Source organism: Mustelus asterias, unplaced genomic scaffold (genome assembly GCF_964213995.1).
Source record: "Mustelus asterias unplaced genomic scaffold, sMusAst1.hap1.1 HAP1_SCAFFOLD_415, whole genome shotgun sequence".
In the NCBI taxonomy this organism is placed as follows: domain Eukaryota; kingdom Metazoa; phylum Chordata; class Chondrichthyes; order Carcharhiniformes; family Triakidae; genus Mustelus; species Mustelus asterias.
The window spans coordinates 1-144,179 of NW_027590370.1; the positions used below are offsets into that span (position 1 = coordinate 1).

The window sequence follows — 144,179 nt, forward strand, 5'->3', positions numbered from 1 at the left end:
TTGTGTCATCTGCAAACTTGCTAATTCCCACCCCCCACATAGTAATCAATGTCATTTATATAAATAACAAATAATAGTGGACCGAACACAGATCCTTGCGGTACGCCACTGGACACTGCTTTCCAATCACTAAAGCAGCCTTCTGTCATCACCCTCTGTCTTCTACATCTGAGCCAAGTTTGAATCCATGTTATTAAATTACCCTGTATTCCATGTGAATTTACCTTCTTTACAAGTTTCAGACGTGGGACTTTGTTAAAGGCTTTGTTGAAATCCGTATAAACTACATTGACTGCACTACCCTTGTCAACACACTTGGTCACCTCCTCAAAAAATTCAATCAAATTTGTTAGGCGTGACCTCACTCTGACAAAGCCATGTTGTCTATCCCAGATCAAGCTTTGCCTCTCCAAGTGGAGATAGATGCTATCCTTCAGAAGTTTCTCTAATAGTTTCCCTACCACTGACGTGAGACTCACTGGTCTGTATTTCCCTGGTTTATCTCTACAACCCTTCTGAAATAGCGGAACCACATTAACTGTTCTCCAGTGGTCTGACACCTTCCCCGTGGCCAGAGAGGAATTGAAAATCTAGGTCAGAGCCCCTGCAATTTCCTCTGTTGCCTCCCACAGCAGCCTAGGCACAATTCATCTGGACCTGGAGATTTATCCACTTTTAAGGCTGCCAACACCTTCAATACCTTGTCCTTCCCTATGTCAATTTGCTCAAGAGCCTCACAGTCTCTCTCCCTGAATTCCATATCATCATCCTCATTTTCTTGGGTGAAGACAGATGTGAAGTATTCATTCAACAGTCTACCAATGTCCTCTGGATGCATCTACAATTTGCTCCCTACATCCCTAATAGGCTTTCCCTGGTTATCCTCTTCCCATTGATGTACTTATAGGATATCTTGGGATTTTCCTTACTTTTACCAGCCAAAGCTTTCTCATATTCCCTCTTTGCATTCCTAATTGTGTTATTAAACTCCATCCTGCACTTTCTATACCTCCACTGATTTGCTCCCCTTGTATTTTATGAAGGCCTTTTTTTGCCTTCTCATTGTATCCTGAATATCTCTGGTCATCCATGGTTCTCTGGACATGTTATTCCTACCTATCACCCTAGCAGGAACATGCTGGGTTTGCACCCTCCCCATTTCCTTTTTGAATGCCCCCACTGCTCTTTTGCAGATTTTCCCATTAGCAACTGCTCCCAGTCTACCTTGGCCAGATCATGTCTTATTTTACTAAAATGAGCTCTTCCCCCCAATCCAAAATTACTTTTGCAGCTTGTCTATTTCCTTGTCCATGACAAGCTTACATTGTACCGTGTTGTGATCGCTATCACTAAAATGCTCCCCCAACACCACCTTAACCACCCTGCCCAGCTTCATTCTCCAGAATCAGGTCCAGCACAGCTCCTTCCCTTGTTGGACCCTCCACATATTGGTTTCAAGAAATCCACTCCATCGAAACCTTCAACACTATATATATCCCAGTTAATGTCGGGAAAGTTGAAATCACCGAATATAATAACCCTTTTTTATTGTTTTTACACACCTCCACAAACTGAGCACATATTTGCTCATCAATATCCCCCTGACTATCTGGGGGGTCTATAATCAATACTTAACAATGTGGCTGCCCCTTTTTTATTCTTAAGCTCTACCTGCAAAGCTTCATTTGATGCCCCCTCCAAAATATCATCCCTCCTTACTACAATAACAGTAAGGTACTGTTGAAAACATGTCTTCAAATCCCTCGACACAGCTGCTGATTGGATTAAACACAACAATGCAACAGTAAGAGGTAACAGGGATTATTGAAACTACTGACCTTTTCTGGGGCAACTACATCCCAATGGAATGCTTTCATCTTCTTCAGACTACTTCTCGATTTCTTCGGTAGGAGTGGAGGAGGTGCAGGAATAGCTGGTGCCGGTAGTGGAGGAGGTGCAGGACGAACTGGTGCCGGTAGTAGAGGTGGCACAGGACTAGCTGGTGATGAAAATGGAGGAGGTACAGGACTAGCTGATGCCAGTAGGTGGGAGGGAGGTAGAGTTGGATCTGGAAGATGAGGGATGACAAGGGGAAGAGCGAACCTCTCTGAAGGTGATTCTACAGTCGCTTTCTTAACTGCTGAAGTGACATCCATTCCTTTTCCCTCCTCTGCCTCTTCTTCTGCATCTTTCTGTGCAACCCTTTCTAAAGGTGATTCTACAGTGATTTTCTTAACTGCTGAAGTAAGTCCGGTTCTTGCTTCCCCCTCTGCCTCTTTTCCTGCATCTTTCTGTGCAACCCTTTCTAAAGGTGATTCTACAGTGGTTTTCTTAACTGCTGAAGTAAGTCCTGTTCTTGCTTCCCCCTCTGCCTCTTTTTCTGCATCCTCTTTTTGTTCTTCTTCGTCTTCCTGTTTTGAGTCTGTAGGTGAATCAGGTCGTTTTAACATGGTTTGATCAGTAGGCTCCTTTGTGGATGGTACATTTGATAAAACATCAAGCAAGTTATTTTCCAAAAGAAGTTGTGATTGTGATAAACGCTTCCAGTGCAGACAGCACTTATCAATAGCATCAATCCACTCATCCCGGCATTTGGCTAAATCTTCTGTATGTTGCAACTGGTCAGCGACTGGTATTCGGAATCTAAGATTAGGAAAAAATGAATGAACTATTATGTGCATCAAAGTCGCATAAACATTTCTTGAAAGAAATAGCTTCAGAATGACGTGCCCTAGTTATATGGTGACTTACGCATATTTGAGATATCTGGAGGCCTAGTATAGAAAGTGTGAGAAGTTATGTTTCAGATATACAAAGCTATAGTTAGATCACACTTAGGATATAAGAGCAGTTCAAGGCGTCACATTTTAATAAAAATATGGTGGCCTTGGAGGCAGTACAAGCTACCAGAATGATACGAGGACTTCAAGGGCCAAAAACTAGGAGAAGAATTGCACAAAGAGGGTTGTATTCCCTGACATTTAGAAGATTGAGGGGTGATATGATCAATGTTTTTCAATATATTAATGGGAACTGATGGGGATGGTAGGGGCCGTTACAATGGTTTTCTTGCTGTGTTTAAAACCATTCTTCCCCTCAAGTAGCCAGACAAAGTAATAGTGGTTCAAGATGATTTATTTAAAAAAAACTATAGCTACAGGACTCTGAATGAAATCATTCAGACCGTTCAGAATGAAAAATTCAGAAATACATAGGCAATTAAGGTCTCAGCTTCGATTACAAGTAATGAATATATACCAATAAAAAGAACAGGAGTTGTCTCCATCCAATCATAAAAGATTACATCATATGAAAGTACAGTTTTTAAAATCAATCAATCACCTTTTCCCTGCTTAATTATAATATCCAACTGACGTGAGGTTTTTACTTGCCTCAACTGAGTATTGTTTTCCCCTATCTTTAGGCATTCCAACTGCGTCTGGTCATTAGAACATGGATCACTCCCTTTTCCAATGCATGATTTAAAGGCCTTCTCCCAGCATAGTATCTTTCTCTCTTCGTTATCTGAAGGTCAGGTATCTGGAACTAGCTGCTCACCATTTTGCTGTTAAACATTGGGGGGAATTTTACCATTTTGAGTCCAAGTGCCGGATCTGGCGTCAAATAGATCCGCGCCTGGAATCCTCTTTGCAGCCCCTGGAGGGGGGTTCCACTGCCTGTCTGCGGCCGATGCCTCCTGGCACCATCACTGGTACACTACCAGCCACAGGTTACTCTTCCCTGCAGGTGCAAGAGAATGGGAGAGATGGATGTGGCTGGTAGTGAACCAGCGATGGTGCCAGGAGGGATCGGCCGCAGACTGGCAGCGGAACACCCACGACCAGAGGATGAGACATCAGACCTCCTCCCCTCCAGGGGATGATCGGTCACACCCTCTCCCCTCCCACACCCCTACCCCCCACAGGGAAGAGACGTCACACCCCCTCTCCACCCCCCCCCCCCAGGGGATGATCAGTCACACCTGCTCCCCTCCCACAGCTCCTCCCCCCCCCCATCACGGGATGAGACGTCACACCCCCTCCCCTCTTCCCACCACCCCCCCACCCCCGACCAGAGGATGACCTGGGTCAGGGAGCTGTTGCAGTCTCTGACACCACTCTTCGGAGGCTGCAGCGGCGACTTCAGACTTTTATTTTGCAGGTCGGTAACAGCGCGGACGCGGATCGGACCAGAAGACGGTAAAGTGGGATTTGGCAGTAGAGTTGGGTGCATGGTTCATTAAGTCGATTTAACTGCATGCAAATGCATTTAAATCGTCGGGCTGCCCGATTCGGGTGCAGGCCGGACCCGCGCCCGAATCAGGTGTCGGTAAAGGTGCGATCTGCTCAGATTCGGGTGCAGATTGCGTTAAAGGCCCAACGCCCAACTTTACCGCGATTTCGCGCCCGTTTTGGTAAAATCAGGCCCATTGTGTAGGCTTTTCTGATTTGTCTCTGTTAACCCTTTCACTGGGCACAGTTATTAATGTGACTTATTTTCCTCCATAAATATTAGAATGGGTGCTAATTCCCCTCGGGGTTGATAGAGAGAAGCTACTTCTGCTGGTTGAGAAGTCGAGGACTAAGGGACATAGACTAAAACTGGGCCTGTCAGAACTAAAGTTAGGGAACACTTCTACTCACAAAGGGTGCTATAAATTTGGGATTCTCTTCCGCAAATGGCAAATCATGCTGGATCCATTGTTAATTTTAAATCAGCATATAAATAGTAGGTTAATTTTGGATTGTGTCTGAAGGCAGACACAATTCTTATGACATACTGGGTTGATGTACCGGGTTTGAGTATTTTGGGCCACAACAAAAAAAAGTAAGAAAATGAAAACACATGGTGGCACAATGGTTAGCACTGCTGCCTCACTGTGCCAGGGACCCGGGTTCAATTCCGGCCTCGGGTCACTGTCTGTGTGGAGTTTGCACCTTCTCTCCGTGGGTTTCCTCCGGTTTCCTCCCACAGTCCAAAGATGTGTGGGTTAGGTTGATTGGCCGTGCTAAATTGCCCATTCATGTCAGGGGATTAGCAGGGTAAACACACAGGGTTACGGGGATAGGGCCTTGGTGGGATTGTTGTCAGTGCAGGCTCAATGGGCTGAATGGCCTCCTTCTGCACTGTATGAAAACCAGGAGTACAGCAAAACAGGATGTAGACTCACTTCCTGTGTTCCTAAATGAATTAATGCTCGATCTTCACTCGCAGCAAAGCTAGCTTTGGTTTCAAATATTGCTATTTCCACTCTGATGAGTATAATACACACCAAGGGAAAATTTTAATGTCGGCTATGGGGTCTTACCCATCAGCTAAACAACTGGCAGGAGCCTGCATCACTTCTGTTGGACAAGGCCTGCTGGAATTAAATTCTCATCAGATCCTTCCTCCTGAGAGCTATTATCCTCTCTCCCATGCCTGTCAGATCAAACAGAAGTGGTGGCAGCACCACCAGAGGCTGAGAAACCCAAGCCATCAGTGAGGGTGGGATGGGGGCCGCAAGGAGTGCTGACTAGGGGAGGGGGAGGAGGTCAGGAGAAAGGGTAGGGGGATGGTTCTCAGTGGGCCCTCCTACTTCTCAATGTTAGGTCCCCCGATCAGCGAACGACTGTGTTTGAACAGGTCGCCCCCTTCCCCCACTATAAGTATTGAATATTTCCCTCAAATGTGAATTTAATGTCATTTTCAGAACATCTTCCTGCAGACTGAGGCAGTCACTGAAACTGTCTACACAATGTTACAAATAACTAATGGGATATTTTTCTGTCAAGTTAACAATATTGCACAATGCTGATAAAGTAAAATTTGTACTCTCAGGTTTGTTTAACAGTCACAGTGGGATCATCTATAGAGTGCATACAAATTAACACTGCATTATATTGCTGCTGCTCTTAATATTCATACTGCATATATATCGGACAATATTTGTAACCAGATGCCACCAGTAAGCATCATCATTTTACTGGGACCTTACTGTGATTGTTTGGAGAATTGACTAGTGAATCTTGAAAGGGGGAAAATATCATGCATGATTGAGAGAGGAGGTTTGAAACGGGAGGGGAGAATAAGGGACCAGAAACAGGAAAAGCACCAGGGTTCTTGATGCACTCAGCAGTTTTGTTCAATGTTCTAATACACACTCAGTAGAATCTTGCTGAAAAAAAGACACAATTTGTTGAAGCTTTTCGTCTTGCACTCATCAGGACATTTTGCAAGAATACAAATCCAACGGAAGTAACACATTTCTACTGTAAAAGAGAGTGCTAATTGGCTCGCAAGTGGACTCTGATTGGTTCAGGTGTTGCCATAGAGAACGCACCATTTGATGATGACTGACAGCTCACTGCCCAGCATTGATTTAAATTTAAACCAAGCAGCTTGACTCTGATTGGTCAAAGCACTGCCCTAAGAATTTGTTTAGCTGAAACAGGTGCAATGTGTGTACGTGTTCTTTCTGTCTGCAAAGAACAGGATCTTGTGTATTAATATATGTAGCTTCTGGTACACGCAAATGCACCACACTGCGAGGCAATTTTAAATTGATTGTCAGTACACATTCTTAGCACACTGAGGATTATTTAGCAATATTGCCTTACTCAGTGTTTTGAGATTTGGAAGCACGGGCTGGTCTGTACCTTGCCTGTCATGAGCAGCAGAAAGAACATGCTATTTAGTATGATCTGCCAGTATTTGAGATGTTCAGTCTACATACCTAGCATCAGGCTGGCATTGAAATTCATATGCGCCATTTACTACTTTAATATTTTTAGTTAATCACAGATGGCCACAGTTGGAATTTTTCTTTCTCATTGGAAAGTGTTTATTCTGTATATTCTGAAATATCCCTTTAAATGTCTGTCACTAATGATCAATCCCTTAAGCATGTTTTCCAGTTCACTTTAGTTGGCTCATCTTTCATTCCCTCATAATTGCCTTTATTTAAAGTTAAAATACTAGTCTTGGATGCACTCTTCTCTCCCTCAAACTGAATGTAAATTCAAGCACATTATAGTCGCTGCTACGTAAATGTGCATTCACAATGAGGTTATCAATTAATCCTATCTCATTGCACAATACCAGGTCCAGTATAGTCTGTCCTCTGGTTGCCTCCAGAATGTCCTCTAAGAAACTATCCCAAAAATATTCTATGAACTCCTTTGCCCATCTGATTCTTCCAATCTTTATGCAGATTAAAATCCCCCACGATTATTACAGTACCTTCTGACAAGCTCCCATTACCTCTTCTTTTATACTCTGTTCTACTACGTAGTCACGATTGAGGGGCCTGTACACCACTCCCACAAGTGTCCTCTTGCCTTTATAGTTTTTCATCTCAAACCTCACTGTCTCTACATCCTGATTGCCCGAACTTAGGTCATCCCTCTCTAATATGCTAATATTAACAGATCTACCCATCCAACTTCCTGTCCTTCCTATATGTCACTCTTCAAGGTACAAGAGCCTGATTGCCTACATCCCAGGGTACTAAACGAAGTGGCCATAGAAACAGAGGATGTATTGGTTGTCATCTTCCAAAATTCTGTCGATTCTGGATTGGAGTGTGACAAATGTAATCCTGCTATTTAAAAAAGGAGGGAGAAAACAGAGAATTACAGACCAGTTAGCTTAACATCAGTAATAGGGAAAATGTTAGAGTTTATTATAAAAGATGAGATAACAGGACAGTTAAGAGAATGTCAACAGGATTAGACAAAATGAACATCGATTTGTGAAAGGAAAATTATGTTTAGCAAATCTACTGGAGTTTTTTAAGGACGTAACTAGTAGAAAAGATAAAGGTGAGCCAGTGGATGTGGTGCATTTGGATTTTCAGAAAGCTTTTGAAAAAATTTAGTGAGGAGGGAAATACATGGCAGATGCAGTTTAACATGGAAAAATGAAGTTACCAACTTCAGGCGGAGAAACAGAATGGCAGACTATTACTTAAATGGTGAGAGACTGGGAAATGTACAAAGGGATCCGAGTGTGCTAGTACACCAGTCAGCAAGCATGCAGGTACAGCAAGCAATTAGGAAGGCAAATGGTATGTTGGCCTTCATTGCAAGAGGACTTGAGTACAGGAGCAAGGATGTCTTACTGCAGCTGTATAGGGCGTTTGTGAGCACACACCTGGAGCATTGTGTGCAGTTTTCGTCTCCTTATCTAAGAAAAGATAAACTTGCCATAGAGGGAATGCAGCAAAGGCTCACCAGGCTGATTCCTGGAATGGCAAGATTGTCATACGAGGAGAGATTGGATCGACTGGGCCTTTATTAGCTAGAATTTAGAAGAATGAGAGGTGACCCATTGAAGTGTATAAAATTCTGACAGGGCTAGACAGACTGGATGCAGGGATGTTGTTTCCTTTGGCTGTGGGGGGGTCACAGTCTCAGGATACAAGGTAGACCATTTAGGACTGAGGAGAAATCTCTTCACTCGGAGGGTGGTGACCCTGTGGAATTCTCTACCACAGAAGGCAGTGGAGGCCAAATCACTAAATATATTTAAGATGGAAATAGATTTCTAGACACTAAAGGTGTCAAGGAGTATAGGGAGAGAGGTGAAGTTTTGTGCTGAGAAATAGGATCAGCTATGATTATGTTGAATAACAGAGCAGGCTCGAAGGACCAAATGGTCCTGTTCCTAATTTCTATGTTTATAATATTCAGGCCCCAATCTATATCATCTCGTAGCCATGTCTCTGTAATAACTTTCAGATCATACGTACTAATTTCTATTTATCTTATCAGTTCTTCTGTTTTGATTCAAATGCTATGCGCATTTGGATACAAAGCCTGAAGTTTTGTCCTTTTAATAACTTTGTAATATCTGGCCTTGTCTGCTGATTTACTGTTAGATTTGTCCTATCTGTCCCTTCCTGTCATGGTCTGTTTATCATTTCCCATATTCGTTCCTTTCTCGCTTACCTTGTCTCTCTGGATATCACTCATGTTTCTACTGTATAGGAGCAGCGTGAAACAGCTAGATTCACCTGGTGCTCATTATTTTTGTGATACCTTGCCCTTCCAGAGTAATCTGGAACTTTTCAGGGCCTTAGGCCCGTTCATGAGTTTGCGCTTTATACAGCACAAAATGATCTGATCAGGGTAGCCATTATCTCGCAGGATGTCCTCAATGTGCCCAAGCTTGCCTGGCGAGCTATTGGTTCATGTCCTAATTACAAGATTGCCAAGAAGGCCAATCTTTTAGTGTGTGGAATTGTAAAAATCCAAACGTGTATATTGACCAGTGAAGGTAGGCATGCGGTAGACTGTGGCAGCGAACTCCCTAGTCGATTTCTCAACTAGAATGTCAAGGAAAGGGAGTTAATTTGACTGCTGCATTTCAAAGGTGAATTTGAGCTTGGGAAGATATGTAAGGAAATTATTACATGCAGCCATGGATTTGAACCTAGCAAACGTATCAACCACATCAGAAATATGCAAGAGGTAGGAGGTTAGGTGTCATTCCATCAAAGACAAGTTTCTCATGAAAACCAACAAAGATGTTTGAGAGAGCTGGCCGAGAGGGGATCCCATGGCAACACCATCTATTTGGGCATTCATGGTGTCACCATGATATAGAATATTCACCATGTTCCACTGAAAGAACCCAGAGAAATTTGCACTGTAGAATTACATCATGGCGATCTAGATCCCTAGCACTGCATGAATCATTACTTATTGAGCTTATGGACTCAACAACTTGTACAGCCGAGTTCAGTTTTAACAACACCATGTAAGCTTAAATGGATGATATTGCTGTGGGATCCCCCTTGTGCTGAAGTTTTATACCACAGAATTATATTTTAAAAATTGAATTCTCCAAAGAACTGTTCATATATATTCCCTTTGGAGATAGTGTCATTTTCAAGTTTTTGTCAAAAGGTGGTGCTGTTAAACAGTCATCCAAGTTTTATTCAATTGTCTGTCCAAAGTGGCCTAACACTGTCTCCTAAAATGTTTGAAGCCACATTGGGTAAAGTATGTGAACTGCAGTAAGGCATCTTTGATCAGGAATAATCTTTAGTGCTGGAATATCAGAGAGTCAGAATCATACAGCACAGAAACAGGCCCTTCGGTCCACCATGTCCATGCCAACCATCAAATTCCATCTCTACTGGTCCCATTTACCAGCATTTGGTTCACAGCCTACTATACATTGGTGATCTAAGGGCTTGTTCAGGTGCTTCTTAAATGTTGTGAGAATATCTGCCTCCGTCCCCCCTCTCAAGCAGCATGCTCCAAATTTCCACCACCCTCTAGATGAAGAGATTTTTTCCTCACATCCTCTCTAAACCACTGACTCCTCACCTTAGGTCTATGCTCTCTAGTCTTAGACACCTCTGATGTGGAGATGCCAGCGTTGGACTGGGGTAAACACAGTAAGAAGTCTAACAACACCAGGTTAAAGTCCAACAGGTTTATTTGGTAGCAAATGCCACGAGCTTTCGGAGCGTGCTGCTCTTTCGTCAGGTGGAGTGGGAGATGTGCTCACAAACAGGGCATACAGAGACACAAACTCAAGTTACAGAATGATGATTGGAATGCTAAATCAATGCTAATATAGCTAATCAAGTCTTAAAGGTACAGACAATGTGAGTGGAGAGAGCATTAAGCACAGGTTAAAGAAATGTGTATTGTCTCCAGACAGGACAGCTAGTGAGATTTTGCAAGTCCAGGGGTTACAGATAGTGTGACATGAACCCAAGATCCCGGTTTAGGCCGTCCTCATGTGTGCGGAACTTGGCTATCAGTTTCTGTTCAGCGACCCTGCGGTGTCGTGAAGGCCGCCTTGGAGAACGCTTACCCGAAGATCAGAGGCTGAATGCCCGTGACCGCTGAAGTGCTCCCCAACAGGAAGAGAACAGTCTTGCCTGGTGATTGTCGAGCGGTGTTCATTCATCCGTTGTCGAGGCGTCTGCATGGTTTCCCCAATGTACCATGCCTCGGGACATCCTTTCTTGCAGCGTATCAGGTAGACAACCAGGTTGGCCGAGTTGCAAGTGTATGTACCGTGTACCTGGTGGATGGTGTTCTCACGTGAGATGATGGCATCCGTGTCGATGATCCGGCATGTCTTGCAGAGGTTGCTGTGGCAGGGTTGTGTGGTGTCGTGGTCACTGTTCTCCTGAAGGCTGGGTAGTTTGCTGCGGACAATGGTCTGTTTGAGGTTGTGTGGCTGTTTGAAGGCAAGAAGTGGGGGTGTGGGGATGGCCTTGGCGAGATGTTCGTCTTCATCGATGACATGTTGAATGTTCCAGAGGAGATGTCGTAGCTTCTACGCTCCGGGGAAGTACTGGACGACGAAGGGTACTCTGTCAACCGTGTCCCGTGTTTGTTTTCTGAGGTCGTCGGTGCGGTTTTTCGCTGTGGTGCGTCGGAACTGCCATGGGGAAAAGATTCTTACAATCCACCCTATCTATGCCTCTCATAATTTTGTATACCTCTATTAGATCCCCCCTCATCCTCCTCCGCTCCAGGGAAAACAAACTCAGCCTATCCAGTCTCTTCTCAGAGCTGAAACTTGCCATCCCAGACAACCTGGTGAATTTCCTCTACACCCTCTCCAGTGCAATGATGTCCTTCTGACAGTGTGGCGACCAGAACTGCACAGAATACTCCATCTGTAGCCTAACCAATGTTTTGTAAAGCTGTACTGAGACCTCCCTGCTGGGAGTGAATCAAAGAGTATAAACAGCAATGAAGAGTATGGAATAAAATCAGAAAATACTAGGAATACTCAGCGGTCCTGGCAGCATCCGTAGAGAGAGAAACAGAGTTAACTTTTCGAGTGCGTATGACTTCTCTTCAGAACTTAAAGAGTATGAAGACAACTTTAACTGAAACACTGTCATTGAAACAAGGTGATGAGAGTTTGAGTGCTTTGCAAGTTTCATCAATTCAAACTGAAACTTTATAGTGCAGTTTAAGTGGGGGAGGAGCTCCAGTTACTCTGCACCTTCAAGAATAGACGCTACATGTGGCTGAAGCTTAGAGAAAACGGGACGAGATTCCTCAAACTTCAATAAATGGATTAGATTTCTCGTGAATGAAAGTATTAGTCTTGACAGGAACCTCATTGAAATGATGGGTACTCTAATACCCGTTCTAGTTATTGAACATTTCTGTATGGGAGCACACTGAAACTATCGACAGTATCTTAAAACCATCACTCCTAATTTCCAGAAAGGGATTACCATCTCCTCAGTGGATATGGCCATATCCATGCAGTAACCTTTTATTGTACTCAGTACACAGCAACAGAACCAACAGGTCAAGGACTTAACTAATACAAAAATAAAATGCTAGACAGCGCACAAGTCTGTTGACCTCATGCAGCACTTGGTTCCCTCATTTGTCCCATTAGGGCCAATGTATCCAGTTTCTATTCAGTAGAATGCATTTTAAAATTCTCTAATGCCTCCTTTAGTAGGATCGAACATAGCTGGGAGTAAAATGTTACTCTGGAGAGCTCTGAGCAGAAAATGATTGCCGCTGACTTTATCAATATGGTTTATCAATGTGGCACACACAAAATAAAAGTCACTTACAAGTAGCAGTTTTTCTTTGTGATCACAGTGAAGGATCTGTTTCCCACCTCCTTGTGTACGCTTGCGTTACCATCTGACAAGTAAATCACATTCGGAGTTAAGCCCAACTGCTCGCTCACGTCACCAAGACTGAGGCGCTGAAAAGATAGTTCTCCTTTACGCAACTGCACATAGTATCTGAAACAAGGTAAAAAAGGATATACAAGATGAAGAGCATTTTCTCTTTTAAAAAAGGACAATAGAATTCCATTTGGTGTATTGGCATCAACGTCTTAACCACCACATTACGCAGTATATAACTGACAATTCAAAGTGTTTTGCTGCACTACAAATTACAATTGCCACACAGTTTTAATTAAGCAGTATAAATAACATTGGAAAATGGGAATTTAGTGCTTAATTTGAATTATTAGATAATTGTAATTGGACCCGTTTGAATTAATTAGACAGTAAATGCTTTAGTGAACTCTTGTGATACAATCTAAGCACTGCAATACAGCACTGACAAAGTAGAACCGCTTTTGGCTTATTCGATGGCAACAAACTAAATACTGCAATTCAGCACTGACAAAGTAGGACCTTTTTAGGCTTATTGGATGGTAACAATAGAACATAGGTTAAGGAAGCTGCATTGGATGTACAGAAACTTATGGGACTCATCAAATGTTTGAACACATCTAAACAGCATTGAAGGAATGAATTGGAGAGCCATTGGCCACCATTTTGTTTCATCCAGCCAACGCATTTTGTTTTCCTATGCTTATCCCAAGGACAGGCGAGGTAGGCACAGCAATATCTACCAGGTTGACACCTGTGTTTGAATCCCAGGGGCATCCCAGGGGCAGTGGGCCACAGATGCTTGGTTTCCTAGGCAGCGCTGAACGAGATCAGCTGATGTTTACAAACTTCAAATCGCTAACTATGCCCCTGCACAGCTGTTCGGATGGAGCTCAAAAAGGTTGCTGAAAGCACAGGTTTGGAAAGATTTGAGTGCTGTAACAGGCTTCCAAGAACACCTCAAACCCAACACAGTTTTGTTCACCAATCTTTATGCACCAAGGAATTTTTTGACCAAGTATTATGCTCAGAAAAGTGAGACACTGGCATGGAGTAACTTTAGCATGTTTCACAATGAGGTGGAGATGGACTGAGATGGGCACAGTAAGAAGTCTCACAACACCAAGTTAAAGTCCAACTGGTTTATTTGGAATCATAAGCTTTTGGAAATCTGAAAGCTCATGATTCCAAATAAACCTATTCGACTTTCACCTGGTGATGCTTCACAATAGCATGTGTAGAACACTTTGGTTCAGAAGATGATCAACCAGTCCATCCAAGTGTTATCAAATTTGTCCCATTCCTCTACTTCTACCCATAGCCCTGCAATCTTTTTATTTTCAAGAATATCACACATCAATCTTGGAAAATGCCAGCGAGGACTCAAAAATGAACTACTCATACGTTAGTTCTTTTTTAGTATTTCCATAATACAATGATTTACTGAACTGGGTTACTTCTCGCTCCCCACTGAACGGTATATTGTAGTTGAATAGAATTTGGATACTGCAAACTTTCCAGATGGAGAACCTTCAGTCCACATCTGTAATTGTTCTTTAGGTTGTATAATGAAGGCAATAAACTCACAAACTGAGTTTACACTGAGAGTTTCAAAAGGTCTTTAGGCTGGCGAGAATTGTAAATTTCCTTCTTTGAGGCATCTTTTCAGAACTAGACTGACTTGCCTGCAACAATATAGCCGGAATTTTCTGGCTGGTCACACCGGCGGGATTCTCTGGTCCTGCTGCAGTGAACACGGATTTGGCTAAGCGCTAAATTCTCCGGGCTAGTTTGCAGCAGCGACGAGACGTGAACAGCCGGATAATTCCACCCGATGTCTTCCCAGGTAACATAGGGATAGAGGGAAGACACTCTATCCCAGTCCTGAATCCTAGTCCTGTTCCACTACTCAATGTGATCACGCCTGAACTGTACCACAACTCCCTTTAACTGCCTAAGTTTCAAAATCCCGATTTCCGCATTTAACAAAAATATGTCGACTGTAATCTTGAAAGCTCCACCTATCCAAGCATCCACAGACTTTTGAAGGGGAGAATTCCAGATTCCTACCATCCATTCAGTGAAAAAAAATTCTGATTTTTCCCTTGAATGGCCTAGTTCTAATTTTAAGATTATGCTCCCTCAATCTTTATCTGTATCTGGCCTATCAAATCCTTTTCTCCTTTTAGCTACCTCAATCAGATCAACCCATAATCTTCTATACTCACCAAATTTGGGCAAGTGAACAAAAGCAAGCATTTTGATCTCGACTGATGCTCTAATGGTTACACAATCTCAGAAGCTATGGGTTGACCTTTGAGCCCTTACTTGGGTCAGAAACATAGGTGGTCAGGAGCTAAAAATAGCCCCGCCACTGGCATGCCACCTCCAAATTTCTTCCTGCCTATGGGTTAGGTCATTACAGAGGCAGGACGAGGGCGAAAGGGCTATCATGCAGTGGGTAGCCAAAACAGCTCAATAAGAACCAATTGAGGTCAATTAAAAGGTGGCTGTCTGGGACTTTCCAGTCAGCTTGCAAATTTTCACAGGTCTCTAAGGCCTGTTTAGATACCTGGAGGCAGCTTTCCATCAGTACCCACCTTGCCTGCCTGCATTCAGGCCACCATGTACAGTACACCCTCCCCTTCCACACCCAACATATACAAGTGATGGCCTGGCTGCAAGATCCATTATTTTAAAATTGAAAAAATTGGAGAGAGAGACCACCTCCACTTAGCGTCTATTTCAACTGGCTTTTCCTTTGGAGTCGTATGACCACTGCTTGGGCCTCCAGCTTCAAGATTTCACCTCCTCAATCGGATAGCCACCCTGTCTCTGGGCCAAATAAGGCGGTGCCCCAAGAACATCACAAAGAGTAACTACTTGTGCCCAACCAGGGCTGTGTTCAAAACTCTGCAACAGTCCCGAACTCGTCTCCTACCCTTGGGAGAAAAAAATCTGCCCCATTGTTTTCCATTTGCCACAGGTTTTAAATCTGTTACATCCAAGGATAATTTATATAAAATATATGTGGTTTGTGTTGGGCCCGAGTGAAAGAGGCAATGACATTTTATTAGCCATTAGAATCATAGAATCAGACAATGCAGAAGAGGCCTTTCGGCCCACTGAGTCTGCACTGATGCGAGAGAAACACCTGACCTCCCACCTAATCCCATTTCCCAGCATTTGGTCCATAGCCTTGAATGTTATGACATGCCAAATGCGCATCCAGGTACTTTTCAAACACCTTCCCAGCCAGAACATTCCAGACCATCCCCACCTCTGGATAAAAAAGTATTTCCTCACATCCCTCGTAAACCTCCTGCCCCTCACCTTGTGTCCTCTTGTGACTGACCTTTCAACTAAGGGGAATAGCTACTCCCTATCCACTCTGTCCTTGCTCCTCATAATCTTGAACACTTCAATCAGGTCGCCCCTCAGTCTTATCTGCTCCAATGTAAACAACTATCCAACCTCTCTTCATAACTTAAAAGTTCCATCCCTGGCAGCATCCTGGTGAATCTCCCCTGCACCCTCTCCAGTGCAATCACATCCTTCCTAAAATGTGACAATCAGAATTGCACACAGTACTCTAGCTGTGGACTCACCAAAATTCTATACAACTCCAACATGACTTCCCTGCTTTTGTAATCTATGCCTCGATTGATAGAGGTAAGTGTCCCATACGTATTTTTCACCACCCTACTAACATGCCCTTCCATCTTCAGAGATCTATGGACAAACACGCCAAGGTCCCTTTATTCCACAGAACTACCAAGTGTCATGTCATTTATTGAATACTTCCTTGTCAAACTACTCCTTCCAAAGTTTGTCACCTCACAATTTTCAGGGTTAAATTCAAGGTTAAAAGTCAAAGAAATGCGATGTTATTTGGCTGGAGATGCTTTCTTGTGGAAATCCCGTTAGACAGGAGATCTTATGCCCAGCTCAACTGAATCCCAACAATCTAGGCCAACCTGATTCAAATCTTATAGATACGTAGTTCCCAACATATGCAACTAAGGCATCAATGTGCCCTCCCACAAGGATTGTGAAATAATGTAAATTAGGTATCTGTATGTAAACTCTTGATACAGTAATTTTTACAAATGTTTAAAATGTTTTTCTTTATAATCACCAAAATGTGTACATAACCATTCGCAGGTGATGGCCTAGTGGTATTATCACTACTTAATCCAGAAACTCAGTTAATGTTCTGGGGACCCGGGTTCGAATCCCTCCATGGCAGTTGGTGGCATTTGAATTCAATAAAATATCTGGAATTAAGAATCTACTAATGACCATGAAACCATTGTCGATTGTCGGAAAAACCCATTTGGTTCACTAATGTTCTTTAGGGAAGGAAATCTGCCATCCTTACCTGGTCTGGTCTACATGGGACTCCAGGGCCACAGCAATGTGGTTGACTCTCAATTGCCCTTCAAGGACAACTAGGGGTGGGCAATAAATATTGGCCAACCAGTGACGCCCATGTCCTACGAATGAATTTAAAAATCTATAGGTGGCATTTCCCACCTTCTTAAAAGCTGTGCAAACGCACAGTCTATTTAAAGTTAAAATGCTCACACTCTTCCTGCACCATCTGGACTGTATTGTAGTGCCTTCATTCCTCTTAACCCAAAATCTAATCTCAATGAGAGAGATTATGGATAAGGGATAACCCAAAACAGAGGATCTATTCCATTCATGTCTTTCAGGTAGGTTGCATGACTCCTCATCATGTTGACTGCCTCAGGCTAATTTGGGATCTGCCCTAATTCTACGAGATTAATTCAGGACAGCTCAATATTAAATACAATAAGCAAGTGTTCACTTTACAACTGGCAATGGTCCATTAAGCCTCATGTGAAACTGTTAAACTGATCATGGGCAACCACACATAATGTTATGAATCATGCTTTAGAATAGTTCACACACAGTAAAATACAATTTATTACTGAGGGCAGTGTGTTAACGTTAAATGATTTTCTGGAATAAAAAGAACAGATGACTTCTATTCTTTTGCACATTAGAACTAACACTGAATGGCAGTTTAGACATTCAAAATATATTTCATCCTTTTCTGGGCACTTAAAAGAAAAAGTTTGAGCAACTGACATCAAAACAGCATTTGACCAAGTGTGGCATCAAGGTGCCCAAAGAAAACTGGAATCAATGTGAATCAAGGGGGAAAACTCTCCACTGGTTAGAGTCATACCTGGCACAAAGAAAGGTGATTGTGGTTGCTGGAGGCCTATCATCTCAGTCCCAGGACGCTGCTATGGGAGTTCCTCAGGGTACCTGGACAACATTCAGGCTTGGGCTGTTAAGTGGCAAGTAACATTCTCACCATACCAGGCAATGACTCTCTCCAACAAGAAAGAAGCTAGACATCTCCCCTTGACATTCAATGGCATTACCATCTCTGAATCCTCCATTATCAACATCCTAGGGATTACCATTAACCACAAACTGAACTGGACTGTCATCTAATACTACATTATAAATTCTACAAGAACAAGTCAGAGGCTGGGAGTTCCTTGGCCAGTAGCTCACCTCTCAACATCCGGAAGCCTGTCCACTATCTACAAGACACAAATCGGGAGTATAATGGAATAGTCTCTACTTGCCTGGATGAGTGCAGCACCAGCAGTGCACAAGAATCTTGACATGATCCAAAACAAAGCAGCCTGTTTGAGGAACACCCCAGCCATCACCTTAACCATTCACTCCAATGCTGGCTTTCACTGCAGCTTTGTAGCAGTAGTGTGCACCATTGACAAGATGCACTGCACCAACCTGCCAAGGCTCCTTCGTCAGCAACACGTAACCTCAACACCAGAGCAGTAGCTGCATGGGAACACCACTACCTGCAAGTTTCCCTTCATGTCATGCTCCATCCTGACTTGGATCTATACCTCCATTCCTTCACTGTCACGTCAGAACCCTGGAACAACCCCCCAAACAGCATTGTGAGTGGACTCAGAATCATAGAAACCCTACAGTGCAGAAGAGGCTATTTGGCCCATCGAGTCTGCACCGACCACAATCCCACCCAGGCCCTACCCCCATATCCCTACATATTTACCTGCTAATCCCTCTAACCTACGCATCTCAGGACTCTAAGGGGCAATTTTTTTTTAAGCACGGCCAATGCACCTAACCAGCACATCTTTTGGACTGTGGGAGGAAACCGGTGCACCCGGGGGAAACCCACGCAGACACGAGGAGAATGTGCAAACTCCACACAGACAGTGACCCAAGCCGGGAATCGAACCCAGGTCCCTGGAGCTGTGAAGCAGCAGTGCTAACCACTGTGCTACCGTGCCGCCCAAAAACGATTTCCACCGAGGACGCCAGAAGCCGCAGTCACGGGTAAACACGTGGCCAGTACAGGGATTGAACCCGCGACCGTGGCGTTATCAGCACCATGTTCTAACCACCTGAGCTAACCGGCCCACTGGACTACTCCTCAAGGACTATAGCAGTTCAAGATAGTGGCTCACTGCACTTGCTAGGGATGGGCAGTAAATGCTGGCTTTCCCAATGACATCCATACACCATGAACTCATTTTTAAATTAGCATTCCAGACACTGGGTAGCATTCTCCAATCTCATCCATAGCGGGACCTGTTGCGAGCAAGAATGGAAAATTTGGCATTCCAGCCAAAACTCCATTCACTCTTAGCAGTACTGGAAAATCCCAGCTGCACACGAGGAAAGAAGATTTTGGCCATTATTAACAAATTCCAGTCTGCATTAGAACCTTAAGTTTAAGAGTAGGGGGATAATATTTACAAATTTCTTCAAAATTTAACAAATAAAATTTGGGGAAGATTGTAAGAAAGCAAAACGCATATGATTAAGTGGTCTAGAGGTAGCTTACGGGGAACATTTAAATATCATCAGATAAGCCTAACTCGAACTGGCTACGACAAGAGCCAATATAAATAGAAACAGCACTTCTAAAAGAGAAAGGCTACAGATAACAGTGTTCAATTGGGAATTATTTGTTAGTGGCTACAATTGCTACATAACTGATTGCTTAACAGACCCAGAAGGGTGGAACTGGAATGAAAATCATTTGATAGTGAGCTTCAGAAAATCTGAATTTTGCAGAGTACCACATTACATACAAGAAAAAAGCAAAAATCATAATATGAAAACCAAAGCTTTGTATCCACTTCCTGCGCACCACCACGCATCCTTGATTTGCAGATTTTTGCCATAATTTGCTGTACAGATTTACAAAAGACAGGAGAAGGCAGAAGGCAAGCTGCAATGGAAAACTAATGGTGTTACCTAGAGGAAGAGACCATTTGAAAGGTTTGGATATATTTACACTTGTTATACTCAGTTAGGAAGATGGACAATGAGTGATTAGCATGTATATCGTTAAAAATTGGAAATTAACTGTCATAGATAGATAGATAGTAGATACTGAGAGTCTGTTTCTGTCGCCTGGAGATTCTAAGGGTGGAATCCTGAGCCCCGACACTCTGTGCGAGGGACTGCCGACAAGATTGCAATTTCTGATTTTCCCCGCCCGTCGTCAGTGATGTAGTCAGCCTGATTTTAATAAATAAATTAACTAGATCCCTCGCCACACGATCGCTCCTCACAGTATAATCATACCTTGCTGAAGGGACGTCACAAGATTCTCGACGGGTTTTTAAAAGCATAAACCTGCTGAGGGATACCTCTGGGTGTGCAAAGGTACGTACAGCTGCCAATGTAAAGGTTGGCATTGACAGGTTCCCAGTCAGGGTGCAGTGCCAAGGCCGGACCCTCGTAGGAGCCTCATGGACTGGGTTGGGTGGGGATTCATTTATGGGGAGAGGGAAAGCAGTCACAGAGCAGGGAGGAGGATGAAATGCCATTGATCATTGTGGCAGGAGGGGAGGAGGGGGGTTGGTGTTCACTGAAATCCCGCCGATAATTGTGGGGGATGAGGGTGGTTCAGAGCCCTTGATACCTCCATGGTTGGGAGGGGGGGGGGGGGGGGGGGAAGGATAGTTTATTTTTATTTCTGATTGGGTGCCCTTTAAAGCTGGTGTTTTGGTCTATGAGGAGTCTGTTGTCTGCTCCAGGAATCTCAGCCCCCTCTGAGTGACGGCGTACGCCCACACTCTTGTTTCTTTAAATAGGCTCAAAATCTAGAAAGAAAACTGGTCTGTGCAACTGGAGAGCTTCACACCAGTTTTCTGACTGAGCCTGACACTTTGCCAAATTCTGGCAAGATCGCCCCCTAGGGATTCATTTTTTCAGAATAAGTTATTTAAAGTTTAGTTATTAGTCACAAGTACATTCACACTGCAATGAAGTTACTGTGAAAATCCCCTAGCTCAGCCATTTCAGACCATGATCAAAAAAAGGGAATACTGGCATTTATACAGCACTTTTCATAGGCAACAGACACCCAAAAGTGCTTTACAGACAATGAATTACTTTTGAAGTGTAGTCTCTGTTGTAAAGTAGGCAATCCAACTGCACACTGCAAACGCCCACAAACAGCCATGTGATATAGACAGGGTGTTAGCTGTGACTTTGGCTGAGGATTAAAATATTATAGTAAGAGTTTTAACAACACCAGGTTAAAGTCCAACAGGATGATTTTGTAGCAAATGCCATTAGCTTTCGGAGCCCTGCTCCTTCGTCAGATGAAGTGGATATCTGCTCCCAAACAAGGCACACAGAGACACAAAATCAATTTACAGAATACTGATTAGAATGCGAATCTTTACAGCTAATCAAGTCTTTAAGATACAGACAATGTGAGTGGAGGGAGCATTAATCACAGGTTAAAAAAATGTGTATTGTCTCCAGACAGGACAGCCAGTGAGATTCTGCAAGTCCAGGAGGCAAGCTGTGGGGGTTACCGATAGTGTGACATGAACCCAAGATCCCGGTTTAGGCCGTCCTCATGTATGCGGAACTTGGCTATCAGTTTCTGCTCAGCAACTCTGCGCTGTCGTGTGTCGTGAAGGCCGCCTTGGAGAAAGCTTACCCAAAGATCAGAGACTGAATGCCCGTGACCGCTGAAGTGCTCCCCAACAGGAAGAGAACAGTCTTGCCTGGTGATTGTCGAGCAGTGTTCATTCATCCGTTGTCGTAGCGTCTGCATGGTTTCCCCAATGTACCATGCCTCGGGACATCCTTTCCTGCAGTGTATCAGGTAGACAACGTTGGCCGAGTTGCAAGAGTAGGTATTGTGTACCTGGTAGATGGTGTTCTCAAGTCAGATGATGGCATCCATGTCGATGATCCGGCACATCTTGCAGAGGTTGCTGTGGCAGGGTTGTGTGGTGTTGTGTTCACTGTTCTCCTGAAGGCTGGGTAGTTTGCTGCGGACAATGGTCTGTTTGAGGTTGTGCGGTTGTTTGAAGGCAAGAAGTGGGGGTGTGGGGATGGCCTTGGTGAGGTGTTCATCTTCATCAATGACATGTTGAAGGCTCCGGAGGAGATGCCGTAGCTTCTCCGCTCCGGGGAAGTACTGGACGACGAAGGGTACTCTGTCCACCGTGTCCCGTGTTTGTCTTCTGAGGAGGTCGGTGCGGTTTTTCGTTGTAGCGCATCGGAACTGTTGATCAATACACATTTCACAGACAATACACATTTCTTTAACCTGTGCCTAATGCTCCCTCCACTCACATGGTCTGTATCTTTAAGACTTGATTAGCTGTAAAGATTCGCATTCTAATCAGTATTCTGTAAATTGATTTTGTGTCTCTGTGTGCCTTGTTTGGGAGCAGATATCCACTCCATCTGACAAAGGAGCAGGGCTCCGAAAGCTAATGGCATTTGCTACCAAAGAAACCTGTTGGACTTTAACCTGGTGTTGTTAAAACTCTTACTGTGTTTACCCCAGTCCAACGCCGGCATCTCCACATCATGATTAAAATATTAGCCAAGATATGGGGGATAACCGCCCTGCTCTTCTTCCAAATAGTGTCCTGGGATCTCTTCCTTCCACCCAAGCAGACAGATGGGTCTCAGTTTAAGATCCAACACGGCTTTGTCCAAGGCAGATCATGTCTTACGAGCCTAATTGAATTTTTTGAAGATGTAACTAGACACATAGACGAGGGAAGAGCGGTAGATGTAGTTTATATGGATTTCAGCAAGGCGGTTGATAAGGTGCCCCATGCAAGGCTCATTGAGTAAGTGAAGGGGCATGGGATACAAGGGAACATTGCTTGGTGGATTCAGAACTGGCTTGCCCGCAGAAGGCAAAGAGTGGTTGTAGATGGGTCTTTTTCAGCATGGAGGTCGGTCACCAGTGGAGTGCCCCAGGGATCTGTTCTGGGACCCTTGCTCTTTGTGATTTTTATAAATGACCTGGATGAGGAAGTGGAAGGATGGGTTGTCAAGTTTGCTGACGACACAAAGGTTGGTGGGGTTGTGGATAGTGTAGAGGGATGTCAGCAGTTGCAACGAGACATAGATAAGATGCAAGACTGGGCGGAGGAGCGGCAGATGGCCTTCAACCCAGATAAGTGTGTGGTGGTTCATTTTGGCAGGTCGAATAGGATGAAAGAATATAATATTAAGGGTAAGACGCTTGGCAGTGTGGAAGATCAGAAGGATCTTGGGGTCCCGGTTCATAGGACGCTCAAAGCGACATCGCAGGTAGAGGCTGTGGTTAAGAAGGCGTATGGAATACTGGCCTTCATCAATAAAGGAATTGAGTTTAGAAATCGGGAGATAATGCTGCAGCTGTATAGGACCCTGGTCAGACCCCACCTGGAGTACTGTGCCCAGTTCTGGTCGCCTCATTACAGAAAGGATGTGGAAGCCATAGAAAGGGTGCAGAGGAGATTTACAAGGATGTTGCCTGGATTAGGTGGCATGCCTTATGAGGATAGGTTGAGAAAGCTAGTTTTTTTCTCCTTGGAGAGGCGAAGGATGAGGGGTGATCTGATAGAGGTGTATAAGATGTTGAGGGGTATTGATAGAGTGGATTCTCAGAGGCTTTTACCCAGGGCTGAAATGGTTGCCACAAGAGGTCACAGGTTTAGGGTGCTGGGGAGTAGGTACAGAGGAGATGTTAGGGATAGGTTTTTCACTCAGAGGGTGGTGGGTGCGTGGAATCGGCTGCCAGTAGTGGTGGTGCAGGCGGATTCGATAGGGTCTTTTAAGAGACTTTTGGATAAGTTCATGGAAGTTAGTAAGATAGAGGGTTATAGGTAAGCCTAGTAGGTAGGGACATGTTCGGCGCAACTTGTGGGCCGAAGGGCCTGTTTGTGCTGTAGCTTTTCTATGTTCTATGTTCTATCTCATCTAATGAAAGCATCTTCCACAGTGAAGCACATCTTGAGTACTACTGCACCGTGCCAGCCTTGATGTCCTACATAAGCCATAGAGTGGGCCTTGAACCACTGACACACTGAGGAGAAATTTCTTCACTTGGATAGTTATAAATCTTTGCAATTCTCCAGAGAGTCCTTGATTCTCAAACATTTCAATATATTCAAGACTTAAATTGATAGACTGTTTAACGTTAATAGAATGTGGAAGAGGATGGCGGAGTTAGGGGAGTAGAGTTGCAGTCGAAATATAGGAACATAGAAAATAGGAGTGGAAGCAGGCCATTCAGCCCTTTGAGCCTGTTGCACCATTTATTATGATCATGGCTTATCTTTCAACTCAGTAACCTGCTTCCGCTTTCCCCCATGTCCTTTGATCCCTTTAGCTTCAAAAGCTATATCTAAGTCTTTCTTGAAAACATTCAATGTTTTGGCTTCAACTGCTTTCTGTGGTAGAGAATTCCACCGGCTTACCACACTCTGGGTGAAAATAATTCTCCTCATCAATCCTAAATGGTCTCCCCCATATCCTCAGACCCCTGGTTCTGGACTCCCCCTCCATCGGGAACATCCTTTCTGCATCCACCCTATCCAGTCCTGTTAGAATTTGTATAGGTTTCTATGAGATTCCCCTTTATTCTTCTAAACTTTGGTGATTATAATCCTAACTGTAAAACCATGAGACCATAAGATGTAGGAGCAGAATTAAGCCATTCAGTCTATCGAGTCTGCTCTGCCATTCAATCATGGTTGATATGATTCTCATCCCCATTCTCCTGCCTTCTCCCTGTAACCCTTGATGCCCTATTGATCAAGAACCTATCTATCTCTGTTTTGAAGACACTCAATGACCTGGCCTCCTCAGCCCTCTGTGGCAATGAGTTCCACAGATTCACCACCCTCTGGCTGAAGAAATTCCTCCTCATCTCAGTTTTAAAGGAGTGTCCCATCACTCTGAGATTGTGGCCTTGAGTTCTAGTCTCTCCCACTAGTGGAAACATCCTCTCCACATCCACTCTATCTAGGCCTCTCAGTATTCTGTAATTTTCAATTAGATCTCCTCCCCATCCTTCTAAACTCCATCGAGTATAGGCCCAGACTCCTCAAACCTTCTTATATGACAAAACCTTCATTCCGGGATCATTCTTGTGAACCTTCTCTGGACCCCATCCAAGGCCAGCAGTTCAGTGCTCTTCCCTCTGCTCCTGAGTGACTAGGCCGGAATCTCCCAATGCTGCTGAAAACCGACTCAATCTCTCCTCATAGCTCAGTTCCGCTATTATGTCTGATATTGAAGACTAATAAGGACCACAAGGTCAGTAGTAATAAATTAACAAAATAGTTTATTACACGTCTTTCTCCTAGCACAGTCAGCACAAGATTGCCCATGCAAGCTTCATCCTGGGTAGAGCTCGAGCCCCGGGTCACCTGACTCGTTCTCTTAAAGAGTCATGCCCCAACATACATAACATGCATAACACCTGCAATCCCAGGAATCAGTCTGGTAAACCTTTGCTGCATTTACTCCATAGCAAGAACTTCTTTCTTCAGATAAGCCAAAACATTGTTCCAAGTGTGATCTCAGCAAGACCCTGTACAACTGCTGCAAGACATTCCTGTTCCTGTTCTGAAATCCTTTCACAATGAAGGCCAACATATCATTTGCCTTCTTTATCACCTGCTGCACCTGCATGTTTACCTTCAGCGACTGGTGTACAAGGATATCCAGGTCTTATTACACATTCCCTCTCTCAAGTTACAGCGATTCCGATAATAATCTGCCTTTCTGTTTTTGCTACCAAAGTGGATAACCTCATATTTATCCACATGATACGGCATCTGCCATGCATTTGCCCACTCACTCAATTTGTCCACATCACACTAAAGCATCTCTGCACCCTCCTCACAGCTCAACCTCCCACATAGTTTTGTGTCATCTGCAAATTTGGAGACATTACATTTAGTTCCCTTATTAAATCATTAATACACATTGTTAAAAGCTGGGGTCCTAGCACTGATCCCTGTGGTACCCCACTAATACTGCCTGCCATTTATCCTTACTCTTTGTTTCCTGTCTGCCAACCAGTTTTCTATCCATCTCAATACTCTACCCCAATCCCATGCTTTAATTTTACACGCTAATCTCTTCTGTGGGATCTTGTCGAAAGCCTTCTGGAAGTCCAAATAAACCTCTTCCACTGGCTCCCCCTAGAGTTACATTCTCAAAGAATTCCAGTAGATTTGTCAAGCATGGTTTCTCTTTCGTAAATCCATGCTGACTCTGTCTGATCCTGTCACTGTTTTCCAAGTGCTCTGCTATTAAATCTTTTAGTATAGACCCAAGCATTTTCCCCACTACTAACATCAAGCTGATTGGTCTATAATTCCCTGTTCCTCTCTACCTCCCTTTTTTAAATTGTGAGGTTATATTAGCTACCCTTCAATCTGTTCCAGAGTCTATACAATCTTGGCAGGTGACCACCAATGCATCCATTATTTCTAGGGCCAACTTCCTTAAGGTGGTCAGGTATCATCTTTTGGAATAGGAGAGCAGGCCCAAAATGGCATATGGCTTACTCCTCTTATCCTTATCTTCTTATATGGCACTGCATGAAACAGAAAATTGCTTTCACTATTAAACATATAGAACAAGACAAATCTCCCTGGAAATAATAAGGAAAACATTTTATTTTAAAGAATAGAATTGATCAAGAAAGTGTGGTTTGTACCTGTTCCATTTTACTGAAGCAAGGCCGCCTTTCTGCAATTCTAATTGCCCCTCTTTTATGACCCCTGTCTCCTGCTGTGGGGTATAACTGTCCCTCTCACGTGTCGGATGGGTCTCATAAATGTTATTTTTAATGATCTGGTTCAGAAGTTTAATGATCTGTAACCAAAGTCGCAAATTAAGTCACCAGCTCAAACACATTCAGGGCACTGGGAAATAAGTCTAGGCGAGCTGAAAAGTCTCTCAAATGTCAGATAATGTTCAAGGTGAGGCAGAGTGATTCAAACAGCAGGAAATAAAGAAATTTAACCAGTCTGTTGCTTTTGTCTTTTTTCTTTAAAAAAGCAGGGATTTACTAAACTTACAAATAGCATGTAACATGCGGCTTGCCAGAGTTCAGCTTCAAAAAGTTAATGGAAGTTAGATCTCCAGTTTACACTGAAGTGTCAGATCACAACAATGGTGAAAATAGAAGATTATTGGGTTCATTACTCCAGTGGGAGTGTGAGAAAAAAAACAGCCAACGTTTCTATTCCTAAGGAAAGTGGGAAATGAGTGTGTGGATAATTAGACTTAGCTTTGATACCACCCCCTTAACCTACAGGAACAGTGGTCAAATTGGCTGTTCGCACTCACTGTATGTAGGTTCAAAGTGAAGTATCAAAAGACAGCAGATACCAGTCAAGCTAGACCCTAAAATGGAGCCTGACGCTCCAGGAAAGGAAGGAGTAATGAAATTGCATAGAGAGGTAATTACAGAATATATATGCAGCTGACATTTCCATTTGCACTTCCCCTGTTGTGCCAAACTAGGAGAAAATTGCCTAACATATCACTCCCTACATCAGTCAAGCAAAGAGAAGTTTTAAAAGTATGAATTGATTCAGTGTTCAGATAATGCAGAAGTATTTGACTCTTACCTGCATTCTATCTTCAGCAGAAGTAGCTTCAAGTTCATAATCGTGATGTCCTAAAAAGGAAATGCTGATCTTCTGTCCTTCAACATGTTCGCATGATTTGATAGATTTAAATGGAAACTGTTTCTTAATAATGCCCTTTTCAATGTTATACAAAAGCCTTAAACTATAATCAATCTGGAAAGAAAATACACATTAACAAAACGTTAGTAAATGAGATAAACAATCCAGTCAATAGCAACCGTAGGAATGGTCAATATTTGAGGGACACTTAAGAAGGAAAACATTTCAAGAGAGAATTGGTTCTGGACACAGAATCATAGAATCTCTACAGTGCAGAAGAGGCCATTCGGCCCATCAAGTATGTACCAGCTCACTCAAAGAGTATCTTACCTAACTCCTCGTCCCCCGTCCTATACCTGTAAGACCACACATTTACCATGGCTAATCCTCCAACCTACATATCCTAGGACACTAAGGGGCAATTTATCACGGCCAATTCACCTCATCTTTGGACTGTGGGAGGAAACCCACGTGGACATAGGGAGAAAGTACAAACTCCACAAGGCCGGAATTGAAGAAATGAAATTTTTGGGCAATCATGCAGAACCAAATGCACGGTCTACAAGTAAGTAGTGCTTAAACTTTTATTTCTTATTGGAATTTTAATCACTCTTTTAAGCAAAGTCGCTGTAGTCCTAGATGACCAAAGACTGCTACCCCCTTTGAGGGGGAGAGCTGACTAGTGGTGACTTAACCTCACCACACCTCAAGCAAGGGGCAAGTTTGAGAAGGTGGGGCCTTCATGAATAACCTCAGCCGGTATGGGAATTGAACCCGCACTGTTGGCGTTACTCTGCATCACTAACCAGCTGTCCAACCAACTGAGCTAACCAGCCCCTTTCCCTTTAAGTAGCGAGAGGCTGTTAATATTGAGTGCACATTTACTTTGATCACTGTGTGATTTGGTTTGCATTGAGCTGGGCAGTGTGCAATTCTGAATGCTTTAGGATGGGTTTGATTATAAAAGTGAAGCAAAGTTCTTCCAGTATCCAAACCAACATCACCCTGAAACCAACACCACCAAAACCATTTTATGCGGACATTTATTGCTATGTTTGTGAGGCCTTGCTGTACCCAAATTGGTATTTCCGACATTAATGAATACATTTTGGCATGGATGAGTCGGGTCGAAGGGCCTGCATCCAGGCTGTGTATCTCTATTTCAAATATACTTAATTGACTCTGAAGTGCTTTGGGACAGCATAACATTATGAAAAGGCACTATAAAAGCACAAATCACTTCTCTATTTATATTGCAGAATCCTTGACAGTTTATATTGCTGGATGCAACAGCATCTGTGTGTCTCAAAAGAAGCAATTGAAACACTGGGGATGATTTTGCACTCACTGCAAATGTAAATGGCTGCGCAGGCACAAAATTCCACGAGGGGCAAGATCCTGCTTCCAGATTTTTCCCACCGCTTGCTAGAGATGTAATGAAGTTCCTGCCCTTAAATACATTTGACTACATTTTAATATTATTAACGGGCACCCTTGCCACATGAGTATTCAAGCCTCATCAATGTTACAACAGGTATTTAAAAACGGATTTCAGTCAATGGGATTCGCTGGGGGCGCCAAGGTAAGTATAGCCCCCAGAGAGAGAAGGACATGCTGGGGCAATGCCCTGTCACTGCCCCCTGCTGGCACAGGTTGACACTGGCAGTGCTAATCTGACAGTGCGAGCCTGTGCCAGGGCAGTCCCCTGGGGAGCCCTGGTTGGGGGGGGGGGGGGGGGTGTTCCCCTTATGTGTGGTTGGGGGTGGGGGGGGTGGGGATGGTGGGTGGGGAGAAAGTTGCCTGTAAAGGGGGTGGACTTGGCTGTGAGGAGGAGAGTGCCCATGTTGTCCATAGGGGTTGGGGATCTTCCGAATCCATCAAAATTGAATTTTCATGGCAGGTTCTCCAACGGTAGGGCGGGCAAGACACACAAAAGCTCATAGACTCCGGTAGGACTGGGAGATCCACTGGGCAGTTTGCCACGTCGGGTATAGAAAGCCCTGGCCCATGTTTTCTACCTTGGAACAGTGACTACACTTTGAAAGTACTTCACTGGTTGTAAAGCACTTGGGACATCAGTCTAACAGTCATTAATTGTATAAAAACTATTCCAACATTCATTTGCATTTTTCTAAAAGCTGAATTACTTGATGAAAAGGAATTTTAGAAAAACTGAACTTACTTATCTTAATATTAAATAGTCCAATTTGTTTCAGTTGCAAGGTTTCTCATCTCGCAAGTTAATGAGTACCAATGGCACAACTGTTTCATTTGTTTTGCTTCTGAACATTTAAAAATCACACCAAAAGTAGGATTTAAAGGTTATCCAGCCAGAAACTCAATGCCAAACATGCCAAGCAGCCTTCCTGGGATAATTACTTTGATTTAGTTGCCAGGACGAACTATTTACAACTGTTGATAAGTTTCCCCCTGCTCTTTCAACCCTGAAGATAAATACACAGATCTTAAAAGGTGTAGTGAATCTGTTTGATAAATGTATTAGATATCAGAGTTTGCTGCTTGCGGGAATGGACTACCTTATTATCGGAGAAGATTTCTATTATACAATCACACCACGTCAAAATCTACCCAGTGGTCGTTTCTTGTCCATAGAGGGAGAAAGGACTGATAAACAGAGTATCACCGTGATCAATGATTTAATGAGAATGTGATCCAATAATGCAGTTCAATGTGATTTACATCTTCACCTTAAAGTATTGACCAATTGAATAAAAAAGGTTTTAAAATTGCTTTCATTGAAGATCATACCCCCTTAAGCAAAGCATATTAAACGGCAACCTCAGATATTTAATTGTAGAAAAAATTGTTCAGCTTACCATTAGGACTCTCTTCTGCCTTCTGTATCGATTATGTTTGTAGACAGAAAAGTTGTATTGTGCATTTTCAGGCAGCTAAACACAAAAAAATTGCAAATCACAAATAAATATGGCTATGGGTTTTTGCAAAAGATCATCCTGATGCACAAGTGTAACAATACCGTGCTATTGATATATTTTATTTTTCCGTAGAGTGCTTAATGTTCAGTGTTTTTTTTCTCAAAGCAGTTAGTGTGTCTGGTGGGAATTCAGCAGATGCTGGAAAGCAGGATAATTACTCATTTTAGCCCTGTTAACTTGGAATGAAACTAATTATTTTTTCTTTATAACTAAAGAGGGCACCTAGGATTGTTTTTGATTAAAATAATGGAAGATGAGTTGGGTACACAGGGATATAAAGTCAAGTGATACTAGAAGTGGGAGGAGCTAGGTTTGGAGCAGAAGAACTGCTTTTTTTTCTGTGTTCAGTTGTTGGAAAGGGCTGTTTAAAGATAGAAGCCTGCTAGCTACTCCCTCTCTCTCTACAAATACAAATACTACAAAGTCTTCCTGGAACCTTCACAGCTATTACTCAAGTCACAGCAAGTATGTCAATGATTGCTAGTTATATTTAAAGTGTGTTTCAAATCTATAAGATAAATATTGCTTAATTGGTACTGAAATTGTGATAAGTTAGAAATTCAAAGTAGTTTCTTTCCATGTTTAAAGATTGTTCAATGGTTAAGAGTTAAACTGCTTCCTTTTGTTAGACTTATACTTGAAGTAGGCAATTTTCCAAAAGCCATATTGGCACCATTCATAACGTGCCTACAATGCAGAGGGGAACACCGGATGGATATTCGTTCAAACCCCCTCTGCACAGCTGAGAGACCTTTAAATTTCAAAGCCAACGAAAGATCCTTATTCTGCCCAGCAACAGCGCAAAGCTGCATTTTAAACCGGCCTTTGGCCAAGGAAGATCGGGATATCTGCGAGTCAAGACCGAGAGTGGGCTATATGGCATAACCAGACTATCAATAAAATATTACAGGAATAAAATGGCCAAGGCAGGCAAAGAAACTTAACAAACTAGGGTAAAAGGAATAAAAAATTAGATTAAATCTCCCTACACACAGCAGGACAAAATGACATTAACACCTAATCTCGCAAGCAGGGAACACAGACACAAAACAATGAGGTCAATAGATATAAGGGGACACAGAGGGGATAATGGGAAACACATTAAAACACCGGGGCAAGAACAGGTAGTCCCATTAACACACACACACACCATACAAATGCAAATTGACAAGCCTCCCAGAGAACTTCCTGACCTGACAGACCACTTTATACATATTGTAAAAATGCATAATCAAATGTTCCCGCTCAAATTTGGATCCCTATAAAGATCCAGAGCTGATGTGAAAGGATTGAGAGCAACGTGGCCAAGCCACTGTTTTTGAGCTGGTTACGCTGTTCTCCCTGGGATCCCAGTAATTGTACAATAAAGAAAAACACTTTGAACGTTGCCTTGCGACTCGACTTCTTTGAATGCACTGGTACAAGGGATTTTTCCCTACAACAAATGGCGTAGTCGGCTCAGGATTTGATATCTGACTTCTGACTGGTGGCCACGGTCTGGAAGCCGGGATCAAATTTAAACAAATCTGATAAAAATCCAGAGCAGTCAAGGGCGAGTACAAGTCTCCGTTCAAAGTGAGGTACCTTTAAGGGTTAGGGTTTGTCTGTGTTAAATATTGTTGTCTTGTAGAACTGTATAATCTTGCCTAAGTTTTTAAATTGAAGGTACAGGTCAGAACGACCGCGTGGAAGAAGGTAAGTAACTTTAATAGGAATAGAGGACCAGAGGTAAAGATAACAGGTTTTGGGCTATTTGATAACGGGAAGAAGGAATTAAGACTAATATAAAGATAAGAACCGCATGCAGAACTAATTGGTGTAACTAACCCAGGATTGTAGACGAAACCGCTGTCTGTGCCAAGGCAATAGGACAAGGGAGTGCTTGACTCAAGGTGCCCTACCCTAAACTGGACGTTAAGAGGAGAAATCTTCCACGCTAAGGTTGGGTTTTGAAGCGGGCGCTAAGAGGCACAGGCACTCAGGGTGCAAGGCACGGACAGTGTAAATCGGGTAACAACACAGACTCTGAAGGGACGAACAACCTCAGAGTCGATACAGTTACTAATTATAACAGGGGCTTTGATAACAGATACATATGTGTAAGTGTTGAGGAAAAGGGGGACCCGATCCATCCTGACCAAGAGACACGACGACGGAGGATCCATTAGGGACCCGAGCGGAGTTTGATAACCTTGTTCGTCTGTAGGGAACACCACAGTCCATAGCAGGGTACCAGGTTTTGGGGTAACGGATCAACCTTGCTAGTGGAGGTGGTGGCCAAGTGGGAGGCGTTGTATTTAAAGGGGCTGGGGACAGGGGCCGACAAACCCACTAAAAAAAAAACCAGCACACATCCCAATAAGACAACACAAAATAGACCAAGCGTGAGGTGTCAGGAATAGTTGGGGGAGCACAGGGGAAGAGACCCACTGGGACCCCACTACGAGACCCTACAGCAATAAAGACGGTGCTGGAGCAGTATCAGTGACAGGAGATAAGAGAGAGAGTTGGGGCACTTTTACTGTTGGAACCAGCATACGGGGGTTGCAGGACTGCTAGACAGAAAAATGGCAGACCACGTTGTTAAGGGAGAAACTGCAGTAGCTCTCATTTTGAAGTATCTGTTAGCCAGAGAAGCGATTGTTGCAAAGATGAAACGGAACGGGTGGAACGCATCACAAACTTTAGACGATCAAAGAAAGTGGGTAGACGGAGATAAATGGGACAAAACAAAAGTAATGGGAGTAATGTTGGTGACCCAGTTAGCTGGACTAATTGAGAAGGTAAATGCCTCAATGGAGGAGAGACACAAAGAGACAGAACAAATTAAGGTATTGCAGGAGAGAGTGAGGAAATTAGAACACAGAAGCCACACTGCAGAGATAACGCAGAGATCAGAGGAAACGGACCCTCGGCGCTCATACGAGTCAGTGCAGAAACATACAACCGCTCCAGCATCAGAAGGAGACATAAAAAATTATAATCTAGCGCCAGTCACCAGAGGAGGGACGTTAGCACAACCAAAAGCAACCTATAAGCCTTTTACCCCAGGGGAAAGGCAGCAGATTATGGCATCCCTGGGGAAGTTAAAACCCAGAAGCGCAAACCTGGGATTTTGGGGCGAATTGGATTCACTCTGGGTAGGACACCAGTTACATTTAAGGGACATACACCAGCTGGTCAGGGCAGCCTGTCCAGCGGATAAATGGAGGTTGGTGGCAGGAGGGCCAGCGACCCAAGCAGCACAGGACTATAATGGAGGAAGGTGGACACAGGCCGTTCCTACAACGGCTGAGATAGACGACCAGCAGGCACCCTTTACATTATTTAAGACCGAAATCCAACGGGTCTTAGGGAACTCCCCCACTAATTGGAGCAGGATCACAAATACTAAACAAGGACAGGGGGAAAGTGCATCGGAATTTGGAGAGAGATTATTCCAGGTATATAGGGAATGTTCAGGACAGGACAATGTGGATAGGAGAGACAGGGCTTTTATCCAGGCATTCAAGGACGGGCTATCAGATGTACACCAAGAAATCCTTAAGATGGGGGTGATAGCATCCCAAGACTATGACGAGCTAGTCGAGTGGGCTAGCGGGGTAAAAGAAGGGAAGGTTGCCCAGGCAAAGCCCAGACGAGAGAGAACTGGAACCCCCCATAACGGAGATAAGGGGAGAACCGGGTTCAGCGGCTACACATGTGGCCAGCCAGGGCATACGGCTAGATTCTGCAGGGAAGCACCATTCAAAGGGAAACCCGAGAATGGCGGGCCCCGCTGTGACCACTGCCACAGGGCAGGGCACACCGAGGCAACATGTTGGGGGAAACATGGGAGACCCCGAGACAACTATAGACCAACCCCGGGGGCACCACATTCCCGGAATCCACTAGGGTGACTAGAAGAGACCCCAAACCAGGGAGATGGGAGACAAGAGAGGATTAGTGTAGCCACGCCCAAAGAAGACAGTGAATCCCGACAAAAGCCGGTGTCCGTCCACTCCACTTTTCGGCCAACACTGGTCGAAATCTCACAACCCGTAGCTCCCATCCAAAACAGGAAAGAGGGGGAGAGAATATATGTAGAAGCCCTGGTGGGGGGTAGGGAATGCCACATGTTAGTAGATACGGGGGCAGCCATATCAATTACAAACCTACCCCTGCCATTGACCAACAGAAGAATACACAACTGGGGTAGGGGGAGAGAGAATACCCGCCTATCTTAGTGAAACCACACTAGTAGAAATCAACCACAAGTATATTCCAATGCAATTTTACGTTTGTCAGAATAATGAGGGCACAATCATGGGGAACGAGTTAATGAGGGAATACCAGGGGCTGATAGATTGTGGGAAAGGGAAACTAATTTGGCCACAACCTGACGGTCGGAAGACCAGAATAGGGACATTAGCTGGCCACCTGGGGACGGTTGGGATAGCCACCATAGTGGCCCGAGATTGGGACCAGGAAAAAGAAGGGTTCGGAGCCATCTGCGCTTCCATTCCCGAAGCCTGGGCTAGGACGAAATTAGATACCGGACTAACCGACACAGAACCGATAAAAGTCCCAGGACCGGAACACAAGCCCCACCAACAATACCCTATCAAGAGAGAAGCGCAAGGGGCAGTGGTAGAAATAGTCAAGGGTTTAATAGAAAAGGGAATCCTCAGGGAAACCACCAGTACCACCATTTCCCCCACATGGCCAGTTATAAAACCTGACGGGAGCTACCGGCTCACCATCGATTACACAGGTTTGAACAAGGTAACACCTAAATTACACCCCATTGTGGCAAACCCCTCGACTATTTTAAACGGATTGGCACAAGACCACAAAATTTTCACGGTGCTAGATATAGCAAATGGGTTCTGGTCCCTTCCACTGGACTCAGAATCCCAAAACAAATTCGCCTTCACTGTGGGAGAGAAACAGTATACATGGACTCGCCTCCCACAGGGATTTCATAACAGTCCTGCCATATTTCACAGAACAATGAGCGATATCCTGAGTAGGGTGAAATTGCATGAGGACAATACAGTCCTCCAGTATGTGGACGATGTGTTAATAGCGTCCAAAACAGAAAAAGGGCACAAGGCAGCCCTGTATGCAGTACTAGAAGGATTGGCAAAAGCCGGGCTGAAAGCCAGCCCACATAAGGCACAAATTGCAAAACCCCAGGTCCTGTACTTAGGACACCTAATTTCCCAGGGAATTAAAGAAATGCCCGCAGACCGCAAAACCGCGATTAAAGAAATGCCTCGACCAGTTACAGTAAGAGGGGTCCGAAAAGTTTTAGGACTATTCAATTACAGTAGGAGTTTTATCCCTGACTTTGCAAGAATTGCGGAGCCAATTCAGAGACTAGTGAAGGGAGGAAAGCTAGCCTTGGAAAGTATAGAGTGGAGACAAGAGCAAGAGACAGCATATGCAGAGTTGAAAGCTAGGTTAATTTCAGCCCCAGGGCTGGGACTGCCAGATGGAAGCAAGAAGTTCCACATCTTCTGTGACAACCAGGACGGCTTCTATTCTGCCGTAGTGGCACAGACTCATGGAGATAGAAAGAGACCCGTAGGGTATTATTCAACGGCTGAGGGACCAGTAGTCACCGGGATGCCCAGGTGCATAGCCGCCCTAGATTGTGCAGCATGGGCTGTGAGGATAAGTGAGCCCATTGTCATGACAGGAGATATTGTGCTACACACAAAACATACATTGGTAGAGATGCTAAACACGGGCAAACTCAAAACAGTCTCAAATATAAGGAGGGCAAGGTGGGAGGCCACACTCCTACCACCTAACAAGTCAGTCACCATCATTAGGGACACGGGAGAAAATCCCGCGGAAGGGATTTTAGATATTGGGGAAGCGCACAGCTGTGGAGAAATTGACAAAGATAACACGGAAGGAAAGATTAGAGACGAACCCCTTCCAACAGCAGATAAGACCTTCTATGTGGATGGGTCCCGCAAATATGTATCAGGATCACCAAGGACAGGGTGGGCAGTAGTAGACCAGAACCTGGAAACCCTAGAATCAGGAAGGATCGACGGGGATCAGTCCGCTCAGGTAGCAGAATTAGTTGCCCTCACCCAAGCCTTAAGATTAGCAGCAGGGAAAACAGTAAATGTGTATACAGACAGCCAATACGCGTTTGGTGTGATCCATGATTACATGTCCGCATGGGGGAGAAGGGGGTTCATTACTACAGGAGGTACCCCCATTAAACACCAACAGCAGATAAGGGCGCTGCTAGCAGCTAGTGAACAGGCTACAGAGGCCGCAGTAATTAAAATAAAAGCCCACCAGCGGGAACCCGGAAGGGACACCCCGGGGTGGATTCATTTCAAAGGGAATCAAGCTGCAGACACAGCGGCACAGCAAGCACTAGAAAACAGCGACATTAAAAGCCTGCCCCTTGCAGCGATAGTGGTAGAACCAGAAGAAATTGACATACAGAAATTACATGGGGACATTACACAGCAAGAACGAGATAGATGGGAGGAGCTGGGCGCAGTTAAAGGGACTGACGGGGTGTGGAGAAAATATAACCGGGTATTGGCGCCAGGATGTATCCAGAACACATTACTGGAACTACACCACGGGCTTCCCCATACAGCAAGGGATGCAATGATACAGAGCCTGGGGAGAGTGTGGTGGTGGAAAGGATTGGGACGAGATGTGGCCACATACTGCCGCAGATGCACTATATGTGCACAGCACAACCCCGGGAAGCCCATAAAGGTAAAGATGGGACACCAACCCAGACCGAAGGGACCCTGGGAACAGATACAAATGGACTTCATAGGACCATTGCCCCCCTCTCACGGGAAAACATACTGCCTGGTAATAGTAGATCAATTCACCAGGTGGGTAGAAGCATTCCCCACAACCAATTGTACAGCCCTAACGGTAGCCAGGATATTGGCAGCAGAAGTCATTCCCCGGTGGGGGATGCCAATTCAAGTTGATTCGGACCAGGGAACACATTTCACAGGAAAGGTTCTGAAAAACATTTGCCAACTATTAGGAATAAAACAGAAATTTCACATCCCCTATCACCCACAAAGTTCCGGGATGGTGGAGAGGATGAATCGGACTCTAAAAATAACAATGGCAAAAGCAATGCAATCCTCAGGTAGAAATTGGACAGAAGTCCTACCTGCAGTTCTGATGAGTCTTAGGGCGACCACAAATCGAACTACCGGCTTGACTCCATACGAGCTGATGACCGGGCGAGCAATGCACTTACCCGAAAACATTATTATAGGCTGGACAGATGTGGGTCCGATAAAGGATAAGATCCGTCAATACATCCGAGACCTTAGCACCCAATTGAAGGGGATGCGCCGGTCCGTAATTTTTAATCAGGCACAGGTCGATACAGAGGAGAACTCAGAAATATTACCAGAGGTCCCAAAGGCCGGGAGCCGGGTATTAACAAAAGTACTTCCTGCAAAACCAGGATTTGCCCCAAGATGGCACGGACCTTACGAGGTACCTGTGCCAGTATAGATATAAGGGGACAGGGGGTCTGGAAACACTGGACCCAATTAAAGCTGTATGAAGACAAATGAACTAAAGAATACCATTTTCGTTCATTCAAATTCCACAGGAACCAGGACCAGATCTACTATCAAGACGTCGGAACAAACTACTTTTAATTTGATTGCCTGTTTATTTTCTGTATATACTATAACTGTAAAAATACTGTTGAGAAAAAAACGATATGGGAACAGGGACATATTTGGTAATAACCATGACCATTGTAAATACGCTCCAACACATGGGGGTTAGGGGAGCAGAACCCCCAATCATGGAAGGAAACCTATTCCTGAAAACACACATCCAGATCTATGGGAATAGGACCGCTTGTTACCCTTCAGCGCGATCAGTAAACTCCCTATTCATCGCAACACCAGGGTGGCTCCCACAAGAGTTATTCACTATTGACACATCGGGGGCACCCTGCAAGGAACATATTGGGTACTTTAAACAAGGGATACAAGGAAGGTGTGTAGAGCTCACTGAGCCGGGAATTCTAAGGGGGATGGGACCCCAACAGGAGGAGACACATGGGAACTACCCACAATGTTTTAAGGGAGAGGGATGGGGGTGCGTGCATGCCTTTGTCCCTAAAAATGATTCGTGCGCTGAGGCACATTGTGCTCTCCAGGAGTGCCGGGTCCGGGAAGGACACTTCACTTGTGACTGCAAGCAACAAAAATGCATTGCAGTCACCGCGGGTAGGCAGCTTATGTGTGGCAAGTGCAACGGCACCCACGTAAGCTCAGCCTCGGGGACATACCCATTTGATTCTCACCAAGGGGTACAATCAAGTGGACAGTCCCGGGGGAGGGAAGGTTCCACAAGATGGGACCATGTGGTCAAACGACCCCAGGGTAATGCATGTTATCGGGTTAAAGAAGGTTACGTGTTTTTATTCAAAAATGTATACATGATGGCCACAGACTGTCCTCCAAGGTTCTTTTCCGTAGGGACAATCAGACCTCTCACGGTTCCGTGCCCAAGCGAGGGACATGTCCAGAAACGCATAGTGACCAGGGCCATCAGCGCAGAATTCTGCGCCGACTGGCAGGCCCCTGTCACATTAGGGTCTTCTCTGGGGTATGGATTTCTGGGGACACTATCCCTAGGAGGCGCCGCAGGGGTGATCAGCGCCAGTAATAGGAATTTCTTCATATGTGGACTGACCATTTTAGGAAACAACACCCTACAAGCACTGGGTGCAATTGACCAAGAACTCGCAGAACTCAGACTATACACACAGCAAACGAGATATGCAGTAGACTATCAGCTAGCCAGACAAGGAGGGGTATGCACCATCATCAAAGGAAGATGCATCACATATGTACACGACGAGACACTAAACATAACAGCAGCCATGTCCGGGATACAAAAGCAATTGGATAGCTTTAAACAGGGATTAACAGGGACTGATGGGTGGTTAGGGTGGCTGTTTAACACAGTTTGGGGAGCATACATTATGAAGGGATTAATTTTAGTAGTAGCCATCCTGTTCACACTCTGCCTGGGCCTAACCTGTATTAAAGTGATATGTGCAAATATTACATCAAGAATGCTACCCACTGCCAGTATCCAGATGCAAGAATTTAACCACGCCACAGGGGAAGAGGAACAACGGCAAGGACAACATCTTTACAAGTCACTGTACCTCTGAAGATCGTCCATGGGGGGTCAGCCATGAATGGGACCCCCTGGACGAGAGGAGGGACTGAAGTAGGCAATTTTCCAAAAGCCATATTGGCACCATTCATAACGTGCCTACAATGCAGAGGGGAACACCCGGATGGATATTCATTCAAACCCCCTCTGCACAGCTGAGAGACCTTTAAATTTCAAAGCCAACGAAAGACCCTTATTCTGCCCAGCAACAGCGCGAAGCTGCATTTTAAACCGGCCTTTGGCCAAGGAAGATCGGGATATCTGCGAGTCAAGACCAAGAGTGGGCTATATGGCATAACCAGACTATCAATAAAATATTACAGGAATAAAATGGCCAAGGCAGGCAAAGAAACTTAACAAACTAGGGTAAAAGGAATAAAAGATTAGATTAAATCTCCTACACACAGCAGGACAAAATGACATTAACACCTAATCTCGCAAGCAGGGAACACAGACACAAAACAATGAGGTCAATAGATATAAGGGGACACATAGAGGGGATAATGGGAAACACATTAAAACACCGGGGCAAGAACAGGTAGTCCCATTAACACAAACACACACCATACAAATGCAAATTGACAAGCCTCCCAGAGAACTTCCTGACCTGACAGACCACTTTATACATATTGTAAAAATGCATAATCAAATGTTCCCGCTCGAATTTGAATCCCTATAAAGATCCAGAGCTGATGTGAAAGGATTGAGAGCAACGTGGCCAAGCCACTGTTTCAGAGCTGGTTACGCTGTTCTCCCTGGGATCCCAGTAATTGTACAATAAAGAAAAACACTTTGAACGTTGCCTTGCGACTCGACTTCTTTGAATGCACTGGTACAAGGGATTTTTCCCTACAACATACTTAAACTGTGTTAGGAATAAAGCTTGTTTTGGTGAAACAATATCTAATTTGTCAGTTAATTACTCCTGAGGCAAAGTATCCTTTCCTCAAATTCATGCCAAGAAAAAAAATTGTTGGGGTCTAGTGTGACTTCATAATATACCTTGGGATTCAGGTCTAGCACCCGAACACAAGTAACAATCATCTTGTCTGACAGCATCTGTGGAGAGACTAGAGCTAACGCTTCAAGTCTGGATGACCCTTCTTCGAGCTCTGACGACAGGTCATCCAGACTCAAAACATTAGCTCTGTTCTCTCTCCACAGGTGCTGTCAGGCCTGCTGAGATTTTCCAGCATTTTCTGTTTTTGTTTCAGATTCCAGCATGCGCAGTAATTTGCTTTTAACAATCATTCACTCATGGGGCTAAAATGCACGTTTCCAGGTCTCCACTGGTGTCAACAGAGTGAAATGAGACTGGTGCCCACAAATAGTTGCTTATTAGTGTGGAACCTGAGTATTGCTGAAGGACAGAGACAGGCTGATAAGAAATCAGAGCTGGAGTATGTCATTCGGTTCAATGAGCCTGTTTCTCCATTTGATAAGGTCATGGTTGATTTGATTGTGACCTTAACTCCAATTTCCTGCCTTTCCCCTTTAACCCTTAACTCCATTGCTGATCAAAAATCTGTCTAATAAAGCCAAGGATCCAGCATCCACTGCTCTATTTAGAAGGGAGTGCCAAAGATTCACAGTCCACTGAGAGAAGAAATTCCACCACATCTCCATATGAAAAAGGATGACAACTTATTTGTAAACTGTGGCTCCAACTTCTAGATCCCTCCATGAGTGGAAACATCCTCAAAGCATGTGCCCTGTCATATCCCTAAGAATCTTTTCTGTTTCAATAAGATTATCTTTCATTCTTCTGAACCCCAGTGAGTATGGACTCAGCCTGCTCAACTTTTCCTCATAAGACAACTCCTTCATCTTAGGAGTCAAGCTGGTGAACCTTCTCTGAACTGCTTTCAATGCAAGCATATCCTTCCTTAAGTAAGGAAACCAAAACTGTACACAGTACTCCAGGTATGGTCTCACTAATATCTTCTCCACTTGTATATCCCACCCTCCTTGCAATAAATATTTGCCTTCCTAATTACTCGTCCATCGACATGTTAACTTTTTGTGATCAATGTGCAAGGAAATCCATATCTTCCAGTCCAGCAGCATTCTGCAGTCTCCCTTGATTTAAATAACATTTCTATTCTTCTTGCCAAATTGGGCAACTTCACATTTTCCCGCATTATATTCTATCTGCCAACATTTGCCTACTGACTTCACCTATCTATGTCCCTTTGAAGACTCTTTGTGTCCCCCCCACAGCTTACGTTTCAACCTGTGGAACATCAAAAAATATGGTTACAAAGCAATTTTATCCAAGTCATTAATATAGATCTTAAATATTTGAGACCCAGCACTGATCCCTGTGGCACTCCACCAATTACAGTTTGCCAAGCTGGAAATTATCCATTTTTCCTGACTCTCTGTTTCCTGTTTCTTAGCCAGTCCTCTATTCATACGAATATATCACCCCCAACATCATGGACATTGTCTTGATAACCTTTTATGTGGCTTCACTGAATGGCTTTTGGAAATCCAAATACACTACAAGAGCGACTTTCTGGGCCCATTCACTATGGGCGCAGATCCTGTTATTGCCACTCCCTCTAGCAAGAGGGCTATAACGGGATTTGCAGCAATCGGATCTCAGAATGAGATCTTCCCCGCCCCTGCTGGTGACATAATCAGATTTGCATTCAGCGAGGGTGTGAATCTGATTACCATGAATTTAAATATTCTTAAATGGCTTTACACCGTTGTTCCCGTGGTTGTCAGATGTTCTTCGTTGCCGGCGTGACATCACACTGGCGGAAATCACTACTGGTTTCCAAAAATGGAAACTAGTCATGATGACCACACTGGGGGCTCAGAGGCGAGAATAGCCCCCAAGTGCTGAGAGACATGGGCAGGGAGTGCCAGGTTGGTACTGCCAGGGATGGGGCCAGGGCCTCTAGAGACACCATTGGGGAGTTTATTTGGTTTGATGGCAGCATCATGTTAATGAAAAATGGCACTCATGTTGCTACTGCATAATCACGCATAAACGAGAGTGTGAAATTGTTTAGAGCATGTCTGTTTGGCTTTTCTCAACAGGCAAAGTACTGACTGTACTCAAAGAACAAGTGCTTACAATTCTCAGATCATAATGACTAAAGTTAAATGTGATTCTGCAATTGGGCAGCACTTGTTGAACAATCCTGAGTGTGCTACACTACACTAACAACAAATTTAAGGTTATCAGTTGGGCTCTCAATTTGGCTCACTTATGTTGGGAAGAAGCTACATATATTTAGGGATTTGTTCTCTGCAGGAAAAAGGAATATGTCTGGTCAATGTGCCCCTTTTGAATTAAACAGAAATGTTGGGGGACAATAGTTCTCTGATTCATTCTCCATGACAATGCCTTGACCAGAGTTGACTTGTCAACCAATCAGAACTCTTTTCTCGAGCAGTATAAATTGTTGCTCCTTTTGAAATTTGCCATTCTAGTGTCTGTCCTGATGAATGCAAGGTGCAAAGCTTCGGCAGCATGTCTCTTTATTCAGCAATCGGTCAGGTGCTCATAGTTATGTTTGATTGCCACATTAGCATTGCTGCACCATCTTGGGAGTAAAACTGTTCACTCGCCCCATCAGACTTTCCTAGGAAAACCCTGTGCTGGGTCTCATTTTTCTGTACTTTTATAAAACTTGTTTTGCCATTGGGCATTTCCCGGTCACAAGGATAATAAATTTCAACTTGAGAGAATAATAAGTTTTAAAGTTTATTTATTAGTCACAAGTAAAGCTTACATTAACACTGCAATGAAGTTACTGTGAAATTCAACTAGTCGCCACATTCGGTGACTGTTCGGGTCAATGAACCTAACCAGCAAGTCTTTTAGACTGTGGGAAGAAACCGGAGCACCCGGAGGAAACACACGCCGACACGGGGAGAACGTGCAAATTCCACAGTGACCCAAGCTGGGAATTGAACCCAGGTCCCGGGTGTTGTGAGACAGCAGTACTAACCACTGTGCCACCATGCCACCCCAAAAGATCCTACCTACAAAGCTCTATTGTTATTTTGTTCACTATTTGTAATGGCTCCATGGTTTACAGAGAATAGTTCTTTCTCCTTACATTTTCATCTGTTTTTATGATACCACTCTCCTTTATGTGCCATCAAGGAATAAAGCACAGAGCATCAGTTGTGTAATGATGCTTGATGTAGTATGTGAGTCATGGAGAAGTGCAACAAGGTAAGGAGCAACTATAGAGCACTGTTGGATAAAGCATAACAGCAATAAATGCTATCCTACTGCAAATTAAAGGCACATGTCACTTCATGTTTAAAGATAAACAGATCTTGTGTTAAGTGTTGCACTTTCAGAGTCGAGCATGGCGTAATTTTATGTCACATCTTGATTCACAGCAAAGTGTTTTTGCATTGCATCTACCCTTGACACGTTACATACCAAGCCAACATTTGAGATTCCCCCTTGTTATATTAAGGCGTAGTTACAGACAAATCAATTTTTGCTTTCAAATTTCAAGATGAACATCAAAGATCAAAAAAAGATTTTGAGGGTTCATTGATATGTTTGAGATTGGAACAGACCAAATGAGCTCTTTCTGAATTTTTAATTGTCACTGACTAGAAAGGCTGGTTTTAAAAAATGCTTTCAAGCACAACCATGGTGGATTGTGCTTTCCTGCCACGTCCAGGGTTGGCAGTACAATAATCATTTGGTAGGATAGAACTTCCATACTGCTGACAAAAGAGACATGCAGGACAGACACACAAGAATACCAAACGTAAAGGAAGCAACAATTTATACTACATGAGAAGCGATGGCTGATTTGTTGGCAAGTGGACTCTGACTGCGAGGGGCATGCCACAGATATTGCACCAGGGAACAGTCAACCGCCAGGCTGTTATTTAAATTCAAAGTAGGCAGGTCAACTCGGATTGGCTGAGGCATTACCATGGGGAACGAACAATGGAATGCCTGCCCCGCACCCCCCACCCAAGTTTCTGTTCAGTTGGAAAGGGTGCAATTCATGGACCTACTTCTTCTATCTACCAAAGGCAGGGCCCTGTTTGTACGTATTGATAACTTCTAGCATACATAGTTTAGCCACACTGCAAGCCCAACTGATAATAGTAAATTGATTGTCATGTAATTCTTCACATAATCAGGATTGTTTAGCAGGTGCTGTCCAGTTGGGAAATCACATCTAATGCTGGAAACTATGGGCCCGATTTTACCATTGCCTGGCGCCCGTTTTCAGGCACAAAAACGTGGTAAAGTCGGGTGAGAGGCCATTATCGCGATCCGCGCCCGCATCCGCGCAGATTGCCACTTTACCGAAACCCAGGAATGGCGGCGATCCGCTTTGCGCCCAAAATGGGCGCAACAACGATTTAAATGCATTTGCATGCATTTAAATTGAATTAATGAACTGCCCGTCCAACTCTATCAGCATTTCCCCCTTTACCACCGCGTTTGCCAATCCGGAACCGCGCCATAATGGACCTGCTAATTAAAAGTCTGAATCGGGCGCTCCAGCTGCTGAAGAGCGGGTTCAGTGCTTCCAACGGCTCTCTGACTCAGATCAGTGGGGGGGGGGGGGGGGGGGGGGAGGAGGAGGAGGAGGCGGGTCAGATGTTCCTCCGGAAGAGGGGGGTAGTGAGGCCATTTCATTCTCTGTGGGTGGGGTGGGGGGGGGGGGGGGGGTGAGGCTAGATCATTGTCTGGTGGGGGGGGGGGGGTGTGAGTGAGGCCAGACCATTCTCTGGGGGTGGAGTGAGGCTAGATCATTGTCTGGGGTGGGGGGAGGGGGGCGGGGGAAGTGAGGCTAGATTGTTGTCTGGGGGGGTGGGTCCGGGGAGTGAGGCCAGACCATTCCCTGGGGGTGGGGGGGGGGGGGGGGAGTGAAGCTAGATTGTTGTCGGGCGGGGGGAGGCCCAATCGCTCACTGGTAGGGGGGGGCAGATGGATCTCTGGTGGGGGGGCAGGGGGGTCCGCTGCCACTCTGCGGGCGATCGGTGGGGAGGGGGGGGCAGAGGTGGCGATCAGTCTGGGTAGTGGGGGTGGTGGATAAGGGGGACAGTGATGTATGTGGGTAGTGGGGGGGTGGATAAGTGGGACAGTGATGTGTGTGGGTAGTGGGGGTGGTGGATAAGGGGGACAGTGTTGTGTGTGGGTAGTGGGGGGGGGTGGATAAGGGGGACAGTGATGTGTGTGGGTAGTGGGGGGGGTGGATAAGGGGGACAGTGATGTGTGTGGGGGCCATCACTCCCGCTTTTCACTCTCGAGCCGCTTTCTGCGGCCCGGGAGCAATCTGACACGGGCGCGCTTTATCAAATTTTTTTCCAACTACACATGCGCAGTTCAGAGCTGCGATCGTTTCAGCCGCGCTAAGCCCCGCCCATAGCGCGAATGGGACTGGAGATGGCTGAGAGCGTATGGGGGCACCTGAAAGCAGATTTCCAAGTCAGATCTGCATTACGCCCAGATTCAGCACTTAGAATGAAAATGGTAAAATCAGGCCCTATGTTTTGAGTTTTGTAAGCATGGGCTGGTTGGGTGCAGACATTACTTTGCCTGTTGTGAACAGCTGAAGGGATGTGCTATTTGATGCAGTCCACCAGTCGTTGGGATGTATGGCCTATGTACCTGGCATTAAACAGACACTGAAATTCATATACCACCTTAGTCATTTGTGTGATAGGCAGAACATCTTTCTTACTTGATGGCAGCATGCTTTTCATGGAGAATGTCACACATGTTGCTATAGCATATTGCAGCATGAAATAGTTAGCTTCATCTTCAACTCAATGTTTTCAGACACCTTACCCTTCCAGGATATTCTAAGGCACACTGGGCATTTTTCAGGAAAGTGGCATCCTGAGGCCCATTCACAAGATTGGGCCGGATTCTCCAACTTTGCCTGCAGTCGGGATTCTCCCATCCTGCTGCAGTGAATGGAGTTTTGGCTGAGCACCAAATTCTCCATCCTCACTGAAAGCAGCAGCAGTGCATAAATGGCAGGAGAATTCCAGCCATTGTGTGATATAAAAATGATCAATTATCTGATCAGACTGGCTAGTATCCTGCACAATGGCTTTAATGCACCATATTTCAGCATCAAGCTTGCACAGTGAGCAAATGATGGGCCCTATAATGAAGGTTGCCAGTAAGGCCAATCTTATAGCAAGGGGAACTGTAGGAATCCCAGCATGTATATTGACCAGTGAAGGGAGGCTTGCAATAGGCAGTAGTAGAGAACCCACTTGCAGACTTCTCACTAGCATGTTGAGGGAACGGAGCTCATTTGATTGCTCCATTTCAAAGGTGAATGTGTGTGGAAGATGGAGCACATTAATTTGTCGGAATCAAGTACAGTAAACATATCACCTATATATCGGAAATATGCAAAGTGTATGAGGTTAAGTGCCATTCCATTAAAAACATGTTTCTCGTGGAAATTGTACAACTGTTTCTGAGAACTGGGCCTTGCATATCTGCTCTGATGAGTGCAAGATGAAAAACTTTGACAGCATGTCTCTTGCTTCAGCAAAACATTGACCAATAGTGTGTTTTTATAACTGGTCCTGAGATAATTATCTTTCTTACTGTGTGTTAGAGATCTTCATTGTTTACCCTACTTCCACCCCCAAGTATTCAAATATAAAACCTAAACAGCCAACAGACTTATTTAATCTGACACAAACCAACATTGAATCGGATGCAATGTCTCATTCACTTGCTGCCCAGTTGAAGGTTAAATTAAGTGCCATTAAAAATAAACTATTTCTGCTGCTGTACTATAATGTTTATCTTTCCCAAAGCATTCCCACAATGGCGCTTATAATAAAAGGTGGGACTGCCATTAAAAAAAATTGAAATTTGGAGAGATACAGTAGTCTTAATGTTTATGTCCCAAAAAGCTGTTCTTATAATGATAGGATATGTTTTTCTTGGTACACTCATTACAAATTCTTTGTTAGCAACATCTCACTGGCACATATATGATGCTGTGTTCTATTATGTCATTTTAATGAACCCATTATCAAATTTAAGCTCATTTATGGTAGTGCAATGCAATCGTCTGACTAAATAGATAATTGTGCTTTAAGTAAACAAAGATTAGTCAGCCAGCTTCAAATCCAATATCCTCTAATGACTAATAAAGGAAAATTGCTTTTATCCTACTGCATCGGGTTTGCTTGGCTCCTGGAGTGTTGGTTTGCCACTTTGTGCAACTTCCCAAGCCTCATCAATGGTGAGCTGTCGGTTCTTCACTGCAGTGAGTAACCGGATCTGTTCGTCGTTGCTGAGCTATGGTGAATAAGATGAACATTGAAAATGTTAGCGGAGTGAATGAGGATAAAAGGGTGAAAAGGAGAGTTAAACTAATACAATTTCAGCACGAGTCATTGCTCCCTCCTGTTACGATCCATATAGAGACTGATAACGTTTAGAAAGAGAAAGGAATTTCCCAGTGACTGATATAAAGAAATCACAGAATAAGATTCATCGCTTTAAGACTTTCAATGTAACAAACTAACATCGACATCAATTAAACATCACTTATTCGATAACTATTATAGTAACCATAGAAAAGTTTGCTATGTTTACTTCTTAACACAAACAAAAACCCCAGGCCACACTCTCAACACAAATTGAGTCTTGTGTTTATAGTCCCAAGTTCCTTCCAGCATTGACAGCATCTCCTCCCTGCCTCAGAAAGATGAAGGTCCCAGTGCCCCTTTCAACAAAGTCCCTTCAACTCAATCTTCAAAGCATAATCAAACAGACTTCCAGTCACAAGGCACCCGCTGGCATCTCCTTGCTCTTTCACTGTCTACAAACTTTGTTTCTTCAAGATGTGAATCTGCCCTCAGCAGCACTCTACCTTGTGATTAACCCCAAGACAGACCATTTCTCTCTGCCTGGCTCAGCAACATCTGTTCTGGGTCTTCTTCCCCTGAAACTCTCTGTCTGACTCTGGGGCCGGACTTTTACCACCCCACCCGCCACGGGAATCGGGGTGGGTGAGAGGCGGAGTATGGGAAGGTCCGTTGACGTCGGGTGGGATTTTACGGTTTTGGGGCAAGCGAGGCTGTGAAATCCTGCCCTGGAAGTCAGTGAGAAGCAAGGGAAGCTGCCTCTTCCTTTGTGCCAAAGTGTTAAAACTGACACCTGAATTTCAATAAGTTTTGATTTGAGTCGTCAGTCTGATGCTCCAATGTCCCTCGAATCATCAGCAATTTGAGTTTCTCACCCTTTGGACACATAGGGCGGCACGATGGCATACTAGTTAGCACTGCTGCCTCACAGCGTCTGGGACCCAGGTTCAATTCCAGCCTCGGGTGACTGAATGGAGATTGCACATTCTTCCTGTGTCTGCATGGACTTTTTTCAGGTGCTCCAGTTTCCTCCCACAGTCCAAAGGATGTACGGGTTAGGTGGATTAGAACATAGGAATTAGGAGTAGAAGTAGGCTAATTCAGCCTTTCAAGCCTGCTCCACCATTCAATTAGACCATGGCTGATCTCTCCCTGGTCTTAAATCCACCTCCCAACTTTTCTCCATATTCTTCTTTTCCTTGTTTTATTAGAAATATGTCCATCTCCCTCTTGAAACCATTCAATAATTCAGAGTCCATGCTGAATGCACGAATACTAAATAAATGCATTTGCCATGCTAAATTGCCCCTTACTGTTATGGGGATTAGCAGAGAAAATTCATTGGGTTACGAGGATAGGGACTGGATGGGATTGTTGTCGGTGCAGGCTCAATGGGCCAAATGGCCTCCCTCTGCACTGCAGGGATTCTATGGTTCAATGATCTGTAGTTGAAACATTAACTTCCACAGCAGAGTAACAGGGAGTAAAGATTTTTGCGTTTAACTCGATTTATCTTGCACATGATCAGTTTTAACAACTTCACCAGGCTTTGCTGAAACCACTGAAGGTATAAATACCTTATCTACGGTTAGGTTATTTCCAAATGGAAAACCAACACTGTTAACAGGTAATTTTGAAACAATGCCAAAAACTATAGAACCAATGACACTTTTAAGTTAACTTTACGTAATGGAACAGATAAACAACTTCCATCACTTCCCCATATAAACACGGTTTTATTTAATGGACATTCCAGGGAGAAGCTCATTTCACTGAATGACCCTGTACCTCTAAGAATAATGATCTGCTTGTCAATTATACCTGAGAAAAATGGGGTTATTTCACCGTTAGACAGAAAACTTCCATAATTACATCCAGTCACTCCTTGGCTCCTCCCTCTGCGACTTGATCCTGAACTTCCTAATCCACAGACCACAATCAGTAAGGATAGGCACCAACACCTCCTCCACGATCATCCTCAACACTGGTGCCCCACAAGGCTGTGTTCTCAGCCCACTACTATACTCCTTATACATCTATGACTGTTTGGCCAAATTCCCCTCCAACTCGATTTTCAAGTTTGCTGACGACGCCACCATAGTGGGTTGGATCTCAAACAATGATGAGGCAGAGTACAGGAATGAGACAGAGAATCTGATGAACTGGTAGGACGACATTAATCTCTCCCTCAATGTCAACAAAATGAAGGAGATTGTCATCGACTTCAGGAAGCGTAATGGAGAACATGCCCCTGTCTACATCAACGGGGACAAAGTAGAAATGGTCAAAAGCTTCAAGTTTTAGGTGTCCAGATCTGGTCCTGGTCTGAACCTGTCCTGGTCCCCCCATGCCGACACTATCGTTAAGAAAACCCAACAATACCTCTACTTTCTCAGAAGACTAAGGAAATTTGGCATATCAGCTACAACTCTCACCAACTTTTACAGATGCACCATAGAAAGTATTCTTTCTGGTCGTATCACAGCTTGCTATGGCTCCTGCTCTGCCCAAGACTGTAAGAAACTACAAAAGGTCGTGAATATAGCCCAATCCATCATGCAAACCAGCCTTGGACTCTGTCTACAATTCCCGCTGCCTCGGTAAAGCAGCCAGCATAATTAAGGACGATACACACCCCGGACATTCTCTCTTCCACTTCTTCCGTCGGGAAAAAGATACAAAAGTCTGAGGTCACGTACCAACCGACTCAAGAACAGCTTCTTCCCTGCTGCTGTCAGACTTTTGAATGGACTTACCTTGCATGAAGTTGGTCTTTCTCTACACCCTAGCTATAACTGTAACACTACATTCTGCACGCTCTCGTTTCCTTCTCTATGAATGGTATGTTTTGTCTGTATAGCGCTCAAGAAACAATACTTTTCACTGTATGCTAATACATGTGACAATAATAAATCAAGTCAAAAATATAGAATTCGAGTATTGCTGAAAAGAAGAGACATGTTGTTGAAACTTTTCATCATGTATGTATCAGATCAGGACACATACAAGAAAACCAAATCTAAAGGGAGCAGCAATTTATACTGCATGAGAGAAGGGTGCTGTTTGGTTATCAGGTTGATTCTGTTTGATCAAGGTGTTGCCATGGAGTCAACATGCCAACCAACTAGTATCCTTTTCTCATGCAGTAAAAGTTATATTTATTCCCAACCCAGTGCAAGCTGGAACGGGGCAGGGCAATGTCAGGATTCCCATCCAATGTCACTTTTTGGGAATTTGGGGGTTGGCAGAGTTTGACTCAGGCTCACCAAATCCTTACTCCTTAGGACCACTAGGCCATAGCTATGCTATCACACCCTACAGGACTTACATGTAGTGTAATGGGTTTATAGAATAATTATGGTAGGTGTAGACCATGACGTAACAGTGTAATCAGCAGTCATATGCTAGACACTCATGAGAGAGGATGAAAGTCTGTACTCAAGAAAGACATAATGTTCTGTAACCCATCACCCTCTGGCTTCTGTCAAGGTAGGCCTAAATGGTAGGGATATGTTCGGCACAACTTGTGGGGCTGAAGGGCCTGTTTTGTGCTGTAGTTTTCTATGTTTCTATGTTTCTATCTTTTACATAGATGTTCATCAACCAGTTTGAAGTAACTGCCAGAGTACGACTACAGTCGCTCTCGATAATATAGGCCGTGCATACCAGAAGCCAGCAACCACACAACCAAGGGGAGGCAATGGCCCAGTGGTATTATTGCTAGACTATTAATCTAGAAACTCAGTTAATATTCTGGGGACCCAAGTTCGAATCTTGTCAGGGCAGCTGGTGGAATTTGAGTTCAACTAAAAATACCTGGAGTTAAGAATCTACTGATGACCATGAAATCATTGTCGATTGTCAGAAAACCCACCTGGTTCACTAATGTCCTTTAGGGAAGGAAATCTGGCGTCCTTACCTGGTCTGGCCTACATGTGACTCCAGAGCCACAGCAATGTGGTTGACTCTCAACTGCCCTTTGAAATAGCCTAGCAAGCCATTCAGTTCAAGGGCAATAAATCCTGACCTTGCCAGCGATGCCCATGTCCCACAAATGAATAAAACAAAGTATATGAAACATGGTAGCAGCAGTGGTGATGCCAAGCTAGACAAGGTTTGATGCCAGTGGTGGGACACCATGACAAAAAAAATGCAAGTAAACCCGATATTAGGGAGAATCCAAAAAAAAAAATCGAAGGAGGAGGTAAACTGAAATCTGTAATGATGTCAGTGCCTGTCGAGCAGTCACTGCCCCACACTACCCATTCAAAGGTCTCAAGGGCCTGTGGAGAAGCCAAAAATGGGAATTATGGAAGACACCTCATCTGTTACCAAGCAGTATTGGCCCTTCATGCTGAAGAGCAAAAGCACCAGATTAGTTCATTCCTTTATCTCGTAGAACCTGTCACTGACAGTGTCCTCTTGCGCCAAGGTGTGGAAGAGACCACCACTGACTTGGGCGGCACGGTAGCACAGTGGTTAGCACTGTTGCTTCACAGCTCCAGGGACCTGGGTTTGATTCCTGGCTTGGGTCACTGTCTGTGTGGAGTTTGCACATTCTCCTCGTGTCTGCGTGGGTTTCCTCCGGGTGTTCCGGTTTCCTCCCACAGTCCAAAGATGTGCGGGTTAGGTTGATTGGCCAGGTTAAAAATTGCCCCTTAAAGTCCTGAGATATGTACGTTAGAGGGATTAGCGGGTAAATATGTGGGGGTAGGGCCTGGATGGGAATTTGGTCGGTGCAGACTCGATGGGCCGAATGGTCTCCTCCTGCACTGTAGGGATTCTATGATTTCTATGACTTCAAAACTGTTCCCAAAGCATTCGACAAATATTTTTTCCCAAAATAAAACCTTATGATTGAGTGGGTGTGCTTTTACTATTGACCCCAAAGACTAGGGGAATCAGGCAAATTATTTCTAACTGATCTAAATTGGCTTCCTGATACGGTGCATTGAAAGATGAATTTATTTGTGACCGTGTCATCATTGGGGCCCATGATGAAAAGCTCTCATTCTTTAACAAGACAACCTCCCTCTGGGTCCAGTTCAATGTGCAAGGCAGGCTGAACACAAATAAATAAATCAGGCTATAATCCATTGTCACACCAAGGTTCTAGATGACTCCAATAGCTGGGTAGATCCGAGGACAGTGGTTGCACTGAGTCAAAAGCCTGCCAAAATGGGCAAAAGTGCAGGAAAGCCCACAGCACCTACCTTGAGATGCTTATGCTGCAGTACAAAGAAAGAGAGTGCTGAAACCACGACTGCTGGGCAGGAGCAGAATGCTTCCAGTGTAGGAAGACTGGACATTTCAAACCCAACAATTATAAAGAGGAAGAAGACAAGAGAATATTTATGAAATGCACACAATTCTGGAAATTGGAGTTTCTAGGGGAAATAAATAGTCTTAATCAGGACTATAGTTCAGTTTCAGTGCAGGTTAAAGTCTTTGATATCAACTTTAAAATTGACACTGGATCTGGTGTTAACAAATTGACTTCAGTCAATGAAGCTGATGACGAACCACCCAACGTGGACCCTTTGCTCGATTTCTTAGTGGCATTGATTGAAGGGGAAAATCTGTTTGAAAGGTCAAAAGAGAATGAGCCGAAAGTAGGTCTAGAACCGGCCACAGCAGTCACAATTCCCAAGTGCTTTGATCAACAAATTCACCTCCAAAAGAAATTACAGGCGGAATCGTACCAAAAAATGGCAGAGTGTTGTTTCTGGGGAGAAAACCAGGATGTTTCTCTCCAGAGAAACCGGTCGGTTTTCTCTCCAGATCTTACAACACTCCGCCAAAAAAAATCAAGGTGGCATGTTTCACGCTGTCATACGTGAGGGACAGGGCTTCAACACACAAACCAAACCCCACCGCGCAGAGATCAGGCTACTATCTTCAAAGAACCTGAGTAAACCTCCCATCCAAACCAGCATGGAGACCTCCCCACCCATAATCGGAGTCAGCACTTTTCTACCACCTCCCCACCCTGGTCATCGGCACCTTCTTCCCCCCTCCCCCCCCACACCACCCCCCCACCCCCCTCCACCCCCCGCCCCCCTCCACCCCCCCGCCCCCAGTCATTGGCACCTTCTTCCACTCCTGACGCACAACCCAATGTGAATGATTCTCCCCTCCCCCATGAGGCTCTCAATGGGGCCTACCCCTTGGCACAGGTTGACACTGCCAGAGTGATACAGTGCTAACCTGGCAGTGCCAACCTGTGCCAGGGGGCCTTTCCAGGTCTCTGCCTGGCCATGTCCCTTTGCCTGGGGTTGGGGGGGGGGCGGTTATACTTATCTTTACACCCCCAGGGAGACCCTCACAACAGGTTCACATCTGTGTGAACCTGTTGTAAACCACATGCAGCCTCAAGATACATTGGGGGGCAGTTGTTTCAATATATTAAGCAAATGTGTGCAAAGTAGGTACACGCCTGTTATGAGTGTTAACTTGATGATGTCACCAGCAGGGGCAGGGGAAGATTCGAAGTCATGTTCTCGCTGGCTTGAGCCCTTGCGGCAACTTTGCAGGCGGCGAATGCAGGATCCAGATTTCGCCCTAAATCTGGTCATTGTCCAGAGTTTGCGGATGGTGATGAAAGGAGCCAACAGAATTCAGTATCAATCCATGCAAAATAATCCATCCGGGCAGTCAAACAGCAAATCTCAATCTACAGATAACCTTAAGCAAGGATTTCATTGCAGAGTACAATCAGCATCACTCACTAGACAGAACTGTTAAAACTGGTAACTCTGGAGAATATCGCACTGAGTTGAGAAACAGCACTGCAACAGAAACATGGGGATCTTAAAAACAGTAGGGAAAGATTATGAGGGAGTTTTAATTACAGGAACTAATAAACATGCACCAACGGCAGAAAATCTCAAATTTAAAGATGCAATGCAGATAGATAGCAAAGAACTAAACCAAGTTTCCGGGTAGCTCAACTCACAGCAAAGACAGGGAAACTGCACTCACTCAGGAAGGAGTTGATATTGCCAGCGGCTAAGGAGATGGTGGGTGTTATGCTGGGAGAGATGGACAGCAAGCAGATTAACATAATTGGTGGGATTTACAGCCTCACGCATCCCAAAACCGTAAAATCCCACCCGAGGTCAATGGACCTTTCCATGTTCTGCTGCTCGTCTGCTCCGATTCCCGTGGTGGGCGGGATAGTAAAATTCAGGCAAATTTCATTATCGGGTAACATAGTCCAATGTAGAATCAATAAGAGGGCCCACAACATGAGTGATCAGCTAATAGAGAACACAAGCAAATCGATTTTATGCACTTCAACTGGATGAATCAACGGGCATTGCAAATCTTTCAAACCTGCTCACCTAGGTATGAACACTGTGGAGAGATACATGAGGACTTTTTCCTTTGTAAATCATTGCCCACATGCTCAACTGACAAGGCTGCTTTTAACAAGTTGAACACTTTCATAATTCAAAAGTAGGACTGATTGGTCAAAATGTATAGGAGTCAGCACAGATGGGGCTTGTGCAATGTTAGGCCCACAGAGGGTTTCTTTATGCGTGTAAGAGCAGTGGCTCCACTAGCAACATCCATTCACAGCAGCATCCGTACGGAGGAGATAGCTGCAAAGAAAATGCCTGCTGGTCTCATGACTGTTTTGGAGGAAGCAGTTGAAGTTAGTTTTGTCAAGACCTGTGCATTGAACTTGCGAATATTTGCAGCTCTATATGAAAGGATGGACAGTAATCACCATCACTACTTCTGCACACTGAGGACTGCTGGCTCTCCTGAGGAAAGGTACTCGCACGCCTTTTCCAGTTGCATGATGAAGTGAGAGTATCTTTTACTTGACTCAAAGTTTGAACTCTCACAATGCTTCAGTGATGTTGGCATATATGGCAGATATTTTCGCTCACTTGATGGTCTCAATCGGAGTCTTCAGGGAAAATCAGTGACAGTTTTCATGTGCAGGACAAAATAGACGCGATGATCAAGAAAACAGATGTGAGCCAAACGACTTGACAAAGTCAAATTACGACTCATTTGCAAATGTCAGATTTTTTGGCCACAGCAAAAAATGCAGCTCCCAAACAGTGTGAAACAACATTAGAGAGCAACTGCAAAGTTTGAGAATAGCTACGTGAATACTTCCCTGTCCTCAACATAAGGTTCAACTGGATATGAAATCCCTTGATGATGACATCCTCCCAAGCCTGACTTCAATAGAATGAGACAGCCTTATGGAACTGTCCTGTGACAGCATTTCAAAGTTGGATTTTTCTCGAACTACCTGGCTGACCTTTGGCTTCAAGTTGCTTCAGTATACCCAGAACTTTCCGACAAGGCAATAACACTTCTGATGCCTTTCCCCACAATCCACCTTTGTAAAACTGGATTTTCAGAACTGGTCACATATTGGAATAAACTTAACATTGAACGATTGAGACTGTCATCCCTGGTACCTGATATCCAGTTTGACATCTGCAAAACAACATCAGCCTTCTCATTAAATAGGCATTACCTGTTTCCAGTGGTAGGCCTACTGTAGGTAAATGTGCTGCGATGAGTGCTATGTATTTGTGAATGGGCATCATAAACTAGAAATAGTTGTGTTTCTAATACCGTTGATATACAAGATTGATTCCTGTCAGCTGTAGGCTATGTGAGAAAAATGTTTAAAATGGCTTAGGTATGTTGTGATCTGCAAACGCTTTTGATGACGATTAAGTGGTCCACATAAAAGACAAGATCAGGAACCAATGCCCTCGACATTAAACATCCTGCAGCACGAGTTGAAAATCAGAGAGTTCTCCTACTGACTTGCACAGTATTTCTGTCTCAACCTAAACATTTGAGCTGGTAATTTATCTCATCGATGTTTGTTATGTTTTGCTCTGCACACAATAGCTGGCACACATAACTTTGTAACATCAGAAACTGGGCTTCAATACTTGTCCAACACTTTGGAGTGATTGACAGAAGTGATAGGTAAAGTTTCTTCCTTTGGTTAATAGCTTAGTCTGCATCATTGATCTTAGCAGCAGGGCAAGTGCTCATCATGCCGAAACAGCAGGATAACATTTGAAAGATTCTGTTCTCAGCATGTGGGGCCTTCCTTGACAGAACTATAGATCAGAGAATCAACTGAAATGATCAACAGCCCGATTCATAGCAGTCCAGATTTTTCATTTAAATTCATGATTACAAAATCAGACATACCCAGATTTCCCCACTATAGTGCAAAGTTATACTAGGAATACAAGTCCTTGGATGTCCCGAGCAAAAACAAAATGCTCTAACCCTAACACTGATGTATCACTTCATACAATTGTTTTGAAAAATGCAGCGTATTCCCTCATTGAGATACTACTGAAATGTAATGGGTAGGTTTTGTGTGTGTGTGTGTGTGCGTGCGGGGATACACGCAACCACTTTATTTTAATTTATAAATTATTTTAATTTCTGTTCAAAAAAAATGGAAGAAGTTTTCCATCTAAAGTTTACTTGTTAAAGACTGTATTTCATCAGGTAATCATGGGCAGCACTGTTCCGTAGTGGTTAGCACTGCTGCCTCACAGCTCCAGGGGCCCATGTTCAATTCCAGCCTCGGGTAGCTGTCTGTGTGGAGTTTGCATGTTCTCCCTGTGTCTGCGTGGGTTTCCTCCCATAGTCCAACAATGTGCAGGTTAGATTGACTGGCCATGCTAAATTGACCCTTAGTGTCAGGGGAATTAGAAGGGTGAATACATGGGTTTATGGGGATAGGGCCTGGGTGGGATTTTTGTTGGTGCAAGGTTGATGGGCTGAATGGCCTCCTTCTGCACTTTGGTGCGTTGTACTGCCAGTCTCTGCAGTGGGAAACATTCCATACTCTCGCCACCGCCGTGGGACTTAGACCCCAGATGGGAGAATTCTGTCCATTTTCTCTGCAAATATTTTTAAACCATATGCTTGTCATGTATTTTACATTCAACTAATGGACTTATGTTGAGATGGTCATTTCTCACAGCATAAAATAACAAATTCCGTGATTTTCAGGATTTATTTCAAAGTAATCTAAATGTCTCCAAAATTACAATCAGTTAAACTGTTTTAAAATCGTGCCCCAAACTCAATGGTGCACTGGGAGACCCCCTCCCTCCATACCCCCATGGACATCGGGAATTCCCAAACCCTCCAATGTTTCCCCACATTCCTCCACAACACAGATCGCTGGCATCAGGGCATTCCCTATAGGCCTTCTTGCCTGACCCCTGAAATGCTGCCCCATCGCGACCTCTGACATGTCCCCCCCATCATGACTCCCCTTCATGCTCCACCCTTGCATGACCCCCTGTCATAGCCTCGCCCCGTTATAGCCCCCATTCAGGCCCCATCTCCTTGGCACTGCCCTGGCACACTGGCAGTGCCCAACTGGCACTGCCAGGTGGTGACTGCTCGATGGGCACTGCCCAGCCATGTCCCTGAACACCCAGGGGCTTCAGTGGCCTTCACTGAATAGCAGGAATCGATTTCTTCTTTGGAAAAGAATTGGCTAGCAGCAAGGGGATGGCCAGTGAAAGAAAAGAGGCCCACGTCAGCCAGCAGAAATCTGCAGGAGAGCAGAAAGCTGGAGAAGGTGCAGAGGCCCAAAGGGGTGAACTAGCACCTGTAAACTTTGAAAGTAAGGTAGCAAGGCTGAAAGCTAGGCCAGGAATGTTAAGAGATCCAGAAAGGATCAACAGAATTAAAAATAGAACCACAGGGCATTCCCGAATTAAACAGGGACCAAAGAAGTCCCAGAGCAGTGAAAGGGATAATGAGAGAGTTGCCCACATAGTCAAAGAGCCTGAAGAAATACAAGCTTTTAAACCAGGAAAAGAAAAGGTTAAGGAGTTGCATGAAGTATGAATGGCAGAAACTTTCTTTCTGATATTAAATAGGGACAAAGGGAGTTCCAAAACAGGTGAGCAGATTGCGAGTGAGATGCCTCCGCCAGTCGAGAGGCCACGAGGCAATGTAACTGGAGCTGCACCTCTACCTGAGGGCAGATGTGTTCCAGGGAACATGGAACAATTTTGGAGAGACCTTGCCCCCACCCACCCACACCCCCCCCCACCTTCCCAAAGCCAAAGGCCCCAGCTGAGAAGCCCATCATTGATTTAGCCAATAGTTTTAGGGCAAATTTAAATGCAGACCAGGAACATTCCTAATTAGACCCAGAAAGAGTGTGGGTGATGGCTCACTTAGTTGAGTAGCCACCAGGAGATACAGTGAAAACTGACCATTCCCCAGAGAAACATTTTCAAAAAGAACAGAGCCCACTAACTAACTGACCAGCAGAGGGATGCCAACCAGACTAAATGCCATACCCATACACAAAGCGCACCTCAATACGAAGCCCACCACATATAAAACAAGCAACCAGTCAACAGCACTATACCCCTAGATGCAAGAAAGATCCATTGCAGAAGGGCAGGTACGGTGGCATACAGAGCCAGAAACCCAGGTTCAATTCCTGGCTTGGGTCAACGTCTGTGTGGGGTTTGCATGTTCTCCCCATGTGAGTTTCCTCCGGGTGTTCCGGTTTCCTCCCACAGTCCGAAAGATGTGCTGGCCATGCTAAATTCTCCCTCAGTGTGCCCAAACAGGTGCCAGAATGTGGCGACTAGGGGATTTTCACAGTAACTTCATTGCCGTGTTAATGTCAGCCTACTTGTGACTAATAAATAAATGTTAAAAGATAGGTATGGGATCTGATTACCCTGAGGAGCTTGCTGGGTACTTTAGAGTCAACCATATTGCTGTGGATCTGGAATCACATGTAGGTAAGCCAGAGCAGATAAGCATGGCAGGCTGCCTTCCCTCAAGAACATTCGTTTTTACAACAATGGTCATTCTTAAACTTTCATTGAATTCAATTTTCAACATCTGCCATGGTGTGATTCGAACCCTGGTCCCCAAGAGGGTCGCTGGATTACTAGCTGAGTGACAATACCACTGTGCCACTACTACTAGACCTGATCTGACAAATGGCAATCCAAATTCTGTGCAATTGGTAGGCCCAATCCTTACCGTACCCATAACCTGAGAAATGGAAGTTTATTCACACAGTAACTCTCGACTGTGGCTTAAACACTCCCTGAAGTATCAAGTTACCAAGCCAAGTTGGTGCCTGTCTAAACAAGTACAGTGGTACAGTGATTGGAATCGTTTACAAAAAGATCGAAACCGATTTCTTATTTTACCAACAGTACCCAAATGCCAACTTTCAAGGAGGCGAGCCTATAAGTTGTGCTCTGGCAAAATCTTTGTCCCCCCGTCCCACCGAAGCTGGGTTTCAGTAACGGAAGAGAGACACTGCTCACCTGGGGCATGGAGCTGGTGTTTCCAGCCGGCACGTCCATCCTGACTAGGGTTTTGTTAATTTCGTCGATGCCCTGACCAAACGTGAGCTTCCCCGATTTTACGGCGTCCAAAAGCCACGCCTGCTTATCAGCAGTCAAATCCGCGTTGCTAATCATTGTGTCTCTGCTACTATTGTTCAGGTTGTTTTTTCGCGTTCCACCTCCTTCTCTTGATGAATCACAACAACTTCCGTAACCCGAGAGTCTGCTTGTGAAACTGGCTTTGACAACACAGGAATTGGACCGCCCTTTACAATCCTGTTTGCAAAGTGGGAGAGCAAGATTATTTCGTTTGCTAAATCGGAGAACTATTATTAGTCTAATCTAAAATACATTAGGGACATGGCATTATTACACCATTTCTGGTGAAAGCACTGTTCATGATAGCAGAACAACATTGGGAAGGACTTATGGTAAATATAATTATTGCTGTGTATAAACCATATTAAAGTTCTGCATGTTTACCTGAAGACGATTAATTTAAATAGTCTTGAGAATCTTAACTCATAAGTTTCACTTACGATGTAGTTGAGTCACTTAAACCATGTACATGAAATCAGTGCCTAACAGTTTAATGAAAGCATCTGATGACAAATAATAATTTAGATGAATAAATTGCCTTTGTTAAAGACAAGTAAATTTATGGGAAGTAATTAAGAGCTAATGTTTTGAGTATAATATGATTCTTCTTCAGAACCTCAGAAGATTTATATTGAACTTGAAATCGTAGAATCCCAGCAATGCAGAAGGAGGCCATTCAGTCAATTGAGTCTGCACCAACTCTCCGACAGAGTATTCTACTCCTGCCCTATCTGGTGGCACAGTGGTTAGCACTGCTGCCTCACAGCGCCAGAGACCTGGGTTCAATTCCCAGCTTGGGTCACTATCTGTGTGAAGTTTGCACGTTCTCCCCGTGTCTGCATGGATTTCCTCTGGGTGCTCCGGTTTCCTCCCACAGTCTGAAAGACATGCTGGTTAGGTGCATTGACCTGACAGGTGCCTGAATGTGTCAACTGGAGGAATTTCACAGTAACTTCATTACAGTAAGCCTTACTTGTGACTAATAAATAAACTTTTACTTTTAAATAAACTTTAAACCATCCCCATAACCCCACACATTTATCTCGCTAAGCCATCTAACCCACACATCTTGGGACACTAAGGGGCATTTTTGGGGGGGGGGGGGGGGAGATCCGACCCATTGACTTTTTCAAATTAGTTCAATCCATTTAATCCTGTATTCTATCAAAAGCAGATCATTTCCAAATAAAAGATTGTTCAAAGTTTATCTCTGCCTCCAAAAATAAATCATTCCAAACTACATAGCACCTCATTTAGTTTCCTCACCAAATATTCATCCAACTCTTTTCTTTTACATGGATCACTCTAGGCTGTTGCTATGTTGACTCTAATGAGGCGATGTTAGTAACCAAAGAGGAATGAGAGATTGCCTGATCAATCCAAGAAAAAGTGATAAAAGACTTTTAAAACTGAGTTAAAAGGTAGAGAAATTGGAAAAGATCCAACATTAAGGGGGGGATTATGGGTGGGAGAGGTGGAACTGAAATTTAGTGGGAGAGGAATTTGAGCAATTACTTTCAATTTGTTCATGTTTAGACAGACATTATGCCCAGGAGAAAGCTATGGTTGAGTGAATATCAAAAACATTAAGCACATTTCATTCTTCCCACGTCAACTTTGCCAAAGGGAAAATAAGACAAATTGTGACTCTACGAGGTTGCAGGTTTAACCGTTTAATTCCGCATGCCTGAAGCTTTGGTACAGCAATGATCTCAATAAAACACAAAATGGTTGCATCTATCTGCAGCAGAATAATGTAATGAAATCGCAGTTGCCGCATAGATTAATGATACATAGCTCTAACTTATGTTTCATATTTACCATAATCTTTTGTGTCCAAGTTCAAGAAATGGTTTTATAAATAAAAAAGATTTTGATCAATGCATACTGGTATTTTGGTGGAAAGTTATCTCTCTCACAGGAAGAAACTTCTCAAAGGCAATGAGAGACTATGAGATACCCAGGCAGGGGAGTATAACCAAAAAGAGGGGAGTCTTCACATTCTGTTATCCTGAATATGGATACTGGTCTGTGATGCCGACACAACTAAAACAGAAGCAGACGGAGGCAAGATGGCTGTAACAATTGCCTTTTTAAAAAATCATCATTGTGCTTCTTAAGATTTTATCAAACATAATATTATATTGACAGTGTTTGGGAAAGTACACTTGGAAATCTTAATACACCCCTTTCAGATTGTTATTTAATATAGAACCACAGATGTTTATAACACAGAAGGTTATTTGACCCGTGATATCTGGACCAAGTCTTTGTTAAAATATTCCAAAACTAATCTCCTGTCTCTCTCCATAGACTGGTACCTTATTTTGTTTCAAATCACGATCAAATTTTACCTTTGATAGGATGGACTCCGTGTAGCAATACATTCTATACTCTAACGGCTCCCCAGTGTTGAGTGTTGAGTGTTTGATTTGGGGGTGCCCTCAAAGATGCACCAGGGAATCGCTCTGGGAAGATCCCAGGTAAGGGTCACCCCAGCAATTGTCCAAAGGTGCAAACTTCCCTGGACAATTACACTGGGTTGGGACCCATCGGACAAAGCGATTGAAATCGCTAACTTCAGATGGATTTACCAGTTTTTCCCTTCATAGTTACTCTGAAAGAGTTAGAAAGGGAAAAAAAACACTTCTAACTGCAGCATAACTATTTTAAACACCAAGACCAAGTTTCCCCCTCCAACCCCCTCCCCTCCCCCCATGGTATTCACCATCCGTATGGAATTCCCCATCCCACCCCTGGACCTGACCCGCCAAAGTGACTCAGCCCCACACTGGCCCAACCAACACCTTGACTCCCACCCTGACCTGACCTCCCCCGACCCAACCCAGCTCCATGCCTCCAACCCACACCCCTTCAGTGTCCAGCACCCCTTCAGTGTCCAACTCCCCTCCTGACCTAATTCCAATCCCTCCCTTACTTATCTTCTCCCTTTCAATGGGACATTTAAACTCGCCTTCTTTCTGGCAGCTAGTGCTGTAACAAGAAGGGTATATCCTCCTATGCTCCGCTCTGTTTAAAGTTTGCCACTGGAGCCATGGACATGCTGTGCTGCCTGAATCTCACCTGGCCTGAGTTGGGAAGGTTAGATGAGACAGGTGCTGTGGTATTATGCACAGATTATGAACGAAGTAAAAAGGATCGAGAGCTTCAAGTTTTTAGGTGTCCAGATCACCAACAACCTGTCCTGGTCCCTCCACGCCGATGCTATGATTAAGAAAGCTCACCAATGCCTCTATTGAACATTTATACATAAATATATAAATATACAGCATTGTATGGGTATCCTGCACCTCTGAGTTCAGTCTCCTTCTGCTGAACCTGTGTATAGTCATTCATCTCGCTGTCGCTACACGATTCCTGTGTCCTGAACTATCATTGTGTCATATTGAAAATATAATCCAAAAACACCTCATGCTCCCTCACGCTGTGAAGTGCGATTAATTGCTCCTTAAACATAGAGATCCTTCACTCCTGACACCACTACTCCTGACTCTTAATGCAAACATGCTGTTCCTGGATTGTTAAGGAGCAATGATGTTTCCACATAGCACATTTAACACATAGCAATCTCTCTGTCTCTTTCATAAACATGTAAATAGTGTTAAGCCTGAACTCCCATGGGCAGCAAGTTATTGCAAATTTCAAACTCTCACTAGTATTCATTATTATATCCAAATAAACATTTGAATTGGTGTGCAATAGCCAGCTGTTTTTCCAGACCCTTCTGGAATATTTTATCAAAGAATAACAAAGTCGATACAAGGGAGATCTTGGAGCATAATTGCTACAAGATGCCTACTGCCATCCGAGGGCCATCTAGTCTACAGTTAACAATATGTAAGTAACATACATATCATTAATTAGCAAAAATAATTTGTATCCAACTACATCTCATGCTGAATTTCCTTTTTATGTTCAAACTCCCACTGAATCAAAACCTTACACACTTCTAGTCCTTCAACACTGGTGCCCCACAAGGCTGTCTCCTCCACCCCTTACTATACTCCTTATACAGCTATGACTGTGTGGCCAAATTCTCCTCCAACTCGATTTTCAAGTTTGCTGATGACACCACCGTAGTGGGTCAGATCTAAAACAATGACGAGACAGAGTACAGAAAAAAGATGGAGAATCTGGTGAACTGGTGTGATGACAATAATCTCTCCCTCAATGTCAACAAAATGAAGGAGATAGTCATCGACTTCAGGAAGCGTAGTGGAGGACATGCCTGTCCAAGTAAACGGGGACAAAGGGGAAATGGTCGAGATTCAAGTTTCTAGATGTCCAGATCACCAACAGTCTGTCCTGGTCCCTCCCTGCCGATGCTATTGTTAAGAAAACTCACCAATGCCTCTCTCAGAGGAAATTAGGCATGTCTGCTACAACTCTCATCAACCTTTACAGATGTATCATAGAAAGCATTCTTTCTGGTTGTATCACAGCTTGGTATGGCTCCTGCCCAGTCCAAGATCGCAAAAAAACTACAAAGGGTAGTGAATGGAGCCCAGTCCATCATGCAAACCAGCCTCCCATCCATTGACTCTGTCTATACTTCCCACTGCCTCGGAAAAGTAGCCAGCAAAACCAAGGACCCCACGTGCCCCGGACATACTCTCTTCTACCTTCTTCCATCAGGAAAGAGATACAAACGTCTTAAGTCACGTACCAACCGACTCAAGAACAGCTTCTTCCCTGCTGCTGCCAGATTTTTGAATGGACCTACCTTGTATTAAGTTGATCTTTCTCAACACCCTAACTACAATTGTAACATTCTGCACCCTCTCCTTTCCTTCTCTATGTACGGTATGCTTCGGCTGTATAGTGCGCATAAAACAATACTTTTCACTGTATACTAATACATGTGACAATAATAAATCAAATCAAATACACAACTTCATTTTCACTCTTCGAGATTCCACAAAAGCTTATTTGAAAAAGAGTCAAGAAAGCCCATAGTTTGATTCCAATCTATTCTGAATCAGTTGGTCCCAGCTGCAGTAGGCAAGTAGCATGGATTTAATGAAAATGCTGTCAACCTTAGCTCACTGGTAACACTCAATTATCTGATTTACAAAGTCATTGCAGATATTTGACCACAACTCTGGGTAGGTATTTTAGTTTTATAATTGCTATCTCCCAGATGAGAAGCTAAACCAAGATATCATCCAGCTTGCTCAAGGTGGATGTAAAAGATCTAGGAGATTTACATCCTGTCCACACCTCCATCCCACCTAACTCCCCATCTTCTTCCCATGGTTCCTTCTCTTGCAATTGCCCCTTTACCTCCTCTCTCCTCACCATTCAAGGCCCCAAATACTCCTTTCAGGTGAAGCAGTGCTGCGAGAGAATTAATGTTTTGCGTCTATTTGGCTCTTCCTCAGAACTGAGGGGGAACATCTGGCAAATACTATACTATAGTTGAAGATCATGGTGCTGAGTTAAGGTTGGGGTCATGATTGTGGACGGCGCAAAGGTATTCCTTAAAGCAGTCACCCAGTCTGCATTTAGACTCCCCTATGTAGAGGAGGCCACATTGGGAGCAGTGAATACATTCAACTAAATTAAAGGAGGTGCAAGTGTTTCAACACTTGCTTTTTGCAATTTTTTATTGTCTTGGCCTCCCAAGTCAATGGACAACAGTTCTCATTTTTCCCCACCAAGAATGTGATAAACCTTGCTGTGCTAGAGTACCCATCTGGAAGATTGACATATGAAGCATTACTAGAAATGACTAACACTCATATCTTCTGGCTCATCCAAAGCTGGGAACTCGAGCACTCTTCTTTTCAAATTAAACTTTTTTAGTGTTTTATTTGCTCTTATAATTTCCTCATCTGAAGCATGTTTCATCATGGCACTTAGCTCCAATACACCATAGCTAGCATCAGGCCTAGTCTGAATGCATAACCAGTTCAACTGTCTAATCAAACTTCTCAGTTGTCCTGTTTCTTCCTTTGTAGCTGGATTCGCGTGATGATCACATGATGATCTGGACAGGCATGTCCTCCACTACGCTTCAAGTTATGGTTAACATTTTCTGATTCAGTGTCACTCCTAAATTGTTTTGCTTAATGTCCAAACCTATATATTTAAAGACCCTTGAGCCTGATTTCCTACCTTGAATTCCTTCTCTATCTTCTCAATTATCCCTTGCTCAAATTCAACTCTCCATGGGAACTCATCAACATGCATAATGTAAATTCCAGCCAGTTTCTCCAGATGGTACCAGTAGAACATTGAAGGGTCTGCCTATGACTGAACGCAACTTGTTTTCAATAGGACAGACCTCACGGAAAAATACCATACTCTTGACGCATCATTCAATCCGTAAACATACTTGTTACTTTTCCATAGTTTTCATGCTAAATTACCAGTTTCTTAGGGCAGTTTCAAAAACTTCTCCCCTTGTAAAAATGCAGCCTTTATGGCAATAGGTGTCTGTTCTCAGGAATATGATGCCAAAATAGCCAAAACAAATCTTCAAACTTTTCCTGCAGTAAGTGAATCCACCCCGACATCCTGATCCCCTAATCTCTCTTCAAAGCCTTGAGTTATTAATCTCGCATGGGCCTTATACATATGTGTGGGAGTACCTCTCCTGTACAGATCCACCAGTGAGATAAAGTTGGCTGTCCCCCACCAGGTACTTCAGTAAATACACCAAATTTCTTCCAACTTTTTGGCAGTCTTTATTAGCTTATTTTCCAATTTATTAGCAGCTATTAAAATCTCTCGATCTTGAGGACTTTTACTTCTATTGAGATTGCTAGCTTGCTCTGTAGGCCTCATTCTCATTAAACTATGGCCTCTACTTACATTCCTGTCCCTTTCTGGACTCTTTCTCCCATACGAGCAGACCCACTCTCCCTATTATGGTGGCATTCCTCCACATACTGGTGCCTTCTGGCATGTATGTTACCTTTGTGCCCATTTTAGCCCTTTTGAAAGAATAGCTTCATCCTGTGCCTCAGTATTACTTTGTTGTCTCATTATTATTTTGTTCATAGTCTGTCAACCTTGTGTCTACTGTCATCTGCTCCTCATAACCCAATGCCTGTGTATGTGAGGTGCATGGTGCTTCCTCACTTTCTACGTGCTGTTCAGGACCTGAAAATGTGTAGTCAGTACCAATCAACTGCAAAGAATGTAGCTGAACAATTTAATTACCATATTGTACAATTACTGCCTTCCCATTACTCTTGTTACCTTGCCAAATCCTTTCCACTCTTTCTGGCCTTCCCTTTCATAAAATAACATATCTCCTTGTCAAAATTGTATCCCCGATAGCCTTATACAGTCCTGTATGGCTCGCCAAATTCTCTCCAAAACCTCAGCTTTAATGAAAGCTTTTCTGCCTCCAAGCAAGGCATTCAGATGAGCAGAAACAGTAGAGATAATATTAATCCCTCCTCGAGCAGGGATTGCATCTGATAGTCTGGAAGGCTCCTTTGGATTTCTTCCATAGACCAACTAGTATAGAATGTACCCCCCTGCCCAGCCCCCCACTCCTCCACCCACCCCTCCATCCCCCTCCCGAACCACTTGCAAAGAGTTCTTTGCGTGCACCTCCCATGCCAATGTCGTATGCAATTTACAATGGCCCATAACTTCCAATTAGTAATGGAAAGTTATGGGCTGCCAAAAGTAGATGAATTTTCTGCACTCTTACCTGCATTGAAAAATAGCACCCGAACTCCCAATGGGAGCAGCAGCCTTTGGCCTTCAGTGAAGCCATCGTCGCAGGCCCTACTGCAATGTAGGAGCACCCTAACCATTCCCCCTTATGACCTGGCCAGATTGGGAACTACCATTGAGGTACTGCTTGGAAATGGCAGTTTTGCACTGAAAACAGAAGAGGATTTCCCTGCTATTACAAATGGTATGTTGAAGCTTTAGGGCTCACCGAATTCTCTTCAAAACCTCAGCTTTAATGAAAGCTTTTCTGCCCACATGCAAGGCATTCAGATGAGCAGAAAAAGCAAATATTAATCCCTCCTCGAGCAGGGAGTGCATCCGATAGCATGGAAGGCACATTTAGATTTCTTCCAAAAACCAACTAGTATAGACTGTACCCCCCAACCATTTGCAAAACATTTTTTGCGTGCACCTCCCATGCCAATGCCGTCTACAATTTACAGTGGCCCATAACTTCCAGTTAGTGATGGAAAGCTATGGGCTGTCAAAAGTATTTTAATTAGTTAATCCTATTGTTACTGGCTCATTTAAAATGTATTTTTTCATGACTGAAATGGGTATTATTTAATGTACAAATGAGTATAGATTTTGTTACTGGTTCTAAATCTGTGAAACTACTATTTAAATCTGCATTATTTTATGATATAACATGTGGCGTACTTAAAGCGTTCATATGTTTTAATTGGGAAGATGAGAAGTCAGAACTTCTCAGACCATGATTTGGATACCTTATTGCATGAGGTTGAGCAAAGGAGAGTTCACATTTTGGGCCATGGAAAATCTAAACGTGTTTATCATTAGTATTCTTCTGGCCTACTTCATTTATAATTATCTCATATTTAACTTCTGTTTTGATCTTTCAATCACGCATTTGTATAAATTCATATTTAAATATTTTGTTTCAAATAAAGCATTAGTAAAATTGTAAAGTTTAATGACAAACATTTATTAATGAAAATAATGTAAAATTTAATACCATGTTAATGTTTAACTAAACATTTTACTTTAGCAGTTGCACTATGACATTTTGTTTAATTACTTCATCTTTTCAAAATTTCTGACAAAATATATGTTTTCCCTAACGCAAAGATCAATAAAATATTTGTATACATTAATACAACAGTTCTGTTGTCTCTAAAAGGTGAGGAAATGATGTGGCGGGGGGGGGGGGGGGGGGCGCGAAGGGAAGGAAAGGAGTGGAAGGGAGGGAGGGAAGGGGGAAGGAAGGGTTTGGATATAAAAGCCGTACATTTTACATGTAGCCTGACTCTTCTGCACGTACGTCGAAGTCTCAAAAAAGAACTACCGTGAAGAAGTCAGCTGACAGCTGATGGAACATGATTCCAGATTTTCAATCTGCACTGAATTCTGTAATACCTACCAGAGAGACCTTTCACATCAGCTTACAGGAAGCTTGCCTATGTCATCTTAAGGGATATACTTTCCTAAAGTATTTTAAAAATCTTTCTTTCATTTGTGCATTACATATATGTTAAAAATCTTTTTAAAACATTTACAAAAGAATTAACCGACCCAAAGGATGTCTGTTGCCTCTACTCATTGCAGCTAGACCAAAAGATAAGTGTGCAAATAAATAAGGGCAAAAACTCACCTTTCATTAGTGCAACTGACGGAAATTAGGGGGAGATTGCAGCTCAGCGCTTCAGTACCGGCAGCTTTACAATCCCAAATCAGAAGTTCAAATTTGGCACGCTTCTGGAACACATGTCTATGCACCAGAACTTCCATATTGCCCCAACACATATGTGCAACGCACAATCAACTTAAGTCAGGATTTGGCCCCGAAGGTATGCGCCAATCTGGTTCATCAGCCAATATTTTATGTAATCTATTGTGTCATCTATGACCGCAAGGTTTGTTTCACAAAGACCATTACTAAACAGGTCTCAGTTGCAGTGCACATAACTACAATGTTTAGCTTTTTGTACGTATTTTGAAATTTGTCATTGGCAATTTTATCACCATTATCTGTCAGGAACTTTGTTGGTGTTCCGATTCCTGTTCCTACACATTTATCCATGACCTTACCAACCGTGGTCTTTTTGTCTTTACTATGTATAACAGTGGATAGACTAAATCTGATTGCCAAATCTAAGAAATGTAGGATATAAATGGGGTGGCACAGTGGTTAGCACTGCTGTCTCACAGCGCCAGGGTTCGATTCCCAACTTGGGTCAGCGTGGAGTTTGCACTTTCTCTCCGTGTCTGCAATGGTTTCCACCAGGTGCTCCGGTTTCCTCCCTCCCACAGTCCGAAAGACGTGCTGGTTAGGTGCATTGGCCATGCTAAATTTCCCTCAGTGTACCCGAACAGGCGCCGGAGTGTGGTGACTAGGGGCCTGAATGAGTAAAATGCAGATCTACATATTTTCCAAACACAATACCTCGATCATTCTTCACATCTTGCATGATCTCAGCCATTTTCATCGCAGATCGACTTAACCATAGCAGTCTCTTGCTAGAAACCACATCAGTATCGATAATCGGGTTGATCCCTGCAACCTTACAAGGGAGGACCACCCGTCTGGAGGATGTTAATGCATTGTCCTGTCCGGATCTGAAGCAGGCGTTGCTTTTATATTCCCTGACCTTTTGCCGCTCTGTCTCATCGAGAGATTTCAAATAGCCATTAAGCCAGTCCACACCACACACGGTAAAAGTGCGACTACTGTCCAAAACTGCACAGTTGAAGGAATCAACCATCAATATGCTCATTACTGGATTCAAACTCTCAGTCACCAATACAATTCTGTCACGGCAGTCACCATCATCATTTCAGCCTCAGATAAATCAGTCTCATGGGTTACTTCAAAGAACAATACAGCACAGGAACAGGTCCTTCGACCTACCAAGTCTGTGCCAACACAGATACCTCACTAATCTAATATTTTCTTGCCTCGACGTGGTCCATATCGCTCTATTTCCTGCCTATCTATCCAGATGCCTCTTGAACATTGTTATAGAGTCTTTAAATAAGTTTTTTGTGTCGGTCTTCACGGTGGAGGACACAAATAGTTTGCCAAATATTAACGATAGAGGGTTGGCAGCAGGAGAAATACTTAATACAATTAATGTTACCAGAGAGGCAGTGCTGGGTAGACTAATGGGACTGAAGGTGGACAAGTCCCCGGGTCCGGATGGAATGCATCCCAGGGTATTGAAAGAAATGTCAGAGGTAATAGTGGATGCGTTAGTGATTATTTATCAAAACTCGTTGCATTCTGGGGTAGTGCCGGTTGATTGGAAAACGGCTAATGTTACGCCGCTGTTTAAAAAAGGAAGGAGACAAAAGGCGGGTAACTATAGGCCGGTCAGCTTAACGTCTGTAGTAGGGAAGATGCTGGAATCCATTATTAAAGAGGAGATAGCAGGGCATCTGGATAGAAATGGTTCGATCAATCAGACGCAGCATGGATTCATGAGGGGAAAGTCGTGCTTGACGAACATGTTGGATTTTTATGAAGATGTGACTAGGGCGGTTGATGGAGGAGAACCGGTGGATGCGGTGTTTTTGGATTTCCAAAAGGCGTTTGATAAGGTGCCCCATAAAAGTCTGCTGAAGAAGATTAGGGCACACGGAGTTGGGGGTAGTGTGTTAAAGTGGATTGGGGACTGGCTATCCGACAGGAAGCAAAGAGTCGGAATAAATGGGTGTTTTTCCGGTTGGAGGAAGGTAACTAGTGGCGTGCCGCAGGGATCAGTACTCGGGCCGCAACTGTTTACCATTTATATAGATGATCTGGAGGAGGGGACGGAGTGTAGGGTAACGAAGTTTGCAGACGACACAAAGATAAGTGGAAAAGTGAATCGTGTGGAGGACGGAGAAGATCTGCAGAGAGATTTGGACAGGCTGAGTGAGTGGGCGAGGATATGGCAAATGGAGTATAACGTTGAGAAATGCGAGGTTATACACTTTGGAGGAAATAATAACAAATGGGATTACTATCTCAATGGAAACAAATTAAAACATGCTACCGTGCAAAGGGACCTGGGGGTCCTTGTGCATGAGACGCAAAAGCCCAGTCTGCAGGTACAACAGGTGATCAAGAAGGCAAATGGGATGTTGGCCTATATTGCGAGGGGGATAGAATATAAAAGCAGGGATGTCTTGATGCACCTGTACAGGGCATTGGTGAGGCCGCAGCTGGAATACTGTGTGCAGTATTGGTCCCCTTATATGAGGAAGGATATATTGGCATTGGAGGGAGTGCAGAGAAGGTTCACCAGGTTGATACCGGAGATGAGGGGTTTGGATTATGAGGAGAGGCTGAGGAGATTGGGTTTGTACTCGTTGGAGTTTAGAAGGATGAGGGGGGATCTTATGGAGACTTATAAGATAATGCGGGGGCTGGATAGGGTGGAGGCGGAGAGATTCTTTCCACTTAGTAAGGAAGTTGAAACTAGAGGACACAGCCTCAAAATAAAGGGGGGTCGGTTTAAGACAGAGTTGAGGAGGAACTTCTTCTCCCAGAGGGTGATGAATCTCTGGAATTCTCTGCCCACTGAGGTGGTGGAGGCTACCTCGCTGAATATGTTTAAAGCGCGGATGGATGGATTCCTGATCGGTAAGGGAATTAAGGGTTATGGGGATCAGGCGGGTAAGTGGTACTGATCCACGTCAGATCAGCCATGATCTTATTGAATGGCGGGGCAGGCTCGAGGGGCTAGATGGCCTACTCCTGCTCCTATTTCTTATGTTCTTATGTTCTTATGAATCGGCCGGTAGTGCGATCCAGGCATTCACCACCCTCTGTGTGAAAAACATGCCCCTTACATCTTTTAAACTTTCCCCCTCTCATTTCCAACCCATGCCCCTAAGTAATGTAAAACATGATTCCTTCACTGTGGACAGTTTATAACATAATAATGCTGGGAATGGGCAACAAATGATGGCCCAGCCACTGATACCCACATCCCAAGAACAAATAAAAGAAAATATTCCCAAAGTGGTCATGTTGGCTATTTTGTACATTTCACATATACAAACCAGTACTTAAAGTCCCTATGTTATCCTTTCAATCTGACAATGTTTTAAAAAAACATGATCAAAGCTTGGGATGATCCAGAAGCATCAGATTGAATATAAATGCACATGTACAAAAGCTGATAACGCGAGCATCTACTTTTGCCGTGGGTTACTGATTATTTAATCAAAATTCGGTCACATGCAACATTTTAAAACTCACAACATTAATTATCACAGCAACTAATCCCTAGAGACCTAATTATATGTGAACTAATTGGATTAATGCCAATTTTTAAAGAATTTCATCACAGACCATTTCTTATTGCTCAGCTGATATTGCCATGAAATGTCTCTCTGAATTTATTACCTTTTACACCTAACTATTAGCAGGCTTATTTTAGATTACTTCACTTACCAGCATGAGTAAATTGCATTAATGTAAAGCTTTGTTTTGCATGTCCCTGAAGATTGATTTCAGGGTCATTTGTGTTTGTGTATTAATTGGTTTTATTCACATGCTGTTTAGGCCATTGTTTAAAAGCTGAAAGCATTATGATACAAAAACAATAGAGCTTATTATATAAATTCCAGTGCAAATGGGAAGCTGGGGAAAATAGACAGCGAGATCAAAGAAAGGTCAGTATGATATTTTATTGCCCTGCATATCGACAGCAGAGTTTAATGATGCACATTAGGCACTTAAAATACTGGAACGAATGTCATTTAGTAATGCCCCTTTAAAAATATGCAATTACTGTGAACTCATAAGTGATTTGCTAATACCAGTTTGATATTACTTTATTGGGAGGTTTCTTCATTAAATGGATGAGAATGAGTGGCACTCAAGTACATACAGAATTGGCAATGCAACTTTTTTGCCCCCACCTCACTAAGTTTTAATTTGAAGCCATCTGTAGCCCAACAGGGTTATACATTTTGGGAGGATTTCTCCTGGCAGATTGGAGGTGGATTTAAGAGACATGAAATGCCCAAAAAAATCTTTTAGAAGTGTAACAGGCTAATTCCCTGATTCTGTACAGTGCAGAAGGAGGCCATTCGGCTCATCGAGTCTGCACGCACCGACTCTTACCCAGGCCCTATCCCCATAACCCCATGTATTTTCCCTGACCTATATATCCTGGGACACTAAGAGACAATTTAGCACTGCCAATCCACTTAACCTCCACATCTTTGGACTGTGGGAGGAAACCAGAGCACCTGGAGGAAACCCAAGCAGACACAGGGGGAATGTGCAGACTCCACACAGACAGTCACCCAAGGCTTGAATTGAACCCAGGCTCCTAGCACTATGAGGGAGCAGTGCTAACCATTGTGCCACCATGCCGCTTCCAGCAGATTTTCACAGGGATGGCCTACGTGCTTGAATGGTAACATGCCTAGTAATGGTGGGAAGCTAATAAAGGCTGTTATGGCATCAATTAACCAGTCTTTTTCTGGGGCAAGAAGCAGTTTGTAAAAGGTGCATGGTACCTCTGCTCCGTCTCCAGCTGGTTCCTTAAAGGAGACGAGAGCACAGTTGGATATTGGAGTGCAAAGGAATGAATATAGAGCTACCTTTCAATGACATACAAGTTTCAGGAAGTTGAAACATGTCCTCTGCAGACAGATGCACATGATGGTTCTGGGCATTAGGATTTGTCTGCCAGTTCCAACATTTAGACACACCTCTGTCATGTGAATTTCTCTCCCCCTTCTTCCACCTGAGAATTGTGCTCCAGCTGATCCTGCCGGTTCCCACCCACCATCGATGGCACTCCCAGCTAAAGCTTTTTGATTGGCTGTCTCCAGGAAGGTGGCAATGATGTCCCAGCCCTCACTCTTCTGGGTTCCACTGCCTGATCGCCTTGTGTGTTTCTCTTTTCTTTCCAAAAATATACTTTATTTATGAAATATCTGAAAGAACATTACAAACATTTCAAAGTGGCCATCACAGAAAATGCAAAAATATTCCAGTTTTCTACATAGATCATGTTGCATTTTGAGCCGCTCCAATACAATCAAAAGAACACTACACTCATTTCAAAATAGTCATTACAAAAGATGCAATGCTATTTAAGTTTTCCACATAGATCATGCTGCACTCTTATGGTGTTTGAATACAATTGTAAAAAATATAATATTTACCATATACATTCAATGTGAGTCTTTCAGCCCAAGGGGGTTCTATACAATTCCCATCCCTTCAGTGCACTATGGCTAAAAGGTCTTACCTAATGACTATTTCCTATTGCATCTCTGCAGCAGCTGTCCCAAGCTTTAGTGCATCCCTCAGCACCTAGTCCTGGGCTTTGGAATGTGCTAATCTGCACCACTCACTTGTCGGGGACAACTCTTTGCATGGGAAGACCAACAAGCGCCGAACTGACCAAAGGGCGTCTTTTGCTGAGTTGATGATCCTCCAGCAATAGCTGATGTTTGTCTCGGAGTGCGTCCCTGGAAACAGCCCATAGAGCACAGAGTCCTGCTTCACAGAGCTGCTCGGATGAACCTCAACAAAAACCACCTTATCTCTCTCCAGGCCTTCTTCCCAAAGGCACATTCACAAGGAAGTGGACCATGGTCTCTCCCCCCACCACAGCCACCTCAAGGGCAACATGATGGGGCGAGCCTCCGGGTAGACAGGAAGGATCTGACGGGGAGGGCTTTTCTCATCACCAGCCAAGCTACGTCTTGCTGCTTGTTTGAAAGTTTGGCAATGAGGCATTCTGCAAATTAGCTTTAAGTCTGCTCAGGGACTCATCCAACATGATCCACCATCTCCTTTTCCAGCATGGTCTCTAGGATGTTACCTGCAGAACACTGCCTGATCGCCTTATGGTCAAAGATGTTTCTCGGTGTAGCATTTTCCACGGGGTACAGGTGATACGGCACAGTTCAAGTACTTGGAGCATTCCACAGCAGCATGGCCAGACCCATCCTTCATTACACCTGGGACAGCTAGGACCTCAGTATGTAGTGACACTTGGTGTTTGCATATCGAGGATCTAAGCACATCTTGTGCTGCAGCCACGCATACAGGTGACCATCAGGGTTAGGGAAATGTTGGGCACATTTTTCCCCCTTTCTAGAGGTTTATACATCATGTCCTTGCAAACTCAGTCTATTTTGGACCTCCTGATAAAGCAGAAGATGGCTCAAATAATGACCACATCGCAGGAGTCAGGGCCAGACTTTTGACATGTAGAGTAACACAGTGTCTCATACCTGTTGCCCAGGTTCTTACCCACAACAGAGTAGAAGTGTCATGCCCACATGTCCAGTTTTTGCTTCACTACTCACTCCTTCCGGTTTCTAACACATGCCCTGTTCCCTCCGAACCATATCCCTAGAAACGTCAGCCAATCTGACCTGATGGTGAAGGGAGCAAAGAATCAGTCAACCCAGTTCCCAAAGAACATGGCTTTACTGCTGTCACTATTTATCTTTGGCACCTAAGGTCAGTGCAAACTTGTCACGGATGTCGATCAGCCTGTGTACCAACAGCGGATCCAAGCAGAGGACAGTGATGTTGAACATGTACAAGGGAGGCTTTGACCTGCTTGTCTCCACTACCTGGGAATGTCACTCCTCTGATGCTCAAATCCTTCCTGATGGACTCAGCAAAGGGTTCTACGGATTCCTGACTCAGAGTTCATCTTATGGCAGGTTCAGCAAGTCAGTGGCCAAATTCAGTGCTAGGTGTTAAAATAGGACATGTGGAATTATCCATAAATTTGCTCTTCCTATATCAGAGTCTCTGCATAGTGAATGGTAACTTATTATCGAGAGACATTTTAACAGATGTTAGTCATTCTCTGTGTTACTGTATGCTTTTTGTCATCACGGTAGGACATGCAAGGACAGACGGACAAGGCTATTTTAGCATACTCCCTTTCAGACCTGACTAATAGCCATTGTGAAGCGAATTGCTAAATTCCCAGATTCACAGAGTATGAATATGCTGCTGCAAATGGTTTCTTTGGCCATTAAATTGTCAATTCATCATGCACCAAAAAACTTTGAGGAAATTATTTTCAGGTAGCAAAAACCTTGAGACTCCAGTCAAGCTTTTGATAAAATGCCAGTAAATGTCATGGGATCATTGTTCAGATACGCACTGTGCCGTACACATCGTCATTCAGGGCTAAGTGCTTCTTGCATTGACAATATGAGCACACAGAACATACAGCAACATTTCTAGGTGTTGATCATTGGCACAAAAAGTCTGTTACTTCTAACTATGCAAAAGTAAATACACGCATTTACTTTCAAAGAATATAAAAGGACAAGGCCATCGTGTGAAAGAATTTGCAAAATTATTTCCCTTCATAAACAAACAGTATGCCATCATAGAATCCCTGCAGTACAGGAGGCCGCCATTTGGCCCATCGAGTCTGCACTAACCACAATCCCATCCAGGCCCTATTCCCGTAATCCCTCATATTTACTTTGCTAATCCCCCTGACACTAAGGGGCAATTTAGCATGCCCAAACAACCTAACTCACACATCATTGGACCGTGGCAGGAAACCAGAGCACCCGGAGGAAACCCACACAGACACGGGGAGAACATGCAATCTCCACATAGACAGTCACCCGAGGCCAGAATTGAACCCGGGTCCCTGGCGCTGTGAGGCAGCAACGCGAACCACCATGCCACTGTGCTGCCCCATGCCAATCATTTTGAAATTATAAATAGTCATATCTTGCACCCCTGTTGTATGATGAAGCAATCTTCCCTATGAAACAAAAGTAGGCTCGACAAATATTTCCCCAATAAGTATGTTGCGTCTTTAGTGAACCATACAATAAAGTGTGTTTTGCCAATTTTGATTACATTTGATAGAATATGGCTTTCTCCTAAAACTCCAATCTTACTGCACTTTATAAAACTTAGCAATAACAAATAAAGTAGAATCATTTGAAAGAATTATTGCAGACATATTTTTAGTTTTTTTAAAGTTTATTTATTAGTGTCACAAGTAGGCTTACATTAACACTGTGATGAAGTTACTGTGAAAATCTCCTAGTCGCCACACTCCGGCGCCTGTTCTGTTACTCTGAGGGAGAATTTAGCATGGCCTAACCAGCACATCTTTCGGATTGTGGGAGGAAACTGAAGCACCCGAAGGAAACCCATGGAGGCACGGGGAGAATGTGGAAACTCCACAGACAGTGACCCAATCTGGGAATCAAACCCGGGTCCCTGGCGCTCTAAAGCAGCAGAGCTAACCACTATGCCACCATGCCACCCATCCAGCAAAGAAAAAAATGTAAATTTCAATATTTTCTCAGGTTTAATATATTATCTGGCATTTTCTGTGAAAATCAATTTCCTGAGTTAATATAAAAGACTCTCCCATGTTACAGACAGAGAATTGTTAGTGGTAAGTGGCAATGAAAACAATACAATGGAAAGAAAACTTATTCCATAGTCTCTGGGTGCTCCCCTTTAAACTGTGATCTAAATTATTTGTGAAGATTACAATCACTCCCTCATCACCCGCTTAACGGTGAGTCTTTGGCTTAGTGGTAGCATTCGGTTTGAACCTTGCTGCAGAGATAGTCCCACCCAACAGGATCAGAGCTCTGTTTCTGAATTCTGGATTGATGGACAGCAGGATACAGGTGTCCAGTGTGTGCTTGGATGGTTGTCCTCACCAAATGAGTTGTAGGAACTCATGAAACACCCCTGCCGTACAGAACAAACTGCCCCGTTAGCTGGTACAAAGATGATTTTGACCATGGAACGGATATTCACCTTGCAAACTGTTAATCAGTCCATGAATCCTTGCACTCATTCATGCTATTCACCAAGGGAAAATTGTGAAGATATAAAGTAGAACCTATGTAAATTATCATTTGAGATCTGCTGGTATATGCCGTTATAACATCTTGTGCTTGATATGTGACACTGCACTCCAGAAGTCACAATGCAGACATCACTCAGCAAATACCATATTTTGAGATTGGTGCCGAACAAAAAGGAATGGGACAGCACTAATTGGCTTGAAGTTGGAAGCCAACAGGTATTTCCAATCTGTCAATAAATATTGATTGAGGTTTTGTTTAACCTAACAATAAGGGACACAGATCCAACTTAGCAGTGGAATGATTAATTGTGTATTACAAAGTGCTCCTTTCCAAGAAAAATATGATGGGAGATCCACCAGCAATCCCAGAAGGGATAAAACAGTAAAACAAGGAAATTAGAATACCGCTCTGAACTGGCGTTGTACGATTTAAAATAGAACACCAGTAAAACAGGGCAATAAGAATTCTGGTCCAAACTGTTTTATCCTTCTGAAAATATATGGCAACTTGTGTATATCAGGTGTCACAGTTTAGGTATGTCTGAGGCAAAATATCTGTCCATTTTTTTTTGATTGTTGATTGGCTCAAATGGAGTCAAAGTTCTATTCACTATCCATGCATTTATTTCATTGCCCTTCACCACAACCCCTGCTAAACATCCACTATATATCGTGCTTCACATTAAGCAATGCCATGGGAGGTCTGCGATCATATTTAAAATAACATCTGCTCAATATTCTGTCCTCTGGGAAGCTGTGCTGAGGAGATATCCTCCTTTGAACTCATAACATTTCAGTACATGAGGAGTAACATCTTGGCGTGCCTACTGACTTCATTATGGTCAGACTTCACCTTAAAAACAGTCCCAGCAGTGAGGGACATAATGGAGAGCATCATGATGCAAAGTGCTGTTGCAGTAATATATTTTGAATTATGCATCCCACCTGGGATCAGCTGTAGTAGAAAAGTTATTCACAACTGCACTCGCAAGCGGAAAGTAAAATGTCACTTCACATGAAGTCAAAGAGCAGGTAATGCTGCAAGATTGATTTCTTGGTGTTTCCAACTGTGCATTCAAACCCCAACAGGCTGCGTTTGAACCCTCTACAACATGATAATATCATTAAGCTATCTTCTGAATGAAATTTGAAGCAAACAAAGGGAGATTTTTTTAAGTCCTTCTTCAGTCTTTTAGTTAAGTAATAATAGATGACCAGATGTACGACTTTGAGGGACAAGGGTAGCCAGGCTAATTGAAAAATGAGATCAATTCTCTCAATGTGTTCGCTGTCTCTTATTCCCCATTTCAATACAAAGAGCATTCACAACTGTAATCACAGCTTCAACCACTATATTCAACATGTAAGAAAGGCGAATCCTATACCATTCACAATCTCAGGTCGTCACAAAATATTTTACAGCCTATTAAGTGGTTTTGTACTGTTGTGCTGTGGAAAATGCACAGTCAATTTACACGCAAAAGGTCCCAGTTACAGCAATAAGATAATGACTAGATAATTTGTTTTAGTGATTTTGGTTAAGGGGTAAATAGCAGCTCCCCTACATTTGCTTCTGGGCAATGGCATAAGATTATTTACTGACACTTCAGAGGACAGTGGTAGCAGGTTGGTAAAGGATCTCATCTGACATTGCCTTCTCTCATTATTGCATTCTAGTGTCAGTCTGGTTTACATGCCCATGCCTCTGTTGGGAGATGAACATTTGTGTTTAGAGCAGTTCTGTTATATATTTTATATCACCGACATCAATATTATACTGAACCCAAGAAATCCCAAAGTAAACGAATTGACCAAAACCAGATTGCAAAGGTACTCATTATTAATGAGAGTTTTAATTTGTTCAGCAAATTCTTATGTATTCTGTGTAACGCTTTAAATTTGCTTTTTAATTTGAATATAATGACTTTAGATTTATTGATCATAATTTCTGGGTCTGTTGCAGTTCTCAAATTTGTTGCCCCCAAATTTTAACATTAACATTTCACTATTTAGATGTTGCTGGAGTCACTCATATCTTCCAATATGAAATGTCCCAATCTTCAATCATCAGTCAAGCTTGGAACTGCAACATTCATCCAGTCAGATCACTGTAATCAAACATAAGTACTTCTGTGTCTCGATAAACAGTGTTTATTGAGAATTGAGTTGAATCATAGCACTCCCAATGCCTGTTCGCTAAACAGTGAAAATCATTGCAATGGAGAGATTGTCAGCCCATCGAGCCTGCACCAATAACAAGCCCTATCCCCGTAACCCCACGTATTTAGCCTGCTAATCCCCCTGACACTGAGGAGCAATTTAGTATGGCCCATTCACCTAACCTGCACATCTTTGTGACTGTGGGAGGAAACAGAAGCACCCAGAGGAAACCCATGCAGACACAGGGAGAACATGCAAAATCCACACAGTCATCCGAGGCCTGAATTGGACCCAGGTTCTTGACGCTGTGAGGCAGCAGTACTAACCACTGTGCTGCCATTGTCCTTACTATAAACAGCATGGGGCCAATCAGCAGTGATATTTAGGTCTTCTGACTAACCATTACACTGCACATAACCATCTGTAACCAGTATGCGTGGCCAGCCCAGGAGAAAGAATGATCAACAGCCTTAATATATTTCTGAAGTTAGGAATTCCATGTTGTTCACATGTTCCTTGTGTGACCTTCACTCCTGTACCATGGATAATTGATGCCTCCCCAGTTTATGTCATGTTATGAGGAGAAATATAAGACTGGTATAAAAGCAGCAACTCTCAAGCTGACCCCCATAACACTCAGCCCAAAATTGTCACCCCATTCCCTCCCCTTTCCCCCCATATAGAAATGAATAATTAAGGGTCAACATGGCTTAATGGCTTCAGCGAGCCTGGGATAATACATTGCCAATGCCAGAATAAAAGTTAAAGTTAATTTATTAGTCACAAGTAGTTATTGTGAAAAGTTCATATAGGCAGGAGTTGGCAGGCCGGTTTTGAGGCCTAGATGAAAGGACTGGAAGGAAGGAGGGAAGGAGAAGGAAGACGGGGTGGGGTGGACTCAATTGGAGAGTGCCCTATGTGTATTGGTGGCACCCCCTTCCCCAAGATGTCACTCACCTTCATGGTTGCCTGCCCTCCAAAATCCAGCCCTCCCCTTCCTTCCCCCCCTCCCCTTCTCTCCCCCTCCTCCTCTCTCCCTGGGCTCTCGGTTCCTACCCCACCCTAAAGACCCGGGACTTACCTTTCTGCAACAGTCATCACTCTCCTTCCTGCAGTTCCAACAACATCCACTACTGAGCTTTGATGCTGCTGAGACTTTCGAGCTGCCAGCAAATCAAACTGGAGGGTGGGCTTCTTTCCTGCATGTCCCCCTCCCTGGGGCGACACAAGCCATTGAGCTGAAATGTTAACGCTCTCTCTCTCTCCCACAGATGCTACCTGTCCTGCTGAGTGTTTCCAGTATTTTTCTGTCATGCAATGTTTGGGAAAATGATTGTTTTGAGAAACATGTTTGAATGCAAGGTTTTGAAGTTTTCTCCAAAGTCCTGAAAGGATCCCAGCATTCCTTGATGCTGAAATGCATTGAAAGTAGTAAGAATTAATCTATTTCACTCACCTTTCATTCATTTTTGAATAAAACAGTTGGAAGGCACCATTACCACCTTGAGGAGTAATCATAGAAACCCTACAGTACAGAAAGAGGCCATTCGGCCCATCGAGTCTGCAACGACCACAATCCCACCCAGGCCCTACCCCCATATCCCTACATATTTTACCCGCTAATCCCTCTAATCTACTCATCCCAGGACACTAAGGGGCAATTTTAGCATGGCCAATCAACCTAACCCGCATATCTTTGGACTGTGGGAGGAAACCGGAGCACCCGGAGGAAACCCACGCAGACATGAGGAGAATGTGCAAACTCCACACAGACAGTGACCCAAGCCGGGAATCGAATCCAGGTCCCTGGAGCTGTGAAGCAGCAGTGCTAACCACTGTGCTACCGTGCCACCCATTGAGTAATTTAAATCAAACATCAAGAACTCAATAATAAGGTCAGTAATGTAACTTTTTGAAGAAACTGTAGAGGTGTGTAGAAGCTGCCAACAGTAAAAAGCCAGGAGAGGTGCAGCTTATATAGGTATACACACAGTGCAGCATGGGAAAATCATAAAGGCTGAAGTATGAAGTTGAATCAAAGTGAAGAAAGGACCTATCCTTGACTTGGAGCACATTGCACCCTATCAGCTGGATTAAACCTGTCAGATTAACAAAGACAAAAGCTGAAGGGATGCCTCACTCCATCAAGTGGAAGTTCTTTGCTGCATTGAGAGGAAACCTTACAGCAAAGTCAACCAAATACACAGTGACATGAATGCAAACTGTTCAACATCATTCACAAAGGGAATTCTGATTGCTGTGAATGAATGTCGGCAAAGCCATTCCTAACCCATTGGCAAATACTGTAGAAAGATTTTAAAAATACGGGAGACTTATATTGGTCCAAATGAAGGACAATATGTGGGGTTGAGGCTGTAATTTCATCTCAAAATGATGTTTAGATTTAGTTCATCCACCTTTGCTCTCGTGGTATTATGATATTATTGCAGCCACTCAGTTCAATTATAATCTTACAGTTGACTGTCAGTAATATATTATCCAATAGTTATTAAAGCCTCTAAGATGACACATGAAAGGGAAGATTTACAGATCTAGAGAAATCATCTAGAAGGGCTATTGAAAACTATCAGTAGATCTATAACAGGATAATTCCACTATTGAAAAATATCAAAAGTTTTAAGTCAAATTGATGCAAGCTCCTTTGGGTGATTTCGTGACTATCCATTTAGCTGACAAGAATAAGCTGTCAGTACAGATCCTTCTTTTGGAATATGCCTTGAGTAAATGGAACACGGCACTATGATATTCACAGGATATTAGCAAACAGTGATGGGACTTTACAGTTGGTTGACCGAGTGAATATGTTCATGTCACAGACTTCATTAGTCTTGCTGCATTTTCTGTTCATCTATTAATAGCATTAATATTTACAAGCCAAAAATATCTGTCAAACGCACATTACACAGAAGACAGGTTGCTTTTGTGTCTGTGAGGCCATCTCGTGGCTGAAGTGAAAATAACAGAGTCTGAACTGCTTTTCATCGATTCCTGTCATCTCTGCTCTTTTTTAACTTGTGTTTTATTACTTTGAAAGAGGCCAAATGTTTTATTTTGCACACAAGTCTTTTACAACTGAATTAATCACTTATCCTTATTGTTTGTGTCAAAAATAAATGTTTTACTGTAATGTCATGACAACCAAAAATCGAAAGATTAATGGACAATGTTCCTTGGTTACATTGCGCTAAAGGATCTTCATATGGTTACGGTGAGGGTCTTAAGCTGAAACACTTCTTTAGCCCATATTTAGTGCAAAGCTTTGTAAAGGAGCTCAAGCCTGTGTTAGAAGAAGCCATCCAGTGGATTAGTAAGAGGGATTGCTCATCACTTAAGTTTTCTCAAAAGAGGCTGTATTGCATTTCAGAGGACAGCACTTGATCCAATACCATCTCCTAACAACAATCAGCTGAACAGGAGCAACAAATTGTTGCTGAAGATTTTGATCGCTATTTTAACTTGTATCACTTTTTACTTGCTGCTGGAGGTTTGATCAGGACTTACGAAAGTCAGAGGTCTTTCTGGGAGACTTTGCCAAGATACCACCAACACAGTCATTACTTATTCTGAAAGTTTTCACCTAAAAAGTGTAAATGATGTACCACTCCGCCTCACCAGGAGAAAGGGACTGCTTGGGGGAATCAGGATATTGAATTTGATGATCACCCATGATCAAAATGAATGGTGGAGCAGGCTTGAAGGGCCGAATGGCCTCCTCCTGCTTCTAGATTTTATGTTTCTACGGTCATTCGTCTTGCTATTGGTCCTTCTTGGGTTGCAGGAGGAATGGGAGGTGGTTCTGAGGCTGGGAAGAGCAGCACAAGTTGTTGTAGGCAAGAGGGTCAGGAGAACAGAGCTTGTCCACACTCAGCTACAGGATGTTCCTCCTTCTCTGGACCTCCTCCAGCAGGATCTCCAGAGACATATCTAAGAACTTGTGCGTCCTTTCCCTTGGTCCCTCAACCATCCTGAAACCTACTGCTGTGTGTCAACCAGCACACTTCACATCTTCGATGGAAATGGGTGGGTGGATATGCAGAAATACTGCTCCATTAAAAATCAACATTCGAGTGCTTAACTTTCAGAGGTTCACTTTGGCAAGTTCAAATTATGCTAATCAGCAACTAGATTCAAACCAAAACAGTCTTAGTAGCATGACACCAATTAAGCCAGTTTCCACCCTTTAATCAAAATAACACTCCCCCCCCCCCACCCCCCCACCCCCCCACCACCATCCTGCTTATCTCAAGGCTTTCAACTCTCCTTAAAAAAAGTTAAATCATGCCCTTCCTATCAGTCCAATTGGATTTGTCCTGCAGCAGGAGGATATGTTCATTGGCCTGAGGGTGTCTCCTCCTCAGTGAGGCCAGGGGTGTAGCGAGGTGAAAAGGAAAGTAGAAATGGTGAAGTGACATTGATATGGTAACTCATCACATCCACAGCAAATGAGGCAAATGGTTCAGAGGTCGGAATTTTGTCCAGGATCACTGGGAAAACTTCCTGGACATCCACCTCAACCACAGGAACTTGTAGATGGGGCCTGGTTTTAAAATTCCACCTGAGAGAAGAGGAAAAGTGGGGAGTGATTTATTTGATTCAGCGGAGGTTGGATTTAATTAAAGAGGACATTTAAATATTTTTTATTTGAAGTTTTATTATTGGCTTCTCTTTACACCGAACAAGCTAGAGATACAAACTAATATCAAACATCTGCCAAGAGTCTATTTATAGTTAAAACGCATAAGGTAAAACAATGTCACTTGCGATGAAGAGTATTCTTAAATCCAAGCTTTTATAACACCTTTGCATATGAAGGGATTTCTGTTTTCCAAGCACGATGGCCTGTCTACAGATAAGGATGCACATAATTAAATCCTAGAAGAAACAATCAGCAGGAACAGGATAGTTTGACTTGATTAGATATTAAAATTAGTGATGCATTACATTGCACATTTGGTATCACTTAAACACACTTGAAGCAATACAAGGCGAACATTACAACTGCACTGGGGCAAACTGGCATTTTGAATCAATGCTAGATCAACTGGAAGAGGTAATCTCACATCATCAGAAACATTACGACCTGATGGTTTTCTGGACCCTCTCGAGTTTCTGCTGCCAGAAAAGGAGTCAATTGGCTTGTTTGTTTTATTTTTATTTAAGGGCAGATTTAATCTGGTGACTGTAGAGTCGAGCATTGTTAAGCCACATGTTCAAATGTCAAATCAATAATCTAATCAGCAAAAAAAGAAAGAAATTACTGCAGATACTGGAAATCTGAAATGCTGGAAACAGTGTGTCCTGGTAAGAAAGCTGTCTACTCTCCTGGATAGCAAACCTTCATCTTTTGACGCTTTGATAGCATGTTTCAGTGCCTGTACTAGCCTCTCCACCAATCCATTAGTGGACGGATGGTATGGGGCAGTCCTTATGTGTTGTATACTTTGTTCATAAAGTAATCCACAAATTCCTGAGAGGTGAATTGCATCCCATCCTCATCGCCTGTCTTATCTCTTACTGTTATGTTTTTCGGTGCCCTAATTTGTAGGCACCAAGGGCAAGGGAATTGGTTACCACATCATGGGTTACTTAACCAGCCAGTCAGGGTTTATTGAGATAGGTGTTGCTCCATCACAATCTAAGATGGAAAAGGAGATAAATCCGTGAATGCCTCTGGTGATGTCACAGCACATCATGTGGCTAATTAAATCGCGATGTATTACTTTACAACATATAGCTAATGTTCTGGAGACCCAGGTTTGAATCCCACCACGACAGGTAGTGGAATTAGAATTCAATAAAAATAATCTGGAATTAAGAATCTACTGATAATCATGAAACCATTGTCGATTGTCAGAAAAAACCCAACTGGTTCACTAATGTCCTTTAGGGAAGGAAATCTGCCGTTCTTACCCAGTCTGGCCTACATTGGCTCCAGAGCCACAGCAATGTGGTTGACTCTCAATTGCCCTCTGAAATGGCCTAGAAAGCCATTCACTTGTATCAGTCACTCAAGGAGGCAGCTCACCACCACCTTCTCCAAGGCAACTAGGAATGGGCAATAAATGCTGTGCACTGTTGGAGAACAGATATCCACTCCATCTGACGAAGGAGCTGTGCTCCGAAAGCTTATGGTATTTGCTACCAAATAAACCTGTTGGACTTTAACCTGGTGTTGTGAGACTTCTTACTGTGCTTACCCCAGTCCAACGGCGGCATCTCCACATCAATAAATGCTGGCCAGCCAGCAACACCCATGTCCCATGAATGAATTTTTAAAAATAGCACTCTGATATGCATGGTGAGAGAAACAGTTAACTTTTCAGCTCAATGATCTTTCATCCAAACCGAGTATTTTCAACCCTTTTTTATAACTTCAATTGTCTAAACTGGATTCAAATAATCCATAGAAAATGTCCCTGGCATCAAGTTCAACTTTAACAAAGTGAACTTTGTCGCAAAAAGAAAAATGGATACAGAGTTAATTTCCGAGTGGCATAGATCAAAAAGAACAACATTTAATTTGTTTTTTTTTTTAAAGTGTCAGCTACATCCTTATTAGATCATTCTGACCTTCTCCAGAGTATCTGTTCTATTTTACAACACATATTAAATTTAGTGGGATTTTGTTTGAATTTTACTATCAGTGCGGATGGTGATTTGCCAGCACCTTCCAGGTTTCTGACTAAAAGCTTGTAGCTGCTCTATTACTGCAAGCTCAAACAATTTGCAGTTAATTGCTTGGAGCTTTGCCGGCTGATATCTATCAGAATAATGTTATTTCTAGTAATTTACAGGGAACAGGGCTAGAAATTAAGCAGTGTGATCCGAATATACGGCTGTTTAACATGTGCGAATGAAACTGCTTTGCTACTTTAATAGATTCTATTTTGTTATTTAATGTTCAGTCAGTTTTTTTTCTAAATTGATCAATGTTTCCATTTAAAATAGCAAATTAATATCATGAACAAGCGTGTAGTGGGTATTCTAGTCAATAGCGACTGGGCAGGTTTGTTCAGTCATTTAAGTCATGTCATCCATAGAAATCCAAACACATGCCTCAAATGGTCAACACATGGTCGCCTCATTACAGGAAGGATGTGGAAATGATTGAAAGGGTGCAGAGGAGATTTACAAGGATGTTGCCTGGATTGAGTGGCATGATTTATGAGGATAGGCTGAGGGAGCTCAGTCTTTTCTCCTTGGAGAGACGTAGGATGAGAGGAGACCTAATAGAGGCATATAAGATGTTGAGAGGCATAGATCGGGTGGACTCTCAGAGGCTTTTTCCCAGGGTGGAAATGGCTGCTATGAGAGGACACAGGTTTAAGGTGCTGGGGGGTAGGTACAGGGGAAATTTTTCACACAGAGGGTGGTGGGCGAGTGGAATCGGCTGCCATCAGTGGTGGTGGAGGCAAACTCAATAGGGACTTTTAAGAGACTCCTGGATGAGTACATGGGACTTAATAGGATGGAAGGTTATAGGTAGGCCTAGAAGGTAGGGATATGTTCGGCACAACTTGTGGGGCCGAAGGGCCTGTTTGTGCTGTAGTTTTTCTATGTTTCTAAATCTGAGAGACAATGGAAGGGATTTTCTGACCGCGCTCACCCCAAAATTGGAAAATCGCACCTGAGGTCAATGGACCTTCGCATGGTCCGCCGCCTGCTACGGTTCCCATGGCGTATGAGACAGGAAAATTCAATGTCTATTAAACTTAAAGGGAGTGGAGTACTTTGTAGATAAGTATTTCAGGGCAAACTGCATTTTGTTTTAGACAAGTAGTTCATGAGAAATCTCCTGAAGCGAAACAGTTAGAAGGACGCTATACTTGTTGACATTAGGAAGATGTCTCTGCCAGTCAGCTGACAAGGGCTTGTTGTGCAGGGTCCTCAATGGGAGTGTAACATTCTTGTCTGCTTTTGATCGCTGAGCTGAAAACATCAGTTTTGAAAAATCCAACGACACCAGCTGAGCATGAACCAGTACTTTTTAACATCCTAGAGTTCTTTAATGATTGACAGATTCAGAACAGTATCCCACAATGAGAGGAATGCTAAACCCAGCTGGAGAGTATTTCTCACTGAGAAGTCTCCTTCACTTTTAATCTTTAATGAAAAGTTGCTGTTCGATGAGCTTGAAGCAAGGCTCATTTTTCTGCTGGAGATATGGAAAAGAGAGAAAGGAACTTATGCTAAGCTCATAAATAGGAAAAAAGTTAAGAAGCAGGAACTCAAGGGTGGTAATCTCCAGTGCCACGTGCTATTGAGGGTAAGAACAAGAGAATATGGCAGATGAATGCGTGGTTAATGAATTGGTTTAAGGGTGCAGGGATTCAGATTCTTAGATTGGGATCTTTTCTGGGGCAGAGGTGACTTGTTTAAGAGGGACGGGTTGCATCTGAACTGGAGAGGGACCAATATCCAGGGGGGCACTTTTGCTAGTAATACAAGAGTTTAAACTAGATTGGCAGGAGGGCGAGATCCTCAGTAGCAGATAAACAAATGAAGGGCGGAAAGGAGATGCAGTACTCAACAATGGAAAGCTGAATAAACATGATAGGCAGGAGCATGGAAAATCTGTTGGGTTAAATTGCATCTATTTCAATGCAAGAAGGCTGATGAACTCAGGGCATGGATAGGTACTTGGGGCTGGGATATTATAGCTATAACTGAAACATGGCCAAGGGAGGGACAGGACTGGCAGCTTAATGTTCCGGGATACAGAGGTGGAGAAAGGAAAGGAGGCAGAGTTGTATTTTTAAGGGGAGCATCACAGCAGTAGCCAGAGATAAAATAACCGAGGGATAATACAGCGAGGCATTGTGGGTGGAACTAAGAATAAGAAGGGGATAGTGACCTTATTGAGGTGTACTTTTGGCCCCCAAATAGTCAATGGGAATTAGAAGAACAAATATGCAGGGAGATTGGGGAGACTTGCAGGAGTAATAGGGTTGTTGTAATAGGGGATTTTAAGTTTCTTAACATAGCGGGACTGCCAGTGTTAAGAGCTTAGAAGGGGTAGAATTTGTTAAGTGGGTGTGCAGGAAAGTTTCCTCAGGCATTATGTGGAAGGTCCTGCTCGTGAAAGGGCATGAGAGGTGATTCATTTTGGTAGGACAAATTTAAATGTGGATTACAGGGTCAAAGGTAGGGTTCTGAAGACTGTGGAGGAACAGAGAGATCTTGGGGTCCATATCCACAGATCTCTAAAGGTTGCCAGTCAAGTGGATAGAGCTGTGAAGAAGGCCTATAGTGTGTTAGCTTTTATTAACAGGGGGTTGGAGTTTAAGAGCCGTGGGGTTATGCTGCAACTGTACAGGACCTTGGTGAGACCACATTTGGAATATTGTGTGCAGTTCTGGTCACCTCACTATAAGAAGGATGTGGAAGCGCTGGAAAGAGTGCAGAGGAGATTTACCAGGATGCTGCCTGGTTTGGAGGGTAGGTGATATGAGGAAAGGTTGAGGGAGCTAGGGCTGTTCTCTCTGGAGCGGAGGAGGCTGAGGGGAGACTTAATAGAGGTGTATAAAATGATGAAGGGGATAGATAGAGTGAACGTTCAAAGACTATTTCCTCGGGTGGATGGAGCTATTACAAGGGGGCATAACTATAGGGTTCGTGGTGGGAGATACAGGACGGATATCAGAGGTAGGTTCTTTATGCAGAGAGTGGTTGGGGTGTGGAATGGACTGCCTGCAGTGATAGTGGAGTCAGACACTTTAGAAACATTTAAGCGGTTATTGGATAGGCACATGGAGCACACCAGGATGATAGGGAGTGGGATAGCTTGATCTTGGTTTCAGATAAAGCTCGGCACAACATCGTGGGCCGAAGGGCCTGTTCTGTGCTGTACTGTTCTATGTTCTATGTTCTATAACTTGACCTACTCTTGGGAAATAGGGCACGGGAAAGGACTGAAGTGATGGTGCGGGACCATTTTGGGACCAGTGACCATAGTTCTATTAATTTTAAAATAGTTATGGAAAGGGATAAAACTGGACCACAGGTGCAAGTTCTAAATTGGGGCTAGGCAAATTTTGATGGAATTAGACAAGAGCTTGCAAGGGTTAATTGTTTGAGGGCAAAGGGATCTCTGGCAAGTGAGGATTTTAAAAGTAAAATAGCTAGAGTTCGGAGTCTATATGTTCCTGTTAGGGTGATGGGCAAGGCTGGCAGCAGTAGGGAACTCTGCTGACAAAATATATTGAGGTTTTGGCCAGGAAAAAGGACGCATGGCTCAGGTACAAGCAGCTGGAATCAAGGGATTCCCTGGAGGTGTACAGGGGTTACAGGACTATACTCAAGGAGGAAATTAGGAGGGCAAAAAGGGGCGTGAGGTAGCTTTGGCTGAAAAGATTATACTTAAAGAATCCCTTTGGATTCACTTTATTAAAGAAAAAGAACAACTAGAGAGAGAATAGGAGCCCTCAAGATCAAAGTGGACATATATGTGGAACTGCAGGAGATGCTCGAGGTTCGCAATGAATTTTTCTCCTCTGTGTTTACCATGGAGAAAGATATGAAGACTTGGGAACCTGGGAAAGTTAGTGGCGATATATTCAGGACGGTTCACATTACAGCAGAGGAGGTGATGGACATATTAAAATGCATAAAGGTGGATAAATCTCCTGGCCCTAAACAGGTATATCCAAAAACACTGTGCAAGGCTAGAAAATAAATTGCGGGAGCCCTGGCTGAGATATTTGCATCATCATGGGTGAGATACCAGAAGACTGGGGGGTAGCAAATGTTGTGTATTTATTTAAGAAGGGCTGCAAAGAAAATTATAGACCGGTAAGCCTAACATCTGTGATGGGTAAGTTACTGGAGAGGATCCTGAGGGATAAAATGTACAGGCATTTGGAATGACAGGGTTTGATTAGGCGTAGTCAGCACAGTTTTGTGGGTGGAACTAAGATTGGAGATCATGCCTTACAAATTTGTTAGAGTGCTTTGATGAAGTGACCAAAAAGGTTGATGTGGCCAAGGCAGTAGGCGTAGCCTATATGGACTTCAGTAAAGCCTTTGATAAAGTTCCACACGATAGGTTGCTCTGGAAGGTTACATGGAGAGCGGGCAAATTGGTTATGCAATTGGCTTGATGGTAGGAAGCAAAGGGTAATGGTGGAAGGCTGCTTGTCGGACTGGAGGCCTGTGACTCGTGGTGTGCCTCAGGGGTCAGTGCTGGGCCCATTGCTGTTTGTTATCGATATCAAAGGATTTGGATGAGAATGTTCAAGGCATAATCAGTAAGTTTGCAGATGACACCAAAATAAGTGAGGAAGGTCATCAAAAATTTCAGCAGGATCTTGATCAGCTGGGGAAGTGGGCCAAGAAATGGCAAATGTAGTTCAATACAGGCAAGTGCGAGGTATTGCATTTTGGAAAGTCAAATCAAGGTAGGATTTTTACAGTAAATAGTACGATCTTAGGGAGTATCATGGAACCGAGGGACCTTGAAGTTCAGGTGCATGGTTTCTAAAGGTGGAGTCGCAGGTAGATAGGGCAATGAAGAAGGCTTTTGGCACGCTGGCCTTCATCAGTCAGAGCATTGTGTATAGAAGTTGGGAAGTTATGTTGCAGCTGGTGAGTACTGGAGTATTGTGTTCAGTTTTGGTTGCCTTGCCATAGGATAGATGTTATTAAACCCGAGAGAGTGCAGAAGAGATTTACAAGGATTTTGTCAGGACTCAAAGGACTGAGTTATAGGAAGAGATTGGACAGGCTAAGACTTTTATCTTTGGAGCATTGGAGACTGAGGGGTGATCTTATAAAGCTGTATAAGATCATGAGAGGCATGGATAGGGTGAATGCACTCAGTCTTTTTCCCAGGATTGGGGAATTGAGAACTAGAGGGCATAGATTTAAGTTAAGAGGGGAAAGAATTAATGGGAACCTGAGGAGCAATATTTTACAGAGGTTGGTACATATGTGGAATGAGCTGTCGGAGGAAGTGGTTGAGGCAGGGATATTAACATTTAAAAGGCATTTGGACAGATACATGGCTAGGAAAGGTTTAGGGGGATATGGGCCAAATGTGCCAGAACTTTACTGCCTCGCCCACCCAAGGCTCGTAAGATCCCACCTGAGGCCAACGGAGAATGCCATTCTGCAAGCCATGCTCACCCCAGAAATCGGGGCTCACGTGGCAGTAAAATTCCAGTAATGGGGTTAGCTTAGATGGGCATTTTGGACGGCATGGACCAGTTTGGGCCAAAGGCCCTGTCTCCGTGCCATAGATTCTACGATTCTATAATAAATCTGGAAATCTAAAGAAAAACAAATTTGCAAAAAGGAAAAGTATCAAACCCTGTGGTATGTGAGGCAAATGTGTAAATTGATCTTTAAAAATGTTAAAATGTGTAATCAATGCCAAAATGCTTTTTCACTTAAAACCATAATTATCATGTTAACAAGAACAAATAGGGAATGCAAAAGTACTGACTTATAATTTTTATATTATAATGAAAAGCAGGCATTCGAGCGCAGATGGTTGAATACATAAAATTTAGTTGTAAATGGAATTAATATTACATTACAGTTCCCAACACAAGTTAGTTATCTTATATTGCTGCTAATTTTTACAAGCAACTGGTACCGTAACTAACAACTAACACAAAGAAAACAAACTTTGCATGTATTTTAGTGGCTGATGTTGTTGGCAAATCACCTTGTAGATTAGTGACTCAATGTCACTGTTGTGCTCCTTAAATACAAGATGGAACATTCGGAACCAAAATCCAGATGGTTTCTGTTGCTCTCTGTATAAAAACCCCTTGGCTGTTGTAAGTTGGGGGCCCAGCTATTAGCTAGTTACTACCCATGAACAATAACCTACAATTGAACAAGATGCATATTTACAACTCAACCAGTTTTCCTACTGTTCAGACCCAACTCAGTGGACATTCAGATTATTTAAGGCAGCGCTGATTAATGGCTACAATGATGTCCCTAACCCCGAATATGGCATCATGGATGCCACAAAACAATAAGCAGAATGGATTAAAATTAATCAGGCCCTGAATCTTCACTGAGCCAGCATCCCAACATGAGCGTTGGGATCTCTGATAAAGACCCCACTCAAGATTACAGGGACAGTGAGAAAGGAAAGTGAAAATTTGAATAAATCTGTCCACTGGAAGTGCTGCAAGGTGAGCCTGCAAATCTTCAGAGGCATTACCAGACCTAGGGAAGGGGACCAGTTTCAGTGGGAGCACTGGTTCCAATGGGAACACTGGTTCCAGTGGGGGCCACTGTTTTAAGAAAAGGTACCAGCTCCAGAGAGGGTGATGCTTCCAGGAAGGATGCCGGTTCGCCTTAACCTCATCTTTCCTGTTTGCAAATGAGGAACATGCAAATGTATTGAAGATTTTTCTACATGATCTCGAAGTGAGCAGAACACAATCCAGGCCCAGATTACTGACCAGACTGTCGGTGGTTCAGTATATTGGTCTGAGGAGGCAGGGATGAGAAACTGCCAGCCTGAAACACAACTCCCATTCCCATCTTCTGCATTGGGCCTGATTTAGAACAGACAGATTCTCCTCTTCTGCATCACCCTAATGAGCCTCCCAGGGATATCGAGGTCCCAGCCTAATTCATGCCCCTTCCATTGCAGTGTCCCATGTGGTCGCCAGAAAGGGTTGTGGAGTTTTGCACATAATCAGCTTAATAATGCTTACTGTTATGATCCCAGCTGACGTTACTACTGGGTGAGATAGATTACGGAGTGAAACCTGGCTTGTTTAGATCCTAACATTTATTTGGAAACTGTGGAAGTAAGTTACTGAATAATTTCACAGGAGTCTGTTGTTGAACTTTTAATACAAAGAATAAAATATTTAAAACACAATAAAAATGAAGACAAACCAGGCACAAAGGTTGGAAAGATCTCAATACAAACACAAGATTATGCTTCAAATTCACACTATTCCTTTACCCCAGCAATATCTTTACAGACATAAAAAACAGCGAGGACATAAAGCTTGTCATAAAGGCTTCTCACTTGGGACTGGCACATTTACAAACGCTTTTCTTCTGTTGAATTCCTCAGAATTTACTCGATGCTTCTTCTTACCTAACTTGAGACTCCTAAAAAAAAAAAATCACACTCTATACTCACTGTTTCTTCAATTGCACAGAAAATAGATGAGTTCCAGTGGCACCTCAACTAAACTGATCACCAAGTCCTTTATTGACTATTCAGCCAATGATAGTGCTCAATAACCATGTGGTCTTCTTATCATGATGTGGAGATGCCGGCGTTGGACTGGGGTTAACACAGTAAGGAGTCTAACAACCTGGTGTTGTTAGACTCCTTACTGTGTCTTCTTATCACACAGCCTAAAATTCCTGTGCTCTCTCTGACACACACACATCTCCCTCTTCAGTCTTTTCTCGGTCTGTCACCTGACCACTGTCACTAGGCAACAGTAAAGTTTTTTTTAATGCTGAGATTTTCCAGCATTTTCTGTTTTTGTTTCAGATTCCAGCATCCACAGTATTTTGCTTTTATTATAATAAAGTTTCTCTATAATGTGTTTTCTTTTTAAAAATCTTGAAACTTTCAACCCATTTAACCCATCTCTCTAACTTCTGGGTTTATAAAACCTCATTAAAAATCATACAACCAAACCCAAAAGTCCTGACCTTTGAGTCAGGAGTCTATCCAGACTCCCAGGTACCAAGAGTCCCAAACAACTTGAGTGAAACTCAAACCATTTTACCTTTCTTAAATGTTTACTGATATGATGTGTGTGTGTGAGTGAGGGGGGGGGGGGGGGGGGGGGGAGAGGTGATGTCACAAATGGGGAACCCATCGGGGAGCCCTCATGCCAGCTACATGTGTTGGGGAGAGGGTGAGGGAAGAAGTCGCCAATGAGGGGGCGATCCTGGTGTCCGTGGGAAGAGGGAGGGGGTCTCCCACTGCACTGAGAGATCAGGGCACCCTTATGCTCTGAAGCTGGGCTCACCGGCGTATTTAGGCCCATCCTTCCAGTTCCAGCACAAAACTCTCAGCTTTCCAAAGAAGTGACCGAGTGAGGGAGGATTGTGATGCACACCTGGGAGACCGACGTGGATCATTCCGTTTTTCTCGCCATTATGCCAATTTGACGATTTTTGGGAGAATCCCGCCCAATATCTATTGGAACTGGAGGATTGGGGTCACCTCCAGCCTATCCCCATAACCCCACACATTTACCATGGCTAATCCACCTAATCCATCTTTGGACACTAAAGAGCAATTCAGCATGGTCAATCTACCTAACCTGCACATCTTTGGACTATGGGGTGAAACTGGAGCGCCTGAAGGAAACCCAAGCAGACTCGGGGAGAACGTGCAAATTCTGCACAAACAGTCAACCAAGGCCGGAATTGAACCCAGGTCCCTAGTGCTGTGAGGCAGCAGTGCTAACCACTGTGCCATCATGTGGACCATTCTATCAATTAAAAATAATGACCCTTGAGGTGTGAAGTCATCACTATTGATACCATACTCATGCATTGCAAATAAATAAGCAAGCAATGCAGTTATAAATTTTAGCTGAGGTGTCCATGCTTGCTACAAAATTTAGAACTGAACAGAAATCCTAAGTTTATTTTATTTCTCACGCTCAGTGCAACTGCAAACTGGGCAAATTAATGGCAAGATCTCCATCTAGTGGCCACGAGGCACAAATGACTAGCATCAGCATATCAGAGTATATTTGGGCTTGTCTACCAACATCAACAAATGATTATACCATTATTTTAGATATTATTGATCTGAAGCATATATACCTCACTGAACTATTATCTAGTGCTGAATTATTTTTTTAAACGCCTAATTTTCTCTATAAGTTAGTTCAAAAAAATAGGAAATCTCTGCAACAAATTTATTAAAGCAGAGTCCATAAATTTGTTTGAAAGGGAATTATAAAAGAAGGAATATTATTGTGTGAGAGGAGCAGGCAGGAGACTGGGATCAGAATAAGTGTCTTATATGGTAATAAACACTGGTACGTACCGAATGGATTCCTGTGCTGTGACATTTGAGCGGCGCGGTGGCACAGTGGTTAGCACTGCTGCCTCATAGTGCTAGGGACCCAGGTTCGATTCCCAGCTTGGGTCACTGTCTGTGTGGATTCTGCATGTTCTCCCCGTGTCTGCGTGGGTTTCCTCCAGGTGCTCTGGTTTATTCCCACAGTTCAAAGATGTGTGGGTTAGGATGCGAAATTGCCCCTTAGTGTCAAGGGGGCTAGCTTGGGTAAGTACATGGGGTTATGGAAATAGGGTCTGGGTGAGATTGTGGTCGGTGCAGACTTGATGGGCTGTATGGCCTCCTTCTGCACTCTATGATTCTTCAACCTTTGTGACCTGTCTTGGCCTTTGATATGTTTGACCACACCATACATGTAAAATGACCTTCCAATGTCATTCAGCTAGGTTGGGGTGTTCTAACTTGGTTCCATTCTTATCCATGTAATTGTAGCCAGAGAATCCCACGCAATGGCTTCTCTTCCTGCTCCATGCCCTTACTGCTGGAGTCCCCTCAAGATCAATCCTTGGCCTGCTCCTATTTCTCATCCATGTGCTGCCCCTCAGCAACATCATCCGGCAGCACAACATAGCTATTCACTTGTATGCTGACAATAGACAGCTCCTCCTCATCGCCACCACTTCTTTCAACTCCTTCACTGGTGCTAACAGACTGCTTATCCAACATCTGGTTTTGGATGAGCACCAAGTCCTCCAGTTAGATATTGGGAAGACTGAACCTGATCCCACCCCCACTCCAAACTCTTTCCTAGATACTGACTCCATCCTCCTCCCTGGGAAGAGGCTGCAATTAAGTCAGTCTGTTTGCAACTTTGGTGTCACACTTGACCCTGAAGTGAACCATCACCAAGAATGCGTATTTCCATCTCTGTGACATTGCCTAACTCTGTTCCTGTCTCAGCTCTTCTGCTGAAAACCTCATTCATGGTTTTTTTTACCTCAAGACTCAACAATTGCAGTGCACGCCTGGGTGGTCTTCCACAGTCTACCCTTAGTAAACATGAGGTCACTCAAAACTCTGCTGCCCCTGTCTAAATTCACAGTAAGTCCCCTTTCCCTACTGTCCCTGTACTCACTGACCTACATGGCTCCAGTCAATTACAGAATTATTACAGCTTAAAAGGAGGCCATTTGGCCTATCGGGCCCGAGTTTACCATTGCGTTGCGCCCATTTTCGGATGCGAAAATGTGGTAAAGTGAGGCAAATAATGCAATCTGCGCCAGCGTTCGCACAGATTCCCACTTCACCAAGGCCCGAAAATGGCCGCGATCGGAACCACGCCCAAAATGGGCGCAACATCAATTTAAAAGCATTTGCATGCATTTAAATTGACTTAATGAGCTGGACACCCAATCTTATCTGCATTTCCCCCTTTACCATTGCATTCGCCTGTTCAGAATCTGCGCGAAACGGACATGCTCAGTAAAGGTCTGTTTCAGGTGCTCCAGCTTCTGAAAAGGCAAGTTCTGAGCTTCCAATGGCTCTTTGACTCAGGTAGTTGAGGGAGGGGGGGGGGGTAAGTGGGCCAGATCATTCTCTGTTGAGGAGGTGGGGGGCAGAGGAGGGAGGCCCGATCATTCTCTGGTGGGGGGGGGGGGGGTGTGGAGGACGGAGGCCAGATGGTTCTGTGGTGGGGGAGGGGAGGGGCAGTAGGGAGGGCCAGATCGCTCTCTGGTGGGGTGGGGGAAGGGAGGGAGGCCCAATCACTCTCTGGTGGGGGCGGGGGGTGGTGGTGGAGAGGAAGAGGAACAGGAGGAGGAGCAGATTGCTCTCTGGTTTTGGGGTGGGGGGGGTGGGGGGCGAGGACGAGAGGCGAGGACGAGAAGGCCAGATCATTCTCTCGTTGGGGGGGGGCAGGGGCAGTGGGGTCCGCTGCCACTCTGCGGGTGATCGGTGGGGGGAAAGGGGGCAGAGGATAGTGATCAGTCTGGGTTGCGGGAGGGTAGGTGGATAAAGGGGACAGTTATGTTATGGGGGTGGGGCGATGTCTGTGGGGGCCATCACTCCTGTTGTTTGCTCCCATGCCGCTTTATCCACTTTTTGCAGCCCAGGAGCAATGTGACAGGGGAGCGTTTTTCAAGTTTTTTTCACTGCTCACGCACAATTGAAGGCTCTGATCGGAGCAGCAGCATTTCGGACGCAATAAGCCCCACCCACAGCGCGATTCAAATCTTTTTCAGGCTGAGTGCATATGGGGCGCCTGAGAACAGGGATTACAAGTCAGATCTGAATTATGCCCAGGTTGAGCACTTAGAAACAAAAAGGTAAAATCGCCCCATTATGTCTGCACCAGCTCTCCAAATGAGCAATTCACTTAGTACCATTCTGCCACCTTCTACCTGTAACCTTGCACATTCATTCTCCGATAAGCAATTTCCTTTCAAATTCTTCCATTGAACCTGCCTCCACTCTCAGGCATTCCAGACCTTAACTACTTGCTTCATGAAAATTTTTTCTCATAATGGTCTTTGCTTCTTTTTCAATTAGATCACCTTTCATTCTTCTAAACTCCAGAGAGTATAGGCCCATTCTGGTCTTCATAGAACAACCCTCTCACCTAGGGATCGATTTAGTGAACATTGGTAGCAGTCCCTTCAAGGCAACTACATTCTCCCTTAGATATGGAGATGAAAACCGGGCACAGTACAGTGCTAGCTGCTCCCATTCTCTTTTGCGTTTTATGTGGCACGCTAAGAGTCTCAGATCAAATTGAACTTTAAATGGACAGTTCGAGGATTTGCAGTTAACTCTCTTCAAGCAGCTAGATGCCAACACAGTGGGTAAAACAGTTGTGTGCACATTGCAGGAAGGAATAATCATTGCAGGAAGAAATCATTAATTTTTAAAGTGGGGTGAGGGTTGCGTTGATGCTGATTAATGAACAGGAATGGTCGCATTTCCACTGTCAGAGCTCTTGTTTCATTTTTCTAACTTCCTGTAATCTTCTAATTTAATATCACAATCCAATAGCTAATGAAGCATCAGGAAGGCACTTGCTCATCGAATCACGCAGCACAGATGATGACTATTCAGCCCATCGTGCCTGTGCCAGCTCTGTGGAAAATCCCTTGAATTAGTTCCACTCCCCTGCACCTTCCTTATAACCCCTGCAAATCATTTTGAAAGTTATGATTGAATCTTCACCACCCTTTCAGATCTTAATGACTCACTTATGTATAAAAATAATCATCGCCTCCCCGCCCCCCCCCAATGTTCTTTTATCTTAATTTTATGCAAAAAAGCAAGCAATTCAGTTATAACTTTAGCTGAGGCAACTATGCTAGCTACATTGCAAAACGTAACTACAAACTTAACTCTGCCCTATCTTTACAAAAATGGAGTGGACGACAGTGGAAGCCATTTCTCACTTTCGATTCTACTAAAAGCTCTCATAATTTGAAGACCTCTAGTTTCCTCTTAACCTTCCTCCCTCTTAATGTATCTTTACATCAATTTATACTGAGGCATTTTCCTACACATCACTGCATGAATACAGGAATAGTATAATTCTCCTGCATCATTTTATTTTTTGTAATCCTTTGAAGAAATAGCACTTTCCCAGTGCATTCAATGTAGGTAAAACCACACAATAAAACAAATAGAGAAGCTTCCTCTGTGCTTATAAACAGCCACACTTTGAGCTGTGTATAGAATCTAGAGTGCAGACGGAGATCATTTGGCCCATCGAGCCTGCACCGACAACAATCCCATCCCCGTAACCCCACATATTTACAGTCCTAATCCCCCTGACACTAAGGGGCAATTTATCATGGCCAATCAATCTGACCTGCACATCTTTGGACTGTGGGAGGAAACCGGAACACCTGAAGAAAACCCACGCAGACATGGGGAGAATGTGCAAACTCCACACAGAAAGTCACCCGAAGCTGGAATTGAACCCACGTCCCTGGCACTGTGAGGCAGCAGTGCTAACCATTGTGCCACCCGTTGTGTCATGAGCAGTGTTGATTTGCAACACATTCACCAAAGACAGAACACAAAAAGAAACTAGTTTGTATTTAAAAAGAAAAATCTCTTCTTACTTCAATTGTTCCAAGATCAAAAGAAACTAATATATTTAACTCCGAGCAAAATGACATTTTTAGATCAATATTAGTTGCTTTTAGTTCTCATATGTTGAATTCATCCGGCCATCTTTCTTCACTTAGTGGGTGCACAATTTTTCTAGAGTTAAATGTGTCACAACAGAGAAAAGGTCAGACAGGAAAAATGTGAATCTTTTTGAAGGTGCTTTCTTTTGGATGAAACATTAAAATCATGTCCTGTACCCATCCTCTCACATGGACATTTTAAAAAAGCGCCCACGGCAGTATTTAAAGAACAGGGCAATTTTCTTGATGCCCTTGATCAATATTTATCCCAACACCTAAAAAGGAAAATCTAAAAATCATTTAACATTGTTGCTGGTGGAACTTTGCTCTGCACAGTTGGGATGCCAAATTTCTTATGTTGCAACAGTGCCCTGCACTTAAAAAAATATTTCATAGATATCAAAATCATAGAAACCCTACAGTGCAGAAACAGGCCATTCGGCCCATCAAGTCTGCACCGAACAGAATCCCACCCAGGCCCTACCCCCATATTCCTACACATTTACTCGCTAATCCCTCTAACCTACGCACCTCAGGACACTAAGGGGCAATTTTCGCATGGCCAATCAACCTAACCCGCACATCTTTGGACTGTGGGAGGAAACCAGAGCACCCGGAGGAAACCCACGCAGACACGAGGAGAATGTGCAAACTCCACACAGACAGTGACCCAAGCCGGGAATCGAACCCAGGTCCCTGGAGCTGTGAAGCAGCAGTGCTAACCACTGTGCTACCGTGCCCCCTCCCTTTTAATTGACTCAATCACTTTGGATCATGATGAGACCATGAAAGGTACCATAAAAATTGAATTCTGCTTTTTTGTCTCTGGTAGTTTTAACAAGGGTGAAGGTACAATGGCGAGCACTGCTGCCTCACAGCTCCAGGGACCCAGGTTCAATGCCGGCCTTGGATGTCTCTGTCTGTGTAAAGTCTGCATGTTCTCCCTGTGTCTGCATGGGCTTTTGCCAGGAGCACCAGTTTCCTCCCACAGTCCAAAGATGTACAAGTTAGGTAGCCATGCTAAATTGTCCCTTAGTTTGTTTGTGCGCGTGTGCAGCTATGCTTGATGTGCTGTAATGCCCTATAAGCCAAAAGCCCCTGGTGGACAGACTAGCAACCTGTCCCAGGAACAATTAGCTACAGAAACAGATGAAAGTTTGATCCGTGCACCATCAGGATATGGAAAGGTTGAGAGAGAGAGAGAGGGAGAGAATTAACAAGACGATCTTTAATTGCCACTTCTCAGCAGAGCTTCACAATATGGCATGATGGTCACAGTCGTTCATTCACAGTAGGATACAGCACAGAAGAAGGCCTCATGCCAGCTCCATGCTGGAGCTATCCAATTAGTTCCATTCTCTTGCTTTTCACCATAACTCTAATTCTTTTTCAGTCAAAAGTTGTCGGTTCGCTTGGGCTTCATTATTATTTCCCTTGTAGTAATACCAATAATTTTAGAAGTTTATATAAATTGCAAATTAACTGTAGCTTTTCACCCCTGTAGGAATGTGAGATAAGCAAGTTTAGTGGGGAATAGATAAAGAGATAAGGCGAAGAATTTTCTCACTGTTTCACAAGTGCATATAAACACTGAAGATCTGTTTTAGCAAGGAAATTCAGATGATGTTTCCAATGTGTGTAGAGCTTTAAAGGGCTTCTCCAGAACTCCCTTGCATTTTCCAATGTTTCCCAAAACCCACTGCTGAATATTTAGAGATGCGGCGGGGGGGGGGGGCAGAAGAGGAATGCACATCAGGATGAAATGACTGGAAAAGATGGATGGCTGGTCCTCTTTCTCCTCATCATCGTCATCAGCAATGAGGGAGGAACAAAATCACCCCAGCCTCTCCTCATCATCTTCCTCCCACACCTCCCGTTGCTGTGGTGGATCTGCAGAAAAGGAACAGGTGAGTATTGTGAATGGAGGAAGAGGCAAACTGAAAAGCTCTTGTTGCTTCCAAAGAATTCATTGTATTCACCTAAAAATGCCACTGACGAAATATCAAACTTGCCATGGCCCAGACTAGAGCTGAATGATAGCCCATCTACTGCGTGTCTCGTCCTTGAAGCAGGTGAAGGATTTAAAGATGAGGGTGGCTCCCTCCAGCAACCCTTGGTAGATACTGTCTGCCACTTTTTCCTTTAGGAACACAGTGAACAAGAATATGGCTGGCAGTTGAAGAATGTGTGAATGCAACAGCAGAGAGTGATGTTAGTGTACCTTTAAGAGATTTTTTTTTTTTTAAATCACGATCTCTGCAGCTGTCACTGTCAATGTTTCTCAGCTCACAGCCTTAGCTGATGTCATTATGGCACCGGTTTGATAAATGTCCTTTTATTGTTGCTTAAATGGGGGTTTATTTATTTTTACTGGGATGTTTTTGACTATTATTAGGGGGGAAAAATTGATTGTTAGGTCAGGTGATAGAAGTTTCTTCATTTTCAGTTTGGAGCTGTGGTTTGAGTTTTAGTTTTAGAAGAGGAACTAGCTGGGAAAAAAGTTTCTCTCTCTCCCTGGTTTTTGGGAAATTCTACTGGTTAGCTGAAAGCAAGGTCTTTGTTTGATAAAAGCTCCCTAGTGGGTCATTTGAATCATACCTGAAGTGAAACATTATGCTTATCCAAACCAAATTCAAGAGGCAAAACTTACCATCCAGGTGGGTGCCATAAAACACTTGAGTTTCTGACCTGAACCGTAACAAGAGGAAAGATGAAGTGAGACATATGGGTTCGGAAGCCCATTAAAATGGAGGAAAGGGGTTTTGGTTGGGCTGACCGGCAGCTAAAAACCACATCAGCTAGTGGTAGGTAGCCAGTAATATCTATTGAAATAGAGTCTAGCTGCAAAAACAGTAGGCCACCTCCTGACGACTAATTAAATGTGGATCACACATACTTATTCATGTGGATCACACATACTTATTCATGTGGATTGAGGGAGGTGATGGCCCAGTGGTATTATTGCTAGACTATTAATCCAGAAACTCAGCTAATGTTCTGGGGACCTGGGTTCGAATCCCACCACAGCAGATAAAATAAATTTGGAATTAAGAACCTACTGATGACCATAAAACCATTGCCAATCGTCGGAAAAATCCATCTGGCTCACTAATGTCCTTTAGGGAAGGAAATCTGCTGTACTTACCTGGTCTGGCCCACATGTGACTCCAGAGTCACAGCAATGTGGTTGACTCTCAGCTGCCCAAGGGCAACTAGGGATGAGCAATAAATGTTGGCCAGCCAGCGATGCCCATGTCCTACGAATGAATAAAAAGAATCACAGCAGCAAGGTGAGGAGGTGGGGTGAGGTAGTGGGTGATGCCTTTACATCCTTCAAAATCCCCAGAATCCTGCAATATGGTGAGCAAGGGCCACACTCAATAAATCCTACAACAAAACTTTTCCATGTTTAATCAGCTAATTAGCTGTGAAGATGGATAAAAGGTTACAACAGCGCAATTATATTATGTAATAATTATATTATTTCCCTCTCTATATATAGCAGTCCTGCAGAACAAGGAGGGTATTTGTCACAGAACCTGTGGCAAGACCTTGCATGTAGTCTTTTACTGTGGGGGGACATTGTTGTACTGTAGTTATCACATCTACCACTAGGAAACCCTCCCACTCTTAGCACAAGCCATGGAAATATCAGATGGATTTATAGGTTGACAATCAACCTGCTTGGTCACACGATGAACTCACCTTCCATGACCATTAAGTCCTGGGGTGGCACTCAAACCCAGAGGTTCTGACTCAGAGGCAGGGATGCTGCCCATTGTGCCACAAGATCTTCTGCATTGTATCCTCAATTATGTAAGCTCATCTGATCATTGCAACCAGGTGATGCCCCAGAAGTCAAAATGCTGATGGCTGTGCAAAGCCTGTGGGGGCGACCTTACCAGTTCGTCCCACCAGTCAATTGGCGTGGCAGCCGGTAAGATCACAAGAGGGGTGAAAATTTGGGTTTAGGTGCAGTTTCTTGCCTCTCGCGATGATACCAGCACTGAATTACCGGCACAATCAGCCTTGTACCCATTGATTTGATTTATTGTCACGTATTAGTATACAGTGAAAAGTATTGTTTCTTGTATGCTATACAGACAAAGCATACCATTCATAGAGAAGGAAAGGAGAGAGTGCAGAATGTTGTGTTACAGTCATAGCTAGGGTCTAGAGAAAGATCAACTTAATGCAAGGCAGGTCCATTCAAAAGTCTGATGGCAGCAGCGAAGAAGCTGTTCTCGAGTCCGTTGGTACATGACCTCAAACTTTTGTATCTTTTTCCTGACGGAAGAAGGTGGAAGAGAGAATGTCCAGGGTGTGTGGGTCCTGAATTATGCTGTCTGCTTTACCAAGGCAACAGGCAGTGTAGACAGAGGGGCACAAGGGTGATTTTAATACTTAAATCCTCATTTAAATATTAGTGAGCCTGGGACATAATTGTCCAGACTCAGTTGCCGTAACGGCTTCGCCGGTAGAAGTCCTCACCTGCGAGAATCACATATGGTCCCCCATCAACAGGAACCAGGGGCCATTGAGGCTTCCCAGGTGGTCAGAGTTGGGGAAAAGGGCAATACCCACTGGGCAGTGTCAGTCTGGCACTACTAGCCTGGAACCCTGGCACTGCCCACTGGGCAGTGCCAAGAGGTGGAGACTAAGGGAGTCAGCACATGGGGGCTGTGCACGCTATAGAAAGAAACCACTGGGCGGTAATCAGTCGGGGAGGCAATTGGGTGGGGCTGTGATCAGGTGGAGACTGCGATTGCGGGGGGGGGGGGGGGGGGGGAATGAGTGACAATCTCCCAATGCACTATGTACTCTTGTACACAGGTGTAGTGGGAGATCATGGTGCATTCGCAATAATCAGCCGGCTTTGCAAAGTGATAAAGCTCGGCACAACATCGTGGGCCGAAGGGCCTGTTCTGTGCTGTACTGTTCTATAGACTCTGTCCACTCCCCCTACTGGCCAGAATCCAAACAAAATGGACACAAATCTTTCCCATTTTCAAGCTTGTTCGACACTTAGAATTATTTTGGTAAGATCTCCTATCCCTTGCCACTCTAAAACTCACCACATACCTGCTGTGTACTGATGGAAAATTCCTCAAGCCTTTTGGTGATTCGCTAGTGGCAATGAGGCAGGATTGTGATATCTGGAAGTGTCACATCATAACCTGACAAACAGCAGTGGTTACCAATTAACCATTTCACAGAATTGTTACAGTGCAGAAGATGACCATTCAGCCCATCGAGTCTGCATAGGCTCTGCAAATGAGCATTTTGACTTAGCGTCATTCTCCTGCCTTTTCCCAGTAACCCTGCACATGATTTGAATAGCAACAATCTGATGTCCTCTTAAATGTTTCAATTGAATCTGCCTCCACGACACTTCCAGGCATTCCAGACCCAACCACTTGCTTTGTGAAAATATTTTCTTTGCAAATCACTTTCAATCTCTGCCCACTCTTGATCCTTTTACGAGGGGGAACAGTTTCCCCTTATCTACTCTGTCTACCCCCCTCAAACATCTCTATCAAATCTCCTGTTGGCCTTCTCCTTTCTCAGGACAACAGTCCCAACCTATCCTCATAATTGAAGTTTCTCATCCCTGGAACCATTCTTTTGCACTCTCTCCAGTGCATTCATATCCTTCCTACAGTTTGGTACCCAGTACTGTACACAATGCTCCAACTACTGTCTCACCAGTGTCTTATACAAGTTCAGCATAACCTGCTTGCTCTTGTACTCTATGCCACTATTAATAAAGCCCAGAATACTGTATGCTTTATTAACTGCTCTCTCCACCAGTCCTGCCTCTTTCAATTACTTATGCACTTATACAGCCAGGTCCCTCTGCTCCTGCACTCCTTTTAGAGTTGTATCTCTTATTTTATCTTGTCTCTCCATGTTCCTCCTACCAAATTGTATCACCTCACACTTCCCCATATTGAAATACATCTACCACCGAGCTGCCCATTCCACCTTGTTAATGTCCTTTTGAATTGCTATACTGTTCTTCTCACAGTTTACAATAATTCCAAGTTTTGCATCATCAGCAAACTTTGAATTTGTCCAGCACACCCAGATCTGGATTATTAACATACATCAGGAAAAGCAATTGTCCCTATATGGACCTCTGGAGGAATCCACTCCAATCCTTAGAATCATATAATTCTACAGTGCAGAAGGAGGCCATTCATCTCATTGAGTCTGCACCAACCATAATCCCACCCAGGCCCTATCCTCATAACCCCGTGCATTTACGCTAGCTAGTCCTCCTGACACTAATGGGCAATTTTAGCATGGCCAATCTACCTAACACGCACATCTTTGAACTGAGAGAGGAAACCGGAGCACCTGGAGGAAAACCATGCAGACGCAGGGAGAATGTGCAAACTCCGCACAGGCAGTGAACCAAGCTGGGAATCGAACCCAGGTCCCTGGTACTGAGGCAGCAGCGCTAACCACTGTGCCACCGTATAAATATATGATCCTATAAATCTTTCCTCCAACCCAAAAATGAACCATTATTCGCTGTTTTCTATTACTTAGCCAATTCGGTATCCACATTAATCCCATACCTTTTATTCCATGAGCTATAACTTTTCTCAACGTCTGTGGTGTGACGCTCTATCAGATGCCTTTTGGAAGTCCATATGCACTGGGGCGATTTGGGGCACTGTCAGTGTAAATGGTGAGCCCAAAATCCTTTGAGTCGGCAAATAAGATTCTCCCCAGCAAGATCTCACTTCAATCACAGCCACATTATCTCCCCCCCTCACTAAATATTCATAGGTTTATAACAGTTATATAAGAACAGGAATCAGTCGGGCACAATCCCTCGGGGGCTCCAAAGTAAGTATAGTCCTTGGGGGGATGGGGTAAGAGAGCGGGGACACCTCAGGGCAAATTGTCAACTTGTAACAGGCTCCACTGGAGAGCCCAATGGAGGAAGTTAAGAGTTCTCCTTATGTGTGTTGGGGGAGACGCCTAATGTCTGTGAGGGGAGAGAGTGCTCCCGATACTTCTGTGATGTTGGGTGGGGGGGGAAGGGGGTGAGAAGTGGGAGAGAAAGAGTGCCCCCAATACTTCCATGATATTGGGCAGGATGAGAGGTGGGGGAAGGGGGAAAGAAACATCCAGACTCAAAATTTTGGCTCGCTCCTCTCTCCACAGATGCTGTTAGACCTGCTGAGATTTTCCAGCATTTTCTGTTTTTGTTTCAGATTCCAGCATCCGCAGTAATTTGCTTTTATCCAATTTAAGGTGTGCTGCTGTGACTTAATAACATTTGCATTTTCTTTGTCTCTTTTATCTCTCGCTTAATTCAATCTTTTTTTCGCTGTCTTTATTTCACTTTTTCACTCAATACTCTCACTGGTTTGTCTTGGTTCAGAGTCTGCTCTGCTCTTTAAATGATTCTTCAGTTGTTGCTTGAGTATGAACAGTTGTTTGACTTGTTTAGACAGGTCTCAGATGCCTTGTACAGGGTGCCGCTTCATAATGGTTCTCTTATTTTACAGCATGTTCTGGTGCTAAGTATCACAGAAGGACAATGAGTAAATGCAAGAATAATGAAAGACTGGTGCCATTCAATTGTGAATGAGACTAAAATATGATCCTATATTTTTGGTTCAGGTCTGTACCATGTGATGCGACTTTGCCACTTTGCTATGCCCGGTGAACAGCACGGCGAGCCAGGAACTAGCGTATGACAAAAAATACAATTAGCATCTGGCATCAAATGGTTTGCTATTTTCCCAGTCCCTCCTCAGTAGCATGAACTGCTTCGCAACCAGAAAGGGGCGTGATGTTCATTAGCATCTTTAAAGTAGCATTTAAATATGCATAACCCATTCAAAACCCAGCACACGGAATCTTCCAGCTTTTGGGCACGGTGCCATGATGGCAAAAAACAGCACAGGTCTCCACTAGAGTAGGCCTGGTGTGATGGTCATACCGTGTGGGGAGGGTTTGAGGCATTGAAGCCCCCTCGATGGTTGGAGGTATGACCGAGCAGTGCAAATTGTGTGGTGCCCGCCAAACACACTGGCAGTGGCCACCATGCACCTTATCACCCAGTTGAGCACCGGTGTTCCGGGGCAGTGCTAGGGATGGGGCTATGATGTGGGGGTTATGCTGTGGGCTATGATGGCGCAGGCGTGGATTGTGGAGGGGATGATGATGATGAGGGGCAGTATCCCAAAGTCCTTGTGGGTGGAGGGGGTCTCCCAGTGCACTGAGAGATTGGGGTGTCCTTGCAGAACAGCGCCCGAGTGCTATAAAGCCAGATTCACCGGCTCCACACATACACCTCCCCAGTATCAACAGGAAGCTCACAACTCTCCAAAAAAAGTGACTTAGTAGGGGAGGGTTGTGATGTGGAATGCATCCGAGACACCAATGCCATTCACCCTATTTTTCTTCACCGTTATAACACTTTGAATGTTTTGGAAAAATTCCACCCATCATCTTGGATTTGAAATTAATCCATTAAGCTAATGCCAAAACAGAAAGATTTTGGTTTGCTTCAGAATAATTATATTAACCATTATACTTAGTGATTTTCTAAGATAAATTATATTTACATCAAATTATATTTGATTCCAAAGAATATAAATGATCTGCTAATCTCCAAGTCCTTCTAGAAAGCCATTTGGTTTCAAGAAGTTCTTTGATTGCTATTCAAATGTGCACTCCAAGTGAACCTGAGCAAAGGTTGAAGCTGAAACTCTATTCCATTTCATGACCATCAGCAGAGGGAGCAAGCACACGAGGAGCAGAAAATCTGTCAGTTCCTTCCAGCTTTGGTTCGTACCAGAGTCTTGCTCTGTCTCAAGGAGCAAGTGTCGTTAAAATATACACAAGGGATGTTTTAGGGGATATAAATGAAAAGGAAAAAGCAGACTTGCATTTTACAAGCACATTATAGCCGACGGAGTTCAGCTGAAGTCTGGCAACTGTTGTGATACAGGAAATACAGTAGTCAATCTGTGCAAAGGAAACTCCCACAAATATCAGTGATATAAATGATCACCTCATTTGTTTTACATGCTGCTTGAAGGATAAATATTGGCAAGGGCACCAGGGAAAAACTCAGTTTCTTCTCAAATTATGGCAAGTAATGGTTTCGAAACATTTACCTAATTGAAGGAGGCCATGTTGCCCATCATGTCTGTGCACACCAAATAGGGGTTACTTGTGTGCAAATGATTGAAGTACTTTTTCCAAAAAAAATATAGAATGGCTTTTCCTTTTGATAGTGTTAACAGAAGCCATTGGAAGTCCTGTGAATGCAGTGGGTAGCTTTCCTGCCTCTGGCTCAAAGCTTCAGGTACAAGTCCCAGCGCAAGACTTGATGGCCAAGGCTCATAAATGGCCAAACGGATTAATTATCAAACCGTAAACCTTTCCAATGAATGTCAATAGCACTCGCTAAGAATGAGAGAGATGGTCAGCCATGGACAGAATGTTAGATTCTCTGCCATCACTACCAAAAATCCAAACTGCAACATGCAGGTAAAAGTGTGTGTTTCCACAACAACCTGGCTTCTCTAAGTGAACAATAACACAACAGAACCCATGCATAACAGTTATAACAGCTCCTTTGGATTGATTCTTTAATAAGGCTTACAAGCAATTATCTTCATCAGGTTAAATTGTGCTTTCTGTTGTGATGTGGAAGCCTTTAACTTTTCCATATGATTTGCGAAAGATCCTGGCTGTCAATTACCTGCTCTAATGGAGATTAATGTAATTCACTTGTAAAACTTAAGTACTTTGTAGTTGTTTACATCGTGTTAAGGATGAAAACAAAATAGAAACTAATGATACTGACACACTAAAATTCATCACATTTAGGGGAACTTATCCAATAATCAGAGTAATTCCACAATTTTACAGTTCGAGTATTTAATTCTGCACATTGAAAATGGCTATTATGCTGGATGCAGCTTGAATCAGCAAAATCAAGCATTAATTATACAAAGTGTCAGTAGAAATTCATTAAAGGGGCAACACAAGATTGGAGCAACTTCAACTCAGGCGGAATGGTGGCACAGTGGTTAGCACCACTGCCTCAGTGCCGGGGACCCGCGTTCAATTTCCGGCTCGGGTCACTGTCTATGTGGAGTTTGCACATTCTCCGTGTCTACATGGGTTTCCTCCGATTTCGTCCTACAGTCTGAAAGACATGCTGGTTATGTGCATTGGCCGTGCTAAATTCTCCCTCAGCGTATTCGAACAGGCGCTAGACTGGGGGATTTTCACAGTAACTTCATTGCAGTGCGAATGCAAGTCTACTTGTGACACTAATAAATAAACTTTTTAAAAAAGATTTTCTGCTAGCTACTTACATATTTTGCAACTCTTCAACATATTCACAACCTCTGTCTTTTATTTCCCGTTTATTATTCCTCATAACATCTCACATGAGTATGAATTTTGGTCATAGAATCACAATCATACAACTCAAAAACAGGCCATTCGGCTGATCATGGTATTTAATCATCTTGGCTCTGCACTCCTGACTGCATATTATTTTTTCTTCAATTATTATATTCCAGTAAGGATGAAGGATTGACAGCTGAAACAGTAACAGACATTAAACAGCCAAGGCAACTCACTTGAACTGATAGCAATTCTTAACAGTCTTTCTGCACATGTGCACCTGGTTTCAGGCTGTGTACGTGCACCCGAGTGGTCACATGTACGCATGTGCTCCAGAAAGCTGACAGCAGAGGAAGCCGCAAGTGGGGCTCACTGATTTACCAAACCTGGAGCCTATTACTTCCTTGTGATCTGCATCGATTGTTGTGTTTCCAGCGTTTTCTGTTTAAGATTTCCACCATATTTTAATGTTTTACCAATTAATATCAATTATATATAAAAGCAAAATACAGTAGATGCTGGAATCTGAAACAAAAACAGAAAATGATGGAAAATCTCAGCAGGTCTGACAGCATCTGTGGAGAGAAAACAGTGCCAACATTTGAAAGGGTTATCCTGACTCAAAACGTTCGCTCGATTCTCTCTCAGACGATCAATTGTTTCTCCTTTTCACTATTATGTTTTTGACATGTTTATCTTAAGGATAGTCCTCAGCGATTACTAAAGAAGATTTAAGTTGGTGAGGGACGAAAGAAATTGCATTTATAGAGCATCTTTCAGATACAAGAGACATCCCAAATTATTTGTAGGTAAAGTTAAAAGCTAAAATGCATGCAACAAAGTCTCAAAAACATCTGAGGCCATAAAATCATTTTTTCAGATTTGGTTGAGTGTGACACGGTGGCACAGTGGCTAGCACTGCTGTCGCACAGCGCCAGGGACCCAGGTTCAATTCCGGCCTTGGGTCACTGTCTGTGTGGAGTTTGCACATTCTCCCCATGTCTGCGTGGGTTTCCTCCCAAAGTCCAAAAATGTGTAGGTTAGATTGATTGGCCGTGCTAAATTGACCCGAGTGTCAGGGGGATTAGCAGGGTAACTATGTGGGGTTACAGGAATAGGGCCTGGGTGGGATTGTGGTCAGTGCAGAGACGATGGGCCGAATGGCCTCCTGCACTGTAGGAATTCTATGAAATATATGAACGTTTGTCATGGGATAACTGTTGATCAGCATGCCTACAGAACTCACAGCTCTCCCTGAAATAGTGCCATTGGACCTTTGGAGGTCTTCTGGAGCAGGGAACTGTTTGGAGGGTGCTGTTGAAGAATGCTTGGTGGGTTGCAGCAATGCATCTCGTTGTTGTCACAGTGCATCATCGGTGGAGTAAATGTTCAAAGTGACGGATGGTGTGTCGGTGTGTCCTGGATAGTGTCGAGCTCATTCAGGTCAGTGAATGGTATTCCACAACACTCCTGATTTGTGGTTGGGAGATGGTGGAATGGCTTTCGGGAGTCAGCCACTAAGTTACAAAGCTTCCATCTGGATCTCCTCCTGAGATTCCTAAATCAGATTTCTACTGGTGGCAATAATCAATTTGGTGCAACGTTTTCCTGACTAATAAGCTAGATACTCGAGTAATCAGGAAGTAATAAAAACGGGCACCATTCAGACAGATTGATATAGATGTGAAATTGTGGTCTGATGGCTTCTTAAACTATCCCGTGACATTGCTGAGTGACTCTGGAAGTGGGGGGGGGGGGGGGGGGGAAATGTAGATATTGGAAGAAGTATATATGGGGCATTCATGGGCTACCTTGAGAATTCACCACTCCAGTGGAACATGCAGCTACTGGAAGTAGGTATAGGTTGTGTTGTGTGCCTATTGAAGGCTCCAGCACTTCAGATAGTGAATATTAATATAACAGGAAGCAGAGTTGTCCTGCATCATCACCACAGTACAATTCAAAAGAAATACTCAGTATTTTGGTCAACAGAGCGCTAATTGTGCTGCTTTTCCATTACTCTTCGATTTATTCACACCTTACAACAAGCCTTGACTCGGGGTTAATTGCACAGGAGATTTGGCTTAGATTAGAGTGACCATCTTTTTAAATGAAGTTTTGGGACACGCAGCCTGACTGTTGCCTGCACCATCTGAGGACATGGACGGTATTCTAATCTGACCCTGTTATTCACACAGCGTGACTCCAGCCACTGTCTATTAGTCTGGTTACTAGCAGCCCCCCATTGCTCAGACATTTTGAATCCAAAACCATTATCAAATTTTGCAGAAAAACAGTGCATGATCCAAATGTGAGGAGAGGATTTGGAGCTGGATGGTTGGGGAAAGTCGATGATAGAACACATGCACTATGGCCGCATGCATTCTCTGCATCAATTTAAGTTGCTCACCCCTTTACTGGTTGGAAAAAGGAGATTGGCATATCTCCCACCAATCCAAACATCATCCCACTGCACACTTTATTGACCAAATATAAGGCAACTCAGAGTCTCATGTCTTCTGGTTTGAACCCGGGCAGTCGCTAATAGTTAGAGTTCGTAGGGACTCTTTGGGGGACATTGTTTGTCTGAAAACATCATGCCTCTTCCAAGAAATGTCCCCAGAAAATGGGGCCATATAGCCATCTTAGCTAATATCCCCTTTTAAATTTGCAGCTCCGACTCTCCAACTTTTACAGATGCACCATAGAAAGCATCCTTTCTGGAAGTATCACAGCTTGGTATGGCTCCTGTTCTCCCCAAGACCACAAGAGACTACAAAGGGTTGTGAACATAGCCCAGTCCATCATGAAAACCAATCTTCCATCCACTGACTCAGTCTTCACTTCCCGCTGCCTCGGAAAAGCAGCCAGCATAGTCAAGGACCCCATGCACCTGGACACACTCTCTTCCACCTTCTTCCTTTGGGAAAAAGATACAAAAGTCTGAGACCACGTATCAACTGACTAAAGAACAGTTTCTTCCCTGCTGCCATCAGACTTTTGAATGGACCTACCTTATATTGAGCTGATCTTTCTTACACCCTAGCTATGACAGTAACACTATATTCTGCACCCTCCCCTTTCCTTCTCCCCTATGCACGCTATGTTTTGTCTATATAGTGCGCAAGAAACAATACTTTTCACTGTATCCCAATATGTGACAATAATAATCAAATCAAATCTTCTCCTCCTGTAATGACACTTCACTAGTATATTCAGCCCCTCCTTTCTAAAGTAGGCCAGATGTTTACTTTCTTCCCCTTTAATAGCGCCAGATCCCTCTTACCCAAACCTCCTTTCTTTTGTCAAGAACAGTCTGTTCCCTTTTAGAGGACATTGCAAACTAAGCAGGAATGGAGCTGGAAGAGGGGATTGCTCGAGTGAACAGAAGCACCGTCACGAAGGTACAAACCTATCTTGGATCTTGGGTGACATTTCCATGCATAAGTGGATCGGTCCTCATTTACACTTATACCTAGTGTAGGCTGTGATATCCAGTGCAGGTAAAACTGAGTGCTTAGATGGACAACCAGCAAAGAAGGATTTCAGCAGAAGAAACTGGGATTGCATTCGTTCAAGTTCCAAATCCACAACCTCTGTCACCTGGAAGGGCAAGGGCAGCAGATGTGCGAGGACACAACCACCTGCACATTTCCTATCAGGTCACCCAATATCCTGACTTGGAACTATTCCTTCACCGTTGTTGGATCAAAATTCTGGAATCCTTCCCTAACAGCACTGTGGGTGAACCTACATCACAGGGACTGCAGCCATTCAAGAAGGTGACTCACCACCACCTTCAAGGCCAATTAGGGATGGGCACCAAATGTAGGCCTCAGTGATGCTCAAATCACATCATTGAATTTTTAAAAAGAGTTTTACCTATCACGGGTCATTATCTTAAATTAACAAATATCCTATCAACATGGAAAGTCATTTCCACCAAAATCTGGCTCCATAGTGCAACAATATTGGCATAATGGGTGCCAGATTAGGAGAAAAAAAATGTGGACGTTTCCGCCAGGGTTGGAACTATTTGCCATGTTGTTGAGAGCTTTAGGCCAGATGTCATATTCGCCTGTCAAAAGTATGGAGAAAAGGTAGATCATGCTGATAGTCAGCATTTAACATTGATTTGACAATTATCCTGACACTTCCAATCTCATCGCTCTTAAAAATCATAGTTGAACATGTTTAGAAACACAAGGGACTGCCATAGCAAGTTAGTTGACACTGATTAGAAAGAAACCATAGAAACCCTACAGTGAAAGAAAGAAGCCATTCAGCCCAGAGTCTGCACTGACAACAATCTCACGTAGGCCCTATCCCTGTAACTCCACTCATTTACCCTGCTAATCCGTCTAACCTATACATTCCAGGACACTAAGGGGTAATTTAGAATGGCCAATGCACCTAACCCACACATCTTTGGATTGTGGGAGGAAACCAGAGCACCTGGAAGAAATCCACGCAGACACAGGGAGAATGTGGAAATTCCACACAGACAGACAGTGACCCAAGCTGGGAATCGAACCTCAGTCTCTGGAGCAGTGCTAACCACTGTGCCGCCACTTCCTTGAGGTTTTATACTCTAAACAGTTTCAGTCCCAACTGCAGCAAAATAATGAAACTCACCTTTAAAGGTGACTTTAAATTTAAGAGGACTTTAAGTGGTGCCTATTGAGGCAGGCAGCCATTTGACTGTGTTCAGCACTGGGCTGGACAGCATGAAGGTTGCACGTTTCCTGCATCGCTTTGCATGAAGTTGAACCCAAATTTTGAGGGCTACGCAACTTAGCCCCCATGTACTCTTATGCTATCCATATTGCTAACAGGTGCATTATGTTTTAACGAATAACAGTAATTTTACTGATGAAATCTCTCCCACCAACAGAAACAAATTAACAATTTAATTCACTCCAATTTAATTTGGAGAACCTTGAGGTTTCTCCAAAATCTATATGGGCAGAATATTGATGCATTAGCAATGGGTTTCAATCTATATGCCACATTATTTGCCTGGAATTTATTCACATGAGATTCATTCATAATTGTCTTTCGGTGTTGCAATTATAATTTAGCTGAATGAAGTGTGGGGTGTGTCACAAGAATCAGTCAATAAATGTACAATTATACATGCCTAGTTTTAAGATATGATGCTTTACTTTAATGACCTGTCAAAAAGTCTATGTTCGCAGAACTCCAGAATGAAATGTCGCTGTTCCATTTCATTCCAATAAGTAGTGTTAAATCAGGTGTTGTACAGTTCAATGAAAAATAAGCCTACTGGCTTCTTGATGTGCTATTTTGAAAACCTGCTAGACTGTTTGCAGACTATATGTAGCGGGGTTGGGGAATATTGCCTCCAATTAGCAATTTGAGTTTGAAGTCTAAATTGAAACCGGTCTACGGGATGAGACATAGTTGTCGACCTGCAGTCCAAAGATGTGCAGGTTAGGTTGAATGGCCATAATAAATTGCCTCAGTGTCAGGGGGACTAGCAGGGTAAATAAGTGGAGTTACGGGGATAGGGCCTGGGTGGGATTGTGGTTGATGCGGACCTGATGGGCCAAATGGCCTCCTTCTGCATTGTACGGATTCTGAGATTGCATGGAACTGGCCAAAGCTGCCAGAAAATTTGTTTTCCCTTTATTTAAATTGCTGAGATATATTTTGCAGTTTAGTGGATCCTAGGTGCACTGAATGCATCATGAGGACAGATGCATTCAAGGTGGGGTTCTCAATTCTCCAGCTGTTTTTACATATCATGCACATTTTTTTAAAAGATGCTCACAAATAACATACATCTGGGCGGCAGGCACATTTTCCCAAAGTTGTTTGTGTGCGAGTGCACCACAGAATAACGCAAAGCAGCAAGACAGCCATGTTCTCAACCTGGATGCCTCAAAGATGAGTGGGGCTGAGGCGAAAGACTTCAACATTTAAAAATCAAAAACCTGACCACAACTCACCTTCAACATACCCATTGGGTTTTGACAAGAATCAGCTCAGCAGCAGCAACTCACCTACTCTTTAGAAGCAGGTCTATCATTGAAATATTAATGAAGCTGCTTGCTTCAAATTTAAACCAGAATTTTACTTTTACCATCTGCAGATAATGTTTCCCAAACCTCAGGAAATCTGACAGCTGCAGGGATGTGAGAAAGGCCAGATCGATCCAGCAAGTGACTTTGCAGTACTGCTTGTGGGCCAGGAGGAGCAGGAATGCTTCCTTCTTAGCCTCTTAAACTGACCTGCTTCCCATCGTATTCATACACCCGTCACTTGTCCAACCAGCTCTTTAATCTGATCGGCTGCTGACCAACGTCAAATAATTTAAATGTATTCCTGTTACAAAAGCAGCACCTCTTAGAAACCTATATATCTGTTGTGATTGTTCTAAACATAAGCCATGCTTTATTCTGTAACCGGGTTGTTGCATTCTGCACTACACCATACAAAGATGTTTCCTTTAACAGCATTTATTGTCCATCCTGAGTTGCCCTTCAGAAGGTGGTGGTGAGCTGCCTTCTTGAACGGCTGCAGTCACTGAAGTGTAGGTACACCCACAGTGCTGTTAGGGAGGGAATTCCAGGATCGTGATCCACCAACAGTGAAGGAATGGAGATATATATTTCCAAGTCAGGATGATGAGTGACTTGGAGGGGAACCTCAACTGGTGGTGCTCCCAGGTATTTTCTGCTCTTGTCCTTCTAGATGGTTATGGTTGTGGGTTTGGAAGGTGCTGCATTAACCTATTTTATCAACACAGAATTTTCTTTTGTTGTACTTACCACTCAAGGATCTAATTGCAAAATGTACCTTATGAAGGTAAAGGAACAAGTGAAGTAGAAACCTACAGTTCGGTGCTTGGAGAAGATTATTTTTATACGCCTGTATTTAAGAGCCCTTTGGCAGGTTGGAAAGATGATAGTGTTATCAGCAACACATGCAAAAAGTAAGATTTGACTAAACATTACATCTATATACGAATGAGTGTCTTCCTTTCTTACAAGAAAGAAATCATTGCAATGACCCCTTGCTTGGAAAATAAAATTGAAGCATTGAAATTACAATCACCACAGTTCACCTGAATCTCCTCTCAAGTACTGGAGGCATTAATCAATTTAATATAGATAGTTGATACAAACACTAAAATAGCAAAGAAAGCCATTTCAGTTGGACATATCAAGCTTGCATTTGCTAGCTTGTTTAATGCTAGTCCATCCCGTCAGTTCCACAGTTAATGGCTTCAATTAATTCCATAATGTCAGAGTTTTTGTTTTCTCAAAACAGAGCAACGCAACACTTTTTGCAGGTCGCACTCATGCTGACATCGTGATATATTCTTACTAATTGCAGTGCTTCCACTTCGGAGCTAAAGGATGAAGTAGGCAATTTTCCAAAAGCCATATTGGCACCATTCATAACGTGCCTACAATGCAGAGGGGAACACCCGGATGGATATTCGTTCAAACCCCCTCTGCACAGCTGAGAGACCGTTAAATTTCAAAGCCAACGAAAGATCCTTATTCTGCCCAGCAACAGCGCAAAGCTGCATTTTAAACAGGCCTTTGGCCAAGGAAGATCGGGATATCTGCGAGTCAAGACCGAGAGTGGGCTATATGGCATAACCAGACTATCAATAAAATATTACAGGAATAAAATGGCCAAGGCAGGCAAAGAAACTTGACAAACTAGGGTAAAAGGAATAAAAGATTAGATTAAATCTCCCTACACACAGCAGGACAAAATGACATTAACACCTAATCTCGCAAGCAGGGAACACAGACACAAAACAATGAGGTCAATTCAGATAAGGGGACACAGAGGGGATAATGGGAAACACATTAAAACACCGGGGCAAGAACAGGTAGTCCCATTAACACAAACACACACCATACAAATGCAAATTGACAAGCCTCCCAGAGAACTTCCTGACCCGACAGACCACTTTATACATATTGTAAAAATGCATAATCAAATGTTCCCGCTCGAATTTGGATCCCCATAAAGATCCAGAGCTGATGTGAAAGGATTGAGAGCAACGTGGCCAAGCCACTGTTTCTGAGCTGGTTACGCTGTTCTCCCTGGGTTCCCAGTAATTGTACAATAAAGAAAAACACTTTGAACGTTGCCTTGCGACTCGACTTCTTTGAATGCACTGGTACAAGGGATTTTTCCCTACAACAAATGGCGTAGTCGGCTCAGGATTTGATATCTGACTTCTGACTGGTGGCCACGGTCTGGAAGCCGGGATCAAATTTAAACAAATCTGATAAAAATCCAGAGCAGTCAAGGGCGAGTACAAGTCTCCGTTCAAAGTGAGGTACCTTTAAGGGTTAGGGTTTGTCTGTGTTAAATATTGTTGTCTTGTAGAACTGTATAATCTTGCCTAAGTTTTTAAATTGAAGGTACAGGTCAGAACGACCGCGTGGAAGAAGGTAAGTAACTTTAATAGGAATAGAGGACCAGAGGTAAAGATAACAGGTTTTGGGCTATTTGATAACGGGAAGAAGGAATTAAGACTAATATAAAGATAAGAACCGCATGCAGAACTAATTGGTGTAACTAACCCAGGATTGTAGACGAAACCGCTGTCTGTGCCAAGGCAATAGGACAAGGGAGTGCTTGACTCAAGGTGCCCTACCCTAAACTGGCTGTTAAGAGGAGAAATCTCCCACGCTAAGGTTGGGTTTTGAAGCGGGCGCTAAGAGGCACAGGCACTCAGGGTGCAAGGCACAGACAGTGTAAATCGGGTAACAACACAGACTCTGAAGGGACGAACAACCTCAGAGTCGATACAGTTACTAATTATAACAGGGGCTTTGATAACAGATACATATGTGTAAGTGTTGAGGAAAAGGGGACCCGATCCATCCTGACCAAGAGACACGACGACGGAGGATCCATTAGGGACCCGGGCGGAGTTTGATAACCTTGTTCGTCTGTAGGGAACACCACAGCCCATAGCAGAGTACCAGGTTTTGGGGTAACGGATCAACCTTGCTAGTGGAGGTGGTGGCCAAGCGGGAGGCGTTGTACTTAAAGGGGCTGGGGACAGGGGCCGACAAACCCACTAAAAAAAACCAGCACACATCCCAATAAGACAACACAAAATAGACCAAGCGTGAGGTGTCAGGAATAGTTGGGGGAGCACAGGGGAAGAGACCCACTGGGACCCCACTACGAGACCCTACAGCAATACAGACGGTGCTGGAGCAGTATCAGTGACAGGAGATAAGAGAGAGAGTTGGGGCACTTTTACTGTTGGAACCAGCATACAGGGGTTGCAGGACTGCTAGACATAAAAATGGCAGACCACGTTGTTAAGGGAGAAACTGCAGTAGCTCTCATTTTGAAGCATCTGTTAGCCAGAGAAGCGATTGTTGCAAAGATGAAATGGAACGGGTGGAACGCATCACAAACTTTAGAAGATCAAAGAAAGTGGGTAGACGGAGTTAAACGGGACAAAACAAAAGTAATGGGAGTAATGTTAGTGACCCAGTTAGCTGGACTAATTGAGAAGGTAAATGCCTCAATGGAGGAGAGACACAAAGAGACAGAACAAATTAGGATATTGCAGGAGAGAGTGAGGGAATTAGAACACAGAAGCCACACTGCGGAGATAACGCAGAGATCAGAGGAAACGGACCCTCGGCGCTCATACGAGTCAGTGCAGAAACATACAACCGCTCCAGCATCAGAAGGAGACATAAAAAATTATAATCTAGCGCCAGTCACCAGAGGAGGGACGTTAGCACAACCAAAAGCAACCTATAAGCCTTTTACCCCAGGGGAAAGGCAGCAGATTATGGCATCCCTGGGGAAGTTAAAACCCAGAAGCGCAAACCTGGGATTTTGGGGCGAATTGGATTCACTCTGGGTAGGACACCAGTTACATTTAAGGGACATACACCAGCTGGTCAGGGCAGCCTGTCCAGCGGATAAATGGAGGTTGGTGGCAGGAGGGCCAGCGACCAAGCAGCACAGGACTATAATGGAGGAAGGTGGACACATGCCGTTCCTACAACGGCTGAGATAGACGACCAGCAGGCACCCTTTACATTATTTAAGACCGAAATCCAACGGGTCTTAGGGAACTCCCCCACTAATTGGAGCAGGATCACAAATACTAAACAAGGACAGGGGGAAAGTGCATCGGAATTTGGAGAGAGATTATTCCAGGTATATAGGGAATGTTCAGGACAGGACAATGTGGATAGGAGAGACAGGGCTTTTATCCAGGCATTCAAGGACGGGCTATCAGAGGTACACCAAGAAACCCTTAAGATGGGGGTGATAGCATCCCAAGACTGACGAGCTAGTCGAGTGGGCTAGCGGGATAAAAGAAGGGAAGGTTGCCCAGGCAAAGCCCAGACGAGAGAGAACAGGGGAGAACCGGGTTCAGTGGCTACACATGTGGCCAGCCAGGGCATACGGCTAGATTCTGCAGGGAAGCACCATTCGAAGGGAAACCCGAGAATGGCGGGCCCCGCTGTGACCACTGCCACAGGGCAGGGCACACCGAGGCAACATGTTGGGGGAAACATGGGAGACCCCGAGACAACTATAGACCAACCCCGGGGGCACAACATTCCCGGAATCCACTAGGGTGACTAGAAGAGACCCCAAACCAGGGAGATGGGAGACAAGAGAGGATTAGTGTAGCCACGCCCAAAGAAGACAGTGAATCCCGACAAAAGCCGGTGTCCATCCACTCCACTTATCGGCCAACACTGGTCGAAATCTCACAACCCGTAGCTCCCATCCAAAACAGGAAAGAGGGGGAGAGAATATATGTAGAAGCCCTGGTAGGGGGTAGGGAATGCCACATGTTAGTAGATACGGGAGCAGCCATATCAATTACAAACCTACCCCTGCCACTGACCAACAAAAGAATACACATAACCGGGGTAGGGGGAGAGAGAATACCCGCCTATCTTAGTGAAACCACACTAGTAGAAATCAACCACAAGTATATTCCAATGCAATTTTACGTTTGTCAGAATAATGAGGGCACAATCATGGGGAACGATTTAATGAGGGAACACCAGGTGCTGATAGATTGTGGGAAAGGGAAACTAATTTGGCCACAACCTGACGGTAGGAAGACCGGAATAGGGACATTAGCTAGCCACCTGGGGACGGTTGGGATAGCCACCATAGTGGCCCGAGATTGGGACCAGGAAAAAGGGTTCGGAGCCATCTGCGCTTCCATTCCCGAAGCCTGGGCTAGGACGAAATTAGATACCGGACTAACCGACACAGAACCGATAAAAGTCCCAGGACCGGAACACAAGCCCCACCAACAATACCCTATCAAGAGAGAAGCGCAAGGGGCAGTGGTAGAAATAGTCAAGGGTTTAATAGAAAAGGGAATCCTCAGGGAAACCACCAGTACCACCAATTCCCCCACATGGCCAGTTATAAAACCTGACGGGAGCTACCGGCTCACCATCGATTACACAGGTTTGAACAAGGTAACACCTAAATTACACCCCATTGTGGCAAACCCCTCGACTATTTTAAACGGATTGGCACAAGACCACAAAATTTTCACGGTGCTAGATATAGCAAAATGAGTTCTGGTCCCTTCCACTGGACTCAGAATCCCAAAACAAATTCGCCTTCACTGTGGGAGAGAAACAGTATACATGGACTCGCCTCCCACAGGGATTTCATAACAGTCCTGCCATATTTCACAGAACAATGAGCGATATCCTGAGTAGGGTGAAATTACATGAGGACAATACAGTCCTCCAGTATGTGGACGATGTGTTAATAGCGTCCAAAACAGAAAAAGGGCACAAGGCAGCCCTGTATGCAGTACTAGAAGGATTGGCAAAAGCTGGGCTGAAAGTCAGCCCACATAAGGCACAAATTGCAAAACCCCAGGTCCTGTACTTAGGACACCTAATTTCCCAGGGAATTAAAGAAATGCCCGCAGACCGCAAAACCGTGATTAAAGAAATGCCGTGACCAGTTACAGTAAGAGGGGTCCGAAAAGTTTTAGGACTATTCAATTACAGTAGGAGTTTTATCCCTGACTTTGCAAGAATCGCGGAGCCAATTCAGAGACTAGTGAAGGGAGGAAAGCCAGCCTTGGAAAGTATAGAGTGGAGACAAGAGCAAGAGACAGCATATGCAGAGTTGAAAGCTAGGTTAATTTCAGCCCCAGGGCTGGGACTGCCAGATGGAAGCAAGAAGTTCCACATCTTCTGTGACAACCAGGACGGCTTCTATTCTGCCGTAGTGGCACAGACTCATGGAGATAGAAAGAGACCCGTAGGGTATTATTCAACGGCTGAGGGACCAGTAGTCACCGGGATGCCCAGGTGCATAGCCGCCCTAGATTGTGCAGCATGGGCTGTGAGGATAAGTGAGCCCATTGTCATGACAGGAGATATTGTGCTACACACAAAACATACATTGGTAGAGATGCTAAACACGGGCAAACTCAAAACAGTCTCAAATATAAGGAGGGCAAGGTGGGAGGCCACACTCCTACCACCTAACAAGTCAGTCACCATCATTAGGGACACAGGAGAAAACCCCACAGAAGGGATTTTAGATACTGGGGAAGCGCACAGCTGTGGAGAAATTGACAAAGATAACAAGGAAGGAAAGATTAGAGACGAACCCCTTCCAACAGCAGATAAGACCTTCTATGTGGATGGGTCCCGCAAATATGTATCAGGATCACCAAGGACAGGGTGGGCAGTAGTAGACCAGAACCTGGAAACCCTAGAATCAGGAAGGATCGACGGGGGTCAGTCCGCTCAGGTAGCAGAATTAGTTGCCCTCACCCAAGCCTTAAGATTAGCAGCAGGGAAAACAGTCAATGTGTATACAGACAGCCAATATGCGTTTGGTGTGATCCATGATTACATGTCCGCATGGGGGAGAAGGGGGTTCATTACTACAGGAGGTACTCCCATTAAACACCAACAGCAGATAAGGGCGCTGCTAGCAGCTAGTGAACAGCCTACAGAGGCCGCAGTAATTAAAATAAAAGCCCACCAGCGGGAACCCGGAAGGGACACCCCCGGGGGGGGTTCATTTCAAAGGGAATCAAGCCGCAGACACAGCGGCACAGCAAGCACTAGAAAACAGCGACATTAAAAGCCTGCCCCTTGCAGCGATAGTGGTAGAACCGGAAGAAATCGACATACAGAAATTACATGGGGACATTACACAGCAAGAACGAGATAGATGGGAGGAGCTGGGCGCAGTTAAAGGGACTGACGGGGTGTGGAGAAAAGATAACCGGGTATTGGCGCCAGGATGTATCCAGAACACATTACTGGAACTACACCACGGGCTTCCCCATACAGCAAGGGATGCAATGATACAGAGCCTGGGGAGAGAGTGCTGGTGGAAAGGATTGGGACGAGATGTGGCCACATACTGCCGCAGATGCACTATATGTGCACAGCACAACCCCGGGAAGCCCATAAAGGTAAAGATGGGACACCAACCCAGACCGAAGGGACCCTGGGAACAGATACAAATGGACTTCATAGGACCATTGCCCCCCTCTCACAGAAAACATACTGCCTGGTAATAGTAGATCAATTCACCATTGAAGCATTCCCCACAACCAATTGTACAGCCCTAACGGTAGCCAGGATATTGGCAGCAGAAGTCATTCCCCGGTGGGGGATGCCAATTCAAGTTGATTCGGACCAGGGAACACATTTCACAGGAAAGGTTATGAAAAACATTTGCCAACTATTAGGAATAAAACAGAAATTTCACATCCCCTATCACCCACAAAGTTCCGGGATGGTGGAGAGGATGAATCGGACTCTAAAAATAACCATGGCAAAAGCAATGCAATCCTCAGGTAGAAATTGGACAGAAGTCCTACCTGCAGTTCTGGTGAGGCTTAGGGCGACCACAAATCGAACTACCGGCTTGACTCCATACGAGCTGATGACCGGGCGAGCAATGCACTTACCCGAAAACATTATTACAGGCTGGACAGATGTGGGTCCAATAAAGGATAAGATCCGTCAATACATCCGAGACCTTAGCACCCAATTGAAGGGGATGCGCCGGTCCATAATTTTTAATCAGGCACAGGTCGATACAGAGGAGAACTCAGAAATATTACCAGAGGTCCCAAAGGCCGGGAGCCGGGTATTAACAAAAGTGCTTCCTGCAAAACCAGGATTTGCCCCAAGATGGCACGGACCTTACGAAGTCATTATTAGCGGAGATACCTGTGCCTGTATAGATACAAGGGGACAGGGGGTCTGGAAAAACTGGACCCAATTAAAGCTGTATGAAGACAAATGAACTAAAGAATACCATTTTCGTTCATTCAAATTCCACAGGAACCAGGACCAGATCTACTATCAAGACGTCGGAACAAACTACTTTTAATTTGATTGCCTGTTTATTTTCTGTATATACTATAACTGTAAAAATACTGTTGAGAAAAAAACGATATGGGAACAGGGACATATTTGATAATAACCATGACCATTGTAAATACGCTCCAACACATGGGGGTTAGGGGAGCAGAACCCCCAATCATGGAAGGAAACCTATTCCTGAAAACACACATCCAGATCTATGGGAATAGGACCGCTTGTTACCCTTCAGCGCGATCAGTAAACTCCCTATTCATCGCAACACCAGGGTGGCTCCCACAAGAGTTATTCACTATTGACACATCGGGGGCACCCTGCAAGGAACATATTGGGTACTTTAAACAAGGGATACAAGGAAGGTGTGTAGAGCTCACTGAGCCAGGAATTCTAAGGGGGATGGGACCCCAACAGGAGGAGACACATGGGAACTACCCACAATGTTTTAAGGGAGAGGGATGGGGGTGCGTGCATGCCTTTGTCCCTAAAAATGATTCATGCGCTGAGGCACATTGTGCTCTCCAGGAGTGCCGGGTCCGGGAAGGACACTTCACTTGTGACTGCAAGCAACAAAAATGCATTGCAGTCACCGCGGGTAGGCAGCTTATGTGTGGCAAGTGCAACGGCACCCACGTAAGCTCAGCCTCGGGGACATACCCATTTGATTCTCACCAAGGGGTACAATCAAGTGGACAGTCCCGGGGGAGGGAAGGTTCCACAAGATGGGACCATGTGGTCAAACGACCCCAGGGTAATGCATGTTATCGGGTTAAAGGTTACGTGTTTTTATTCAAAAATGTATACATGATGGCCACAGACAGGCCTCCAAGGTTCTTTTCCGTAGGGACAATCAGACCTCTCAGTTCCGTGCCCAAGCGAGGGACATGTCCAGAAACGCATAGTGACCAGGGCCATCAGCGCAGAATTCTGCGCCGACTGGCAGGCTCCTGTCACATTAGGGTCTTCTCTGGGGTATGGATTTCTGGGGACACTATCCCTAGGAGGCGCCGCAGGGGTGATCAGCGCCAGTAATAGGAATTTCTTCATATGTGGACTGACCATTTTAGGAAACAACACCCTACAAGCACTGGGTGCAATTGACCAAGAACTTGCAGAACTCAGACTATACACACAGCAAACGAGATATGCAGTAGACTATCAGCTAGCCAGACAAGGAGGGGTATGCACCATCATCAAAGGAAAATGCATCACATATGTACACGACGAGACACTAAACATAACAGCAGCCATGTCCGGGATACAAAAGCAATTGGATAGCTTTAAACAGGGATTAACAGGGACTGATGGGTGGTTAGGGTGGCTGTTTAACACAGTTTGGGGAGCATACATTATGAAGGGATTAATCTTAGTAGTAGCCATCCTGTTCACACTCTGCCTGGGCCTAACCTGTATTAAAGTGATATGTGCAAATATTACATCAAGAATGCTACCCACTGCCAGTATCCAGATGCAAGAATTTAACCACGCCACAGAGGAAGAGGAACAACGGCAAGGACGACATCTGTACAAGTCACTGTACCTCTGAAGATCGTCCATGGGGGGTCAGCCATGAATGAGACCCCCTGGACGAGAGGAGGGACTGAAGTAGGCAATTTTCCAAAAGCCATATTGGCACCATTCATAACGTGCCCACAATGCAAAGGGGAACACCCGGATGGATATTCGTTCAAACCCCCTCTGCACAGCTGAGAGACCTTTAAATTTCAAAGCCAACGAAAGATCCTTATTCTGCCCAGCAACAGCGCAAAGCTGCATTTTAAACCAGCCTTTGGCCAAGGAAGATCGGGATATCTGCGAGTCAAGACCGAGAGTGGGCTATATGGCATAACCAGACTATCAATAAAATATTACAGGAATAAAATGGCCAAGGCAGGCAAAGAAACTTGACAAACTAGGGTAAAAGGAATAAAAGATTAGATTAAATCTCCCTACACACAGCAGGACAAAATGACATTAACACCTAATCTCGCAAGCAGGGAACACAGACACAAAACAATGAGGTCAATTCAGATAAGGGGACACAGAGGGGAAACACATTAAAACACCGGGGCAAGAAGAGGTTGTCCCATTAACACACACACACAGCATACAAATGCAAATTGACAAGCCTCCCAGAGAACTTCCTGACCCGACAGACCACTTTATACATATTGTAAAAATGCATAATCAAATGTTCCCGCTCGAATTTGGATCCCTATAAAGATCCAGAGCTGATGTGAAAGGATTGAGAGCAACGTGGCCAAGCCACTGTTTTTGAGCTGGTTACGCTGTTCTCCCTGGGATCCCAGTAATTGTACAATAAAGAAAAACACTTTGAACGTTGCCTTGCGACTCGACTTCTTTGAATGCACTGGTACAAGGGATTTTTCCCTACAACAAGGAGAAGACAAGAGAGAGTAGAACTACCACTACCAGAATAAGTGAGAATGATATACTGAAAATCAATTATTGATCGGAGTTTAGACCTGAGGAACTTAAGCAATTCAAAAATGCAGAGGGAGCAGCAAGTAACAATACCATGAAAATTAATTTGACTTTAAGGGAGGTTGAGTGGATAACTGTCGAATTTGGTTTCTATTTTCAGTTTCATTTAGATTCCTGGATGATATTCATCCTTTTTCTCCATTCTCCTCAACTTCCATAACGCATGTTGGAGATGGTAAATAACAGCATGAATTCATCTTAAAATGTTGCTTCCATTTCCTTTTATTAATGTGGGACAAAAATATAATGACAGGATCGGTCTCTGTCATAAGGAGATGGGTGGAAAGTAATTAGGTACTGATGCCAGATAGCAGACGGGAGGGTTTAAACTAGTTTGGCAGGGGGGTGGGATCCAAAGCAGTAGGGAGACAGAAGAGAAGTTTGAGGAGAGCACAGAAGTTAAAGAGAGCACATTAAGTAGTAAAGGTAGTGTCAGTAATCCTAGTACCAGACAGATCAGGCAAAAGCAAGACAGAGAGCAAGGGAAGTCCAGATTAAACTGCATTTATTTCAATGCAAGAGGCCTGACGGGCAAGGCAGATGAACTCAGGGCATGGATGGGTACATGGGACTGGACTATTATAGCAATTACTGAAACATGGCGAAGGAGGCTCAACGTTCCAGGGTACAGATGCTAATAGGAAAGCTAGAACAGGAGGCAAGAGAGGAGGGGGAGTTGCACTTTTGATTAGTGAAAATATCATGGCCGTACTAAGAGGGGATATATCCGAGGGTTCGGCCACTGAGTCTATATGGGTAGAACTGAGAAATAAGAAGGGGGAAATCACTGATAGGGTTGCACTATAGGCCCCCAAATACTCGGCAGGAAATTGAGGAACAAATATGTAAGGAGATTACAGATAGCTTCAAGAAAAACAGGGTGGTAATAGTCGGAGATTTTAACTTTCCCAACATTGACTGGGACAGCCATAGTATTAGAGGGCTGGATGGAGAGAAATTTGTTGTGTATTCAGGAGGAATTTCTCATTCAGTATGTGGATGGCCCGACTAGACAGGGGGGCAAAACTTGACCTCCTCTTGGGAAGTAAGGAAGAGCAGATGGCAGAAGTATTAGTGAGGGATCACTTTGAGACCAGTGACCATAATTCTATTAGTTTTAAGATAGCTATGGAGAACGATAGGTCTATCCCAAAAGTTAATATTCTAAATTGGAGCAAGGCCAATTTTGATGGTATCAGGCAGGAACTTTCAAAAGTTAATTGGGGGAGTCTGTGGGAAGGAAAAGAGAGTTCTGGTAAGTGGCATGCTTTCAAAAGTGTGTTGACCAGGGTTCAGGGTAAACACATTCCTCTTAGAGTGAAGGGCAAGGCTGGCAGAAGTAGGGAACCCTGGATGACTTGGGATATTGAGGCCCTGGTCAAGAAGAAGAAAGAGGCACATGACGTGCATAGGCAGCTGGGATCAAGTGAATCTCTTGAAGAGTATAGATGGTGTAGGAGTGGAGTTAAGAGAGAAATCAGGAAGGCAAAAAGGGGACACAAAATTGTTTTGGCAGATAAGGCAAAGGAGAATCCAAAGAGCTTCTACAAATACATAAAGGGCAAAAAGAGTAACAAGGGAGAGAGTAGCTCCTCTTAAGGATCAACAAAGTCATCTATGTGCGGATCAACAAGAGATGGGCGAGATCCTACATGAATATTTCTCATCAGTATTTACTATTGAGAAAAGAATGGATGTTAGGGAACTGAGGAAATAAATAGTAATCGAGGACTGTGCATATTACGAGGAGGTGCTGGAAGTCTTAAAACGCATCAAGGTAGATAAATCCCTGGGACCTGATGGAATGTATCCCAGGAGGCTAAGGAGGAAATTGCGGGTCCCCTAGCTGAGATATTTGAATCATCAATAGTCACGGGTGAGGTGCCTGAAGATTGGAGAGTGGCAAATGTTGTGCCTTTGTTTAAAAAGGGCTGCAGGGAAAAGCCTGGGAACTACAGGCCAGTGAGCCTCACATCTGTGGTGGGTAAGTTCTTGGAAGGTATTTTGAGAGACAGGATCTACAGGCATTTAGAGATGCAAGGACTGATCAGGGACAGTCAGCATGGCTTTATGAGTGGAAAATCATGTTTTTCAAATTTGATTGAGTTTTTTGAAGGGATAACCAAGGTGGTAGATGAGGGCAGTGCAGTTGATGTTGTCTACATGGACTTTAGCAACACCTTTGACAAGGTACTGCATGGTAGGTTGTTGCATAAGGTTAAATCTCACGGGATCCAGGGTGAGGTATCTAAATGGATACAAAATTGGCTTCTTGACAGAAGCCAGAGGGTGGTTGTAGAGAGTTGTTTTTCAAACTGGAGACCTGTGACCAGCGGTGTGCTTCAGGGATCAGTGCTGGGTCCACTGTTATTTGTCATTTAAATTAATGATTTGGATGAGAATATAGGAGGCATGGTTAATAAGTTTGTAGATGACACCAAGATTAGTGACATAGTGAACAGTGAAGAACGTTATCTCCGATTGCCATCACCTCTCCATGATGAATAAATCTGGATTAACATCCTGGAACATCGCATCAGGAGGATTGCAGTGGTTCAAAAAAGCCACTCATCAATACATTTTCAAGTGCAATAAGGATGGTCTTGCCAGCTAACAAATACATTTTTAAAATAGTAGCTACCTTGACTAGATTGGAAGGGACAAAATGAGTGATAGTGTCCTGCAATAGGATCTTGATCAATTGGGCCAGTGGACTGACGAATGGCAGATGGAGTTTAATTTAGACAAATGCGAGGTGATGCATTTTGGTAGATTGAACTATGGTAGGGAGTTGGGGAGAGTTACAGAACAAAGAGATCTAGGGGTACATGTTTATAGCTCCTTGAAAGTGGAGTCACAGGTGGACAGAGTGGTGAAGGCGTCCTGGAGTCAACATCAATGCTCACAGCACAACACCTTTCCAACTTACACCACTGTGCCGACACTTCTGATGGGTCTGCCTTGCCTCTGGAGTAGGGCATATACAGGAGTGGCATTGGTCATGTCTGGGACATGATCTGTAATGTATGATTCGGTGAGTATGATGATGTCAGGCTGTTGTTTGACCAGTCTGTGGGACAGCTCTCCCAATTTTAGCACAAGTTCCCAGCTATTAGTAAGGAGGACTTTGCAGTGTTGACAGGGCTCATTTTGCCTCTGTCATTTCTGGTGCCCAAATCGATGCCAGGTGGACAATCTAGCTTCATTCCAATTAGATCTCAGAGCAGTTTGATACAACGGTTTGGTTTGTTAGGCTTTCTGGCTGATCACTTCTTGAGTTTGAGGGCAATATAGTCCAAAGAAAGGTTGTGTCCATTTGACTACTGAATTTTGAGCCAATTTAGTTCCTAAATTGGGTTCACCAGTTGTAAAATTTGGGATTGCGTTTATCATGTCACTCCATAGTTTGTTTAAACTGAGGCAGGGTTAACGAGAAAATCCTACAGAATACCACCCACACAAGACTTAATTTCAGAAGATTTTCTCATGTGACACATTGGCTTTTAGAAACTTTGAAGAGATTACATCCATTGTATTTCTTGCAATTACTTGCAGAAGACAGCATCAGGTTTGTCAAAAACAAGCTCTAAGTTGTCAAACAAAATTCTCAGCCCCGAGACATTGCTGCAAGAGTTCCGCAGGGTAATATGCTGAGCTGAACCATCTTCAGCTGTTTCACCAATGACCCTCGCTCCAACAATAAAAGTCAGAAGTAGGGACGTTCTCTAATGATTTAGTGTTCAGTTCCATTCATAACTTTGTTTTAAAAACACAGGGTGGCGAGTGTCTAGAATGAGCTGCCAGAGTCAGTAGTAGAGGCAGGTCCAATTTTGTCTTTTAAAAGGCATTTAGACAGTTGCATGGGTAACTGTCCATATGGTTTGGAGGGATATGGGCCAAACGCAGGCAATTGAGACTAGCTTAGTGGTTTAAAAAAAAAGGGTGGCATGGACAAGTTGGACTGAAGGGCCTATTTCCATGCTGTAAACCTGACTCCCACGTTGACTTCAGACAGAAACCACTTGTGTGAAAAAGTTCTCTCACATCACATTTATTTCTTTTGCAAATCACTGTATATCTGTGCCGTCTCATTCTTATTCCTTTTACAAACATGAACAGTCTTTCCCCATCTACTCTGTCCCGCCCCCGTCATGATTTTGAGCATCTCTATCAAATCCCCGAGGAACAGACCCCATCTCTCCAATCTACCCTCATAACTGAAGTTTCTCACCCCTGGAACCATTCGTTTAAACCTCTTCCAAAGTGGTCACATCCTTCCTATAGTATGGCACCCAGAACTGTACAAAATATTCCAGCTGAGGTCTAACTAGCGTCTTGTATAAGTTCACAATCTCCTTGCCCTTATTAATAAAGCCTGAATAGTATCTGCTTTATTAACTACTCTTGCCATCTCTATGAACATATACACCCAAGTCCCTCTGCCCTTGCATCCACTTAGGCCTTTTACCCTTTATTTTATATTGTCTTTCCATTTTCTTCATTGAACTTCATCTGCCACCTGTCTATTGTCCTTTTAAAGCTCTACACTGTCTTCTTCACAGTTTACAATACTTACAAGTTTTGATATCGTCACCTGCACACCAAGATCTAGATTAATATACGTCAATAAAATTGGCTTAAGTATTTTCTCCCGACTTTTGATTCAGAAGATTGAGTGATTGGGGAGCAGGTTGATGAGGTATGAAAATGCATGTTAACTGGATGGAGTGGTTTGATGGCCAGAAGGTTTTGAGTGCCCATTTCTGTATGTTTACAAAATGCTTGGTGTGTGATTTTAATGGAAGGAGTAATCCAGTTAAAATCAATACACAATAATTTAAATCATAGTAATAATGCAAGAGTGTTAGCATGAAGATGGCTACTTTGAGGAAACATATCTGGAACACTCTCAGGAAGGGCAATAACTAAAAAAATACAAAGAGTAACTGTCACGTGTAGGTAATTATTTGCTCCAAAAAGGTTCACATGTAAAAGAAACTGATCAGAACAACCACTTAATCCTTGTACTTTTTCCCTCATTTTTATTTAATACACAAGAACACTGAAATCCATGTTTTATTAGAATCTGTTATAAAATGTTTGCTTGCATCTGCTCAAATAGAACTTAAATCATCCAAGGCTTATTTTTCTTATTTGTTCATAAGATGCAGGCAGCACTGGCTAGGCCTGCATTTATTGCTAATCCCCAATTGCCTTTGATCAGAGGGAATTTAAGAGTCAATCACATTGCAGTGGGTTTGGAGTCACATGTTTGCCAGACCAGGTCAGGATGGCATTAAGGATAAAAGTAAATTACTGCCAATGCTGGAATCTGAAACCAAAAGAGAAAATGCTGGAAAATCTCAGGTCTGGCAGCATCTGTAAGGAGCGAAAAGAGCTGATGTTGAGTCCTGATGACCCTTTATCAAAGCTTATATGGCACAAAGGATGTGAGTGAACCAGATGGGCTTTTATAACAATGGTTTTAGGATTAGTTCCAAATACTTTTGGAACACAAAATAAAGCCACTGCCATGGTGTACACACACACACCATCATAGAGTCCTACAGTGCAGAGAGGCCATTCGGCCCATCTAGTCTGCACCAACCACAATCCCACCCAGGCCTTATCCCCATATCCCTACATATTTATCCACTAATCCCTCTAACCTATGCATCCCAGGACACTAAGGGGCAACTTAGAATGGCCAATCAACCTAGCCCGCACAACTTTGGACTGAGGGGAAACTGGAGCACCTGGAGGAAACCCACACAGGCGCAAGGAGAATGTGCAAACTCCACACAGACCAGAGCCAGGATTTGAACCCAGGCCCCTGGAGCTGTGAAACAGCAGTGCTAACCACTGTGCTACCGTGCCACCCTACTAGTCCCTGCCAATCTTTTTTGGCAAGGGGGAGGAAATCACAAGAAAAATCCAAAGTGTAAAGAAAACTTATAACATCAAATTAATAATAAGACACACCAGCCCCTGCAGGGGCCAATGGAAGAGCGAAATGGCACCCGTGGACTCTGCATGCTCCTTCTCCAGGGACACCCAACCACAAATGTAGCTGCAGTAGAGGGGCAGACAGTCAAGTCAGATGATCCTCTCAATCAAATTGCACCCTCTGCTGTGGTGGGATTCAAACTCAAGTCCTCAGAGCATTCACTTGGGCCTCTAGATTACTAGTCCAGTGATACTTCCACTACACTATCAAATAGCACAGCAAAGAGAGAAATAACTTCCTTTTGTGATCTCAGAACATGTCAAAGTGTTTCAAAGTCAATCAATTGCTTTTGAAGCATGAACTACATAAGGAAGTTCTGCAGTCAATTTGTGTAAAACAAAATTCAACCAACAACAAGAAGTAACAATGATACTGTGTACCTGTTTTAATGATGCTGGTTTAGAGGTTAATTTAGTCAAATCATCAGGAGAACTTGTCTCTTCAGAGGAAACTCTTCAAATGCAGACAATAAAAATATAACAAAACTTACAAATCAAATAAAGGGTTTAATAAAGAAACTTCATTTCTCCAAACTTGGGGCCTCACCCTGGGCCATTCCAAGCTCCCCACAATGCCCAACAGGTTTTATTTATGCATATTCAGCTGGTCAGCTGACTCACATCATTCTGTAATTGGTTCCATGGTTTACTGGGTCAGCTGACCTTTACAGCTTGTTACCACTGGTCACATTACATCCAATACAAAGTTGTCACCAGTTAAATTCTAACAAAATTCACCTGCACATCTTTGGATAGTGTCATGGGATCTAATATGTGAACTTAAAAGGGTAGATGGAACCTTAATCTAAAATCATATCTGAAAGACAGTGTAGTGTTCAATACTGTAAGACAGTGTTATGTGATCTGGAGTGAGACTGAACTGACAACCCTCGAACTCAGAAACAAAAGAAGTACCCCTGAGCCAAGGCTACCAACAAGTTCATTTATGTAAATGTATCATCAGAGAGTGGGACAATGGCAAATGAACTCCCATTCTCAATAGGCGTATCGACCAACGAGAATCACCCTACATCTTATAACATTTTTATCTTCATTAGGATATATCAAAGCACTTCACAGACAATGACAACACCTTACAACTAATTAGAGCTCTGTCAAAGAGCTGGCACTGGCTTGATGGACCAAAGTGATAGGCTGAAATGTGCTACATTATTCTGTGATTCTAATGAATCATTTTTAAAATGCAAGTACTACTTCAAATTCCAGCTACCCTGCAAATTGTTTGCCAGATTCCTGTGATAGTAGCAATACTTATAAACAGTAAATGGCCAGTTTTGGTTAAGGATAAAGAAGTAATGTTGCTAGAAACACTCAATCTTCTTCAAGTTACTGCTGCAATCCCTAGGATCCCAGATAGACTTACATCTAACATAAAAGTTGCTAGATAAGTTAAAATTGTTGCAAGACAGCACTTCCAACAACACAAAACTTCCTTATTACTACATTGAAGTGTATGGATTCGAAAACAGACTGAGCATTAGAATTCATTAACTTTTGTTCATAACTCTTTTCTCTTTATACTGTTGAAAGGGAAAGGTAAGCTTGCAAAGGATTAATTAGTACTGATTCATTGACACTTAACACCGACCTTTGGCTTGTCAATCCATTTAAACAGATTTTCCAATGCCTGAATAGTTATACCGTCCTACCATATCCAGGTCAAAGAGTTACACACAGACAAAAATGTAGAATAAATTGAAAGCTTGCCTCATTAGTGTATATTGGCTACTATTAGAAGAAAGAAAAATGTGACATAAATTCTCTAGACCGGTCCAGTAAATACAAGAATTCAGCAGGTGTCTTCAAAGGCAAACCATCAAAATATTGGACTGGATGGAGTTCTTCTCACTAAAAAAAGAGAAGACCAAGCAATGATCTGATCAAGGTCTTAATTATTATAAAGGGTTTTGGTGGGATAGAAGTGGAGAGGATGTTTCCACTTGAGAATGAGACCAAGATAAGGGACTATAAATTCAAAACAGTTGCTAATAAATCCAAAACGGAATTCAGCAGGAACTCCCTTACCCACAGTGTGGTTATAAAAAGTGGAACTCTATGTCACAAAGAGTTACTGAGGTGAATAGCAGGATGCCTTTAAAGGGAAGCTAGGTAATATACAATAGCAGGTAAGTGGGAAAAAGAATAGGAAATTCTAATAGGGTTAGATGGGGGAAGAATGGGAGGAGGCTTCTGTTGAACACCCAAAATGGGCCTGTTGAGCTGAATTGACCTGTTTCTTGCTTAAATATGCTGCAGCTTTGTATAGAATTACAAATAGCAGTGGTATTCAAAATAAGGTGAATTCACTGCAGGATTAATAGTCAGAGGTGAAATATTTGTAATATTCTTGCATTTTAGTGAAAGAATGGTCATGGCCACTTACATTCGAGCAGCTTGTCCCAACAGTTGCTACCATAGCAATCAAAAGCCATGGTGGGTATTTACACTAATTATTCAAATGATCTTGCACTGAAAGATCAGTGTACGTAGGTTTGCTTTGCCCTGGAAGTCAACCATTTCAGTCACACGTCAGGCTATGAACTGTCAGTGTGTATTTTAGGGCAAACCAAATAAATTAACTCAGGGACAAAGTAAAAGGGACAGCTCCCCAGAAGGAGGGGGAACAGCCCGAACAGAACAGAAGTACAAAGGAAACTTAAAACATCAAATCATCATGTGATTATCGGGGTCTATAATGAACTGTCAGTGCTGGTCAATAAAGTCCATACTACCCAAAGCGGCTACTGTTCATTAGCACGAAGATGTTTTCAGCACCTGATATGCACTATGCAACAGATTGAGGCTCTCAGGTGCTGTGAGTGTCTGGAGCCTGCTAAAGTGCACAAAACTCATCAGGGTCCTAATTCATGTGTTGATTAAGGAAAAGCTATGAAGTTCTATTCATAACTTCAAAAATTGGCTGTTTTCAAATGGAAACTTCTGAACTGTCTTGTTTTTTAAATGGACACTCATTAGATGGATAAGATGGTTGCCAAAGGTGAGGTTACCTTTGGAACTTCAACACAAGCTTTGAAGCCACCGAAAAGTTCCTAATTGCATAATTTCTCGGTGAGCGCCTCCAAATGAAATAGACATGTCAAGATAAATACCATCTCTGGAATTCACACTTGCTATTGTATCAGAACTTTCCCAAAACACTAGTTCAGATTTCTTTGAACAGAAAGACATTAATGGACTGCAGAGAACTACAAGCCACAAGAGCTGCAGAAAGAGCAGCATCATTTTTGCTTTTAAGAACAAGAACCTCCCAGCCTAAATAAGTTCATCAGTAACAAAACAGGACCACCTGATACAAGATCCACAAGCTGGTAGCTTCATGATCTGTTGAAAAGGTTAGTACTTCAAGATATTCCTGATATCAGACTCCACCTATATGAACTCAGCTAAACTACAATTCAAGAATAGAAAAGAGTCTGTTCTTTCCCGAGCCACAATAACTGTTCTTCTACAATTAACCACAAATGTAAACTATTCTTTTGGTTTTCACCTTGTAAAAGTATACCATCCTCTGTAACAGTATCTTTCTTCTGTGTGTGGTTATGAGTGATGTGGATTGAATTATTATTTTGTAAATTGAGTTTGTGTCTTTATATGCCCTGTTTGTGAACACAACTCCCACTCACCTGACGAAGGAGCAGCAAGCGCTCCGAAAGCTAGTGGCTTTTGCTACCAAATAAACCTGTTGGACTTAAACCTGGTGTTGTGAGACTTCTTACTGTGGTTATGAGTGACATGGCATTTAGACTTGTGGGTTGAATGCGTGAATAAATGATTGTCTTTATTAAAAACCTACAAATGCTTGCTGCTGCTGCTCTAAGGGGCTAAGAAACATACATATCCTCCTTTCCAAAACCATACTGATTACAGACAGTTAGGAGAGGGAATTGGGGGTAAGTTAATTTCTCCCCTCCTGTCCGTAATAGCTAAGACACAATTTTGCCCTTTGTGTTCTCTTCAATGCGTTGTTCTCTTCCAGAGGTTGTAACCAATGATTATTGCTGTCTTGCCACAACCCTTCAAATACAATGTAAACAAAAATCTGAAGGACAACTAATTCATGGAATATCAGTTGAACAATTAGACATGTCAGTCCTCGCATGACATTCAAATGGGAATTCTGATGCCAAATGGGAAACTGACATTGCCCAGCCATTAAATCCTGTAGAGAGATTGAGGGGGCAGAATCAGCCCAAAGATCTGAAGCCGAGCAAAACTTGGTAAAGACCAAAGACAAGAAAGCAAGTTTTGAACTGGGATATTGCCACTACAGAGCTCCCACCTTGCATGGGAGAAGCTCAGACGAGAAATGCAGATTAGCTGGTGCAGAGTCAGTAGGCCTCACTGTCCAATTATCCATCATTCTCATGCAATTCCACCTGATTACAAAGTGAGGCCATGAAAGATAGCACACCTCTAAATTTTTAATCATTTAACAACCTTTCACGTGGTCAATGTTTGTGCACATTAAAGTGTGGCACTTCTGTGCTCGGATCATCAGCAAACACTTATAGATAAGTATTGCACAGGCCAAAGGTAGAGCACACCATTTTGTTTTACTGTGATACCGATACTATAATTTATTCTCATACATGATCACACTTTTCTTTTTGAGCACCATGTGAAGTAGTGGAAGTTTTCATAACCTACATCCATTCCATCTATCACCAGCATGGCGTGACTGCAGTGCATACTACTGTAGGCTTCAATACAACATCTCGCCAAAGCATTTTTGACTGCACCTCCCACACCCGTAAGGCTAATCCCCTAGAAGGACAAGGAGAGATGATGCACGTTCTTTGTCAGGTCACACACCATCCCAATTTGGACTTATATTACCATTTCTTTATCGTTGCTGGATCAAAATTCTGGAATGCCCCAGCTAACAGTATTTTGGGAGAACATTCGCCACACCAACTACAGTAGTTCAAGAAGAAGAACTTCCACAGCATTTCAAGTGCAACTATATTTACAATAGACAATAACCCAGGGGACCCATATCCTAAAAAAAATTTCTTTATGAGGCCAACCAGCAGTTTTGCAAATGGTCTTTACTCAGGGAACAAAGTCACAAGTTGGAATATTTAATTCAATGTCAAATTAGGTGCTACAAAAGATGGCAAGGGAAAGAAAGATTGGGTTAACATCGTAAAACAAACCTGTTGACCTTAATCTTGAAAATGTCAATGGACACAGCTATCTTTTACATGAGGAAGTGAATATTACCCTTTATGTAAAAAGCCTTGGGATTAAAAGAGAAAAGGTAAAGATGGCTGTCATCGATTATGCATACAGAACATTGTCAACATGCTGACAAAAGCATGGGGTAATGAAGAGAAGGGGAGCAGTGATTTGATTTATTATTGTCACATGTATTGGGCTACATGAAAAGTATTGTTTCTTGAGCGCTATATAGACAAAACATACCTTTCATTGAGTACATAGAGGAGAAGGAAAGGAGAAGGTGCAGAATATAATGAGCTATGGGCCATCAACAGCAGCGGAATTGTACTCCAGCACACTCTGCAACCTCATGTCCGGCATATCCCCACTCAACCATTACCATCTGTCACAGAGAAAGATCAACTTAATATAAGTTGATTCAAAAGTCTATGGTAGCAGGGAAGAAGCTGTTCTTGAGTTGGTTGGTATGAGATCTCAGACTTTTGTATCATTTTCCTGAGGGAAGAAGGTGGAAGAGAATGTTTCCGAGGTGCATAGGATCCTTGATTATGCTGGCTGCTTTTCTGAGGCAGCGGAAGTGTCGATGGAGTCAATGGATGGGAGGCTGGTTTGCATGATAGATTGGGCTTCATTCATGACCCTTTGTAGTTTCTTGCAGTCTTGGACAGAGTAGGAGCCACATCAAGCTGTGATACATCCAGAAAGGATGCTTTCTATGGTGCATCTGCTAAAAAAAAGTGATGTCGTTCTGAGGTAGATACTGGTGGCTGTGTAGGCAAGTGAGTTGAAAACCTTAGGAAATATTCGAGGACTGGTTTTCAATGAGTACACTGCTAATACAATCTTATCTTACATGGGGAGAAATTGTGACCACTTCAGACAGATAACCAAGCATCAGCAACTTTCCAAAACATCCCAGGCAGCATTCAGAAAGCCACTTCTATAATATCAACAGTGAGGGAAGCAGGATGGAGCCAGATCAATAATCAAGTTAAAATTTATTTATTTATTTCTCACAAGTAGGCTTACATTAACACTGCAATGAAGCTACTGTGAAAATCCCCGAGTTGCCTCATTCCGGCACCTATTCGGGTACACTGAGGGAGAATTTAGCACCTAACCAGCATGTCTTTCGGACTGTGGGAGGAAACCGGAGCACCTGGAGAAAACCCACTCAGACACGGGGAGAACGTGCAAACTCTGCATAGACAGTGACCAAGCCGGGAATCGAACCTGGGTCCCTGGCAGTGTGAGGCAGCAGTGCTAACCACTGTGCCACCGTACCGCCCATACCACATAAGAGATAGATAACCTTTTAGATTTTTATATTTTAATGGCATCAAGGGGTATAGGGAGAAAACTGGAATATGGTATTGTGATAGAGGATCAGCTATGATCATATTGAATGCAGAGCAGGCTCAAAGGGCTGAATGGCCCACTCCCGTTCCTAATTTCTATGTAAGTGGAACACTGAGGAGAGATGTTGGAGGTCAGAATGATCAATGGTGTGCAAAATGACAAGATGGTTAAGGAAGAAGAAAAATACACAATCACAGTGACAACATGTACTCAAAATGTACACTGGATTTCAATGTCCACCACCAAAAGTGGCTTGGCAGCAGCACTACTCATTGAGCTGGTTGAGTCCTAAAGGATATAACTGCTAGACTGGGTCTGCAGCAGGTGATGAAGGAACCAACAAGAGGAAATAACATCCTTGACCTCATCCTTACCAATCTGCCGGCTACAGATGCATCTGTCCATGATAGTATCGGTAAGAGTGATCACCATACAATCCTTGTGCGGACGAAGTCCCGCCTTCACATTGAGAATAACCTTCATCGTGTTGTGTGGCACTATCACCGTGCTAAATGGGACAGACTTCGAACCGATCTAGCAACTCAAAACTGGGTTGAGCGGTGGGCCTTCAACAGCAGCGGAATTGTACTCCAGCACAATCTGCAACCTCATGGTCCGGCATATCCCCACTCAACCATTACCATCAAGCCAGGGGATCAACCTTGGTTCAATGGAGAGTGCAGGAGGGCATGCCAGAAGCAGCACCAGGCATACCTAAAAATGAGGTGTCAACCTGGTGAAGCTACAAAACAGGACTACTTGCATGTCAAACAACAAAAACAGCAACTAATAGAACATAAGAACTAGGAGCAGGAGTAGGCCATCTGGCCCCTTGAGCCTGCTCTGCCATTCAATAAGATCATGGCTGATCTTTTCGTGGACTCAGCTCCACTTACCCGCCCGCTCACCATAACCCTTAATTCCTTTACTGTTCAAAAATTTATCTATCCTTGCCTTAAAAACATTCAATGAAGTAGCCTCAACTGCTTCACTGGGCAGGGAATTCCACAGATTCACAAACCTTTGAGTAAAGAAGTTCCTCCTCAACTCAGTCCTAAATCTGCTTCCCCTTATTTTGAGGCTATGCCCCCTCGTTCTAGTTTCACCCGCCAGTGGAAACAACTTCCCTGCTTCTATCTTATCTATTCCCTTCATAATCGTATATGTTTCTATAAGATCTCTCCTCATTCTTCTGAATTCCAATGAGTATAGCCCCAGTCTACTCAGTTCTCCTCATAAGCCAACCCTCTCAACTCCGGAATTAACCGACTGAATCTCCTCTGTACCCCCTCCAGTGCCACTATATCCATTCTCAAGTAGGGAGACCAAAACTGTACACAGTGCTCCAGGTGTGGCCTCACCAGCACCATATTTAGCTGCAACATAACCTCGCTGTTTTTAAACTCCATCTGCCTTCTTAATTACTTGCTGCACCTGCAAACCAACTCCTTGAGATTCCTGTACAAGGACACCCAGGTTCCTCTGCACATCAGCATGCTGCAATTTTTTACCATTTAAATAATTGTCCATTTTGCTGTTTTTCCTACCAAAATAGATGATCTCACATTTACCAACATTGAACTCCATCTGCCAGACCCTCGCCCACTCGCTTAGACTATCTATATCCCTTTGCAGACTTTCAGCGTCCTCTGCACACTTTGCTCTGCCACCAATCTTAGTGTCATCAGCGAATTTTGACACACTACACTTGGTCCCCAATGCCAAATCATCTATGTAAATCGTAAACAATTGCGGTTCCAACACTGATCCCTGAGGAGCATCAAAGAACAAAGAACAAAGAGCAATACAGCACAGGAACAGGCCCTTCGGCCCTCCAAGCCCGCGCCGCTCCCCGGTCCAGGATTGAATCCTGAATCCAGGATCCCTGCCCAATTTTCCAGCCTATCTACATACCAATATCCTATCCACCGAGCTGTCCCTCACAGCTACGATGCTTTGTTCATTACAACCTATTAACTCACCCCCACCCCCCTATTCCAGACCATGTGATCCCCAGGGAGAGGCGAAAACCCAGAGTGAAAAACCCCAGGGCCAATATGGGGAAAAAAAAAATCTGGGAAATTCCTCTCCGACCCCCTGAGGCGATCGAAACGAGTCCAGGAGATCACAATGGCCCTGATCGGAAAATGCGTCCCAACCCTAGTCATTTCCACTTCCATGAACACCATATGAATTCCCTGCCCCCGAGACAGGTTCCCAACTATCCGCAGTCTCGCTCTGTACTGGCACCAGCAAGATGATCATAGAATGAAGCCTTGAAACGAGAAACAAGGAACAATTAGCCCGCGCCGCTCCCTGGTCCAAACTAGACCACTCCTTTGTATCCCTCCATTCCCACTCCGGTTATATAGCTGTCTAGATAAGTTTTAAACGTTCCCAGTGTGTCCGCCTCCATCACCTTGCCCGGCAACACATTCCAGGCCCCCACGACCCTCTGTGTGAAATATGTCCTTCTGATATCTGTGTTAAACCTCCCCCCCTTCAAAGAACAAAGAACAAAGAACAGTACAGCACAGGAAACAGGCCTTCGGCCCTCCAAGCCTGTGCCGCTCCTTGGTCCAACTAGACCAATCGTTTGTATCCCTCCATTCCCAGGCTGCTCATGTGACTATCCAGGTAAGTCTTAAACGATGTCAGCGTGCCTGCCTCCACCACCCTACTTGGCAGCGCATTCCAGGCCCCCACCACCCTCTGTGTAAAAAACGTCCCTCTGATGTCTGAGTTATACTTCGCCCCTCTCAGCTTGAGCCCGTGACCCCTCGTGATCGTCACCTCCGACCTGGGAAAAAGCTTCCCACTGTTCACCCTATCTATACCCTTCATAATCTTGTATACCTCTATTAGATCTCCCCTCATTCT

General features: G+C 43.7%; 1 protein-coding gene and 1 non-coding gene across 2 annotated transcripts; both read right to left on the reverse strand.

Moving 5' to 3' along the window:
• Window positions 1-1,838: 1,838 nt before the first annotated feature.
• LOC144486614 (uncharacterized) lies at window positions 1,839-68,348 on the reverse strand (the record flags this gene model as incomplete). Its single annotated transcript, XM_078204660.1, has 9 exons — window positions 68,283-68,348; window positions 66,731-66,862; window positions 60,473-60,769; window positions 47,947-48,072; window positions 30,465-30,539; window positions 27,568-27,741; window positions 26,649-26,806; window positions 12,557-12,733; window positions 1,839-2,643 (listed from the first exon to the last, which is right to left on the reverse strand). Coding segments are annotated over exons 1-9 (2,010 nt in total), but the record flags the coding sequence as incomplete, so codon positions are not given.
• On the reverse strand, window positions 18,998-19,071 carry trnai-gau (transfer RNA isoleucine (anticodon GAU)). The gene has a single exon. It is a non-coding gene; the product is annotated as a tRNA-Ile (tRNA).
• Window positions 68,349-144,179: the final 75,831 nt, after the last annotated feature.